The sequence below is a fragment of the Megalops cyprinoides genome, chromosome 7 (genome assembly GCF_013368585.1).
Source record: "Megalops cyprinoides isolate fMegCyp1 chromosome 7, fMegCyp1.pri, whole genome shotgun sequence".
NCBI classification, from domain to species: domain Eukaryota; kingdom Metazoa; phylum Chordata; class Actinopteri; order Elopiformes; family Megalopidae; genus Megalops; species Megalops cyprinoides.
The window spans coordinates 30,353,680-30,460,126 of NC_050589.1; the positions used below are offsets into that span (position 1 = coordinate 30,353,680).

The 106,447-nt window shown below is 48.0% G+C and overlaps 4 protein-coding genes across 9 annotated transcripts; 3 read left to right on the forward strand and 1 right to left on the reverse strand.

The window, feature by feature from the left end:
- Positions 1-392: 392 nt before the first annotated feature.
- On the forward strand, positions 393-12,254 carry klhl21 (kelch-like family member 21). 2 transcript variants are annotated; one of them, XM_036533768.1, is made up of 5 exons: positions 393-549; positions 6,953-8,042; positions 9,634-10,039; positions 10,239-10,311; positions 10,466-12,254. In XM_036533768.1, the coding sequence occupies exons 2-5, from the start codon at positions 7,016-7,018 to the stop codon at positions 10,805-10,807; spliced, it is 1,848 nt and encodes a 615-aa protein (XP_036389661.1). In that variant the 5' UTR covers positions 393-549; positions 6,953-7,015; the 3' UTR covers positions 10,808-12,254. The 2 variants fall into 2 exon arrangements, with proteins under 2 accessions (XP_036389661.1, XP_036389660.1); XM_036533767.1 differs by lacking the exon at positions 393-549 and adding an exon at positions 6,390-6,543.
- Positions 12,255-12,459: 205 nt separating this feature from the next.
- On the reverse strand, positions 12,460-18,241 carry zbtb48 (zinc finger and BTB domain containing 48). The gene is made up of 11 exons (XM_036533810.1): positions 18,106-18,241; positions 16,667-17,424; positions 16,233-16,492; positions 15,677-15,788; positions 15,389-15,481; positions 14,832-14,918; positions 14,565-14,719; positions 14,158-14,294; positions 13,443-13,607; positions 13,030-13,118; positions 12,460-12,899 (listed from the first exon to the last, which is right to left on the reverse strand). The coding sequence occupies exons 2-11, from the start codon at positions 17,408-17,410 to the stop codon at positions 12,543-12,545; spliced, it is 2,199 nt and encodes a 732-aa protein (XP_036389703.1). The 5' UTR covers positions 17,411-17,424; positions 18,106-18,241; the 3' UTR covers positions 12,460-12,542.
- A 505-nt stretch (positions 18,242-18,746) lies between these two features.
- On the forward strand, positions 18,747-28,160 carry nol9 (nucleolar protein 9). 2 transcript variants are annotated; one of them, XM_036532424.1, is made up of 13 exons: positions 18,747-19,113; positions 19,752-20,321; positions 21,324-21,546; positions 22,157-22,287; positions 22,744-22,885; positions 23,345-23,438; positions 23,693-23,790; positions 24,321-24,482; positions 24,564-24,819; positions 25,636-25,750; positions 25,871-26,045; positions 27,115-27,248; positions 27,431-28,160. In XM_036532424.1, exons 2-13 carry the CDS (start codon positions 19,809-19,811, stop codon positions 27,554-27,556), a joined length of 2,169 nt encoding a protein of 722 aa, XP_036388317.1. In that variant the 5' UTR covers positions 18,747-19,113; positions 19,752-19,808; the 3' UTR covers positions 27,557-28,160. The 2 variants fall into 2 exon arrangements, with proteins under 2 accessions (XP_036388317.1, XP_036388316.1); XM_036532423.1 differs by having other exon boundaries at positions 18,748-19,113; positions 23,342-23,438.
- Positions 28,161-36,039: 7,879 nt separating this feature from the next.
- Positions 36,040-101,671, forward strand: plekhg5b (pleckstrin homology domain containing, family G (with RhoGef domain) member 5b). Of its 4 annotated transcripts, none has more exons than XM_036533922.1 (20): positions 36,040-36,121; positions 53,872-53,948; positions 73,324-73,465; positions 74,166-74,265; positions 74,546-74,606; positions 75,239-75,330; positions 75,992-76,128; positions 77,635-77,801; positions 90,594-90,788; positions 92,097-92,267; positions 93,228-93,323; positions 93,736-93,936; positions 94,465-94,575; positions 95,103-95,252; positions 95,670-95,807; positions 96,074-96,193; positions 96,674-96,806; positions 97,122-97,237; positions 97,978-98,117; positions 98,416-99,475. In XM_036533922.1, the coding sequence occupies exons 1-20, from the start codon at positions 36,040-36,042 to the stop codon at positions 99,473-99,475; spliced, it is 3,489 nt and encodes a 1,162-aa protein (XP_036389815.1). The 4 variants fall into 4 exon arrangements, with proteins under 4 accessions (XP_036389815.1, XP_036389812.1, XP_036389813.1 ...); XM_036533919.1 differs by lacking the exons at positions 36,040-36,121; positions 53,872-53,948 and adding exons at positions 63,245-63,466; positions 99,846-101,671 and having other exon boundaries at positions 98,416-99,471; XM_036533921.1 differs by lacking the exons at positions 36,040-36,121; positions 53,872-53,948 and adding exons at positions 72,153-72,219; positions 99,846-101,671 and having other exon boundaries at positions 98,416-99,471.
- The last annotated feature ends 4,776 nt before the right edge of the window (positions 101,672-106,447 follow it).

A 106,447-nucleotide genomic window follows, 5' to 3' on the forward strand; every position in this document is an offset into this window, starting at 1 on the left:
AAAACGGACATGTACGGCAATAAATTGTATCAGCTACTGCCAATAAAATACATCAGCAGAATCCACGAGACTGCAAGACTTCAAATGTGTATATTATGTCTGTACACGGAAAACGTAACTTTTCCTACAGATGGGTATGTTTGGCAAAAAACGGCAAGCAGGTGGCTCTCCGTCTGCATAACGATATGAAGCTCATTTTATGATGTGATACCTCATGTCATTGACTATTTTCAGAGCATATTTGTTCAAGCAACAAACACGTGCATCCACGAAAACGGCCAAATTCGTCACGCAACAGTTTAAGGGTTTGCGACATTGAAACTTGCTAACACGTCACGCAGCACCCAGAGTGTCTACCAATGGGGAGTGAGAAGGGGTTGATCCGGCCCGAACTGACATGGGTTCACTGCAGAGAAAACGAGAGAGGGGGTGAAAAAACGCACTTCTATGTCAAAGTTTCATTTAAGAAACTAAAACTGCATCGGCTGACTGTAAGCGTTAGCGTCTGAAGTGGCCACTTCTTGAGAAGCGTTAATATTATTTTCTTGGGTAAGTGAAAAACGGCTGGTGGCTGTTCTGGCGTTGGCTAGCGATGGTGGGTAGGCTGTTTGTCGTCCCCGCGAGCGAACGGGCAGACGATGTTTTGTGTCTCGAGCAGCCTGCATGTCTGACACGAGAGGAGAGCGAGCAAAATGCAGATTTGTTGGCATTTTATTTCTCGAGGATCCAATCGGTAAACGGTTTAATGTACATATTCTTGCTGTCATTGTAGTTGAAAGGCTTTGTATCCATGAACAATTCGAGATGATTCGAAAGCAGACGAGAAAAACTAGGCTACTGACAGAGTAATATAGCTAGCCATATATGTAACACAGGATAGCCTACGTTTTAAAATCATATTTCACCGTGCTACAGATTGGACATATGGGGCCCGCTTCGCTCCGTGTCAGTGAAGAACAATATTCCCTTTAAGAATCACTGCAGAGAATATTACTGACCAGTTTGTTTTCCGACGTGATCACAAAACATCCGAGAGCGTGGCAACGTGTCGATCCATCAATTCACACCCACCTGTCATCTTGAAACATAGATCACCTTTTAAACAATTTAAACCATTAATCCACCCGGAGCATCAAGTGTCCAGTTTGGTTATTGGGATTGTAAGCGTGAGCAAAAGGTTAATAGTTCAATACAAGTTTTATTTGCCACTTTATCATTCAGAAGGATTCGATTGGATAAGCACATAAAAGTCCCATGCTGGCAAAGCGTTTATGAGAGCATCTAATATTTCATCTTTGAGCTGTACTCCCACTGGAGAAAACATTGTGAAAAAAAGATTAAAAGGAAGGTGTAGGTGAAAGCAGATTCCTCCAGCTCGACTTCCCTAGCTGTTGTATATCACATAATTTCTACCACGCAGCATCAGATAGGCAGGCAGTTGTCTCAGTTTACTTTCCACATTGAAATTCAGCATAACATGGGACTAAAGAGGGTACATCCTCTGTTTAAATGGGCTGTTATACAGAAAGAATTCACCATTTGACAATTTAATGTGCTCTTCAGACTTAAATGGTTGTGCGCACTTGATAAATCACAAGACTGCTTATTTTGGTATAAATAAATTCATATAGCAGGCCCACTGTGTATGAGGGTGTATTAAACAAGTATCAATGACTAGGAATGCATCTGAGAAAAGAAAGCAGTGCCAAAAAAAAAGGAAACGTTAAGCATAGTTTTTTTTTTTGATAAATGGAAGTTGGTAATTATGTGTCAGCAGATGAAATGATGAAAAAAGCCCTTGACTGTACACATTAGGAAACTACTCAATCACTGCCGGCTCCATATGAGTGGACATGTCCAAAGAGACAACAGCATGTCACATTACGGTTGTCGCTTTAATTCTGCTCCAGTTGTTGCTATCTGAATAATGTGCAGACGTAAGACACAGGCTTCAGGAAGAATGTGATGCCTTAAGTGCCCCATGGTGAATACAGCTGTCTTTTTATGGCGAAACCACACTTGGGTTGGTGGAGAAGTGGGGACGGCTGTGTTTGCTAAGGGTGAAATGTCAGGGCCAGGCCAGGGTCATCTGTGTGTGTGTGTGCGTTTCTGGATCCTGATGTTCTAAGCTTGGAACTCTGTGGAGCTGCCGTTCCTTTGTTTGTGAGACAGCAGTTTCAATGCTTCTACCTTTTTTGGGTGATTATAATCCCAGGGCACCCATGCTTATCCTGCTGTGAGCTGAGAAATTTGGGAAGCAGTAGCAGAAACTCACACACAGCCCTGTACTGCACCCAGTGGAGGTGTTTATGACAGTGCACTATGTCAGTGTGCTCAGAGGGTTCAGTTGCAAGGGGCCCTCGCTTTGAGACTTGGCATGTTCTCTCAATGGCACTTCCTTTGGCAAAATGGAGGATGCAGTCAGACCAGCTGATGTAATATTCTTGCAGTGGATCTGCAATGTTTTGGTAGTGTTGCCACCTGTTAGCTGGGCTCACACTTAAAGTTATCTCTCCAACCCTCAAGTGATCTGCCCACCATTAACCAATCATACTTTTTTGTCTTCAGAGAACACTGTATTACAGTCTGGGTTCCTGAGATTATTTCAGACCAGAACTGCATGGGGTGAATTATGATGCAAGGTGGTTTTATGTGGGTTTGTACCAGGTTTCTCCAGCAGAGGTCAGCACCAGTTGTTATGGTGTACTGTAACCTGGCAGAGAGAATGAAAGAACAGCCTGTTTTTGATTTACTCCGCTTATGCAGTCTTGCTTTCCAGATGTATCTTACATTCCTGTACTGGATTCAATCTGTAATTTTTCCCCTCCTGTTCTTATTGAGGCCAGATTACTGTCTTGTACCCCAAAGCTGTATTTCATAACATAATGAATAAGGGGTTCCGATAAAACTGTACCCCTATGTTGTAGATATGGGCTAATCTGTCTACTTACTCCTTTTGAAGGTTTTATTGAATGTGATTTATCAGGTATCTAAGGGACTGAAATGAGAATTTTTTTACTTCCGTCTACAAGATAAAAAAATGTTGCACTTTATCTCAGACAGATACCATTTCATAAATCATACCACTTTTATATTTACAATGTGGCCACTGGGATTATGTTGCAGAGAATTATAAAGAGCTCCCAAAGCAGCATTCCTAGGTGTGACAAGGTCCTGGCTTTTCCTCCTCCTGTGCAGCAGTTTCCAGATATGGCATGCGAAAACATATCAGTGTTCTTTGCAATTACGTCATGCTTGAGGTTTTACGCGTATACGAGAACACCACACCAGAAAGAAACAGCAATAATCTGACACCACTGGGAGTCACATGATTATTAACGGAATATCTGTCTGTGCCTCTGAGAACTTGTTCAGCAGTGGCATCGTCTGAAAAGTACCTCCGTGGTTCTAAATCAGAAAAGGAGTAAACTCAGCATTACGTTTTCAGGGTGTTTGTCACAGATCTAGATAATAGAAAATGATGTTTCCTGTCTTGGAAAAATAAGGAAACATTTCATATTTAAGGCTGTTGGGGGTTAAGAGTAAGATTCATGAACACTGGAGTGATCAGTGCAGGAACTGTCGAGGATTTTGCATTACCACTTGCAGTTACCAAAACCAAATTACAATTATGTTTCAGTGAAAAGCAGGTTAATATAATAAGCTACAGTCAAAGCATAAAATCTGTGACTAATTCAGATTCCTCCTACTGTTATTTCTTCAAATTATAAACTCTGCTGGCTACCAGCGGCATAATATAACTTAATGTCTCTCATCTAATTGATTCATTGTACAATTGAAACCAAGTCCAGTTCTAGCGGTAATTAGATTGAATGCGATGCCCCAGCCAAGTTCAGAATCCAGCTTTTTGGTGTAGGGGTGCTCCTTCCTATAGGAGGATGGGTAAGACAGAGGGCAAAGTCCAAGCCTTCTGCAGTTTGGACTGTAGAAATGGCATTAATTAGCCTCCATTTTAGTTCAGCTTCAGCCCTTTTTTCCCCATTAGGCTGTAAACGGTGCAGTAACACGCTGGAAGTTTGCTCTGCATTCAGCACTTTTACCCTGGGGGTGCCTCCTGTATTTCGGTGGGGTAGTCTCACCAGGGGACTCTCACCGCCTAACTATAGTGCATGAGCACACACCTGGGACCCCGGCAGCTGTGGTGACGTGACATGCAGACAGCGTGTGGCAGGCCCTGAGTGTGGCGTATGTGCGGTATGCTCCCGGGGGTGGGTGGGTAGGGAAGGTTGGGGGGGTTAGCGTGGTCTCCACACAGTGCTCTCTCTGTGCTCCTCGCCCGCTCTACGCATACCAGCCGGCCGTCCATCCCACCCAAGCCAAGTATCACTTTCTTTCTGCTATTCTCGGGCCTGGCTGGTAAACAGACATCCCATAACCGCTCCGGTTGCTCAACACCTCCCAGGTATAGAGTGGGGAGATAACAGGATTTCTTCATGCCCCGCGCCCTCTAAAATTGGATTCCTGTTTTCTAATATCGACGTTCCCTCGGTGGCCGCAATGTGCATGCATTTCGCTGCTTGTTTTTCCTCTCCGTGCAATGTGACAAACACCGAAAGAAACATGTCAAAGGTTAGCTCTTGCAGTACCTCTGTGTTACCGTGCTGCATTGCATCCGTGGTTGTCTACAGCAGTGTCCTCATACTCAATATCCAGCACATTTAAACGCTATGGGCTGCCTTTTGCAGTTGTGGATGAGTTGTGGGTTCAAACTCCAGAGGGACAGCTGCTGTTGTACCCTTGAGCAAGGTGGAAGTAAAGTCCAAGCCTGGCTGGCACTGAGGGTTCTTAGGGCTATTTCTGTAGCGTGATGCAGTTTAACACGCTGCAAAGCCTACCAGACTGGACATCAGCTTATTAAAGTACCAATAACCTCTTTATAGTCAAATAGTCACCCTCCTCAACGTGATGTTCCCGGCAGAGAAACCATGGATACCATTTTCGAAATCTTTGGTATGAGTTGGCCATAGATTGAGCCCACAGGTATTCGGTGGAAGGTTGCGGGCTCAAACCACCAGCGCTCTGATCTCGCTGAGCAAGGTACTGAATCTGAATCACCCCGTTAAAAAACTGGCTACAAAAACAATCATCTGGTTTACAGAAATCTGACGATGCGAGATCCAGCTTTTTTTTCCCCCCAAAGTAAGATCAGTATTTTTCCCTGGGTAATGAAATACTTAGCATACTTGATCGTAACATTGACTGTTGGCTGAGCAGCCCAGCGTTATATTCAGAAGGCTATTAAGCTTTCCAGTTTGTCGGGTTTGGACTTTGTTTCTTGGGAAGAGAAGGCAGAGTCCATCTTCTGCAAAGCTGGCCATTCTGTTGTAGTGTAAAGCAGAGACAGTCCTATGGTTGCTGCTTGGCTTTCCTCAGATAATGAGAAGTATCTGAGACGCCTGGAAGAATGGCTGTGTCCTGGGGCTTGTGGGTAGTCTGCCAGCAGGAGTATGAGTGGTCATTGGCCGGCAGCCTTAAGAAGTCGATCTGCATCCGGAGCCAGAGGTCATGCAAGGAGCCGTGATCATTGCCATAACCGTGCCTCGTGACTCAGGAGTGCATTGTGTAGTATCCATGGTGGCCCACTTTTTGAACCATTCACCGGCCCTTAAAGCGGGTTTGCATCTTCAGAAACGACCTTGACGAGCTCGCTCGTCTGTCCTCGGTGCTGCATGATCCTCCCAGCTTTGATCCCCCCCCCCCCCCCCCCACTTTCGGAATAAGAAGCAGTCAACATGAAATTTTCTCTTGCAAGATGATTAATCAAATCTGCGCCGCTTCGAACCCAAGCCCACCCAGCTGAGCGTAACTCTTTTAAGCATCGGCTTCCCTCTGATAACCCTCAGTGGTGCAGGGAGGCATGTTTTTAGGCGAGGAGCGCTTCAAAGCTGTTGTGTTGAATTCTGCATTCTGCATTCATCTGCTGCACGAAACCAGTAATTAAATTGTTGTTTATGTTTAATGTTGGGGTTTTTTGGTGGGGGGGGGGCTGAGGAGGTAGTTTGTAAAAACAACCTTGCACTCTAGTTCTTTACTCATGTTGCCGATTTTTTATTCTGAGAGATTTGTATAATTAGGCAAATGTGTTTACAGACGCTCTTTGAAGTCATTTTGTAACTCTCCTGAGCGGATCATGTGACTCAGCCGTGTGTTTGGGTCTTGTCTGTACCGAGCAGAAGCAGTGTGTGGCTCATGCTTGAGGAGTCACCCAGTCAGACTGACTTCTGGGTGAGGGGGGAGGTGGGGGGAGTAGGGTGGGGGTGGGGTGTTTGATGTAAGCCCCGCTGTGTGACTCAGGAGGGCATGAGGTGTACGGCCGCCCCCCACCACCCCCCACCCACTTGAAATGGACACTGCCAGTGTATTTATAGCCCCGGAGCAGAGCAGAGCTCTCTTTCTTAAAAGCGTACGAGGAACTGCTCACACACACCGCGACTTGGCTCACACCTTCTAGAACGTACTGACTTCTCCTCCGACTTGCTTGCGTTCATTCCTTGCTTCAGTCGCCAGCTAACTGTGCCGCAGGTATTTATCAGCATTGATTTTGCAGTGTGCTTGTAATTTATGGATCTTTTATTCAGCTGCGGTCGTTAGTTTCAGTATAAGTTTGCCAAGGTGAAAAATATTGTGAGTGTTTTTGGCATGTGTGGTAGGTGGTAGTAGTACTTGATCTTGTAACTTTGAGTTTGTGTAAAATACTGCGCAGAACCATTGAATGAATTGCTGTACTATCAAATAATGTGGTTATAAGAGTAGTTGCAGGAATGGCAACTAATAAGATCATTTATAACAGATTTGTGTGGTGGTGTTGAGAAAGAGTTTAGATGTTACTGGGAGTGAATCCACTAACAGGCTTTTCTGGGAAGTCATCACCGTATCGTGTGTCATCCAGATATCTAACCTCGCAGTGATGACGATGTTCCCTCGTTCTCAGATGGTCACAGCCTACTGAGGTCCGAGCGAGCGAGAGAAAGAGAGAGCGAGAGAGAGAGCCCTGATGGAGAAGCCTGCCATCCAGACGCAGCCCTCCACGCTGCCGTTCTTCGACACCTCCCACGCCTTCAACCTGCTGCGCGGCATCCACGAGCTGCGCGCTGAGCGCAAGTTCTTCGACGTGACGCTGTGCGCCGAGGGCCGGGAGTTCCACTGCCACCGCACCGTGCTGGCCGCCGCCAGCACCTACTTCCGCGCCATGTTCGCCGGCACGCTGCGCGAGAGCGCCATGGACCGCGTGGTGCTGCACGAGGTGTCGGCCGAGCTGCTGGGCCTGCTGGTGGACTTCTGCTACACGGGCCGCGTCACCGTCACGCAGGACAACGTGGACCTGCTGCTGAAGACGGCCGACCTCTTCCAGTTCCCCTCCGTCAAGGAGGCCTGCTGCGCCTTCCTGGAGCAGCGGCTGGACGTCTCCAACTGCCTGGAGATCCAGGACTTCGCCGAGGCCTACGCCTGCCGCGAGCTGGCCGCCAGCGCCCGCCGCTTCGTGCTGAAGAACATCGTGGAGCTGGCCAAGGGCAAGGAGTTCGAGCGGCTGCCCTGGAAGCGGCTGCTGGAGTTCGTGTCGGACGACGGGCTGTGCGTGGACAAGGAGGAGACGGCCTACCTGATGGCCGTGCGCTGGGTGAAGGCCGACCCGCAGCGGCGGCTGCACTACTGGCCCGAGCTGCTGCAGCAGGTGCGGCTGCCCTTCGTGCGGCGCTTCTTCCTGCTGGCGCACGTGGAGAGCGACCCGCTGGTGTACCTGTCGCCGCCCTGCCTGCGGCTGGTGAGCGAGGCGCGCGCCTTCCAGTCCTGCGAGTACGACCGGCACGACTGGCCCTGCCAGCGCATGCGGCCGCGGCCCTCCACCGGCCTGGCCGAGATCCTGGTGGTGGTGGGCGGCTGCGACCAGGACTGCGACGAGCTGGTCACCGTGGACTGCTACAACCCCCAGACCGGCCAGTGGCGCTACCTGGCCGAGTTCCCCGATCACCTGGGGGGCGGCTACAGCATCGCCGCGCTAGGCAACGACATGTATGTAACAGGTAAGTGAACTTGGGAATGGGGAGTGGAGGGAGAGGGCATTGTCAGTCTTGGAGCTCAGATTTTTAGGATGTATTATTGATAATGGTCAATACATTATTTAATGTAAGGTACAGTACAGCTAAACACTTGAGAGCGCTACTGAGCATGTCTGTTACAGTGCTGTACCTGTTTTCTGAGGTCGAGGCCTCCCGTTTCCCCATCATGAAGTAGCGCTTTTATGAAATATTGCTGAGTGGGTAGGGGGAAACCACAGCAGCAGTTGGGCTGGGAAGGAGGGGTAGGTTTGGCCACTTGCGCCGGTTGCTCCAGAATTCAAAAGCTGTGAAGCTTTCCAGGCCCACATGGAATGAAAGGGCAGGCAGTTTGAGTATAAATAAGCCACAGCAGCCTTGCTGTGAGGGAGCGAGCGAGCGAAACGGGGGGGTGGGGGGGACACGGTGTTCCGCCAGGAATACAGGAGCGTGAACATTACTGTGAGGCTCAGGAGCAGACACTGTTTTCGAGAGAAGGGAAAAAAAAACACCAGGGCCTTTTATTAATGGCAGAGAAAGCCTGAGAACCGAAAAGGGGAAAACAAATAGTTGGCAGCGCAACAGTGCCAGCGCTGTTATTGTGCGAAGGCCACGCGAGGCTGGGGCAGCATGGCAGAGGGTACCCAAACGTCTTTAGCAAAGGGTTGCGTGCTTACTGACAGCTAACGCGATTTAGCGCCTCGCTCGACGCCGCTCCCCCTCGTCGAGCTGTCCGCGGTTGAACGTCAACAAAAACAGCACCCCGAACCCAAACGGAGGTGGCGCACGGTGTGCGCGGTGAAAGGGGAGCCGTCAGTGCGGGGATGATGTTGTCTAGGACTTTGCTGTCAAACGCCAGAAATGTCAGCCTTACGTTACATAATATCCAGCGAGACAGCGGAACGCCACCGCGGCACCCGCTTTTCCGCCGTGGTCTCGGGGGGCAGAAGGGCACAGTCGTTACTTTGTGACTGCACCCTCTGCCTCCCTGCTGGATCCTGAGCCGCACGGCGCGGCAGAGGGAGAGCCTGGAGGGAAGCCACACATTTGCATTTCCAATCTGAGCGTATTGTTTTGATCGTTTGCCAGACTGGCGGAAAAAAAGGATTAAATAAGACGAAGCTGATACACAAAAAAAGTTATGATTCATCCTGCAGCGGTACCACAGCTCAGAACACGCCTGAGCGCCGTAACACAATTTTTGCAAAAGGTGAGGTTAGGGAGAAGTCAGTCACAGCTGCAGTAAGAATTGAAAAGGAAGTTAGATGCTGTCTTTACTGCACCTCGTACTTGTATCCCAGCATGCTCTGATACATCTGAGGCAGATAAAATTACAGATAAAAGTACAGATATCATATGATCTGCAATGCAGAGCCTATATATGTGTACGGTTTTGTAACTCCTGAGATCTGGTAGTCACTGGTGAGAGTGATAAGGAAGTAGCAGTCACAAGATCTAATTACTGTTATGAAACCCTGAAGCACTGAAGAAGTGAAGCAAGAGAGTGGCTTGTGTGCGTGTATGTGCTGGTCTCCCCCTCCCTCCCTCTGAGCCCCCTCTCCCGTGCCCCCCCTCCCAGGCGGCTCGGATGGCTCGCGGCTCTACGACGGCGTGTGGCGCTACAACTCGAGTGTGAATGAGTGGACGGAGGTGTCGCCCATGCTGAAGGCGCGGGAGTACCACAGCTCCTGCGTGCTGAAGGGCCAGCTGTACGTGGTGGCGTCGGACAGCACCGAGCGCTACGACCACGCGCTGGACTGCTGGGAGTCCCTGCCGCCCATGCTGCACGCCATGGACAACTGCTCCACCACCGCCTGCAGGGGGCGCCTCTATGCCATCGGCTCCCTGACCGGGGAGGACACCATGGCGATCCAGAGCTACGACCCCGACACGGACCGCTGGGGCCTGGTCAACTGCGGTCAGCTGCCCCCCTGGTCCTTCGCCCCCAAGACGGTCACCCTCAATGGCCTCATTTACTTTGTCAGGTAAGGATATCACCAGAGTGTCTGCTGGTAGTTGGGGTGCAGTAATGAAGAAAAGCAATGTATTGGTTGTACGTTGTGAATTATGATGTCCAGAAGTGCTTCTTTAGTCTTACTGTGAATGGAGGAAGAAGTGAATGGGTGCTGTGTATGGGAATCCCTAGAGTGGCAGTCATTTCTCAAAATGGGCTTTGTGTTCCAGGGATGACTCAGCAGAAGTTGATGTCTACAACCCCTTGAAGAACGAGTGGGACAAGATCAGCCCCATGACACAGGTTAGTCAGACTCATGAAAATAAGCCTCTGTACACTGAGAGGAAAATGGAAAGACCATGAAAACCTTCTAACAGACACTCCTGTCAGTCCTGTATCTCCTGCCTGGGTCGCCGCTCGTGCTGACCTGCATGCTCATGCTTGGTTCTCCCGTCAGGTCCATGTGGGAGGCAGCGTGGCAGCCTTGGGTGGCCGTCTCTTCGTTTCGGGGGGCTACGACAACACCTACGAGCTGTCGGACGTGGTGGAGGCGTACGACCCGGCCACGCGCTGCTGGACGCTCGCCGGCCACCTGCCGCAGCCCACCTTCTGGCACGGCAGCGTCAGCATCTTCCGGCAGTTCATGCCCCTGGTGCCCAGCGCCTTCGAGCCCGCAGACACTCCCGAGACCAACGCCATCCACCTGCATCGGCACCACCGCAACCTGGCCCTGCAGAACCACAACCACAACCACAACCACAATCACAACCACAACCGCGACGTCAACCCCGCGCACTGAGCGCAGCTCGGCCCAGGCTGGTCCGGCGTCCGCCCATCGCTGTCGCAATCGGTCGTGTTTACTGTGACGATGCTACGTTGTGTGCTCCGCACTTTAATGCACATTCATCCAAACTGGACGCCAGAAAGCAAAAAAAAAACAGATTGTATTGACCTTCGGACTTTCATTTCTGCTTGACCTTACTCGTGACTGAGCGGGGAAGGGACTGTCCTGTGTGCGTTGCGGACATTGGTCAGCACCCATTGCTACATCGAGACAGTAGCCGGTGGGGTCATTGCACAAAACTGACGGGCTGCTTATTGTGTGGTGTTGATGCCGTCATAGATCAACAGATCATTTATTGTTACCCGTGTGACAGTAGCTGTGCAGATCATAGAGAAGTCATCTTGGGATAAAGACCACAGTACATTTCTACAGTACTGTTAGGGTAGGTAGTTTTAGCTCTTGCACTGCTTCACAGCAGGCATATTTATGGACAACCGTTTTTGACATCGCTACTCAAAATCAATTGAAAGCCCCCTCACAATAGAAACATTCCAAAGGCGAAGAACAACACACCGAAAAAAAAAAAAAACCTTTTTGCTTGCTCAGAGCGCAGGGTGCAGTGCTTTATTTCATCGATCAAAGTGCGTTTCATAGAGACGTCGCCCGGCGCTAGCCATTAGGGTAGTGTCAGAGAAATGAAGGATGGATTTCTGCGCCGTGCAGCAGTTTGTCAACGCGGTCTGGAAGTGGCATCATTTGCAGAGAACCGCAGCGTAGCGGATTGGTTTGTTGTTCAAAGCTCAGTGCTGGCTCGGCTTATGAAACGTGAAATTGACTGGTCTCTCCAGTATCGCAGCTCCTCGTTTCAAAACCCAACACAAGACTGATGCTAGATCTGCCTTTGCCGCTCTCACACTCGCGGCCTGCATGTGGTATCCGTCACGTTCTCTTGAAGTTCTCTTTACGGATAGATACATTCAGTTATTTTTATAGTAAATTAAAGTTATTTATGAATATGTATTTAACTGTGTAGTGTATAGTGAGGATGATGCTGAGAGCGGTTGGAAGAGATCGTGAAACTGTACGCAGACAGTTTTGAAACACGACTCTTTCCTCTTATTAACATGAAGTTCCAGTGAAACTGTCATACTTCCCGTTAAGGAAAGTAGGTGTCACTGTATGGGTAACTGGAAGTAGCAGTGTATTCTCAGTTTAATTTTGTATATGATTGTGTGTTTTGCAGGTAACAATAGTGTAATGTACAGTATGCTGTAGCAGTTTTACCTGCTTGTTATCCTTGCATTTTTGATTTATTTTTGACTTGATTTTTTTTTTTTCTTACAATAGTGTTTGTGTTGTGGCCAAAACCATTTTTTAACATCTGCTTTGCAAACCATTTGTGTTTGGAGCAGAACAGTGACGTCTTTACAGTGTGATCACTCAATAAAGCTGCGGGCAGGAATTTTTCTGTTTTAGTCTTTCTTCTGTGACGTACTTACAAAACACAACTTCACTTTCTTCAACGGAAAACATACAGGTCCATCCAGAAGTGATCTCCTGACATAGTCTTTATTATCATTGGTAACAATCTGCATATAAAGACAAAGCATTTCACTTCAGATCTACTAAAAACACTTTTTTTTTTTTTTTGCAAAGTGTGTGTCTGTACAGGCCAACATGTAGTCGAGTGATAAAAGCCGCATCCCCAATGCGCCGCCGCATTGCGGAACGCAGCGGGTAACGCCAGTCCTCAGGCCTTGTCCTCGGCCCCGCCCTCCACCAGCTCCTCCGTCACCACGGCGGAGTGGATGGGGTACGCCCCGGTCACCAGCAGCGTCTGCTCCATCACGTCGGCCACCGTGAAGCCCGGCCCCTCCTCCTCGTCCCCGGGCCCCGCCCCCTGGGTAGACACCACCTCCTCCACCATGATGGCGCCGGGCTGGATCATGACGCTGATGATGTCGCCCGGCGCCGGGCCCTCCCCCTCGGCGGGCAGCGAGGGCGCGGCCGCCTTCTCGTCCTCCACCACCAGGTTGCGCAGGCGCCGCTGCCGCGGGTTGTAGTTCTCCACGCGGTTGTGGATCTGGGAGTGCCGTCGCAGGTGGGCCTGGGGAGACAGAGGTCCCAGTTCAACACTGTGTGGGGGAGGCCTCACCGGGCACTGGTCCGTGCATTTCATTCGTTAGTTTAAAATTCAGTGTGCTGAAGGGGTTTTTAATGGAGGGGGCGTTCCGCACCTGTCTAGTGAACTTGTACCCACACTCTGTGCACTCAAACTTGCGCATGCCTTTGTGCCGGCGGACGTGGACCCGGAGCTGCTCAATGGCTGGTGGGAGAGTCAAAGCATGGTTTACACCTTTCTCCTTTAGTCTCTAATACCACATACGATCTACTGTGAACATTTGAACCATATCTAAACCACAAACACCTACACAACACCTTATGCATATGGACTGATTACACTCAGTAATGACGTAATCAAGCAAACAAACACGGTACGCTGACCATCTGTTGTTATGAAGATGAATGTAATATTTTTCGTGACAGCTATGAGGAATATCTCCAGGCTGCATCAGGATCGTGTTGCAGGAGAGGTGCGCGCATATGCTAGTCCCTGTTCGGGCTTGTGTTAGCGCGACGGGCCCCTCACCCTTGAAGGTCTTGCTGCAAATGTGGCAGTAGTGCGGCCGGCCCTCCTGGTGCTTGCTGGCCACGTGGCGGAGGAGCGGGCCCTTCTCCGTGAAGCGCTGGTCGCAGAACTCGCAGCGGAAGGGCCGCTCCCCTGTGTGGGTGCGGTGGTGCTTGTCCAGGCTGGCTGCAGACACACAAAACCGCACGGGTTTAGATAGCTAACGGTAAGAATTTGGCAGCCTGAAGTGGAATCTGTGTGTGTGTGTGTGCATTAATGACACATTGAAGTTTGTGCTCTGTCTGTGTGTGTATGTGTGTGGAGGTGAGATAAGCCCTGTCTGTATTTGTGTATATGAGGCAGCGAATTCTGAATTCTGAGTATGTGAGGCAGTGTGTCTGTGCTGTGTTAGGTATGTGTAAGACAGTGTGAGAGGCACCAGATCCCCTCAACTTGGTAGGCCCAGACAGGAGTATCAGTGATATAAGATGTGGAAGTACAGAGTCATGCGCAAGTATATAGCAGGGCGTAAGAGATGGCAGATTCCCATATCTGGGAGATTCCTTTACTAGCATGTGTTTCAAGAACAAGTGTTACATTTCTGCTGAGAGTCTTGAGTTGGGAGTGTACAGTATAAGGATGTGGTGGGCAGTCTTCCTGTCTGCAAAAGGTCTTCCCTTCAGTGTGTGTCTGTGAGGAGTGTGTATATGATTTTAGCAGCATGGCAGGTAGGTACCTTGTGTCCGGAAGGTCTTGCCACAGAGGTGGCATTGGAAGGGTTTCTCCCCGGTGTGTGTACGCAGGTGCATGTTCAGGTTGGCCTTCTGGGTAAAGGCGTGGTTACAGAACTGGCACACAAATGGCCGCTCGTTCCTAAAGGGTTTGAGAATCCACTGTGAAGCATTCTTTTCACCGCTTCATTCAGAGATGGTGTGCACACATTTAGGTCTGACCACTCTGCACACCAAAACAGCTGTGATAATGCATCTCTAATTCTCCCTGTCCTCTGTAGTGTGTCCTCATGTAACTTGTCCTTATGACCATCCTCTCTCAATCCCACTCAATAAACTTCTGTGTACTAGGTATAGCTTTAAGTGTCCCGGCCCTTCCCCATAATTCCCCTGTGCCCTCCCCTGTGCCTGCCTGTGGATGGCTTTGATGTGCATCTGCAGCCCATTGCGGCTGGAGGCGCGGTGGCCACACTCCTCGCACACGAACAGCTTCTCCCCGCGGTGCTTGGAGGCTTCGTGCAGACGCAGCTCCGTGCGAGACAGGAAGCACTTGGGGCACAGCGAGCACTATGGGAAAGGGAGGCACAGCACACTCACCCGGAGAAAATGTGGCCAAAAGAGAAAAGTAGTCCCAGTAGAAAGCCACAGAGCAGGCACAAGACCATCGGCAAAAACTCACCGCGTGTGGTTTGGGGGCCCCATGGACTTTGATTAGATGGATCTTCAGGTCTTTTTTCTGCATGAACTGTTCAGGGCAGGAAGTACACTGACACAAACACAAACAGACATCACAGCAGGTTAAAATGTGTACAGCTTCAGTAGAGGAGTTGTGTACTTTAAAAAATGATAGGTCTATAAATATATATGCTCTGTATGTGACAATATTTTTTGTCTTTATTAGAGGTAAATGGTATCAAAATTGTACTCCATCTGTGATCTTATGAGTCATTAGCGTAATGAATCAATGAAAGCACTAATCAGAAACTCAAAAGATCAGTGAATGAAACATATTGTCATTAATCACGCAACGTATTTTATTTTTTCCATATGGAAATAAAATTAAAAATGTAACTGATTACGTAAGATATCTTTTTGCGTTGCGCTTTGATAAATCAACCAAGTCTCTAAAAGGCTACTGAGCAGAATCCTGCCGATATGCTGAATCTGACTGTGCTATGGACAGACAGATGAATGAGGGGGGGGGGGGGGGGTTAGTGGATGAGAAGTCAGGCTCACCTTATTGGGCATCTCGCCCGTGTGGGTGACAGTGTGCAGGCGCAGCTCCAACCGCCGCCGAAAGGTCATGGGACACATGGAACACGAGAACACCTAGGCCACACGCACGACAGGCACACAAACGCATCACAGCAAGAAATCCCATATATCTTTAATGTAAATGCATTAAAAGACTGTTAGCTGTGGTCTGGGGAGCATATCACCTTAAAATATCACCCGCGTGCGAAAATAAAATAGGCCACATGCGTAGTGACCTGACTTCTGCCCACCCCCTGCTCCGGGACTCACCACCTCTGCCCGGCTCAGGCAGTTCCGCGCCTCATGCTCCAGCAGGTTCTCCTTCCTGTAGTAGCATTTCCCACACTTGGAGCACTCAAAGGGCTTTTCCCCAGTGTGACGCCTAGGGTTTGGAGGGAATAACACAATGAGTAGTTTCACACTGACACTCCTCACTGGACCTTTACGTAGGTAGGTGGTGGGGTACGCAGCATTCTGCTGTAGGCTACTATGCCACAGCACTGCACGGGTTTTGGCTGTTTTGTTCTTTGTTGCATTTATCCTGCATAATGTTCGTTATTAACTTACGTTGCACTTATATAATTTCCAAATGAGCTCATCACCCCAATAAACATGTTAACTTGGTGTATAAATAATTTTCATGTTTTTGCAACTTCTCAAAATAAATGCAGCTTTCTTGCCGTTTCTTCACATAACAACAAATATTTTAAGGCCAACTGCTATTCAATTGATTTCACCACTTTCAGTATTAGATACATCAAAAGGCATTTCAAATGCACCTGGATGCAGGCCATCGATGTCAGAACGTGTCTGAAGCAGCACTCACCGGTTGTGCACTTTGAGGTAGTACTTGCTGAGGAAGGTCTTGTGGCAGGTGGGACACTGGACCGAGTTCCTCTTGGCCCCCTCGCCATTCTCCTTGTTGACGGCTTTCCCGCGGCCCCTGCGTTTGCCTCGCTGGGGGCCCGTGGTGGTGGCGGGAAGGGCGTGGGGCAGGTACTCTTCATCAGTGTCCTCCTGCGGCCCCTCTGCCTCGCCGCCTTCCTCTTCCTCGTTTTCATTGGCCAGCTCCCCTGGCCCGCCCACCTGAGAGTAAAAAAACAACCAAACATTCCTACCACAGGCACATTCACTAAGAGCACATAAGTTGTTCAAAGTCTTGTTAAGACAACTCCATTCAAAATGCTCTAGGCCCAACTTCTAATCTGAAATTTGATCCACATCCTGGGACTGCCTAATGGCTGAAGCATGTGTGGTTACCTCTGATTCATTCACGGGTCCAACACTGCGTCCCGCCCCTTCCTCAGCTCCACCCTTCCCGTCCTCCAGGGCTCCGGGTTCTGCCTTCCTGGTCGCACCTCCCCGTGGGGTATGCGGCGGGGTGGGGCTCTCCCTCAGCAGGCGGCTGGGTCCCTTGACCGTGCGGCCAGAACGTGTGGTCGTGGTTGCGGCAACGGGGGCAGTCTGTTTGGGAGTTTCACTAGTGGCTTTAGCCCTGGTTTTGGGAACGAGTCTGGGTTTGGGCTTCGCTTTAGCTGGCGTCTCGTTGCTGGAAGTGTCCTGGGTAACCTGGGAAGCGTGGAGCAACGAGCTGTCGACATCCCCCGTCACAAGCTCTTCGATTTTGGGTCCCCTTGGAAGGCTCTGCTGGCTGGTGAACTCCTGGCAGAGGTGCAGCGCATCTGGCACCGACAAGCTGAGGGCGGCGCTCCGCACTTTTTCCAGGTTGACAGAGTCCAGCTTAAGCTCCCCTGTGTACACAAAGTCCAGCAGCACCTCCAGCCCGTCCGTCGGGCACTCCTCCGGGAGACAAACCTCCATGCATGGCGTGGTAGTTGTGTAAGAGTTCTGAAAGAGCTGACTGAAGCATGCCAAAACGTTACGGTGAGCCAGGTACACCTGCCCACTCCCCAGGCTCAACATTGCGTCGCAGAACCTGCCCAGCCCCCTCTGCTGGTTGAGAGAGGACAGGACACGCTGGGCATGGGCGTTCGGCACAGCCATCTCCCCCTGGAGAACTGCAACAACAAAGCAGGGGACACGAGAAAAAGTGAGCGCAAGACACTGTAAACTTTTGCGCGTGACCCTCACATAAAAATAACTGATTGTTTTTATTCATGTCAACTTAATACCAAGTGTCACCGTTAATAATTTGTTACGCAATGTCGTTTACTTTTACGTGGACAGAGGCGTGCTTTTTTCGCTTGCAAGTGGGCTAGACTACCAGGCGACAACAAACGGATTTCTACCATCTAGCTAAGTAGCCAGCCAATCTCCTCGCATGCTAGCAAGCTAGCTAGTTAAGCGATCCAGCGGCATAACACGCCTCCTTGCCCAGTGCAACTTTAGTATTACTACAGTGCGGTACTGTTCTTGTTGCTCAAAAAGATTAAGTGTTTTGTCTGCTATTTGTAAGGTTGGACAGGACGATTTTACCAGAAATTAGCTAGCTAGCTGCTGACCATTATATTTGAGCACGGTTGCATCATTAGGTTTTGGGACTTCTGTACTGCGTGTGGTGATTTTCGTAGTTTATGTGAGACCCTGGATTTTGCTTATCTGTGTCCAAAAAAATCTAGCCAGTCACCGCAATTAGTGGTCTGCATTACCTCGACGTTTGCTATAGGATCTATGTTTTTACTGACGCTCCCTAAGGTTTCATTTCTGCTGCAGATACAACAGTGGTTTGTGCCACTCACCTTATTTCGGTGGAAGAGTGAATAATGTTTTCAGTCGATGGATTTAGAGGGTGTCTAAAATAACATTCTGTGATTAATGCTTGAGCAGAATTCTAGAAGACATGAATTACTTTTTATTACTATACAGGAAGCCATGTTGGAGTAGACACCGGATGTGACGACATCAGTGGGTACCTCAATAGGGAAATCTGAGGGAATGTGAGAGCCGTCTGCTGTAAGCAAGTGGCGGATACCTTAAATTAGCTAGTTATGTAAAAAATAAAATAGAAAAAAACACCGCAATAGCCTTGCATCATCCTATTCATTTAACAGTATGCTTAAGATTATATTATCTGTAAAATATAAATTACTCGAAATTAGCTTGTCAAATACCTGTTTCTTACAGTCGCTTATTTTGTCTGCCACGTTTTAAAAGTAATTTAACATCGTAATCTGCACAGCTGTATATTAATAAACAATGTTCACAGCTAACTGATGCGTATGTTAAAGAAGTATTCGTTTTGTATAAATAAAGCAACATTTGGTAACTTGGAAGGGACCCTCTTCGGTTCGTGTACACACGGCGCTCTATCTTATCAACCAGCAGAGGCGCTGTAACAGACAGGAGGAAGAAAACAAAAACTCGGGGGTGGCTCTTTACTGTCCAACATTTTCTGCGAAGAGAGCGCTTCGATGCGACATTTCTCTAAAATACAGTTTTAAATGGTTTTGATCTGCGACCGATTGTAGGGGTTCAGGTTGCCCGCTGTTTCATTCTGCTTGGGTGTCTCGTCCAAACGAACCTAAAGACCTTGAGTCGTTTGAACTGGTATTGGGTGTGAAATGCGGCTAGCTAGCTAACTAACTTATGCAGTGCCTTCCAGCAGAATTATGGTTGGCCAAACAAGTCATTTTGCTGTGGCGGCCGTGTCTACACATGGACCGAGGTCTGCATAAATAAGGGACCGTTAAATGGTGGAGTTATCCACTAGTAACCATCGATCTATTCATCTTGAAGACTGAAAAAAGGTAAGGGACATTTTAACGAATCTGTTTGGCAGCTAACGTCAGCTATTTTGGCTGATTATCAAGATAACTAGCTCTAGCTAGATGGCTGCACGTCGCGGATCATGATTAAAATGAAGTGGCTCTTAGCAGTCCTAGCTGGCCAGGTGACTACATAGCTACCTAACTAGGGAACAGCTAGTTTGCTAGCTGTTCATAGGTTGGTGTCCTGTGGAATCCATATAGTTTGTTAATAATGCGATAGTCGACCGATAAGATCCTCATCAACATTAGCCAGTAAGGACTACTAAGAGGATGGCGACGTAGACGACAAGCTAGCTATCTGCTTTTTGTCGCTAAATCACTTCATCGAGCAGTGTCTGGTAAAAGTAGAAATGTCTGCAATTTGCGTAATTAATTGTTGTACATTGATTGATTAAACATGGTAATGAACTTCTGTTAGTTTGCTACCTACAGTCTTTTTTAAGTACTCAGTGTCAAGTAATGTGTCCATCAGTTGGTGTTACAGATACCATATCTTCCCTGCTCTGCCATTCAAAAAACTCAAAACCTTCTGGTTTTAGAGTTAGTATGTAAAAGACATTCCCAATGGACAAGGCGGATTTATGGTTCTCCTGCATGAATGTTGCATCTCCCTGCAGGTGTCCTTTGGAGGCTAGTCTGAGGTAGAACGGCTTCATCCGGTGCAGTGGATAAATATGAAGGTGCCAAACGGTAGTGCAAAAGTCAAGGGCAGGAGTTCTGGGGAGACCAGGAGGATCAAGAAGAAAAAGCGACACTCCCAGAATGCCACCCCAATGAACTCTGACCCCAGCAACGCCAGCCCTGACACCGCCATGGCCAAAAAGTACTACCAGTTAGCCAGCAGGGGGAAGCCTAGTCTGAAGAGACTAAAGGGCAGCGCTCGGCCAGTTTATTCCGGCCACGGGCAGGTTGCTCTTCAGAGGGGCAAGGGGACTTTCAAGACGGGAGCTCCACCTCAGCCACACACCAACGGGGGCCCCGAATTGGAGCTGGACAGCAGCTCGGAGGACTCGGAGCACTGGAGCTCGTATGCGCGGTCCATTCTGCAGAACGGCATGGAGGGGTCTTCAGGTCAGGAGGTCTCCGCCGGCACCGTTCTCGGCGGGAAAGGGGAGGAGTCGCCGCCGTACCACGCCGAGCTGGACTGCGTCCACAACCGGGCCGTGCTGGTCTTGCAGCAAGGACAGGTGGGGAGGACGCTGGTCCATATGCTTCCTCACTCAGGAGGCCTTCGTCTCTTTGCACGCATGCTGCATGATCAGTGTCTCGCTGGCTCCCATGTCGGTCACTGCTGTGTGCTGTCTTCCACGTGTGTGCCACTGTCAGCATTTAACCTTGTTTGTAATGTGGTTCTGGTAATGTAATCATGACTTGTATTGAAAAAAAGTTTGAACATCGATGTTTCCACAGCAGATGTGCTGCCCCCGAGTGATAAGTGGATGGTCTCTAAAGTCATACGTCATGCATAGGCCATAGAGGAGCACGCATAGAGCAGTTGATGTTGCATGAGTGTCTTCTGTGGGGGCTTAATCACCTCCTGGAGTCAGGAAAAGAGCTGGGTTTGTCCCCCATGGGAGCAGCCTGGCACTTCTCCCCTGTGAGTGAGACACAGCTATTGTGGTTGAGCAGGTTGGCTGCAGAGGTGCCAGGTCGGTCCGCACTCCGTGCAGTTTACGACCATGCAGTTTTCCTTTTTGTGGTTTAACTTGTCCCCTGGATAAGAGTGTCTGCCGGTTGGGTGAGTTGGTTGAGCGCTTTGAGGGGGGGGGGGGGGGGGGTATAGCAGAGGTAATTAACAGGTCGTGTCAAAGGTTGTGTCACATGGTCACATGCTGAGATCACTCCTAAACACTCTCACTGGATTTACCTCAGGAAGCCTTGCAGAGCAAGGACAAATGGTATATCACGCAAGGGCTCAATCTAGAGCAGATCTCAGATCATAGATGTCAGCAATATATCCAAAACTCCACTCTGGCCAAGCAGAGGGCAAGGTGGAGCTATAGCACATTGTTGATGTCTATCCCCTCCTTGCAGATCTTTAAAATGAATAAAGAAAGGCTCAGGGAAAACAGCTGGGGTGTGTCTGGAATGGGGGTGAGAGAAAGTACTGGGGTGCAGGGTGGTTCTGGAGTGGGCCAAGGTACAGACTGACCTCTGTGTGTGTGTCCATCCCCTCCTATCCCGAGCAGACCCTGACGTTCCGGGGGAAAGCCCTACTGACCTGCCTGTATGGGAGGGTGGAGGTGCTGGGTTTCACCATCGAAGAGGGCCAGCAGCCGTACCCTGTCTTCTCCCCGCCAACGCACTGCCCCCTCACCGTCACTGCCATGGTCAACTCCTTAATCACCAGCAAGACCCGCAAAGAGCGCCGCCTGGAGGCCAAAGCCATTGTGCGCAAGTACCTCTCCACAGGTAACGCCCCAGGGAGAATCTAGGCTGCACTGGCTCTGAGAGTAGATTGATGTTTGGGAAGGGGAAGCACACACATACACACACACACACACACACACACACACACACACACACAGTTCTAACACACCTAGGAAAATGTGTCAACGCTCTCGGAGACGTATGACTTCAGAGGTTGTGATGTTGTTGAATAGCAGAGTGGAGATCTTTTAGGTGCACGCTGCCTTATTCCCACCCCAACAGGGAATGTGCTACAATGAGAAGGACATAATTTCCCAGCACATAAAAAACTGACTTGTTCTCCTGCCTCTGGAGTGCAATGTGGAGTAGGGGTTAGGGAAGTGGACTTGTTTTTAGCAAACCTTTTATCCCCAGAGACTTACACAGCGTGATAGATCTCATTACAAATGATCCGTTTCCATAGCTGCATATTTACTGAAACAGTTCAATTTAGCTACACATCCAAGCTGCCACCCCATGGTGGTTCTGTGACCCTCGTTGCACCCTGAATTACTGTGGTAAGTGTCCAGTTGTGTAAAGAGATATATATTACAATGCAAGCTGTCCCAGAGACACTGATCTGGGCTCAGTGTTCCTGTGGTTCCGCCCGCAGAGCCGCGTAAGAGGCTGCAGAGCGCGGTGGACTCGGACTCCTGCCTGGTTCTGCTGGAGCCGCTCGACACCCCGCTGACCCGCTTCCTCACCAGCCTGCCAGAACACCGCGAACTGTTCGGGCTCAGTGCGGTGAGCGCCATCAACACGCGCATACACCAATAACAACAGCTGCAGTGTCATATCACACCCACTGTGTGCTTTATCATATTTATTATTAAAGTTTCTCTTTGTGTCTCATGGCATTGCCTTCTCATGCTCTACTGATAAGCAAGACGCACCACACTAGTTAAAAGTTAATTACTTTTACTAAAAGTTAATTAATAAATGTCGCGTGTTAATCGATGTGAAAATTTCTTAAGCTTAGGAAATGAAAAATACAATGTAGCCTCTCTTAACATTCACCCAGATTGTTTGGTCTGTTGTTTCGTTTATTTCCGTCTGCATTTAATGGGGGTGTGTTCTGTCAGGGAATGTTAGGGAGGGGCTGGCTGCATTTCCCCAAGCACTGCAGGGTCACCTTAAAAACTGACGACCACAGAGACCACCGTCTCACATCGGTTTGCTTCTCTCGTGATTGGTTGGCAGATGGAGCTCAAGAGCCAGTCGGTGGCCTTGGACTGCCCTCTCTCTGCGGTCGGCCTGATCCCCCTGCATGGCAGCAGTGAGGGTCTGGTGATGTCACAGAGCTACAGGAACGCCCTCACTGGCCTGGTCCACGCCTGCGCAGGTAACACCCACGTCTGTCACTCAGAGCAGACAGGACTGCAGTGTGGATATGGGGGTTTATTACCAGAATGGGAGAGAAATTTCCCACCCATCTCACTGTGGCCTGTGTAGGCTGCAGCTGTGACCCACACTTAATGCAGTACAATAGAAAATAAAAAATACTTTGCCTGCACTTGATGTAATAGCAGCAGCACTGGGCTTTGTTAGTGTGTGAAGTTTTGTAATTTCACCCTTTACGACCAAGCCACAGATGTACAGCTTTTAAAAAAAGGAACAATGCGTGGTCATATGACCTCTAATGGATTGCTGAAAACTGCCTTGGTTCCTTCTTGTATAATACTACAGTACTGTACTGTACTGTGCACTTTAAGTCAGTCTGGAGAAAATCTGTCATGAATAAATGTGAATGTAGAAATATTATTTTGTTTAGTGTGACCAGTTGCTTTTTCTCCCACAGAAGAGTCTGATGGCTGCCCGGTCATTTTGGTGTGTGGGGCTAAGAACACTGGGAAGTCCACTTTCAACCGTCACCTCATCAACACACTGCTCAACCAGTGAGTGCCACCGTGGCCTGTTCTGCAACATGTTCACAACGTCATGGTGACGCTGAGGGATCCATCATGGTTCCCTACCGATCGTCTTGCCAGCAGATTAGGTGTCTCAATGAACAGCTGGGAAGCGAATGCTGCTCTGTCTGTGAATTCAGATACATCAGTCTGCCCTTGTAATACAATGCACAGTGTCACCTCTGTTTGTGTGTGTGTATACTTGTGTGCGTATGTGTGTGTGTGCGCGTGCATGCGAACAGCACTGCCAGCGTGGAATACCTGGAGTGTGACCTGGGTCAGACAGAGTTCACCCCACCAGGCTGCCTGTCGCTGTCCACCATCACAGAGCCACTGCTGGGTACGTACCGAGCTGTGTGCGCGGCCTCACTCTGGGCTCAGCCTCTGTCTTCAGCACATTCTGCTGTGCCTTTAATCACGGCGCCTTGCAGGACACCCTGTCTGAATTTCTTCAGTGTTTGTTTTTTGTTAAGCAGACCCCTCTTCCCCAGGCACAAGCTGCCGCTCTACTCCCAGCACATTCGCTGAGCTGATAGAGGTGAAAGAGCAGTGTAAACCACAGTGACCCTTTTCAGTTCAGACCAGTCCAGTGCCCCGACCATGCCACCATATACTCTCATGTGGAATTAGTCCCAGTTTTAAAATCATTCATGTGTAAAGAGGATGGTAGTAATGCAAACAAATGTGATTATAATTTTGAAAGTTGGTTCATTCAGTTAATAAGCCCAGCATTCACCTGTAGAGCAGTGGCTGAGCTGGCTGTATCTGACGCAGTCAGGAACCCTAAGAAGAGGCCTCTTTGTGACCTTGCATTGATGTCACATGTCAGTCCCAGTCTTTGGGTCTCAGTCTGTCCCATCTGCTCCTCAGGTGCCCCATTCACCCACCTGAGCACCCCGGAGCGCATGGTCTTTTTCGGAGAGACCTCGTGCGAGAGGGACCTGGACCGCTACCTGGAGTCGCTCAAGTTCCTGTGGCGCTCCTACAGTCGAGACACGCCCATCATCATCAACACCATGGGCTGGGTCAAAGGTCAGGCCCGCTCGCAAAGCGGAAATCGTCCTGCGCACCGTTCGGCATGATCAGTGGTGACCGTGTGCCTCTCTCCCATAGGTTTCGGGTTCCAGCTGCTGGTGGACTTCGTACGGCTCTTCTCTGTCACCCACGTGGTGCAGCTCAGCTATGGGGCCACCTACCAGTGCCCCGCCCTCACCCCCGCCTTCCTGAGGACCGCCCAAGGCTGGCAGACTCGCCCACAGGCCCCGCCCACAGGAGCAGGGGAGGACCTGGAGGAGCAGGTCAGCCCACAGAGTCACATGCTGCTCAGCGTCCAATCGGAATTCCAGGGAGCGGGGGCCGTCAGCAACATGTGAGTATTTTGAAGACAGCACAGGCGACCCAGGTTCTGCAATACCGTGGTGTGCTGCATTCAGAACCAAAATGTTCTTATAAGACCAGTTCAAGAGTTTCATAAGCATTCAGTCAGTGTGTTTAAGGGTTTCGAGTATAGATGGGTTTTAGGTGTTTGTTCAGTTTAGCTCACACAGTTTTCAGATGTCAACCTGTAGCTACTAAAGGGAATCAGCTGACCTCCTGACTTTGATGTCTGTCCATGACTAGTTCACTTTCGGTTCCAAATTGTTTTTCCTGAATTGTACTAATGTATTATTAAAAAAAGCAAATTATACATAATATTTTGTTAATTACCCTTATTCTTTCACGTTATGCATTTTTGAAAACACTCAGCAGTTAAGTGTTTCTTGACAACAGGGAAAAAATAGTCTTGATATTTATTTTATTAGTAACATATGTCTAAGTGAGTAAATGATCAGGCTGATTAAGCAATTAAGAGCCAAAATTGGAGCAAAAACAAGCGCGCACATGGCCCTCCAGGCATTGATTTGTCATCCCCAGTTAAATTGCACTAATTGGGTGTTTGCTCAGCTGAGGTCAGTCATAGTGTTTGTGCTGGCAAAGCTGGAGTTGGAGAAAGCAATAGTGTGGATGCTATAGGAGCTGTGTATCCCTGACCATGCTCTGTTTAAATGCATGTTCCTCAGCATGCTCTATTGCTATGTGTGTCCCTGAACGTGCTCTGTTTCTCTGGGTGACTCTAAACGTGCTCTGTTTCTCTCGGTGACTCTAAGCATGCTCCGTTTCTCTCCCGATGGCGTGTCTGCTGCAGGAGGTACCACCGCAGCAACGTGCTCCGTGACCTCGCCCTGCTAGCCTACTTCAGCCAGCTGCAATCGCCCGATCCGGGCCCCGTCCGGCCCCTGCACTGCTTCACCCCCTACCAGGTGAACCCCCCGCAAACCCCACCCTGGGGACTCAAAGGCCAATCACCATGTGAGCCATTGTTTCCCACTGGGACACTGTGTCCTGTGTGTGTGACCCTCTCTCTCTGTGGCCACTGCCAGGTGCCGCTGTCAGCAGTGGCCGTGCGGGTGACACACTGTGAGGTGGCCCCTGCCCACGTGCTGTACGCTGCCAATGCCAGCCTGGTGGGGCTGTGCTGCCTGGGGGAGAAGGTGGCCGGCACAGGGGGGCCCGTCCTGCTCTCCCACACCCCCGTCTGCCAGTGTGTGGGCTTCGGTGCGTACCCCCATCTCTGCACGTCTCCTACACCCCTCCCTCTCTCTCCCTCTGTCTTAAATTCAAATTCAGACAAGCTTTATTGGCATGGCCACACAGATCTGCATTATTGCCAAAGCAATTCTCACATAAATATGTGAACAAAATTACAATTAAGTGAAAAATATGCCCACACATACAGAAGCACACACACGTTTACTCACATTTATATGTTTATTATATGTATATCTCTCCCTTGTGTCATGTGCTCTTTTACTCTTCGTCTCCATCTTCTCTCTGTCACTGTCTCACTCTGTCTCCTTCCTCTTACTCTCCCTTATGTTCTCTCCCTCTCTGGCTGCCTCTGCCTCTGTATTCCCACTGTCTCTCTCTCTCTCTCTCTCTCTCTCTCTCTCTCTCTCTCTCTCTTTCTGTCACTCTGTCACTCTCTGCTGGGAAAGGGAGTGACGCAGGCTTTGTCAAGAACAGTTAGGACAGTACGCTCTGTGGTTTCAGATTCCGGGTGGCACGCAGTTACTTTTCCCAGGAACCTCATGCTGTTGCCCAATCCCACGCTCAGTCCTCTTCCAAACAATAGCTGGCACAAAACGTCTGTGCAACCTCTCTCACACCAGTTAGGAAAGCCAACACTTGCTGTACAGAGTGGAGCCTGTACCAAGCGAATCATGTGACCTGAAGAGGAATACAACCAGCTGGGCTGTTGTTCCTAGGTCTAAAGTTATTTAGATGTTAAAGGCCTTTATGCCTTGCCAGATTTGCCTCTGGTTTTTGTTATGTCCAAACATTCGATTACATTATAGGTTTAACTGTTTATCCACATGGGCATGTGTCATTGAAAAGTACTGTTTAAATTAACTGATGACTTGAGTAGACATAGAAAGCCTTATTTTCAGCACTTCAGGGTCATCTCCCACTGGGAAGGTCCATAGAATCGTCTCTAGGCCTAAATGGCCATGTCAGTGGGCTATGTCCAGTTGGCTTTATGAGTGGGTAATATGGAAATATATCCTCATAAGGGAATGTGTTCAGAAAGTAATGGTCCTTTTGTGTGTGCGTTTGTGTGTGACAGGTGTCCTGCGAGGAGTAGATGTGGGGCGGGGTCTCTACTTCCTGGTGACCCCCGTGGCCCCCTCTGTCCTGCGGAAGGTCAACTGTCTGCTGCTGGGAGGGGTGACGCTTCCCCACACCCTCCTGAGAGCGCAGGTGAGACGCCCCGCCCCGAGATAGCCAGGACAGCGTATGCTCACCGCCTGTTATCCGCTCAAACGCCAAGTAACGGAGTCTGGCTTGTTGAGCGCTGCTCATGGTGACTGCATGGAAGCATTGCTCATTGCTAGCTTGTGCCCCTGATCATGCCCCTCACTCAGTCTCTCTCCGTGTTTCAGCCCGGAATTGAAGGGGAGCAGCCCTACGTCACCAAGGAGTACAGCTTTGAGCTCACAGGGGCAGGGAAGATGAGGGTCTTCAAGGGCCTGGTGAGAAGAGAGCACATGGGCGGGGGTGGCCATTAGACCCGCCCTCTCCACGGAGGGACACTGGGGTCGGCATGGAGCAGCGGTCAGAGCCAGGACTCCTGTAGGGAGCATCACCGGGGCCCCTGCAGACAGAAGGAATGAGAAAAGCCAAATGAATGAACAAGACTGAATGCTGGGAAATGGGGGGCTATGCTGTTAGTTTTTTTTTTTTTTAACGCAAAGGTCAGGACTTGTATGGACAGGGTTTTCCCTTGGAGGCAAGCAGAGGATCCAGACTCTTTCTTCTTTCTGTATCGGGCCAGCTGGTACCAGATAGTCATGCCTGTCAGAATGACACCCTTTGTTTAAAGAATTCTGGTTTCCCTTGCAGGGATTTTTAAAATGGTGAAAAATGGCTTAAAATGGCAGCTGTGCCACACATCTGCGGTTAAAAAAAAATTGAATTCCCATTCACTAAAACCCATCAAAGAAGCGCCTTCCGTCCAGTTTGACATGCAAATTGGTGATTTGATCTTACTTTTTTGGCAAAAGCATTGATGTCTGAAAAATGTGCCAACAATAATCAGAATAATGTGTGAACAAATTGGGTGTCCAGTATACAGGATTACTAATGTTGGGCAAATCTGCATTTTGTTTCAGACAAAAATGTACAGTCTTCCTTAAGGGAAACATTTCTCAGCTGTGGTTAAGATATGGAAACCTTGGGATCTTTTTTTCTGTAAAAAATGAAATGTACTTTGGTGAGAAAAGCACAATACTGTACAGAATAACTCCATCCATAGTCAGTCCTTGGACTTGGTACATCTGTGTTTCATCCTGACAAAAGGTATCTTTTTGTTGTGCTGGATCAAAAACTGCTTTTATCTGTCTTAATACCTGAGATCCTTGCTAAGTAGGACTTTGTGAGTGGGCAACATTTTAAAAGCCCGGTAATGATGATCCAGTGTTTTTCCTCTTGGGCAGTTTAAACAGTTACTGTACAGACTTGTCAGGATCTGAGAGTTTCTCACATTGACCAGGGTGGAACGTGTGAGGCGTGTATAAACTGGGCTGCCTGGTGGGCCAGTAAAACCACTCCCTCATTGCCCACTCCTAACCCCTCCTCTCCCAGCAGTGCTCAGGATTTTGCAGTGTGAAGTCTTCTGGAGGGGAGAAGGTGGCGGATTGAGAATGCAACGCAGGACATGCGTGCCTCCATGAGTGGGCTGAAGGTGTCAGAAGTAGAGGCGGTTTGATTTTCCAAGCACACTTTGAGTACAGCTTTGGCCCGACACCAGCAGGGGACACTGTGCGGTTGAAGGGATTCCAACAAGTCTGAGAGGAATTTACCGACAGCCTCAATCCACGCTCTTAGTTCCTTCATGGATAGACTGAAACTGTTCGATTTATGTTCAGCTGGGAATTCATGTTCATGGACAGTGAGGCCTTCGTTGGGGAGAGGGCTGCCAGACGGAGTGGTTTTGATGAGGTTTGGGTGGCAGTACAATCCACATCTGAGGAATGGCCTTTTGGAAGCAAGGGGGTGGTTTGGGGGGGCGGGGTGCTGGACAGTGGTGGCGTCATGGGACACTGTTGAAGGTATAACACAACGGGCAGTACTCTCACACTCTGATCAGTTCTGGTCTCTCATTACAACCTTTTATATGTGTATCGCAAATACGGGGGGTGTGGAGGGGTATCATTATTGTAATAAAACATTGCTCTTGTGTAATTTCAGCCTCCTGTTATTCTGTGGGCATGCTGTACCAAATTCATCAGGTGTGGTAAGGAGAGGAGGGAATGATAGTTCCAGTGGTTTATGGGATGGTACTGAAATCAGCTCCAGTTTTCCTGCAGGTGATCGACAAACCAGTCCCTCATTTCTGATAGGACAGGCTGGGGAGTTTCATATTTACTGGGCTTGGCCACAAGAGGGCAATAGAGATCAGTTTTTTCATTTCATGTTTCAGATGATCCACATATTTTCACTGTTGTGATTGAGTTGTCATGTGACATACAATCAGAGATATCAATTCTTTGCCTCTGCAGTATAGCTAAGTTTCCTAAGGACTGGGCTGTGGCATTTAGAAGGAGGAGTCTGCAGTCAGTGGCTTCCACCCGATTGGCTGTAACTCCTTCCCAGTCAGTGTCCACTGCGTAGTGCAAATGTTGGTGAAACTGGAGGATTGGTGTAAGGTCAAAGGGGAAAACATTAACTGCTCTCAAGCATTGATCCTGGGTCAATATACTCCTCTTACAAAAGGCTGGGTAACAATTAGGGCCATCAAAACTGGTCCTGGATCACTTGATTTAGACAGGTGGTGCCTGGTTTTAATAGGGAGATTGTTTGAGTCTTAGGCTGAAGGCAAGAAGCTTTGCCATATTTGTTGATTAAACATTTGAAACCCTCTCCAGCCGATCGCTGTTTAGAAGCTTAGCCATATTAGCAGTACTGTATATCACCAGATGATAAGTGCAGCCTGGGTCTGTCATTTGTAGTGAGCTGCTGACCCAGCTAAAGACTAATATTTCTGACTGGGGGTACTGCTGTCACAGTGAATGAACACCATTCACAGTTGCCATACATAACTGAGGGCTACAGATTTGTCCCATTCAAAGCAGTATTGCATATAATACAGCCAATGACAGGATTCAGGAAATGTGCGTACAGCTAATGTTATAGAAACTGTGAAACTTCAAAGAGGGTGTTAACACTCTCTTGATAAGTTGGCTCGGACGGCGCTGGTATTTCCACAGCGCCAGTTGGCCGAAGGAAGGCCGCTTTCTAGGAAATTCCATCCCCCCCAAAGACGCTCGGGTTCAACATTCCTTGATCCCGTAAATCAGCTGCATGACAGGCACAATAAAAACGCTGTAGATATACAGTCGTGTCATGGGAGCCGTCCCCGGGTCGGCTCGGCAGCAGCGGTGGTGCTGCGCTCGCCCCGATGGCCAACAGACTCCGGAAGAATGCTGCTCCGGCCGTGTTAAGACTACATCCTGGAAATGAGGGTGAAAAAAAAACGGTTCGTTTCCAAATTTCGCAACTCCCCCCCCCCCCCGACGCTCCTCTCTGCGCTGCACCCGCCTGCCGCTCCTTGGAGATGCAGAGCAGAGTTATTCGAGGTTCCTGAATGGAGCCGGTGCCACGCTGTGTGTTGTTGCAGTGTCAATGCCGTGTTAAACTGCTGTGTTTTTATCACGTTTTTTCAGCGCATGCCTGGTGAATGGATCCCTTCAGGTGTGTGTGTGTGTGCGTGTGTGTGTGTGTGTGTATATGTGCATGTGTGTGTGCACGTGATGCAGGATTATTTCAGGCTTTGCTGTTTGTGACGCCACTCTACAACCAGTTAATGCCTGGTGCTGCACTATGCATTCAACCCTACAACACTGGGAGGCTGAGTGCAAACTTACATCCGTGTTTTTTGACATGTGACTAACTCCTCATAGATACTCTGGGCAATTTTCATCAGACTGCAGAAGACACTTGAAGTCAGACAGCTTGCAAAGAGCCGCAGTGCAATACCACCAGCACATACCAAACAAAAACGAAACGGTCAAGTGCAATTATATCACATATATACTGTAACACAGTTTGTTTGGATTGCCTCGTGCTTCACCCTTGCAGGTGGTGAAAGGCCCATTTTTCATACCACAGTGGTACATTCAAATATTATGAGTTGCTGCATCTACCTCAGACAATTTACATGTTCTGAAATACAAACACTGCCAAGATAAATGTCTACAGGCACAATGATGCACAACAGTACATGTATACAACCTCCAAACAATGGGAACTTTTTTGTGGTTACACAAGTTATATTTGAAGCCTGCTGCATTTCCTGAAGTCCAGCCTGGGGTAATATGATCTTTTTATTCCTTTCTTCAGATTCTGCCTGCCAGTTTGGTGGTGTCCTGTATGATTTGAGGAAGAATTTCCGATAGAAAACAAAAAACAGTACAAGCATTTCCTAATACAATTTACTCTCCCTATACAAGCAGACAAGGGAAAATGGGAAAACGAGAGGCAGATACAGTGGTTTTAATCATGCTGTTGTCTTGATGTACATATGTTGTAAACATATGTTGCAGAATTCTCCTGTACAGCCAGGTTTGAATTAAAAGACAGGAACAAAGACAGTTTGGAGACAGTTTTGGCCTACATTTGTGCTGTCTCATATTGCACAGAGGTGAACAATATTGTGCTGTGTGAATGCTTTGGAATTGTATCTTTGTCAGTTTATGACTACTAACTTTGATAGCAAGTGAGGTAGAAAAATGACATGGCATTGCTGGATGATTGATACAGGGTTCGGTCTCATCCTTCAATTCATATTTCTATTGGCAGCAGTGTGGTGTAGTGGTAAAAAGCATGTAACCCAAAGGTTGCTGGCTCGGTTCCTTGTGGGGGCACTGCCGCTGTACCCTTACGTGAGGTACTTAACCCAGAATTACCTCAGTAAAATATCCAGCTGCATAAATAGATAATATGTAAGAATTGTACCCTATGCAAGTCACTCTGGACAAGAGGGGCTGTTAAGCAGCTAAATGTAAGTCATACACAGTTTAAGTGTGCAAAGCTGTTGGGCTTAATAAATAATAGGTGGTCCCTGCTGCAGTCCCTTGCTTTGCGTGGTTCCTCCCTTTGTTGGGGGGCATGTGAACAAACCTGATGGCATTGTGGTGACATCATTGTTTTTGCCTGGTCAATGCTGTTGTTCTTCCTGTGTCCGAAGGCGACCGAATGAGAAATCTGCCTCTTCGGAGGTCCCATCCAGACGGCGCAAATTGGGCGGCAAGGCCCAGGAATAAACATGTCGCGCTTGTGTGATGAAATCTCCCGGAAACGTAGACTAAACCAACCCAAGCTGTTTGTCTAGCTTCGCGTAGATGTAGCCTCTGGCATCAAGGACCCACGGGGAGACCCTCGAGGGAAAGACCAAACAAACGCTGTGAGGTCACCTGTTACCTCCTGCTTTGTCATCCCCATCAAGGCGTGCTAAGTTCATTACCTTCCCCCAAGTTGGAAACAGCCACTTTTGCCATCCAATTAAGAGGCTGTCACCTGTATCACCTTCAGCGTGGGATCATTAGGATCTCCAGGCTTTTCCCCGGGAGGATTTGTCACCCCTGATAAGCGTGATCCAGGGGAGTCCCTGTCTAATCCCTCTCGCTCAGATCCAGGAATAAGACTGCTTGGCATGGTGCTGCCTCCCAATCCACCCTCTGTGCTGCAAATACGTCCAGTCACTCACAGTAAGTCTTCTAAGTAAACCTCAGGATGTTCGTGAACACAGGGGATAATCTGTCACCACTGTTTAAATGATGTTCGGAGGTCCTTTGGGAAATATAATCCAAACCCAGGGAAAGCACATGGCTAGATTTGCATCTGAATATGTCACAAATATGTCAATGGTATTTATTCAAGCTCCAATTTTAAATGTGGAAAGCTGATGCACCTTAACATAGGGATGTGGGAAAAAGGGAGGTCTTACAGTAATCGGTAAACTGTGTTCCTTTGTGGGATGTACTGCTGTACATCTAACTTTAATGAGCCAACGCCTGAATTCTGAGAAAATCCCCGCCAGCTGTCCATCTCCATGCCGGGAATGTTTCTGGTGGCGTGGCTGGTGGTCCGCACCAAACCAAGGTGCGTGGCTATTTCAACAGAGTCTGCCCAGAGAAATGCTCTCTTTCCTGGCTCTCTGTCAGAGGTTGTTTTCAGTTCTCCTGAAGGTTTGAGGAAGGAGCGTTTGAAGTCTGAGAGGTAGAGGCAAGGAGGAGGCTGGGGGGGGGGGGGGTGCATTTTTAAAGAGGTGCAGCTCAGCTGATGTTCCACACATGGTGTGCCTGGCAGAGGCAGAACTCCAGGAGCTGGCGGGAACTGAAAGACCTCTGCACGGTGTCTGGCGGAGGTGTGGGGGCCAGCTGTCTCACGGAGGAAGAGGAAGCTTGGGGTTAAAAAGCCATCCCTCACACAGCCCTGCTCTGTGCTCCACACCGGCTGAATTCATCCCAAGGACGTGGGCAGGCGCAGGCAGAGGCAACTCTCTACACTGCCCCGCAGAATTCTTACCCACCATGCCCTGCCCGCTCCCTGTGCATTCCCATCATGCGAGCTTGTTGGGAGTCTGGAATATAAACGGCCAAAACCAACAAAAAGTTGTTAGTTTGTTCAAACCGTGGTGCATAAACAGAGGGACAATGGTGACGGCGTACAGCACGTCTTCTCAGGGCCACACAATGGCAACCTCAGCGCTGCCATTGAGGGGGAAGAGATCCCTGGGAAGGAAACACACACACACACACACACACACACAAAATACAACAGCGTCAGACCCTGAGATCCAGTCATGCAACTGCAAACCGTGGGACACCCAGTCATACAACAGCATTGTTTTAACTGAACCACTGGAAATCATGCTGCTGTCAGCTGATCTTCACCTTCAATTTTGGTTGCCTGGCTTTGCATTTCGTTGAAGCAGTGAATTTTGCAGTGAATCAGCGAAACAGTGAATCTGGGCCTTCCTGTGAAGCTGCAGTTTCCAGGGTAACAAGTGTGTGCTAGTGTCACACACAGCTCTCTGACAGGAAGTGTGCCTGAGCAGAAACACAGAGGGCAGCTGGCAGTCAGTGACATCATCGATGTGTGACATCACCGGTTGCTAACTGCTGTCGCACTGCAGTCTGCGACCCCACATGATTAAGAGGGTGCAAATGAAGTGTAATATATGATGATTAGAAATGTGCGTTTTTGGCTCTCCTTCTGTTTTTCTTGTCTGTCCTCCTTGCATTCAAGGTCATCATTATTTCTGGTTAACTTTACTGCACTTATCTGCACTCACTTTACCTCTATGATTGACTGTATCTGCAGCCCTTGTGGTCAAATTAGATAACTTCTGCAGTTTGTTGCATTTGTGAGGTTTGTTACAGTCTACACTTCTAATTAGAACGCACCACATTATCATGAGCAGTGACAGCATTATCAGTAGTATTATGATGATCAGTTTAGTTACTGTAACTGCATTATAATATTCCATGTATATTCATATTTGTGCTTCTATTAGTTTATAACATGTTCATATTAAGGACAAATTAGATTTTCTTCTACATTTGTTCACAGGCCACTGTAAATTTTATTATACAACTTTATTTTTTTCTGCATTACAAACAGTACTTGCATTAAGAACCTGTAGCAAAATCCTGCCAAGAGATTTAAATCCAGATCAGCACTTCATTAACACGTTAGTCAAATCTAATTCATCATGAGCTGAACTGGATCATAAACCAGCTTACAAAATGGACCCCCCAGGACTAGAACTGCACAAAATCTGTTTCAAGTTTATACTTTGAAGTTCACCATACACTGTAGACCAATCTTAAGAATTTCTGGACTCATTAAAACAACGGAGTGTAAAATGGTTTAAAGGGTATCGCCACAGGTCGTATTGGAAAAATACACACTGAAAACTATAAAAATGTGTAAGAAACAAACGCCTGAAACGCACTGATACTCCACGGCGCCCCTAGCAGCGACCCGGTGAACATTCGAAGAGTGTCAGTGGAAAAAAAAAAACGTCCTACAAAAAGAGCTGACTGAATGAATGCAGAGTGCTGCTGATGGCTGAAAAAAGAGGGGGATCGGAGGCGGGATCAGTAGACGGTGAGCCGGGGGTGATTTCCAATAGCTTCAGTCCGGTCCGACGCTGGAACGGGTAATCACATGGCGACAGAGCACAGGAACGAACGGGAGGAAAAGCGAATCAATGATCTTGCGTTTGTCGTTGAGGAAAACCGGCAATGACACCTTCCAGAAAGGAAATTAATGAGCGTGCTAACGAATCTGAGAGTCGGAGGGAATGCACAAAGCGCGTTTCATGCATCAACAGGTTATCGCAACCCAGAGGACAGCTCACGGCTGTTTTGCAGTCTCCTCCGCTAGCGTTTACGCGTGCAATACGGCATTAACCTTGCATATTAAACAAAACTTTTTGTGAAAGGATCCGACTGAGTTTTTTCCCCTTTTTCTTTTTTAATTGCCACGGTTTACCTTAAAAGCAAGGGGGAAGACAGCACCTAGCCATCAAGTTGGCAATATTTTGTAATACAAGTCTGCTCTTGGAAAATGGCAACAGCTAGACAAAACCAGCTAGGTAGCTAGCTGTTACAAGTTTCTCCTGGATATAGAACTCGATACACGTAGCTGGCGTATATTGATTAGACGTTGCAACCGAATTCATTGCATATAAGTGTAACCAAAAATTTTGTCATCTGTGTGTTTTACGGTGGTCAGTTGTTAATCCATGTTTAGCATGCGACATTGGACATGACATTACACTGTATTCACTGAGGTTCGAAAAGAAAACAGAGGGGTCAGCGGCAAGCTTACACAACGCCTTCAGACAAACTGGCCAAGCAGAGTCATGTCAGCGGCTGATGTTGACCGCTGTTGACCCTGACGTTTACTGCAACTGGCCGTTTTGTCTCTGGAGCTCTCGGCGAAAAAGGAGGAAGGCTAAGTTGCAGACCTCGATGCATTGATGGTTCCGAACAAGTGGACTATGAACTCAGTCCTGCATAGGTCGCCGCCGAGAAGCTGGCTGGGTCTCCGCTTGCGGCTGAGTAAGTATTGACGTGTGTCCATTTTCACGCTTCGTTTCAATCGTGCAACTTGCTTACGTAATCGTTTCTAGCACTAATAGGCTAATAGACGAGACGCGAACGACAATGTTAATTTATGAAGCTTAAGGCGAAACATCTTGTATCTTAATGAAAGGAACTGTCTGTATTTTAAATGCTAAGAGCATGAAGGTAATGTCACGTGCATGAAAAACGGATAGCTCATAAAACCTGGCTGATTATCCGTTCGCATCGGAGGTACAGTCATGCAGCTATTGGAGACTTATGCAGAGACGAGATATACGGTGCATTGTACTGAGTGTCAAGGAAGGACTGTACCCGCTGGGCTATGTACAGAATTAGCTGTGCGGCGGAGAAGAGTAAATGGAGTCAAAGTTTTGGAGTTGGGACTTGGGAGAAATAACGAAGTGATTAATTTGCATCGTGTCAGTCAGTGTAGCGCTTAAATCAGAGCCGGTGGTAAGCACCCAAATACTTAATTAGCCTCTAGCTAATCCGGTGACCTGTTCGAGCTGCCCAGCAAGTTGGCAATTAAGCTTCTTCTGATATACAAATCTCTTTCCATACAAGCTGTAATGGCGTTAAGAAGCTTGTGTGCTGCCAAAAATGTACACGGATACGAACTGTGCGATTGTGACTGCTTTGTAGAATGAGAAAAGGTAACAAACTACTCCCCCCCCCCCCCCCCCAACCCACTACTATACCATTTGTAAACACAGAAGAATACAGCAGATTGGACAGCAAATGTTTTTGATAGGTTATTATCAGTTAATCTTCCATAAAGCAATTTGCTCAAATAAAGTGGCTTCACTGAAAGTGGCAGGCTGTTTTGGAGCAGTGTTTCACTTAATATTCACCGTTTTGGACTGAATGAATTTTACCCCTCAGAGGAAGTGAACACTTAGAAGTAATGATGGGGACCAGTCAGAGACAAATACAAGGGCAAATGCAACTTGCCCCCTACCTCAACACTCAAAGGCTGAGGTGTTAGCCACGAACACGTTCCCTCCACCTTATCCACAGCTCTCTTGTTTTCTGTTTAGCAATGCTGCTTTTGTGGTCGGTAAACTGAAAAGTCCACAATCTGCAGCCAAGCAGTTCTCTGGACAGTGGAAGAGAAATAGCCCCTAGTGAACCTTCTTCTCCGATGGGGGAGGTTCGAGCCAGCAATTGGTTGGTGCTCGTGTTGTTTTTAGTCCCCAAGCATAACTGTACTTCCAGCTGTCCCCACAGTGGCTATATATCTGTGGTGAAAATACAGTGCTCTCTAGAATATTCACTTAGTTCTGTAAAGTCCAAGCCACCATAATATGAGCACTCTGAATGCCTGGATACTTTTGTGCTCAACATTTTGGGTTTTCCCTCCTCCAGACCTGTTTAGAATAACAATTCTGTAATAGTCCTCATAGGGAGCATTCTGAAGGAGCAGTGTAATTGTTCTATTTTATCGTGAAATATACAATGAGAATAAAGTATACAGAGGGAGGCTTGGTCAGAGGTTCTATGTGTGATATGGTGGTGTTACTGGAGTCTCCACTGGAAGAAGCTGAATGTTAAATAAGAAAACCAGGGCCTGACTGCTGATGTTTCAAAATGACATTGGCAGATTGATTGCTCATAAGTCTTATTGTAATTATTTTTCATGGGACCAAATAATGCCTGAAAACTATTTCCTCTGTGGTCCTGATCATTAGACTGTTTTTTATGACATTTTATTATAGCTTCTGGTTTGGTTGTGGAAAATGCAGTTGAGCAAGTTTCAAGTATTCTTTGTTTTTACTGTGATCGTTTTTGGTGCCCATTACTTTTTCGTGCTAGCATTTTTCACTCAAGTTATGTGTTTTCCATTTAGGAAGGTAGGTTTAAGTGCAGGCCGTGTATGTTATTGTTTTAATGAAATTTTCCTTCTTTAAGTTTAAACTATACTAATGTCAGTCAGAAGAATATATTCAGTAGTTTATTAGCTATTGGGGTCCTAGTCCCATGTATCATTATTTAACAAAAAAAAAAAGCTCGAAGAGGCCTAGAGAAAGCCCATTTAGTTTGGCCTGGACTCAGTGTGAAGTTCTGGACGAGCTGACTGTTTCACCACCCTCTTAAGCCGACGGCTTGGCCCAGAAAATGACCGGAAATGGAACGTGTCAGGACGGGCAGCTGAGCCGTTTCTCCGTGAGCCGCCTGGCGCGAGACTCTCGCCCTGAGTGCGGAGCGCGAGGAGGACTGGATGTGGAATTAGCCGTGGATAAAACAGCTGACGCGCTGAGAGGGGAAATCTGCATCCCTGGCGCGTGAATATCCTCCCTGCGGACTGGCGGTGGTTGCAGTTCAAAATGCGCTGCCCTGGCTCGCCTCCCACAGCCGCGCGCTCAGCGGAAGGAACAGAGGGCAGCTGAACACTCATGGGGCATGGAGCAGAGGAGAGAGAGCGGCTGCCGGCTGAAAGAGATGGGACTGGGAAAACCGACGGTTCAGCTGCTTTCTTTCATTTGTTGGATCCGTATAGTTCAGGAAAAGCTACACTCAGTCGGGGAAGATATACTGTTATGGACTATTATAACTTTCAGTCCCTAGAAACCATGATAAAACCAATGATTTAGCAAACGAGCATATTTAATATTAACACGGTGACATGGTTCCTTGTACTTGAACTTGGGCAGGGCAGCATTTTCTGGGGGAAAGGCTGGCCTTTCATTCTCCATCCTTGATAATGTCTTGCACTTGGGTTATATGGTATGGGTTCCTACAGTTGCCATCCTTCTCAACTGTGAGTGACCAGAAACAAATTAAAGTACACTTGCTGTCTCATGCAGTCTACAACCTAGAAAAGCCCCAGTTTAATCACCAAAATTCGCATTCATAATGCATCAACAGCACCTGAAAGTCACCAGCACCACCTGCATTTTTCTATTTGAAATTCAGGAACTATCGGTAATGTGTCACACAACCCGGTAGCTCTATTTCGAGAGCCGCACCCACATGAGTCAGGCAGAGTAATCAGCCGAGTAACGTAAAACTAAACCAAGGCAATGTGTCTTTGGAAGCCTGTAATCCAGGCATGGAAGCCGGGCAGCCCTTCCCAGGACCCTGGCCTAAGCTCCCTTAAACAGACTGGTTTAATCTACGACCAGATGTCTCGTCTGTCTGGCTGTGGAGCCCTGATACATGTTTTGAACCAGTTCTAGCATCCTTATGGGGGTCTTCTTTCCATTGTTCCACATTTTTTGCTTTCATTATTATTATTTTTTTATTGTTGCTGCACCTTTTCCCTTTTTTGCCGTTTCCTGCGGTGTGTCAGACAGTTGTGCAATCCTGTCCTTAACAAACAGGGTCGAATAAGGTAGGTGTGACTGATTGCGTTGGCTCCTCCACTGGCGTGGTGTTCTAGCTCGAGCATCCCCTCAACAGTGTAGTCTGTTCCTGTTATGTTCCTGTTATGTGGTCCACTTGATAGTCCGTTTCTATTATGGGATGTGTCCGAGGTCCGTCAAAGTGATTTGGTGCTTACTGTGTGGTGTCAGCGCCTCGGGTTCCTTTTCTGCATCTTAGTCAAGTGATTCACCCCTGACAAAGATTATTCTGTTTTTCTACATGTAACTTAGAGGCATTTTATCTTTTCAGATATCCAGTTGAAGTTTAGATTGTGTATTATCTTAAAATATGAAAAGGCCATATTTGTCTTGGCTACGTTAATACAAAGACAACTATGCAGCTCCCCTTGTGTGATAAAATTGAATTTGAAACATTATGAAGGCTGTGATGTCAACCGGCTTGTGAAAGTGTTTTTTTTCCTTATGGTGGCTAATTTCACTTTAACAGTATAACTCTGGTGCAGGATATTTAAAAGGGACCTGGAAAATAATTATATATTATGGATTATAGAGGGATGCACTAGTATATTTCTGTGATATTTTTCTTAACTTGTCTTCAGTGGTGATATATGACTTGTCAATACACAAAAACATAATCAACCATAGTCAGGAAGACATTTTGCCCAGCGGTCATGCGTGACTTGTTTAGACTGAAAAACACTGATACACACCCATTTCATGGGGGAAGAGAGAACCTATAGTATCGGATTAGCGGAACCTGTCTCGTGCCGTTGGCTTTAGAAGAAGTCTGCTTCACTGTTCCCACTCACACTCACATTACCTCCTTTCAGTGTTACAATGTAGCACAACTTTACAGCATGAAACATGAGAATGCCACACGTTACCAGGGACACCGTCATGCTCGATGTCTCACACTCCCATAATTCTCCCTGCCTTGTTTGCAGCTGAGCTGTGTACATTTTCAGTTGCTCCAAGTGTGAAGTTTAGAATTTGCAGCTTGTCACGGATAGCAAAACAAGGCAAGTCCGCCTCAAAGGCTGTGGGATTGAATTAGCTGCCTCTTAACTGACCTTTCACCTGCCTTGCACATAAGCCCAAAGCGTGAGAGTACGTCCCTACTGTGTGTGTATGTGTGTGTGTGTGCGTGTATGTGTGTGTGTATATGTGCGTGTGCCTGCCCAGTCCCAGTCATGACTGGGAGTTTTATTGCAGTTGTACAATTTCTCTGTCAAAGTGTCTGATTCCAGTGGTCTGTAAAACAGTAAGGTTCCTGGGTTCAGATCCCAGGTTGGACATCTGCTGTACACTTGAGCATAGAACATACCCCGAATCGCCCCAGCAGAAAAAAACAGCTGTGAACAAAGGTGTGTGTCGTAAAAAAGGGCCTCTGATCTCAGATCGGCCTGTTGAAGGTTATAAAAACAGAGCCCATTCCTTTTTGAATGTGGATCATATTGGTGATTTTGTGACACTTGAGTCGGATTTACCAATCCAGTACATTTTCTGTCAATGAAATGCAATAATTTAAATATTCTGGCGTAAACTAAATATGCAATTTTATACAGGGAAAAGGTATAGGTTGGGCCAATTGAGAATATTCTTGCTGCCAAAAGCCTGCTATTTATAGCTGAAGGTGAAGAATATGTTTCAACTTGGTATGAGGAATTCCACTCCTTTACAGCCAGAGTCCTCTTATTTTTGATTTAGCCTTTCATTTAACAGCTGATGAACACTTGAATTTAGTAATTAATCATTTGAATTAATTCATTAGGAGGTGAAACAGGAGAGAAAAACAGAAGGCACTGTGACCCTTTTGGGATGCATGTCCTTGCACTAAACAGTGCCAGGAATGAAAACCATTCAAAAGCTAATGTTGCATACAAAGCCAGTGCCATAATATCGACACGCAGTGTCTTCAGTGGAAGAAAAGTTCCGGGTGTTTCAGAGCAGCGGTGGCGTGCTGTTGAGCTGTGCCGCCGTGTGCTGCTACTCTTACCTCCGCCATGTGAAAGCACACTGATCATTTCCAGCTGTATCGCGTCCACAGATGAGGTCATCACATCAGACGCAGACACACGCCACTGGAGTCCCTCGCTCCCCCCCTTGCTCTTATAGCCATTTCCCAGGATCCTTCACTCCTCTCACTCTCACAAAGGACCTTTAGTGCGCATAGGAAGGCGTGCAGTGTTTGAGGTGTTCAACCCTTTTAACCAGGTCTCTTGTCCTCTAAAATCATATTGTGTCCCTGTTAATGAATAGTTGGGCTTCAGCTGGATTTTGGGGTGTTGAGCTTTGCAGTATTTTAGAGTTATATTAAGGGCACTGAACGTGTGCACCAGATGGAGCACTGTTGTTTCGCGTCTCACTGTGGCACTTAGTCTGAACCGGTCCATATTGCTGCATGTGTCAAACATGAGTACTGTAGCTTAGCCTAGAGGATTGCTTCTGCTTGGAAAGCTAATATGTTAATGCATAAAGGCATTAACATCTGAGAGTGTGACACACCAGTTTAATATGCTCCCATACTGCCATGAAATCCTGATGCTACAGGGAAAAGAGTAAACCGCTCTTAGCTTAGCAGGCAGGTATATGTCTGTCTGCCACAGTCTGAGGGACAGAGGGTAGACAATCTGCCACAGCAGTTATGTTTAGGCATGTCTGTCATCTTAAGTGATAGTTTATAGAAGTGTTTATTTTAATTCCAAACCCTTTGCTTTGGCAAGACTGTATTTATATGGTTGTGAATTGCCAACCAAGTCCCATTTGAATTGCGATTTGAACGCAGACACCGCATGAGGAGGTTGACATGCTTGCATCCCTTGTGCTTCTGAAGCGCAAGCACAGCGTGGAAATCGCTCTGGAATGACTGTTATTTCAACGTCAGATTGTCACCGTTCCTCACTTGCGCTCGACTTGCTCTGGGGCCGAGGGGATGCCACGCCCTCTCAAATTGGGCCGTGGTTTCCTTTCAAGGGGAACACTGAGCGGATAATTAGAAGGGCCGCTGCTCTGAGGTCAGTCCCTTGCATCTTTTTTCAGTTAGCGAGCCTGGGAGGTTCTGTTCACCCCAGTAAGAGGCCTGCCTAAACCCCCACCTCCTCCCCCATCCAAATAGCTGTTTATGAACCTTCCAGCCCTCTCTGTGACAATACCCATATCTTAAGAGGATGAGCGTTTTATTTTCTGTGCAGCACAGATTGGAGGACACTTAGGCTGTTATTCACCTTTCACAGTGAATGCCACACTGTGCAATTTCAGCAATAAGGTTCCAATTACCGGATTCTCCAAATCAACACGTGCACCAGGCTGGATGTGGCCGCACTGTTTAATTTTCGTCTGTGTGGAGGTTGGTTTTCCCCTGTCTGGAGGTTGGAAGATGGACTTTTTAAGTACATGTCTGACAGTAGTAATCTCTGTGGCGCTGAGCGCCCGCCATGTTGCGTGCAAAGGTACAATTCCGTACGTGTCGAACAATGCCACCAATACACCGCTGATAAGAGACAGTTGTAATATTGCGCACCTTCTCATAATCAGTATTTCATTACTTTACACCATGCAGGGTATCCTGGAAAAACTCAGGAATACACTTTTTGAGAATGAGGCTTTCATTGATGAGGGAATTCAATCTCAGGACACTTTCAGGGTTTTTCAACATTTCCACATCTGTCTGCATTTCCAGGCCTACAGAGCTTTGCAATCTCAACTTAAGGCACTTTATTTGCATTAACAAAACAAATAGGAAAATTTGGATTATCAAGGTTTTTTTTTTTTCCTTTTTTCCTCCATAGAACTCACCTTGTTTATCACGAAGGGCGCGTCTATTTTGAAACGTCTGCAGAATATGTTCAAAGGAAAGGAAACTGACAAAGAGATTACAGTTGGACATACTGCACAGAGGATGCGCATTTCACATGAGTCAAGCATGCAGATACACCCAGTCAGAAGACACTTACTCCCATGAAGTTTGAACAATTGGCTTTTCTCTTGGAGGACTGGAATGCATTTGGTTTAATTTGTGGTGAGAGTTGTTGGCGTCAGAACATTGGCAAAGCCAAGGGGTAAAGCTGTCCTGTGCCATGCCCTACAGCTCTCACAGTGAGCAGTGCAGCGCATGATGGTTGATCTAGAAGTATGTTATAAAGACCTGAGTGCTTTTGTTAGTTGTGTGTTGTTTTTTTGTGGGAGAATGTGGCCAAGGGTGCCTGCTGTCCCCAGCCATGGAAGAAACTATTACATGAACCTCTCTGGGGAAAGAAAATACTGTAGCTTGTTTTGTACTGCAGTAATACTGTATGAGTAGGAAATCATTTAAGAGCAATTATCAAAAAAGCACTTTATTATGCTCTCAGATGTTTGAGAGAGACAACAACCTAATCCAACTGATACTTTGTAGAGCTTTTGTTAGCTTCATGGTAACTAACTTGGGACTACTTTTTGGTAGTCCTCAAGAACACATGAATGTGTATGTGTGATGGCTGTATTGTTTGTCCAAAATTGACTTGACATTTTTTTTCCAAAATTAGGATAACAGTTGTATTGTTTTCTAAGATCATGGTTGTGTCAAATTAGACTATGCTACAATACAGCAGGTGCCACCAAAGAAGCCAGTAATAAAACTTATTAAAACTTTTTAAAGCTTATGTTTCAATATTCATGTTTCAGTAAATACACTTGTTTGTTTTTGTCTCTTTGAAGATGTAGTAGAGATGGTCAGATTCTCTGTCCAAAATGATTTGGGACTACAGCTATATAACCAGTCCTCTGATAGTGATTTTGGCCAACAATGTGAGATGTTCAGCTCATTCTCAGTGACCATATGTGGTAGAAATTAAGAGTACTTAAACAAATGTTATGATACCCTTGAGTAAGCAAGGCCTCAGCTGTCTTATAGAGCAGGTGGACAAAGGGTTAATTGCAATCTGTGCTCCCTTCATCTAAATATAACCCTTGTCTTCCACATGAGCAGACTGAGCAGCAGTGAGCTCACTCGGACCTCTGGCTGCAGAGAGGACGCTCAGACCTTCAGCTGCAATGAGCACGCTCAGACCTCTGGCTGCAATGAGCACGCTCAGACCTCTGGCTACAGAAAGCACGCTTGGACCTCTGGCTGCAATGAGCACGCTCAGACCTCTGGCTGCAATGAGCACGCACAGACCTCCGGCTGCAATGAGCATGCTCAGACCTCTGGCTGCAGAAAGCACGCTCAGACCTCTGGCTGCAATGAGCACGCTCAGACCTCTGGCTGCAATGAGCACGCTCAGCGGCTGCAATGAGCACGCTCAGACCTCTGGCTGCAATGAGCACGCACAGACCTCCGGCTGCAATGAGCACGCTCAGACCTCTGGCTACAGAAAGCACGCTTGGACCTCTGGCTGCAATGAGCACGCTCAGACCTCTGGCTGCAATGAGCACGCTCAGACCTCCGGCTGCAATGAGCATGCTCAGACCTCTGGCTGCAGAAAGCACGCTCAGACCTCTGGCTGCAGAAAGCACGCTCAGACCTCTGGCTGCAATGAGCACGCTCAGCGGCTGCAATGAGCACGCTCAGACCTCTGGCTGCAATGAGCACGCACAGACCTCTGGCTGCAATGAGTACGCTCAGACCTCTGGCTGCAATGAGCACGCTTGGACCTCCGGCTGCAATGAGCACGCTCAGACCTCCGGCTGCAATGAGCACGCCCGGCCCTCCGGCTGCAGAGAGTACGCTCAGACCTCTGGCTGCAATGAGCACGCCCGGCCCTCCGGCTGCAGAGAGTACGCTCAGACCTCTGGCTGCAATGAGCACGCTTGGCCCTCCGGATGCAGAGAGTACGCTCAGACCTCTGGCTGCAATGAGCACACTCAAACCCCTACCAGGAACAACTATGCTGTGCCCCACAGGTACAGTGAGCATGCTCAGACCCCTCTGGCTGCAGTGAATATGCTCAGATCTCTGACTCTATTGAGCATGCTCTGACCTTCAGCAGCACTGAGCATGCTCAGTGAGTGTGCTCATTGCTTTGCTGCAGTAAGATAAGTCAGACATGCAGCTGCAGTTCCTTTGTCACCATTCAATCACACAATTATTTCATTCACACTGTCTACTAGACTGCACCAACACACTGCCTTCCCATTAGCATACCCCTCACAGGAACACATATACACTCACACTCTCTGACACACACATACACACACACACACACATACTCACACGCAGACACACTCACTCACTGTCCGGTTCTCCCTTGAACTCTGAAACAAAAGTCACTGGTAACAGCCAGCAAAGCTCCATTCTTCCTGATTGTTTGAGCCTGGGCTCACTCGCTGACCACACTATAATAGAGATCAGTGGGTAGGCTTAGTTCCAGAGGCCCTGCTAAATGCTTTGTCTTGTAACATCTAAGAGTTGGCAATCTATAGCGTGCCCCTCCATCTGTGAGAACAACTGCGCCGGGCTCTTGAGCTGATGGAAAGAATTCTTGCAAGGAAATAGTAAAACGCCTATACAGAGCCCCCCAACCCTTCCACGCAGATAGATTTTGAAGAATGGGAGCGGCTGAAAAGCCTCGTCTCCCTCCCCTCTCTTTATCTGCCTTGGTCTCTCTGCAGCACGTTAAGTGGAAATGGCCCCCCGTGTGGCGGCCTGTGTTCTCAGGCAGTCAGAGCGGCCTCTTCATTAAAAGGAAGCCCCGCGCTCAAAGCCGTCTCAGATCACTTCCATATGTCCGCCGAGCGCAGCAAATCAGCTCCCATCTTGCCCTCTAATTTCCTTTCCCAAATTTAGACATCTGAGTCGCCCGGTGACATCACCCGCTCACTGCCTCTCTCTTCCCAGCTAGTGCGTGATGTCCTCGCAGTGCAACTCTGCAGCCCTGCAGTAGCAGCTACAGACTTATAACAGTGTTGTGAGAGTTTTGCATGTTAGCTGGAGTGCCTGTTGCCCATGTATTTAACCTATATTCTCGGTTTTCACAGTGGAAATGGAAATTGTTCTTGCAACCCTTTCTGGGCCCCCTGTTAAGACAGCATTTTCCTCTGTGGGACACAACCATGAACCTTCAGCTCCCAGCTGCCATTTCAGAGAGAGTGCTTTCATAAAGATAAATAAATCCTTCTCCATACGTAAAAGAGACACAAATTTATGCAGAAAAATGTCATGCTTTTACAGTTTGTGCAAAACATAAAGAAAGTTCTCCATTTCCGTGGGAGTGGGTTTAAAAGGAAGCTTTGTGTCGCCCAGGGCCGAAGTCATTGGCTCAGACGGCCTATCCCAGCATGCACCTCTCCTCCCCATGAATACAGCACTTGTCAGATGGAGTGGGTTGAATCCCCCCTACAGTCCAGAGATCTATGACACCAAGCAGTTCACTGCACAAGGCACTTCCCAAAGATCGTGAAGCTTTACTGGAGGGTAGCGCTCCAATGTTTTTGAGCTTGCAAACATTTTTGGTGGTGCATTTCCCTTAGAAGTGATGCACTTCACCTTTCGTCAAGGGAGGCTGAAGGAGTGGGGGAAATGGTTGAAGGCTGGGCTCGGGTCTGTCTAGATTCATCACTGGGAAGTTGGTCTGATGTTAGGGTGTTGGTTACTATGCGGTTAGACTGAAGATCAGATAGGTTGGGTAAGCGAGGTAATGGGAGAGGTTCTTGTAGGAGTTGGGAAAAAGCATGGCTGATGCCCAGTGTTGTTTAAGAGCACTGCTGGGCTGAGATTTTGTAAAGTTGGTTTGAAGGATGTGATGAATGACCTGTGTGAGGTGTTTTGTGGGTACCTGTTAGAGTGAAAGCCAGCATCGCTGGTAAGCTATTGATTTGGAAATGTGCATTGTGGATGTCGTCTTGGTTGTGGGTCGTGGAAAATATTGGGAAGACTTGGTAGAGGAAGTGACTGGGAAGGCTAGCGCTCTTTAAACAGAGCTGAGAGTAAGGGGTGCCGTTGAGGTGACTGACAGGGTTAGTCAGAGGGTGGGGTGTTTGAAGTACATTGTTGTGTCGGGGAACACCAGCCGGGATGTTCCTTTATTGGAAGAAACGGGGGGCGTATGAGTTGGAGACCCTTCCTTCCTCGCTCGCTGAGCTGGAGGTAGAGCGATACTCCTGGTCCTCCTCCCTGGACATCATCCAGGATCTGTACGGTAAGGTGCGGGGAGAAGGGGGGTATCAGTACTGAATGTGACCACTTGCAGTCAAGGCTTTCCACTGCGGGAGTGTTACTCATTGGGTGGTGACCGTGAAGTGCCTTTTCTTGGCAGATGCCCTTGGCTCATAGTGTTTACAATCTTTTTCACAGAAACGGGTCTGAAAGTAAACTTGCCATTGTATGTAGTCTAAAAGATGATACCTGGTATAGCTCAAATTTCTCGTTCTAAGATATGTTATGGTAAAGAGGGGGGAGGCTGGGAAAAAGAGACGGTTTTGGGGGAGGGTGGGGGTGTACAAAGCTGCCAGTAGGTGTGGCTTGTCCTGTGATTGATTTACTATTGTTGCAGTTTAAGAGGAGAGATCGAAAGGCCACCAAAAAAGGTCCAAGGGCACGAAACCGAGAGGTGCCGGTCGCTCAGGGCTGAAAGGGTTGACTCTGCTCAGTCTTACACAGGGAGGCTGGCTCAGTTTCCAGTCTCTGAAAAGAACAGGCGAAGTGAGCGTGGACTCCAGTCACACAGGCACCTGGCTGCTGGGGGTATGCTTACTTCCAGACAATTCCCATCTTATTTTATTGATTGAGTTCACACAGGTTCTAATTAAAGCTGTCCTTTGGCTCGCATGTGCGCTGTGGGCTGATCCAGCGCATCAGAGTTTAATTATGACAACCCTTTAAACAAATGTGTCCAGTCAGGGTTTGGAACTAGTCAGAATTTTTCTGGAATTAAGAGGAAAAAAAGATATTTTGAATTTTTGATGTTAAAGCCATGAGTGGTGATTGGTTTTCCACCAAACTGCTTTGGGGTTTTACTTTCTAATACACATTTGCTTTTTTCCACTCTCCAGTGGAATGTTTAAAGATTATGGGAAAGTTAAGTGGGGATTTATTTCAGTCATAAGAAAAACCTTTCAGCCTTTTTGCCCTTAGATGAAAGAGTACTTCAGATGAATCAGCAGTGATATCTAAGGATGACTCTTTAGATCTCCATCTTTCTGAAGATCATTTTAATATTGCCAGTGGAAGTTGAATAGAGGGGATTCTGCAGGTGAACACTGTAACAAGAGTCCTTTTTTCGGTACATTTTACATTCCGTGAAAAGCTCTCGTTCAAGGTTCATATGTTCAAGCTGTTCAAAGACTGGCAAACCTGGTGGCGGCAGCTGCTGCGATTAAATATTTTGCCACTGAAGGACTGCATAGCTGAGATGAATTGCAGCGCTGCTTCTTGTCTGCCAGTTTGAGGCAGCTCAGGGGCATCTGTTCTTAGACTGCTGCCCCTCGTGCCATTAGGAGCAGATAGCATTTGGGACGTCTGGAGGCAGGAATGTTTTTAATCCAATTTTCCTCATTGCTTCTGCCGCGGAGATGGGCCTTCGCGTTGCGCTTATGGTGCCTCTTTGGATCTCGATGGCTCAGTCAGGGTGGGAGGAATGCACCAACATGAAAGGCTGTTCTTTAATCCCTCCCTCTGGAGAGCGCAGGGTCCGTGTAATTTAGCCACCTGCTCCTCACCCCTATTTTTCTCCTCTGTTCAGCTGCAAACTGACTTCAGAACAGCACAGCAACCCATGGTGACATTAGCAGCACTGTAATCAGCCTTGGCTCGGCTGATCAGAGAACCTATTCTGCCCTGCCACCCCGTCTAATAATGTATTAAAGAAAATGGTGTACTGCATGTGTCAGCACTAGGGTCAATAACCATTGTAATCTGTGGCTGAGATATGTAATTTTCACAGTATACATCAACGGGAACATTTCAATAGAGCCATTCACTTTACTGTTGTTTTAATGAGTTGTAGTAAAAATATAAGAGATCCCACATGGAAATTCATGGACCCTGCTGGATGTAAAATGCAAATTTATTTCTTTTCATTTATTTTGTTCAAAGGTAATGTATACACGAGTCCAGTATTTAGTTCATGTCCTGGATATGGTCCCTGGTCTGTTACGAGGGCGACTGTTTCTGCTGGCTTGTTTGTGCTTCTGTCCTCTGCTTTGCAGAGAGACCTGAAAAATGTTGTTTATTGCATGTACAATAGCTACGTCTCCCTGGGGGGCACCGGGGGGGAAAACAGCATCAGCAGGCTTGCTTTTTTGCCTGCTGCAGTTGACGGATAGATGTAGCTCAGCCTTACTGTGTCCTGATTGAGAAGACTCAGGTGAGTTTACCTGAGGTGGCTTTCAGCAGCCGTGGCTTGATCAGTTGCAGTCATAGCCTTCCACTGTGGGAGTGTTACCCGCTGGGAGGTGACCGTGAAGCACCTTTTCTTAGAAGATGCCCTTGGCTCGTAGTATTTACAGTTAACCCTTTTATACAATTGCTTTTCTGGGACTGTACAGGGGCAATCCAGGTGAAAGGTATGCATAGCTGACAGCATAATATAGGCGTCCCCCTGGTGTGGAAGCCCACAGCCCTCAGATAGGGCACCGCCGTACATTGCAACCGCAGAGTCCCTCCCTTCGTGTACACAGGAGACCAGACTGACCCAGAAACACCTTGTACTCTGGCATGGCTTCACCTCCGTCTGCATCGTATCCTCCAGCAGACGACAGCCATTACATAACTGACTCCTGGCCCGGTGATGTGTTGTTGTACCAGCACAGAAGCTGGGGGAGAGGGGGAGGGGTCCGCCTCAAAGGTCATACACCAAAAACAACAGAAAGAAAAATCTCATTAAAGACACAAAGAGCATGTGGGCCTCGGTAAAGCTCAAAAAATTGAACACAGGCTCTTTCATTCCCAGAATTCCTCAGGAAAGTGTGTTTAGGCCTCACAGTAAATGTGAGCTTGGCGTTCCTCTCCCTTCGCCTAAACAAGGAGCCTGGCGGGGAGGGGTGTGGGGGGTGGGGGCAGGGAGAGCAGGTGTGGCACAGGTTCAAGGAGAGGGAGGCGGTCTTGTACAAGGAGTGTGATGGAGAGTGTGGAGATGGGGCAGAACAAGCTGGTACTGTGCGGTGCAAATAGATCAGGGACGCTGCTAACATGACTGACATAGTGTGACCGTCTTGTGTAGCTCTTGGTTTCAGCTGATACTGGCTCCTTATTTTCGTGTCTCACAGACGAATATTTGTGTGGAGATAGCAGCGCCCCCCCACCCTTTGCCCACCCACCCATTCGTCCTAGAATACCTCCTGTTCTTTAGATGTGAACGTGTGTGAATGAAGGGCCAGTCCGATGTTTAGCATTGCAAAGAGGGAGTGTTTGTTTGAAGCGCGAGTGTGTATATGTGTGTTTGTGTCTGTATAGAGTGTTTATTTTCTTCCCCCGCTTTGTTCCATGCTCGCGTTGGTCCCCGCACAGGACCCATGCACAGCCGACGGCGACGAGTCTATATGCAGTAAGGCACGCTTTATTGGGGGGGTATTGTCCGGCAGTGCCCGCTGTGTTTCTGAGTGTTTTTATTTTTGGCCTAATCAGCACTGCTGAGCTCAGGAATTCCTGCCCTTGCTGGAGAGAGAGAGAAAGAGAGGGAGAGAGGGAGGGAGACAGCAGAGGACAGCGGGAGAGAGTGAGAGAGAGAGATTTAATGATTTTTAATCCGCAATAATTTCACTAACATTTACCACAGTCCCTCCTTAAGTATTTGTTAGTATTGCTTTCTGTCACAAAAACCAAGAGAGGGGGTCACAAGAGAGCTGGGCTTTAGCAGAGAGTCATAGAGAGAAGCTGAGAGGGCAGTGGAGAAGCAGAGATAGAGTGGTAGAAAAAGAGGGAGAGAGAGAGCTGAGTCAGGCTGTCGGGCACACCCAGCACCTCAGCACCCTGTCATTACCGCGCGTTTCACATCATGCTGAAACAGCCTCTAGACCTGCCTGCCCGTTAACCCCTTCAGCGCCGCGCTCACTGTGTCCCCAGCGCTCAAAGTCTTAAACCGGAATAGTAAGCATCACAGACATAAATGTGACCATAAATCCTGTTCTGAATTTATCTTGCATTTAGGAAGGACGTTCTCTCAAAAGGAAAACTTGTTGAGATCAAATACGGAGTTTCTGAACTTTAGTTTTTCCACCACCACTCGCCGGCAGAACCCTGAGAGATGTATCCAAAGTGAAGCGCTCGTTTTAGGTTTGCCCGATGTGGTCGTCCAGTGTTGCTCCATCTGCTCCTCTCTCTGGGTGTAGGGTTTTAGGATCAGACAAATCTAAACGGTATACAGCGTCTTTTCCATCTATCGTTTGTGTGATGGCTTTAATGGCACAAAGACAAGCTGCGCGGAAGATAGACGGAGGCAGTGCAGTAAAGGGAGCTGCAACAAGGAGAAGCCTCCATAAAAGCCACAGGCAACCCCAACCCCCCCCGAAAAACTGCCGCTTGTAAAAAGAGAAAAGACGCGTTTTTGAAGGGCCTGCTGGCACGGTGTGGACTGAGAGTGTGTCTCGGCCTGCGCCCAGCGCGTGCGCGGGGGGGGGGGTGTTCAGGGCAGCGGTGGAAGGGCAGGGTGCCACAGCTGAGCGGGGCAGAGCGGGGAGTGCCCTGCAATTAGGGTGAGCAGCTCCAGATGTGCGCACTGGTCCTCTCCCTTCTGGCTCGGGGTCGCAGGGTCAGGGGCGGTGCCCGCCGGAAAGGGGCGGGGCGAGCCAGCAGTGCGTTTTTAGAGAGGCTTGCGGGCCATCTGCTTTCGCCAGAAGTCTGTCAGACTTTCTGTAGCTTCTTTACGTGATATTTATCTGCATGGGCTTTGTAAGGCTTTGTATCCATGTGTCTTCCACTAGGAAATCCCGACAAAAATCGTAAACCACTCATGAAATTGTGTTCCGACGCGTCTTCCCTCCACACTGCAGAGGGGGAGAAGAGGAGCCTGTATATGTGGGAGAAGCGTCAGTTAAGATTTCCACTCGTCTGCACAGTCATGCCAGGGAGGCATTATTGAATTCAGACTCTGAATTCAGCTGAGAGCGAGAGAGAGGAGGAGGGGGGGGGGGGAGCGGACAGAGGCCAGGTCTCCCCATCCAAAGAGATTGGAAAATCCCCACCGTCCAGCAGCGGTGTAATGTCTGGAAATGCAGAGTCTGCTGGCTGGACTCTCTTCTCCCCCCGAGCCCCCCCACTGACTGTTTTCCTCATTAATCGGCTGATAAAACTCCCAGCGCTCCCCTGAATATCGCCACCATTATCGCTCTCTATAGCTCTCAAATATAATTTTGTTTTTTTTGTTCAGCTGAATTTCATGGTGCAACTGGACTTGTGAACAGCCAATTTATCAGCTAGAACTCATATTTCTATGCACGTCTTGTACAAGTCGTACCCTCGTCCTCTCTGCACGTCCTTTGCAAGCAGACTCTGTGTCCTCCACTTTTTTTCCTCTGATATCCTTTCTCCTGCCTTTGCTGGGTCCTGTCCATCAGTGTCTGTCCCCTGGTGACTCCTACATTCGCTCTCTTAATCTCAGATTCATTTTTTTTTCTTTTTTTCTCGCTCTCTCGCTCTCTGTTCTGCCCTCCCTCTTCCTTTCCTGCTCACCCTCTCGCTCTGGCTCTTTAATCCACCGTCTCTCTTTCCTCTCTCCCCCGTTCGCTCGGACGGCCGTCTCCCCCCCCCCCTTTCCCTCCCCCTTGCACCTGTGTCCCAGCTTGTAGTCTCGTGCCTCTTTTCCTCCTCTTCTGCCAGAACACACGTCCTGAGAGGAGGTAATCCTCAGCACCGTGCTGTTTGTTCTTCTTTTTACCCTTTTATGAGGTCAAGGAGGTGCAATACGATACAGTGTTAAAAGCATGTGAAAGTTACGCAGCGCCTGGCCAAAGTAGCCATATTTGTCCAGCTCTTGAGGGGTCTGGTACTGTGTGTGCAGACTCCAGCACGGACAAATACTGCTTAGGACAGTGCTATAGTGAGTAGCTTAAGTTTTTTTTTAGGCATGTTCATTTTTAGGGGCCTTGAAAATTTGTCACTGCAAAGTGTAGCAGGCTTGATCTTAAAATGAAGTGTATTTGGTGGATGTAAACTGACATATGTATTATGGACATGTACTGATGAAATATTGTCAGTGGGCTTTATTTATCACTACACATGTCCCCATTGATTTTAGGTACTCACTGCTGTATTGTGTGCTCGTATCCCTGGCTTTGCTGGTGTCAGTCTGTTTAAAGCTCCATTCAAGGTGACCTTTTAGTGTTGTGACTGTAAAGCACCTTAGAAATGGAACCGGAGGCAGACTTTCCGGTAGCTGCAGCTGTCTTTGTGCGTCCGTGCGTGTCCGTGCGTGCGTGTGTGTGTAAGAGAGTGTGTGTGTGTGTTTTTGTGTGTGTCCGTGCGACTGAGTAACCATCCCTTTGCTTTTCCAGATGAGAAGGCCGCCCAGGAGGAGAAGTGCATATTGTGTCAGCACCCAGACTGCCCTGAGCGTCGGCACGCCACAAAGGTAAGGGTCAGAGGTCAGCGGCGGGGGGGGGGGGGGGTTGCTGAGGGGGGCAACTGCCTAAAAACTGCACCTTAAAGAACAAAAGACTGAAAGGGACGGGGCGGCATGGACCTGCCTGCTCCGCCATGTTCCACACAGACAATCGAAAATAAACCAGGATCATCATGTCAGAGGGCAGGGGCCCATTGCAGCCGTCTGAAAGGCAACTCCTGCTGCATAAAACAGTAAAAAAACTTCTCTCCTGGAGCGCTCGGGAAAGGAGAGTGAAAAGCCTGCCTGACCGCGGGGCTGTGAAATGAATCATTACTTTATTGCCTTTGGTCTTTGAAAAGGAGCACGGCCAGATTAGCCAGAGCCCGGAGTAGTCTCGCCTGGCCCTCCCCACCCCCTCCACCCCCCTCTGCTTGACTTTATATTGTCTGAATTTTCCTCTCTGAATCCTGATAGAGCCGAAGTGTTCTCTTAGCGCAGATGCAGTGGAAAGAAGCAATGAGACAGAACTCATTGCTGCCAGTGAGAAAGAACTCGGAATAGTCAGCTGTGGAACATGCAAGTGACATGGTAAGGCTTTGCCATGGTGATTTACCGTCCAGAAGGAAACCCCAAACATGAAAAAGACAAGTTCAGGCTTTGTGTGTCGCTCTGAGCCGTGACGCCGAAACAGTGGCGTACCCTCATTGGACTGCGTGGTCGTTATCGCTGTGCTAATTGGGTGTATGTGTGGACCGGTTGTGATGTCACAGCAGGGGTTGTTATGCAGGGTCATGCACAGTGCTAGCGATGTGATTGTAGCCACAGATTACAATAGGAAAGAATGATGAAACGGAGTACACCATACTTTCACAAGAGGGAAAGGGGATAATCTATCTATCACTCCTCAATACGGGATTCCACTCCAAAGCGGGATAACCGCATATGATGGATCTGGCTTTAAAGACAAGCCAGGAATAAAATAAATGGAACCTCTCCTCCTTCCCAGAAACAGCTTTATTTTTTGTGACGTGGCCTTTCTCTGCCTCGGGACAAAACCACCACCACCGCCACCACCCCCTCCTTCTCAGGTCCCCTGTAGGAGAAAAACATTGAGTCTTGAGCCAAAGCCCATCTCAAACTCCCAATTCTTCCCCCAGTTGAAATAAACAGAGAAGACAAGTCTGAATGTGGCAGTGTTTGAGGTTTAGCAGGAGGACAGCCCTTGGGGGGGCCACAGTACTTTGCCTGTCTGGGACTGTTTGACTGACTGTCCATCTGACTGTCCAACTGACCACCGTTGACCCTCTGACCAACTGTCTTTGACCATCCTGCCCACTGTTGATCATCTAGTCCTCACAGTCCTGTGTTGAGACTCCAGGGAGGGGTATAGATAGGGAGCAGAGCGTGGCACGATTTGGTGATGTTTACAACTGAGAGCAGTGTCTCTTTCTCCCTCTCTCTCCCTGCCTTTCCTCTAGACTGGCTCGGTCGTGTTTTGCAGTGTGTTTTTGGTGCTGGTGGGACGGGGGCCAGAGTTACGCCCAGCCTCCTCTGCCAGTCCCTGTCACTCCTTTCTCAGCTCGTCAGAGTGGCCACCATCCTCGACCGCACGAGCCCAGACAGCTTATTCACACTGCACCACATTCACTCATCCTCCCTACTCTGGGACAGTGTGGTGCAGAGTCTTCTTAACTCACACCAGCTGCAAGGACCAATCAGGGAACAGTCTCTCACGACCGCAGGAACCCGGTTCATGCGGTCATATGGTCATGCTTAGTATCCCAGCTCTGTGGATACAAGTTACATTGGGTTTGAATTTAAATTAATCCAGTTTGTATTGCATCCTGCCAAATGTGGTGTCTGCACTGTCATAGAGATGTTCTCCTTTGTCTTCCTGAGCTCAGTCACCTGTTTGTGCAGCTTTTCTGATGCCTCAAAGCTTTTGAGGAGACAACTAAAAAGAGCACAACTTTTATTACTGTGAAGTCTGCTTTGCCATTTCTGTCAGAATTTTGAGTTGGAGTTTGTATTTACAAGTGCTCACCAGCAGGGGGAGACAGCGATGCGGAGAACACTGAAACACAGATGCTGCATTGTTTGCTGGAATGCTTTGCAAGACTAATGTTGCACACTCTGATGGGACTGTGGTTAGTGAGCTGTCAAAACACAGGAAGCTGTCAGCCCTCAGGAAGGGGCTCTTTGACACCTGACGGGGTTGTTGGATCTTCACTGAATCTGGCTGAATACCGAATCCACTGTGGGTTTCCGGTCTGAAGACGAGACCTCTAACCAGGTCTACGATGTTCCAGACGTTGCGTCAACAGTACAGAAAGTGTGCTCCAGCTCGCCAGATGTCATTTCAGATGCCGCTTCAAGCAGGGGTTTTAGGGGGATGTCTGTAGTGGTATGTAGGTACTGAGATCAACACCACGCAGCCAGCCTCAGCATTGTTAGTGAGGAGCTGGGGGCCAGTCACAGCTCGTTACGTGAGAGACAGAGCCTATTACCTCCATACATCACGGGACAGGACCAGACAGCGCCCGTGGGTGTGGCTCTCCTCGGTAATGTGACCCTCCCAGTAGAAACGGAGAAGGGGAGGGGTGTCAGCTGACCTGCCAGAGGTGCTGTTTTTCTTTCTCTTCCTCCCTCTCTCTTGTTCCCTCCTTTTCTCTCTCTTCCATTCCCTTTCTTTCTCCCGCTCTCATTCCCTCTCTTTGTCTGTCTCTCTCTCACTGTCTGTCTTTCTGTCTGTCTCTGTCTACCTCCCTCTCTCTTTTTCTCTCTCCCTCTGTTGCTCTCTCTCTCTCTCTCTCTCTCTCTCTCTCTCTCTCTCTCTGTCTCTCTTAATGACACACAGAAATGTAAGGTGGCCCTGTCTGTTCCTTGTAATGCATCAGGGCTCCTCTGCTTTCAGAATCAGCACTACAACCACAACCTGAGAGTGTGATACACCAATCAGACCTGGTCCCCATTCACGTTTCCATTGCATTATCTTTAACAGAGCCACACCCAGCCACTCCCCCAACCACCAGGCCTAGCCAATCAGGGCAGGTTGACAGAAACATCAAGAAGACAGACAATCTATGGGTACAGAAAGCAGAAAAGTAGATAGTTAGTCTTGGAGAAATGCCTGCTTTCAGGTTGCTAACAGTATGGAGTGACTGCCAGCTATAATATGTGCTTGAACCCTGCTAGAATTGTAAACTAGCCATTCACTATAGTCAATGCTTATTATACTGTACATTGCCTGCTGTCTAGCCCCCATTGTCTGTGTGTAAACTGGCTGTGCTTGTACAAGTGGTGAGATAAGAGCTTTTGCTGCCCTGGCCAAACTGCTGGCTAAGCTGCGTTTTTTCCTGGTAAGCTGGCATCAACCGAGTTTTGTTAGAAATGGAAAAAGAGCTTACTCATCGCTCGGGCAAGCAGAGACAATTTAAATACTGGCACTTCAAAAGGTTAAACCTATTTAAATGTTGTAGTGACAGGCCAGTCTGACGGTACTTCAAGGCTATTTCTCAAAAATCTGAAATTTGATAACTCTCCTGAAAGGCTTTGCCTGGTGTGGGTTGTGATAAACTCCGGCGATAGCCCTGGTGCCTGTTACCAAGCACCAGCTCCACTGCAGGGCACTGCAAGTATCACTGCATCACTTACGTGTCCTCCAAGACCGAACAGACCGCGGAAGTGCAGAAATGCACCTGGAACCAGAGCTCCATGGTTCCGTTTAGCTCCGGTTCCCTTAGTTATCCCACCTTGTATTGTTTATTCAAATATTTCCTCCCTTTGAGTTTCAGTTCAGTAAAGTCACACCAACTATGAGTGATTCCCTGTGACAGCTCTGAGTTGGTATTTTAAGTGAAAAGCACACTGAAAATGCAGTACAATCAGTCCTGCAAGCTAACATGCTAAACACGATGACGTCAGATACTCAAGCACTGAAGTACTCAGCACAGTAAGCGGCTGAACAGATTGCCAATAGACATTCTAAATTCAGAGGCACTGAGTATATTTAACTCAGGAACATGCCTTCTGGTAATATATTTTTGTATTTTTTATTAGTTGGAATGCCCAGTGGTTTTTCCTTTTTTTCTTCCTAATTTGCAATGCCCGGTTGTGTATCGTAGAGATGCCGCTCATTGCCACACATCCCCCACTAACATTTCTCCTTTGAAAGACATCTGAGCACCTCTTCTTTTAACACTGTGGTCCCCGTGCCAAGCTTGCAGACATGAGTCGGGAGAAATACGCTTTATGTGCGGCTTTATATAGACAGAATGCAGGCACCCGATCGACCAGCGGGGGTCGCTAGTCTACGATGAAATGGATGAACCCCTAGCCGACTGACCCATCCTATCCCCCAATAGAAGCCGGTTTATTCCATGTGTCATCCTGATCACCTTCAGCTGATGATACGGCCAGGACTGAACCCGGACCGTAGAGCTCAGCTTGCGTTCAAAGCAGATGCCTTGACCCCTGAGCTGTTTGGGAGCCCACTTGCTGCATTAAATATGGAAGTATGTTCAGCTGCTGTGCAGGCTATAGGCAGATATTCTGCACACATACACAGACACAAGGTCCCATGTCTTTGAACCTTTGAATCCACAGCGGTGCTGAACTCAGCCGTGCAGGGCTGGAGGCTGCACACCGCTGAACACCTGTGCGTTGAGGTGGTAGACATAGAGGCACTGAGCACTGTGAGATGCTCTGACACTCAGTTTAGCTGGCTCTCTGCAGGGTTCAGTCATGCTGTTAGTTAGTTCTGTGTCCCTTTCGTATTCCCTGTCTTTTCTCTCTCTGTTTTCCCCTCTGTCTTCTGCTAGTGAGGAACATTCACTCCAAGCACTTCACAGCATCCAGCACTGCTGCAGATTTATAGGCGTGCTGTCAATGATGTTGAATTCTTTTCTGAATGCAGGTGCAAATGCGTGTGTGTGTGTGTGTGTGTGTGTGTGTGTGTGTGCGTGTGTCTGGCCAGAAGAAAAAAGGCATGATTAACACCAGACATTTTTATAAAGATGAGGCCAACCACGGTAATGAACACCCCCCTACAGCGTGGCGCAGACTTTACCCGATCATCATCCTATTGCTCTCCACATCTTCCGTAACACTTATATAATCCACGATAAATACGGTTTAGGATGACAGGTTAATTGCTCGTAGCTAAAATAAGTCCAAACGGAGGCCAGAGTGTCGGTTTCCTGGTAGCAGGCTGGGCGGATGACTGTGCAGTTGCGCAAGGGCTGTGCAGTGCTCACTGTCTGAACTGACAGAAATCACGGCAGCCCCAGGCTGTGACTCAGCGCTCAGGTTGGCCACTGGGATCGGTAGGGAAAGCTGGCTGATCTCTTTTCAACATAAAATAAAACATTTGCTGTAGTGCTAAGCGTGTACCTCCACGTAGAACGTTACCCACTCCTGCCTAACAGTGATACCTCAGTCATTATTGCACAGGGAATAGTGACACTAATCTAATGACAACTTTCAGTTTCACTCTGAGAGATGCGTGTTTCTCGGGGTGAAATCTCTGGAAAGCACCAAAGACTGGGACAGAGGCGGCAGAGAGGTGACTGTTCCACCTGAGTAGTTCTTTTCGCTCCCAAGTTGATTCATAAACATTTCTTTGCTCGTAGCTGAAGTCTTCTCTTGTGATTTATTCTCCATGCTTGCACCTGTGGACAGGAAAAAGTCTCAGTGTCACAGTATGCAGCAGGAGGCAAGAGCGTGACAAGCGCCAACAAGTCGTAACGGTAAACGAGGTGGACACCTGGGGGGAAATCCCTCCAGAAGTGACACTCGCTACAGTCACTTCAAAATTTCCATGACTTTTTTTTTTTTAAAGAAGCTCCGTGCTGTGATGACACACCCAGTTTTGACCTCTTTTTGTGAATGACTGTTGTGGCAATAAATCCTTACTGAGTCTGTCTTAGGTGTGACTTTGCCTGGAATATATTGACTCCATAGACCATGTAGATGTGTGTGTATGTCCGTGTGTGTGTGTCATTCTGGTGTGTGGAGACGTGGTGCCATGGAGGAAGTGGACGCCTCCTGTCAGTGCGTGAGCCACTGTGCGGCACCCCGATCTGGTTAGGCTGTCCCTCCCACGCCTTCCTCTCACAGACAAACAAGGCGTTCGTTGGAAGCCAGGGCGAGTTGCTTCTTGCTGCTTTCCTTGCTCTCCCTGCCATCTTGGATTATTTTACATATTTCACTGGAAAACATTTTTAAGCCTGGTATTTGGGGAAAAATTGCTTATTACAGCCACATACTTGGGAAAAAAAAAACTCAACTGGCATCGCACTTGCTCTGGAACTTTCACCTGTGCATCACATTGAGAGAAAGGATGCTAGTTGGAACAGGTAAAAAAAACGTAGGCGTCTGCGCGGACTGCTTTGGCAAGGTGTTTGCAGCCAATAAGATCCTCCACCACTGTCGATGGTGAGCCTAAAGGTCCAAAAAGGTTGAAGTATTGACACACTGAAGGGTTTGCTGGTGACGTCAGCCACAAACCTCGAGATGTGTCACAACAGGATACACAAGAAAAGTGTACGAAATATTGGAAGGAAACGGGCAACTGACAGGTGGAACCATCCTCCACTGTGTCAACTCGTACAGGTTCATTTGGGTTTACATGGCTTTCCATTGGTTCCTCACGAAGAATAAATTTCCTAATAGGAGCCTCTTTGACCTAACATACCCCACGTTTGAAACGGCCCATGATAAGAGTGTCTGCCAAATGCATGCAATGTAATGTGATGAGGGAAAATGCACACAACCCAGCCCCAGCCCCCCTTTTCTGCAAATTCTTACAGTCAAGTAGTTATGTCTGTGGGCTTTGCTTTTGTGATGATCCTGTGATTGGATCTCATGCACATACACTGTACTGGTACTTTGTAAAAAAAAAAAAAAAAAAAAAAGCAGCTGTACATGTAGGAAGATGAAAAACTGATGACTGTGAGGGGTTGAACTGGGATGGTTTCTGCTACAATGCTGTTTTAAGCCAACTGTCATTACTGTAAACAGATGGATAAAACTCAGTGTTTTTATTAAGAAATGCACACACACACACACATAACGTATGTAGGAAAATCTAGGAGCCATATCTGTAATTTCACCACAGGACGGGATGAGCGGTGTGAGCTCTTTAATCTGTCTAGTCTGGGAGAATGGCCTTGAAGCAGGCCTGAGTTTGGTAAACAGACTCACGTCCTGGGCTTCAAAGCCCTCGATTCCTAGAGGAAATCCTGCTCTCTCTCCCTTTCTCTCTCTTTCCGTGTTTGGAACAAGAGATGTCTCTCGGCCCGCAGACGCACCGATGCGTTTGAAGTGCCGCCATCCCGGCCGTGGAAGGGTTAAGCCCCGAAGGTCGGGCAGGGTTGCTGTGAGAGAAGGTGAAGGGGCCCCCCCTCCACGCACACAGTCCCTGCCGTGTAAGACAGTAATCCTTCGGGGTAATTGCATTGTGCCTCTCCCTGCCTTTAAATATAGGCTGCGCTAATTGACACGGGCAACGGGGCTCCGGGACCAGATTCGAAGCACGGTCCTCAGTGACACATGAGGGGGCTTTGAGGAAGCAGGACCTCACCCCCCAACACTGGCCCCCAGCTGTCCCAACTGCCCCCCCCCCCCCCCCCCCCACACACACAAACCTCTCCCTGCTGGGTTTCATAGCAAGCTAATTGCAGGGGGTTTAAGCGCGGCTCTCTGGGCCCCAGGTTGAATGACAGGAGAACAGAGTGTCGTCCGCCGCTGCAGGATGGTTGATATGGGGAGATGGGGGGCGGGCTAGCTTGCAGCGAGCAGGCATGGCAGCACAGGGGACACAAGGCTAGCAAGGAGTCACTCTTCTGAGAGCCACTACAGGCGGTGTAAGTAACAACAGTGCAGGCACTGCGAAGCGTCACCCAGAGAAGTGGAGGTTTGCGGTTCCGATCCTTGGTGGGGCGCTGCTGATGACGTCTTCATCAAGGAGTTTTATGTCATCAGCTAAAGTATTACTACAGCAGCAGTTAGATGGAAATACTAGTCAAGAGAAAAACATTACTGAAGAACAGGGACTCAAGCTCGGGCTTGTGGATTCCCTTGGACTGTGAATTAATTACCACGTCACCCTGGGGACTGAATCCTCAGATTGTTTTAGGCATTTTACTTTCAGATGTTTTGGATTATGAAACACGTGTCCCCCACTCGATTCTTTCCCCCTTGGTCCTTGCCCCCTCGATACCTGCCCACTGCAGGGTCAGACTGCCAGTCAGAAGACAGTACTCGCGTTTGCTGTGGTGACAGTCACCTGTGTCTCTGTGCCGCAGCCCTGCTTGACCTGCCCAGAGAACCCTTCTGCTTATGGGCCTAAACTGAGCCTAATAAACTTAAACTCTACATTTTGCCATTTAGTCATGTCATATCCCAAATGTGGAATGTGAATGACTGCCTCACCGAAAGTCAAGTGTTATAATTTTATAAAGGCACTTATTGGAAGACTTTTTGAACATATGACAGTTTGAAAGTTTTGTGCGAAGTTATTACAAAATTCATTGTTTTTGTGTGTCACATTGTTTATTTATGAGTAGTCATCTGTAATGTTCTGTGTCTGAATGAGTCCTTGTGACTTTTTGGGGCAGTTTGGGTGTGCATCGTTAGGACTCCATCTGAGTGCGGTGCTCTTGAATACATCCAGAGGTATATCTTTCCTTGGAAGCATTAGAAATTATATTAGGTGAGGGATAAACAGACATGAATAGTGAGCCTGTGAAGAGAAAGAAAAGTGGGAGAGGGAGGAGGGGAAGGGAGAGGGAAGAGAGAGAGAAAACTCAGCAGAGAGGACCTACTAAACAAGATAATCAGGGAAATCCTGAAAAAGGAAATGAAAGAGTGGAGAGTGAGAGAGAGAAAACGGGGAGAATGGGAGAAAATGTCAGAAGCTGAAGGACGGTGGGAAAGAATGAAGGAAGTAAGTGAAAGTATGAGAGGGGGAAAGAGAGGGGGAGACATGGATAGAGAAGTAGACAGCAGGTACTTGGGAACTGATCAGTGAGCGAGAGAAAAAGATATGGAGACAGAGAGATAGATAGCATGGGAGAAGACGAGGAAGATAAAGAAACTGATTGTGCGATTCGCTCCACATGTGAAGAGTGATAGTGAGTCTGCCAGGGCAAGAAGCTCCGTGTGTGTGTGTGTGTGTATGTGTGTGTGAGAAACAGAGAGGGAGGGAGGGAGGCAGGGAGGAAGGGGGGAGGGAGGAGGTGTGGGCGGGGGGTGTTAGAGTAAACACAGCCACTCTCTCTGACTCGCCTCATACTCACTGGCTGCCACTTCAGTATCTCAGCCTACCTGCTCACTCTGATCACAGAACATCCATGCATTCGCCCAACCTGCCTGACAGGGCAGGGAAGAAACAGGGGGACCTCCGAATCTCTCCCAAGGGCTACCAGTCCCTCCTGGCCGTCCCGGAGCACTCTCTGGCTTGCTTCCCCAGGTCGCGGGAGGTCTCACCGACGAGGTCACCCACAGAGAACGGGGGAGCGCAGGCGTCCGAGTGCTGGCCTCAGGTGAGTGACGGGAAAGCGTGTGACGCTAGGGCGCAAGAGTGGACTCGTCATCGCCATCGTTGCGCGTTCTGCCAGTAGCGGGGACCGGGGGGGGGAACGTGCTCGAGCTTGACTTTCTAAGCAGCGCTCCAGGCGGGAGCACCGACCCGTGTGAGATGTTTTAATGGCGAGACTTTCCAGCTGTTGTCTGTGTCCATGCTGTGTGCGCGTGTGTGCATGCGTGCAGTAGTATGTGTGTGTGTGTGTGTGTGTGTGTGTGTGTGTGTGTGTGAGAGAGAGAGAGAGTGCCTCAGCTGCCATTCAGAGGCGCTGTCTCTGTCAGCTCCATGTTTAATGTTTTTCCACCCTACATTTGGAAGCTTGATTTGTTGGAACAGGTATTGTTTTGTGGGGGGGGCTGTTGCTTAATTTTGCAAGTTCAGGCTAGAGCTGAGCTCCACAGATAACTTCTTGCCCTACCGCCCATCACAGCTTCTGTACGCGATATCATGAGGGGCGCATGGACGCAGCTCCTGGGTGCCTGTTGCGCCCCTCTCCCCCAAGGGGATGCCATACGGACAGCCATACGCTCTCTCTCCCCGTCCCTGTCTCCCAGACGAGGGATGGCACAGAAGGAGAAATCGAATACAGTCCAGACCGGTTCAAGTCTGCTGTTTTTTCCTCCATCGTCTGCATATTTCACATCTGCTTCTTATATCAACAACCCACGGCCCGTTCACTAACCCCCCCAGCGCATGCACACACGCACACGCACACACACACATACACACACGCCATCGTTTCGTACAGAACCGAAACCAGCTCCAAGAAGATCACTTTCCCAACTGAAAGTGGAACGACCTTGTTCTAAATCAGGATTTTGAAGAAATTCTGCCGAGTGTTCTGGCTCAGCAACGTCATGCGTTTTTTTTCCTTTCTTCTTTCTACGTCCATCTCTCTCTCTCTGCCTCCCTGTCTTGCCCCTTTTTCTCCCCTCAAGCCGCAGATAGCCGTGTTTCATCACAGTAAGGCGTTATCTGAGACAATCCGTGCATACATTCGCAGCTGTGCTAAACGAAGCTTCCTATCAGAGCCCGTTGACTTGTGTGCTCTGTGTGTCCGCTTGGCTGCATCGATTCCTCTGCCTGAATTTGACAGAATTAATTATGTAAGATTTAAAGGGATGGATTGCTGGGGTCAAAGTGCAGGCAGCTCCTTCTGAGCCAACCAGCTGGTTCCTCTTACGGCATGGATCCAACGCCTGACGCTATCCTTTCAACTTTCCTGACAGGGCAGGTTTACAGGGTACGAGGAGAGCGGTGTGCACAGTTTTTTTTTTTTTTTTTTTTTAAATTAATACTCATGTCTTCATGAGTGAAGCTTTAGCTTCCATAGGTGCGTGAAAGTGGGTGTGTGCGTGTGTGTGTGTGCATGTATGCATGTGTGTGCAAGTGTGTAGGCTCAGGGCTGGAGCAACAAGTTGAAACACACTCTGCAAGGAATGTCTTAACTACCAGAGAACACTGTCTCTATTCACCTTCGCTGTGCGCGCATGTCGCTGTTCTCAGCTGTTGTCATCATCCACACTGGTTCTCATAGTGCTGGTGCTTTAGCCTGCGTGGCCACAACGCTGAGAGAAAGGTGCGCGCCGGCTGGGTCCCTCTTTTGCCGACCTGCGCAGCGCTTCCCTTGCTCTCTTGAAATGTGCAGTCCGGGTAAACTCGCCTCAAAGAGAGCCGCTGCATCGAGGCCAGTCATCGCGGACCTTTCCATGTGGTTTCCCTCTTGCACCAACAGGATTAGTACTGTTTGCCAGAAGGGCAGGGGATTTCCTGTGGATGGACGGAGGCATCGATCTCTGCTTTGTCTGTTTGCTCGTGTTCTCTGTGTCCTTCAGAAGTCGAGATCTTTAGTGGAGCCTGTTACTTTGACACTCTCTAGACCAAAATCAAAGATGACACTGAACTAGCATGCTACAACTCAAGTGGCACGCTAATTCAGTCAGGAATTGAGGTGTAGAGGTGGACTGTTAAGCAGGAAGCTTGCATCCCTCTTGGTTGGAAGTTGCATCCTCTGGACCTGTTGGAGTACAGAACTCTCCACCCTCTAAAGGCTTTGAAACAATGACCGTGGACTAACCAGTCACCGAGGTATCACCGAACCTTCGTCTTTTCCTCCCTCGTGCACATATCCGCTGGAATGTTATACATGAGGGCCACACTGCCCGTTCTTAGAGAGTGCCCCGAGGCCACCCAGTTCAAAAAGGCTGACCCACCCAGAGCTTCTGTTTTGAGCCATCCACGTGCACATGAAAAAGAAACAGCGAAAAAAAAAAAACTGCAAACCTAATAGAAACCAGCCCTCGGTTATATAAAGCTGCGCATAAAAGTCAGGCCCTGGCAGTCAGAGGCCAGCACACGTGCTAGTGGCAGGAGAATAAAGCGCGACGGTTCAGCCTAACTCTTCTCACGACCGGCCCGTTCCTCTCCTGAAAAATAAATCAGACCAGCGCGAGACCTGGCTGGGGCTGCCTTTGATCCATGCCTCTCTCTCTCTGTCTCTCCCCTTTCCTTCCTTCTGTTCTTTGCTTCTGGGCATTTGTGTTTGTGATGCTTTTCCCCCGTTCTTTCCATCTTCTGACCTCCCCCCCCCATGGTACCCGATGGCCTCAGTCAGCTACCACCATCGCTGGCGTTTTGGCAACGTTCGCGGGTCCCCTCGTTGCACACCCCTGGCGGGGTCATGTGTGGGGCTAAACTTTGCCGCCAGGAACAGAGCGCGTGCAGTCTGTGCAGACTGCAGTCCCCCATGGTCACACCCCCATGATTTATCGCACATGTTGCTCAGATTTGTATTGCCATCTTTCAGTTACCGATTCACGCACTGATGCACTGTGGGACTTGTAGTGTGAAAGCAAGCCACAGCTGGAATGCATGTGTGTCAGAGAGTTATATTCACTACACCCTGTGCTGTTGTGTGACTGCAGAGGTTGTCATGATGAGATGAACCTGGTGTACAGTTAAAATAGGCGATAAAATAAACAGAAGCCACATCGGGTTCTTAGTCCTTGCACACCTCTCAACCAACAGGCACTGCTTCTGGCAGCATTTGGCATTGCAGTGTTTGTGTGTGTGTGTGTGTGTGTGTGTGTGTGTGTGTGCTCGTGTGTGTGAGTATGCATGTGCATGTGTGCATGTGATTTGTAGGTGAAGTGTAGGTGTGATCCCCAGTCCTGATGATATCCTATATTTCAAGATAGTCTTGTAAGACCCAGCAACTTGGTGTGTGCTCAGTGCGGTCCAGGCAAGTATTTACCCTGGAGATAATTTTAAATAACAGATTTTTTCCAGAATAATGAAAACATCTCAAAAGCTCCAGTTACATCTAAATTTGAAAAGGTGATTGTAAGTTTATTGATAAGAATTCTTCACCAAACAGTCCTAGGTATCCTTTACGTTTAGAGTTTAAGCTTCAGGAGTTCAGTGCTGCTCCTCTGATTTACTGCATGCGTGGTGAGCAGGATTCCCAAACCTGTTACATTTTACTTTATGGCAGCAGCTGCATCATTCACAAGTCACACCTGGGATGGCCTGATAAAAATACCTGGCTTTACATTCCCTTTGAAACAGTATTACGGGCGCTGATTTTAAAGGCCTGTGTGAAACTGTCATTTCAGCTCATTCATAAATTACGGGAATGAATTGTCTATTAAATAATTTAGTTTAGGGGATAAGATCTGATTTAGGAGGACAACAGAGAAAGAGGGAGCAATGGAGGGGGTGGTGGGAGGCAGGGATCCGGAGGAGAGAGGCCCTCAAGGTTTTCAACATCTGCTGCGGCGGGACTTGCTGCCTAATTCCTCTAAATCATTAGCTTACAGCCCATGATTTCCGGGCAAGCCTTGGACATGCTGTCTACTGTGTGTGTGTTTATGTGTGTGTGTATATGTGTGTGTGTGTGTGTGTGTGTGTGTGTGTGTGTGTGTGTTTGTGTATGTGAGGATGGGTGGGTGTGTGTACATGTCAGACAGTGTTTGTTTTTATTGAGGTTTACCTCAGACATTTAGGGATGATACGTGTTTGTGTGTGTGTACGTGCTGGAAGAAGACCATGCTGAGTGAATGGGAGAGAGAGGCCAGGAGACATTGTGTACCTACGTAAATGTGAACACCGCGTGGGTGTGTCTGTGTGATGGTGTGTCAGCGAGAGGAAGTAACAGATTCGCATCACCACAGATATCGCCACAGATATCCAACAGACGTGTTTTGTAATTGTGGAATTGTAGTATGTGTCACCACCTCATGATGCCGCTGATTACTGCTCTCGGTCTTAGTGAGCTTGTTTTAAGCCAGTGGTTTGAAAGTACTATCAATATAACTCAACATACAAAGCCGTCCGATCTGCTTTTTTTGCCTTCTGGCTGGCTGTTTACTGTTTAGTGTAATCAAATACGTTCTGCCGTAATTGTGTGAACCAGTGAGTAACCTTTATTCTTGGATCACTATTCAAGAATATTGAATAGTGGGGTATTGAAGGAATTTCTTCAGGTCGATCCCTGTATTTGAACATTGTTTAAATAAATATCTTAAAATCCGTTTTCAAATTCTGTACATGTGAACATTGTGCCATCTTTATTTCTTCAGAAGGCATTTTTAGACTTGCAAGCTAATTTACGTTACACATATTAGTGCATATATTCCAGGTTCTCCTCTAAAATGTCATAAATTAGTGATGTGATACATTTTTAATAACTCTCAGAAAACTTGTTTGTGTGAATGAATGTGCTCTCATGACTCAGACCAGGAAACGTGCTGTCTGTTATGTCCTGGAATGTATCACTAAATGGTAAAGGTGGTGTTTCTAAGGACTGAAGAAACGTTACCTGCTTTGCATGACTACACTTAGAAAGTTGTAGTGTCACTGAAACTGCTGTTAGCTCTCAGTTTTAGTACTGTTACCAGTAAATCTAGCCCTCTGTGTCATCAAGCCCAGGACAGAGGCAGAACGGTCTTGAAGAGCTCCTGTCGTTATTCCAGAAAGTAAAATCAACAAGAAACTTGACCAAGTGCTTGGAATTCATTTTCCAAAAAAGAAGAAAAAATAAATCGGTGACTAAGCTCTCAATAATTAAACCCAGGATTAGTCGTTGGTTTGCTGCATCAAAGCTGGAAGAAGATTTCCTGGAATCCACTTGTGCACACATAGACAGATTCTGGGTTCGATCTGAAGGCTCCTGGAAGTGCCTGGGCAGCCCCTGGGATCAGACAGAGGTGTTGCGTCTGCCATCCAGACGTTGTTTTCTTGTGTGGGCACCGGCAGACAGGGTGTTGGTTGGGCACGGCAGCAGACGATCTAGGTCAGGGCAGGCAGAATTGAGTTTTCTTTCTGGGTGTGGGCACCGCTCAGGCTAAACACCATCATGCCCTCTGAGCCGGCATAATTGGCATTAGGGAAGTGTGACTGTGTGTGGAGTTGCCACACTGGCCGTGCAGAGCTGTAAACAAGAGCTACATTGAAGCTGGAAAGATGACTGCCACTCGGCCAGTGGTCCCTCCATCTCTCTCTCTCTTTCCTTCCATCTTCATCTCAAAGGCAAAAGGGAGGACTGGTGAGCCAGCGCTGAGGGCAGAAAGCAGCTTGAGTGTTGACTGTTAATGAGGCAGTGTGCAACCTATACACACACACACACACACACACACACACACACACACGTTCTTGCAAAGGCACGTTCACATAAACAAGGAACCATCACACAGAGATGCACAGACATACAGTACATACCTATACGAAAATGAAATATATTGTAATATAATGCGACATATGTTATGTCCAGTAATACTTTACAAATACATTTATACGTTTAAAATAAAAAAATGTAAAGCATAAATATACTGCAATATACCAAAACAGTAATGATTTCCATATTTCCAAATATATTTACTGAACTAAAAAATAAATACTCTAAAATATACTCTGAATATATATTTTTCACATCGTTATGAAAAAACACACCTGCTCACACACTTGGAAGAACCAAAATTACACATCACGCAGACACACATGCACACATACGTACGCACACACACTCAGATTGGGGCTGCATGTTGTGTGAGACAGACGTGAGTTCTGGCTCCGTAGGCTGTGTCGGCGGGTCGGGTCATGGGTAGAGACGGTCCCTGCTCCTTCTCCTCAGGCGGCCGTGCCCTTCACATGCTGACACTTTTCCCGTGGGGGTGATTGAGGGGTTAGGAAACCCGTGAATGAAGGGCTTTTCTTCCCAAACAAGCGTACAATTTCCACCTCCATCCTGCTTTGTTTTGTAAACCACTCGCCGAGCGCCCGGCCCCTTTGAGGCGCACTGGCGCCTGCACAGCTGCGCAGCTGGACACAATTTTGCGTTGTCTGTGCAAAGGCCTCCCTGGTTATGGTGTCCCAAAATGGACAAATCTGTGCACATAGAGAGTTATGTACCGTTTGGGGTATGACGGATTCCACCCTAGTGGAACTGGTCAGTGATCATATGAGTGTGTGTATGTGTAGGATTGCGTGTGTGTGTGTGTGTGTGTGTGCGTGTGTGTGCGCGTGCCTGTGTATGTGTCCCTGTGGCTGCGGAAGCGATAATCTCTCGGGGGCCTCTGAGCCGGGCGGTGTGTTTTCTCAGCTGCCGGGAGCGCAGCGGCGCACGCGGCTCCATCTCTGGTCGCCGCTCCCGTCCTGAGCCGCCCTGTAATCCCCTCACCCCCCGTCGGGCGTCCGGGACACGCGTACACCCCCCTGCTGCCTCCACCCCGTGTTCATTACATTGTCCCCCACAGAATTCACACCAATTACCCGACTCTGGCAAACACACAACATTCCCTCACGAGGCTCACAATCTGGCACCGTCAGTTCAGGGTTTCACAAGAATTCTGTGGGTGGTGCTGGGACAGAGCTGCTCAGGCCCATACTGAGCCCCTACACAGCACTGTATGTTCAGCAGGTTAAAGTTCCACTGCCCCTGTGGCCAGTCAGTCTCTTATCTCCCCCACATCCCAGCACCTGGTCCGTTCCCCCAGGCAAAAAACACATTCACTGCGTCGCTTCATTTCTTCACATTTAGTCACTTTTACTTAATTTACATATTTTTTACAATGTTCCACATAGGAAGAAATACACTTGCTGAAAAAAAGCATAAGTGCACAGTGAGACAGGTGAGGGCACAAGGTAACGCAAGGTAACAAACACACCTGGTGCTGTTGCCACGGATGCCCCCTCCAGACTGTGAATGCCACCACGCAGTGGTGCTTTGAATGTCGTCAGATGAAAATCATAACTGAAATTCATGTGGCAGATGATGACAGGAGGAGATTTTAAACAGTGTGTTGAAGATGTAGTACTCGGGTAGTATTTTGGTCTTCCATTAAGTAACAGATCAACGCGAATATGTGTAGCACCACCTTGCCAGTTTGCCTCTTCAGGCTGTTTTGGCTGTTGAGTGGGAGTTGGAAATGAATTCTGAAAACATTGCGTTGGAATACGCAGACCTGAATCAGTTGAAAATGTGAATCAGAGGACTACTGACGAGACTACCTTTGAGTCGTTTTAGTTTTAATATTTCGGGTGTATTTTGGTTTAAATGGACACGGCATATTTTAAGGAGTCTGACTGGGTGCATTTATACGCAGTCGGACACATTTGTTGGCCCTTCCACTGGAGGAGACGTTCAGTACGCTGTGAAAACAGGGTCTGGAATGCTGGCTCCCCGCGTTGGCCTGTCACCTTCCCCAGTCCAGTGTCTAAGCGATTCCCTTCAGTTGCTCTCATTTCACCCATAAAACGTCACGCTGGCCCCGGGCCAGTCTCCTTGTTTCATTAACGCCGCGTCACATCTTTTTGGGGTGCGACGAGCCGCAAGCCGCGAGTGGGGTTAACGTGATCAAAGGGTGCAGCAGCCAGGGTTGCGCTTTTAATCACAGTTTTACTGGAGCCCTGTTTTGCTGCTCATTTCATGTTGATTTTAGCATGCTTTCAAGCCTTTTTTTGTGGTAGAAAGAAAGTCGCCACCAGCCACTAAATAAGTTTACAATTTGGTTTAGGGATTAGAACAATCTTTGCTGTGAAAGTAAAATATACATTAACCATGGAATAAAACGTAAGAACCAGGACTTTCCGTGCCGTTTTGTTTTAGTCTCTGAACCAGAAACGGCCTGCTTTGTTTAACAAACATGAAAGCACACTTAATTTTCTGTAGATGACTGGGGGGTGGGCGTGTTGAGCCTATTACAGCAAACAAGTCTCCTTCTATTTAAAAACGGGCTCATGTGAAACATTAGGAACCTTGCGGCTCGTTGTGTTCTCGCCGCAGTTCTCTGGAGGGGAGGAGACTGCGTCCCGGGGCGAAGATCCTGCTCGGCCCGAGGGGTCTTTAATCTTTTCGGGCTCGTCAGATGGCTCTGACAGGACAGGGGTGAACTGTTAAAGCAGAAGATTAGGTGGCTTTGTAGCTTTGAAAGCCGTTTTCTCGCGTCTGTCCTTGTCTCTCTCTCTCTCCCCCCCCCAACTCCCCCTCCCCACCCACTCCCCCTCCCCAAAAGTCAGTGCTTAACCTGGCTAGACGCGTTGAACTGGTGGATTAATTAGTCAGCTGGTCGTTTTGGGGGAAGGTGAGCTGTTAGATAACACGTGAGGCAGACATCGGAGGGCCGTTTTCATACTGCAGCGCCTCGTTTTTGCACCATGGAAGCTGCAGTGGATAGCGCAGAGGACGAGAGGGGAGTGCATCTAGCAGGCTGTAAGGTAAGGCTGCACAGTGGCATTCTCTGTACTCCTCGTTAGCCTTTTGGTTCGAGTGCGTGGGGGCGGGTTTTCTGGGACTCGGAGCTCAGAGAGAGCCCCTTCCCTTGGCAGCAGAGGGGGACGGAATGGCTTTGAAGGGGGAGCTGGGATCCAGCGTTACAGGAGGTGTAGAGTCAGAGACAGGCTGGGCGGTGTGTTCAGAAAACCTGGTGGGTTTAGCGAGCACTGTGGACCAGGCCGTAGGTAGAAGCTGTGTGTGATTTTGTGAAGGTGACTAGGTATGGGGAGAAGTGCGACTTAGGCTATTTTGAGAGGCTGTGGATATTTGTGTGTGTTTTTGTGTGTCTATTTATAGCTGGGTTGTGGATGTGATGGTATCTGGGTGTAGGGTGTGTGATGTTTGGTGTAGGGGCTGTGGGTATGGTAAGAACTGGATGCTCTGTGTGTGTGTGTGTGTGTGTGTGTGTGTGTGTGTGTGTGTGTGTGTGCACGCGTGTGTGTGTGTGTGTGTGTTGAGGACATGCTGTGCGAACAAGGGCATGTGTATATATATATAAGAGAAGACCAGTGCCCCCCTGCAGAGCTTGACCAGCACACAGGGACAATGACAGGAAGTGCATTAGCAGGAGCGCCATTGTCTCTTTCCGCACATCCTCACTCTTCACTTCCTGCACGGGGGTTCAGGGGCTCTGTGAAAGGCGGCCCCTGCCATTGCTGTCTGCAGCAGATAGTCTACCTCTCACCCCGGTAACAGGGGTGGGGGGTTTGTGTGTGCGTGGAGAGGGGTTAATCCAGCGCCCTTCTGCCGTCTGCTCCTTTAAGACCCTCCGCTCACGTCCCCCTGGCGGGAGGGGTCTCGGGCAAATGGGGAGGGTCAGAGTCAGATACTGCCGGGGCCCGACCTGGCTGGAGTCCAGAGGCGTCGCGACTGCTCAAGTGGAACTGTCCCCTTCCACCGGCCAGATTCCGTGTGATGGCATAAACAGCGGCGGGGTTCGTGACGCTTGGCAGGCCGCCCGGGGGCCCTGCGGAGGCTGACTGACCGCCGCAGCGCTCCGACGCTCTTCTCCTACTGACGCACCCCCCCCGCCCTCTCGCCCGCAGGTCTGCCACCACCCGCGCTGCCAGGACCTGAACAACAGGAGCCCGCTCAACCTGTGCGAGTCATGTGACTCCCGCTGCCACTCGGACGATACGGACAACATGCACGTCGACCGGCACCCTCGCTTCGACCTGCAGCCGCAGGGTAAGCGTGAGCAGACGTGTCAATCTTACAGCTCACTTCCAATGATTAACTTCCCACTACCGCTACAGAGTGTTTAGTTATGAGATAGCGAGGCTTCATAGGGGACAGCTGTGTAGCATAGAGGTAACAAGCAGGGCTTGTAACTTAAAGTTTGCTGGTTGGATTCACCGTTGGGGCGCTGCTGTTGAACCCTTGAGCAAGATACTTAGCCAAAGATAGCCTTGGTAAAATCCAGATGAATAAATGGATAAAACTGTAACCTATGCAAGTCACTCTGGGTAACAGCGTCTGCTAAATGACAATAGCGTAACATAATGTAATGAACCCTAGTGAGTAGATTGCAGTGTGGGAAATGGACTGGAAATGAAATCATATCCAGAGGCCATATGTGTGGCTGGTTCACACACCTGGAAGTCAAGCTCCTACTCAACCTCCCACTCATGTTACAGTGCAAAGTGGGCTTTCCCAGTGGTTATATGATAAAGATCACCCAGGAATGCTTCAGACCTAATTGAGTATTTACTTTTGAACATTTTTCATTGGTCCAGGTCCGGTCTGCCTCTCACTTTAAGCAGTGTTACGCCGCAGTTCCAGGCTGAGTGTCCCACACAGTGTGGGATTCTGTATACGAGGGATGTTGTTTACACTGTGCTTAACTCAAATGTTTGTTCCTCCGCCCCCCCTTCCCCAAAACTCCCAGGTTCCATCCTGTCCCGGAACGTGTCCACGCGCTCCTGTCCCCCCCGCACCAGCCCCCCCTCCGATATGGAGGAGGATGACGACGGGGGCGGCGACCGGGGGTCAGTCCTCTCTTATCAGTTTGTCCTTCTCTCGCACTAACAAATGATGTCATTCCCACTGCACTGCATGTCACTGAACCCTTCGCTCGTGAAAAAAAAACTCCATATGTGGCAGCAGTATGCTGCACTGTGATGTACTTGTGTGAGACCACGGTAGACATTAATGCAGTTGTATGCGTTGAATTGAATGGGAAGAAACCGAGAAGATTATAATGAACTGGATACTACAGACGACAGTGAGTTTCTGACCTGTTTTTGTTTCTGGCCTGCTGTCCGTCAGGGATCGTAAGGCAGGGGGAATGAAACTACCGAAAAAGAAGTCACGGAGACGCCACACCGATGTGAGTACCTTCCACCGCCAGCAGGGGGAGACAGAGAGGCTTCCTGTGGGGAAATAGAGATGAGGTCGAGCTGTGAACTCAACAGTGACAGTCCACAATCACATGTCAAGGACCTGAGTGCAGCTACCATGTCTTTTTGAAATCACATGAATTGCTCACATTCTGTAGATCACAATACACAATGCACTTCATAATACACAATACCCACTATGTTATACAAATCCATATCTGGTTTCACCATTAGTTGCATTGCCACAGACCAGACTATTAACTACACTGACAGAGCACATATAATATGTATATATATATATATATATATATATATATAATATGTATAGGTATAGATATGAATACACATTATGGATTTTGTTGATGTTACTGATAGATAAGGTTATTGACAGATAAGGGTCACAGTTTAACAGGCTCATTGGTCTGCATAAACTATGAGGCGAAACTCTGATAGTTCTGACAGACGCGCGTGTCGCTGAACGTGACTTACGTTTGGAGCAGTCCTGAGCAGGCCGCTCCTGGACAGCTGTTCCCTGTTGCCGAGCTGTACCCCCTCCCCGTGGAACGGCTGAGAGGTTCTGCCTGGGCTGCTGTAACACATGTGACCCTGTCGCCCCCTGCAGGACCCCAGCAAAGAGTGCTTCAGCCTGAAGTTCGACCTGAACGTGGACATTGACACGGAGATTGTTCCCGCTGCAAAGAAGAAGACCTTGCTGTAAGCTTGGGGGGGGTGGGGTGGGGGGGTCAGTTGGGGGGGGGTGGGGGGGTGGCGGCGTTCAGATCGGGATTGGTCAGAATCCTTGAATGACACCATACATGTGTCCATATGAGGAGACAGTACCTGTACAAAAACAGCCCAAAAAAAATAATTCACTCGCTTTATTTTTAGCAGATGTTTGTGAAAAGTTGAATAAAAACTGTCCCAGCTCATTGATAGAGTGTGTGTAGCGCATTGGGTGGCAGAATCATATGTGTGGGTGAATGAGAGCTATGGAAGAGTAGAGCAGTGGTGTGGAGATCTCTAAAATTATAAGCAGCTGTGTATCGGTTTGTGCTTTGCTACAGGGCAGATCCCTTAAATCACCATGTGTTCAGGTTTAAGCTCTTTACATTACACCCAGGTTATGAATCAAACATTCCTAAGTAATACAGGTGGCTCCTGCAGGCATTTTGATCAAGGAGGTGATATTCTTCTCTTATGGCCTTTGGAAAGGAATTTCACCTGTACTGCTGCAGGAAGAACCCCAAAAGGCCAGTTAGATCTCTTGGCACTGTGGAATCTTTGATATGGTTTCTGCTGAACCAATATAAACAAGGATGCAGTGTGGATGCCCTCGGTTGTCCGGTACTATTAGGTGTGTCACTGTGTGTTGCAGGGAAGTTCTGGGACCTGTATTTGAGCGTAAGGGGATCGAGCTGTCCAAAGTGGACCTGTTCCTGGATCAGTCTAACACGCCGCTCTCCCTCAGCTTTGAGGCCTACCGCTTTGGGGGTCACTACCTCAAGGTGAAAGGTAAGTGGCAGTGAATGCATGCCCACCTGGAAAGCCTGACTGCAGTAAGGTGGCTGGATTCAAAGGGAGGCCTGGACTGGCTTCCTCCTGTTCATTTGATGGCACAGGCATCCATCTCTGCTCTCTCCATCTATTTCCTGTCTGTCTGGCCATCCGCTGTATCTGCTTTCTCAGTGAGTGAGATGGTGTGCAGGTGTTAGGGCACTTTCCAGAGAAAGATCTATGAGTCTGTGACTGCACATTGTAATGCTTTCAGAGACTGTGACACTGTAGTTGTGCAGCACAGTAAATGAGCTTTAAATGTACACTGTGACTGCACAGTGCAGTTGGGCAGCCGTGGGGGAGGGGGCCTGTGTTCACGATTGCGCTGCCGTGCAGTGACACAGCTGTGAGTCGACGCTGTGTCTGCGCATTGCAGGGCAGTGAGGCAGCGGGCAGCCTCTGACAGTGCAGTCTCTCTTACCCGGAGATGGCTGTCGGAGGCCTGCCCAGGCCCGTTAAATATCAGAACCGTTACCACACCCGAGCCTTCCCTCTCTTTAGCCGTGAGGTGTGCGGTGAGGTCGGAGAAGCGTCCAGACGTCACGGCGTGTTGAAATAGCCGCAAGGAAGTTAGCAGCAGTTTCTTCTCTGGCTCGGTACAGGATCTCCTCCCCCCCACACTGCGCCTCTCTGCCAGCGCTTGTCAGATGCAGGACCTCACTCATAGCACGTCCCTCCTGGCAGGGAAGATGCGAGGGGCTGCCCCTCTCTCCGCAGCTCCTGGCTGAGATTTCACAGCGCGGCCAAGCAGCCGGGCTGCGATAGGCGCCAGTCTGCGAAGCCCTTCGCCGGCACTTCTCCTGCATGTCCGATAAGACGCGCCTAACGGCCCCGCGCTTTCCGCTCGAACGCCCGCTGAGGAGTCCCGGGCACGCTGTCAGAAGCGTTCGGGCTGCTCGCTCAGGGCACTGGCGCGGCGAGCGGGAGCTGGCAGGAAGTCCTCGGTTTAAGCTGCAGGGGAGGGGAGGGAGCCGAGGCCAGAGCCATCTTTGGCGTGACAGGAATTTATACGAACAGCTGGGAGGGTCGGGTTATTCCCGAATATGTAATTCCCCTAACAGCATTAGTCATATGCTCTGTCATACATCACTATATTGTATTTCAGTATTTCAGTGTCCCTGCTGGTTCTGGCTCCAGACAAAGTTTTGATTAATAAGGCCAAGGACCTGAGGACTTCTGTTTATTTCTTGTTAATTCCAATTAATCTGACTTGGCTCTCGGGCAGGCAAAAAGATACCCTGCTTTGACAATTATTTTTAAGGTGTCCTAGCAAATATGGGTGTTTTACAACTGAGTGTCTTTGTCCACTCCCAGGTAGGAGTTTCTGCGTTGATGTACAGTTTGATAGAGCATTGCGGGACACCTCTCTGGAGTCCTGGGGGTATGTGGGGACGTGTACTGGAGAGTGCCTCAGCTGCCGTTAGGACAGTAGAAGCTAACAGGCGGTGCCTCTGTCTCCCTCAGCACGGCCGGGGGACGAGCTGAAGGTGGAGCAGGAGGTGAAGGACCTGCGCTCCCTCAGCCTGCCCAACATGAAGCCCAGCGGGGGTCAGAGTCCCTACATCCTGACCCCCGGGAGTGAGAAGGTGGAGCACGGCTCCCTGGGCCGCAGGGAGAGCATGGACCCGCTGGTGAGTACCCTTCATGTTCGCGCCGTCACGCGGCGATGTCTTCCCCCTCCCTCGCCTACTCATGTAATTGCCTCGGATTTCAGAGGGGGATTTTTCATGTTTGTTTTCCTGCCCCCCATCCTTGCCTTACCTGCATCGTCACGCACCATTTACCATATATCCCATCATCCCTGTCTGTTATCCTTTGGGAACACTTAAAGCCAGCTCACGATTGCCTCATAAACACACCCACTCTGATCCTGGTTATAGCATGATGTTGCTCTGAAAAGGTTCTCCGGAGGTTCGCTGCCAGAGGTGTGATCCAAGCAGGAGGAGGAGGTGCCACAAGAGGGTCATAAAGCTCTGTGCCTCCGTGCCCCCTGGTGAATATTAACCTTCAGTGAGAATATTCACAGTGAGACTGCCCTCATCAGGCTGCTCTGTAGCCACCTTCGTCTGGCTGTCCATGTGCCTGCTCCGTTCTTTGCCCAGCGTTTAGTGAAAAAAGCCCGCCCCCCGCCCCCCGACCGTCTGTGAAGCTCATGTTCAGAAACTGTGAGGGAAGAGTCACAGGTGTGTGTCAGGATGCTTGGAGAGGGCTGAGAAGTCTGTCCCATTTACACGCGCGTTGCCTAAGAGGGACAGCTTCCTGCCTGTGCAGGCTGGCCCGCCTGACGATCACAAACAAGGTGGGTGATGCGCTGTGATGGAGGAGCAAGTCTAGACCAAATCCGGGGGCCGGGGGAGGGCGGGAGAAGTGGCTGATGTCATCGTGAGAGCGTGGGTAAACAGGCTCAGGGCCTGCACTTCTGCTGCTGCCATCTAAGGGGAAATCGCCAGGCTTAGCAGCACGGCGTGGGTCAGAGCTGAGTGCCGTCAGGACACAAACCCCAGAGCGTCTCCCCTTATTGCGTTTCCATTCGTTTATGTTACTGTCTTGCTTGAATCAGTAGTGTCTCAGCCACAGCGTAGATCTGAACAGTACTGGTCTGCTAACTCCAGCACAGTTTCAAGCATGTCTCCATCTTCAGTATTTTATTAAGAAAGGAAAGTGTACACCTTATCCCACAAAGTGACAGTAAATTAACTTTTGTAGGCCCGCCACCCTGGCCTAGTTAAAAACACACCTGCTGCCATGTTCAGCAGATACCTCCCTCTCCCCCTTTTGGGACGGGATTCCCCTCTGCTCAACTGCCATTTTGCAGCACAATGCAAATCAGCATTCTGAAGTCAAACTTTAACAAATTGTGTCAGGAGATTACGTAAGTGTCTCGGACTCGTGTTTCTGCCTTTTACGACATTAGTGAGGTGTCACAAGATGCACTTTCATGTGAGCATGAGATCTCTCCCACCATAAACCCTTCCAAACAGGCAGGATAAAGGGACAGTTCTTTTACTCCTCTGAGAGCTGCCTCAGGCCTAGTGCTAACCAATCCACATCAGTAAGGTACATCCATACAGGTACATTACTGCTGCATGTTCCCCAGATACCTGGTCACGCTATCCGATATCTCCAAGACTTTCCATATCCCCAAGAGGGCCCGTACCACATCTACAGCAGCCCAGTGCCAGAGTTTAACTGGTTGTGGAAAATGCATGCTTCAGTCCACACCAAATAAAAGGGACAGGTCTTTTTGACTAAAGATCTCCAGTTTGAGTGCCAGTCAGGGCACTGCACATGTACCCTCGACTAAAGCACTTAACCCAGACTGCTTCAGTAAATATCCACCTGTATAAAGGGAGGATATGGATATGGCTGCTCTGGATAAGGGAATCTGCTACTTAAATAATATGGAATAAAAAAATCTGTAGCTGTACAGTTAGCAAAGCGAACAGTACTGGTAATCATCACTGGTAATGAGCGAGACAGTGACCGAGAGGAAACCATTAATGTTACAGTTCAGCTTGGGCTGCATGTGACCCATTGTGCAATGGTGAGATCAGCGCTATGCATGTACTAGATGCACAGAGGCTTACATAATTAACGCTTACATTGGGGCAAGGGAGATAAGTGACAGAGTGAGGCATATGTGCGGGAAATGGATGGGGGGGAGGCAAGACTGCTGAGTGGTAAAGTCTAGCTCAGCATCAGCTCTGCCCTTCCTCCCCCAGGGTCAAAAGGTAGCAGTCATTACGGAGGGAGGAGAAGTGGTACAGAGTGCTTTGCATGTGACAGGGAGAGACTGGCAGGTGATGTGTCTGTAGCCTGTCCTTTACCTGCACTGTGTCACAGTTGAGGTGACCATCTGTGGTGAAGCTTCACGGCACTGTTCTGGGGGACGTCGAGCCGGGTTCCGAAAAGCTGCGCTTCCTGTGAGAACAGTGAACGGGATTCGTTTTTTCATGGCTTCTCCTTCTGAGCTTCATTTGCTGTGTCTGAGATCTTAGAAGCACGGTCTGTGACATTCTCTGTGTTAAAAGCTCTGTGTTAGATACAGCATAATTGGTAGCAGTGTTTTTGCATTGTTCCTTGTTGTTATCCTTAATGAATAGTTCAAAGGAGGAATCAGACTGGCATTTTTGGCAATTTATGGAATGGATTAACAGTAAACTTATGGCTGCCATTGGATGGAACTGACTCTTCGACTCCTTTGCTGCACGTCATGCCTGGGTAAATTATTCTGAGTTAACAAGCCAACAGACAGACGGGAGTCCAGTCCTCCAGAGCATCTGACCGGCAGTCACACCTGACCAAGCCTCAAAGTGCCTTGTCAGCAGGAGAAATATTGCCATGCTTTGCGCTCTTTGAGGAAACATCCCTGCCGTTCTTTTTCAACCGAGTTTTTTTACCTCCTCTGGTGAGTTTTGCACTGCATGCCCTCTGGTGGCAATTTTGAGCACTACATCTCTGCAGTGGAGTGGATCACTGTGGCTGTCACTACATGAGGGTGAGCTCATTCACCTCCGACTCCACCAGCTGCAGGAAGGCCAGGAAGATTTGCATGTTTAAGCATATTTAAGAGAGCTGTTTGTTTCCATCAGTGACCACCAGTGACATTCACAAGGACTGTGTGCCCATATCTGTGCCACCTCCTCTACCCAACCGAACCTGTCATTCCTGTGGCACCCCCTGAAAAACCTTGTACAGGACCTTTGGCCATTAATCTAAATGGGTTCACATGTGAGTGTCCTCTTTAACAGACTTTAATAGACTCATGCTGTAGCTGACCACTTATACAGGAAAACTCTTCTGAAAGTGTTCGATTCACAGCTGTATTAGAAGAGTGGTTTCCCCTTCTTCTGCATCCTCTGACATTAACAGAACGTGTCAGGACTTTTGCACCACCCAGCATTGTGTTCATCCGCGTATTTCGGGGAGAGAATGCTCAGCTTCCGGCATCGGACGTGGCATGTGCCCAGCGCCCCGGATGGCCCCACCCAGCAGGACCCTGGGGTCCTACCCCACTACAGCTCCCTGAACGACCTGCACCTGCTGCAGGGCCCGGGGGCCGGCCAGGAGAGTGGGGGGCCCGCGGTGGCCCCTGCTTCAGGCCCTGAGACTGAGGCTCCCCTGACACACCAACCCCTATCTGACAGCAGCCACTGCGATCAGGATGGTGACAGGAAGCAGGAGCCCAAGGTACAGGGTGAAGAAGGCTAATGAAAGAATCGAGAAGCTGCAGATCTGGTACTCACAGCAGTATGTTGTATTACAGACCTGCAGCTCTATAACATGTTCCAATATTCATTCAGTTTGTTATAAGAGACCATGTGGTGTTTGGTGATCAGGCTTTCTGGCACAAACGTCTGTTGGGTTTGCTCTAAAGATCTGTTACCATTGAGATAATGAGTAGGATTGCCAGTTTTTATACATTATTTTTCATGGCCTTTTTGATTAAGTTGGTTCACATTAAATAAGAAAGTTTCATGTTGCTGGTTCTGAGCAGAACAGTTGAAGCGGTTGAAGGTTATACAAAATACGACACGAGAGGCACCATTATCGTATCTCCAGTATGTTGCTGCATTGGGCATTTATGCATAGTAGTGCATTGTTGTACTGGTGGATTTTAGCTGGCTTGTTCCTGTGAAAGGGTTAAGCTAATTCAACTTATACATGCAGTATGTACACACACTAATTAATAATAAATTATTTATGTTCTGTAGGTAACTTTCAAAGAACACAATTATAAAATGACACGGCATTTCAAACCAAACATCCAAACATTTATTTATTAATCAACAGGATTATATAAACTAGCTACAGACCAGATGACAGCCATAATTCGTGACTGTCAGTATTTAACTTTTTTTTTTTATTTACAATGTGTTTTCACACAGTACACAATCGTACAATATACAGGTGCTACTGCTTTTGTGGAGCATCTCAAAAGAGATGTGTCCCTCTGGACCTTGGTAACGACACCTCCTGCATCACTTCCCGAAAATACCTTTTACATCGTATGGCTGGGAGTTTCATATGACCTCTCTTCACTTACACAACATCGTCAGACAGCATATTCTATCCCTGTTTATCGTTTCCTGATTCATACTCGGCTGAAATTCTATCTAGCGCCTTGTATAGAAAATCCAACTGCTTGTGTAGCTTTTGGGTCACCCAGATGTGTGTGATATTACCTAGAAACTGTTATGCAACTTCCGTCATCTCTGTGGAACTGAAATCGCTCGGGGGGAAGGGGTTTGGTGATGGACCTCTTATCTTGCTTTATCAACCTGGGGACAGATAGAGAGAGGGGAAACTGGGTCAGAGGTCTCAATGAGCAGAGGTAGTGTCACAGGTGGGTGTTCTGTGTATTTATGTGTCTCTATTTGAATGCCACCATGAAGAGTGAGGCTTTTTTAAAATGTAAAATTTTGTCTTTTCACAAAAAAAGCATACCGTATGCAAAGTATATTCTTAGCTGTGTGACACAGGCCTTTTAGACCCACGCAAGCACATTATGAATATTGGTGAGGAGACTCTTTTTCAGGCTGGCCAGACTTAAAGGTTACATTAAAAAGCTGTTTTTGTGTGATTGTTTTTGGATTAAATCATAAAAGCTTGATTGTTTTGCTACTGCTTATATAACGGCATTTCTAAAAAGACAAGGGAAAAATCAAATCACAGCATCCTTAATTGGAGAATTTTACCAGCTCACCAAATGTACTGCATTTAGAAATAAGTCCTATCTAGAATTGGATTTACCTCTTAAGTTCAGCGCCTAAAAAGTTGCACTAACAGACCAACTACACTTGTACCTCTCCTGCTCCGTGTTTGCCAGAGAACATTCAGATACTGTTTCTAATGTGAGTTGCGTAGCCCTCCCTGATCCAGGATCAGTGAGATGGGGTTCTGTCCCCCGTTCAGGACAGCTCCCCCTCCACCCTGCATCCGATCCAGCGTTTTCATTCACGGGAGCAGATCGCAGGGACTCGGGGCAGTGTTAGTAGAGAGAGAGCAGAGCAAACAGAGCCAGCAGTCATCATCATTTATTTCCTCCCTGTCTACAAGGCGCTGTCTCCCTCACAAAGGGACCTGCCCACATGCAAGGCCTTGGCATTTCCAGCCTCAGACAACAGAGCTGATTAATGAGCTGATATGCATTTGGGTAAATGAAGCCAACACCATTAAAATCCAGTTTGTTTCTGGTCGTAAACACCCCTCCTCGCACACCTACAATAGGAGGGGGGCACTTTACGATTGACGAACGTCACTAGTAAATGGTGCACTGTAAAAGGACTGTCAGTTTTTATTTTTTTACTTTTGTGATGTTTGTTAATAGGGAGTAAGGAAACCTATTTAAATGTTCCTGAATTTAAGACACACCTCCGGTAGTCTCAGGCATCACATCGACCTCACTAATGTCCTTCCTTAATAAATAGCGGGCACGTAGCATTTGCAAGATCTACAAAGCTGTGCAAATGCTAATAATGTAGTGATTAACTAACTATACGGTGGCGAAAAGCTAGTTTAGCGGCTCCTTCACCTACTATGTAGATTTTCCTTGTGTCGCCCCTTTACAGCGCGTGCTAATACAGTGACAGCGATGCCTACTTTGAGTGTTGAACTATTACTCCGTACTGTTACCGTGCATGATAATACTGAGCTTCCCTGTCACATCGAGGGGTGTCATAAACGAATTGACAGTGGAAACATTTCTCTTTGTTTGCACTGTTGTGTGATAACCATTGGCTATACATACGTGAGTTCGATGCATCCATGCAGTACAGCATAGAGTAAAACTACAATATACCCAACAGGAAAACTGCACGAATAAGGGAAGGCAAATTATGCTTGGGTTGGGAAGCCAAGGTGCAGTCTGAAGAGTTGGGGTCTCCAGTCTGCGTTGGAAGGTAGCCAGCCTCTCCCGGAACCCTGATTGCGACGGGAAGCTGCGGTACGTGCGGCGACAAGCATCAGCAATGTGTGAAGTAACAACATGCAAAATGTAATGGATGTGTGGACTTACCACAGATCTTTCCAAAGGGGTACAATCACTTTAACCAATCGGCTTTATCTATTGGAAGAAGGTCATGTTTGTGTGAATTTATGTGTTTGTTTGTGAAATGACCCTCTGTGGTGTGTTTATTCGTGCTGGGTTTCAGTGTCTTCAGGCGTTTTTGTTTGAAGTGTGGATGATAAGCGCTGATCGTAAACGGGAACTGGGAAGCGGCAATGTGTGCGTGTTTGTGACTCGAGTCAGAGAAGGGGAGGGAGCTCAGGTGTGGAGTGCGCTGCAAACAGACTTCACCTGCAGATGCAAACCGACGTCCGACTCGCATTCTCTTGCGCTGTCAAAGTAATCGCAGACCTTGTGCGGGCTTAACTTCAGTAACTCACAGCGCTGTCGACCGCTCATAGAGCCAGTGCCCGCTATACTGTGGTGGGGCATTTTGCTTGAGCACAGCTCACCCAGGTGAGAGCGGTGGGTGGACCATGGTGCGCTTCGGGTTGCTGTCCTCCTGGCACAGTTGGGACCTGCTCCAGCTCGTCCCGGAGGACCGCCCGGACAAAAGCGGGGGACCACAGATGGCCACGCCTCCCACGCAGTTCCAGGTGACAGAGGACATTCTAAAATAACTTCGAGTCTGTTTTCGGGCGCACTCCGTTTTCTGGTAGAAAATGATGGTCTCAGACTTAGTATTTGATACACGGTCGTCAGCTTTTCAAGGCTTTCTTTGCTGCTTATGTACCGTTTGCAACACGATCCAGTTGTGAAAAAAGCATGTTTTCTTCTGGTTCTGGTTCGGCTGTAGCAAAACCGTTCCGGTACGGTGTCTTTGAATGCGCGATGCACTGGATGACTGCATCTCCATCTAGGAATATGGGCAAATGTGAGTCATCTTTCGTTGTGAGCTAATTTTGGGTTTCCGCTGGAAACGTACGCGGATCGAGTGGGAGATAACCCGGCCTGTGCAAACTCGAAACGTCGCACCATCTTTTCTGGTATTTGTTTGGGATCCTGCTTCACGCGATAGACTCGGAGTGTAATCTGGGTCAGATAAAACACAGTTCACGTGGGTTTGTTTGATCGCCACTTCCTGCATTCTGAATAACCCTTTGTTCATCTGCCGAGGCATTTGGCACCTGCAGTGTGAAATGAGGATTATCACACAATTTAATCCTTGCTTTATCTGTAACTCAGGCTTTGTTTGTCAAAAGCAGACTCCTGTGTTGCCCAATTGGTGTCTGAGAGCTAGCCAGCGTAACATGACTCTGTTTATGTATGTATGTATGTATGTATGTGTGTTTGTGTGCGCGTGCATATATGCACACACACACTTTGGTTAACATGTGACTTGTTTTCCCCCTATCAGTCACCAGATGTTGTCAGATGGAACCCTTATCCTTTGAATAATAACACTGCAGCCAGCATGAGGGGGTTATGTATCACCCCATAAATTTAGTACAGCCCATACCTGAGAGTCAGTTTTACCCTAGAAGGCATCAGAAGGCAGGTGTATCACATAGATGAAGAACCAGACAATTTATCAAGAATGAATTGTTTCCTATCACTGTTATTGATTTGTATATCATACCACCGTCAGGGTGGCTTGTAGATCTTAACTGCTGCTGTGCAAGTGAACAGGTTTACCCTAGAGCCATGGTGGAGCACAGAGAATCCCCTGCTGAAGGGAGGTGTTCCCTGTGATTCTGTTTTAATTCTGGGAACCTGTAATGATGCTGACAATGACACAGCAGATTTAGAGGCTCAGTGAAAACTCCTGGGAAGTTCACAGAAGCAGAGAGAAAAGTCTTTCAGTAATCAGACTGGGTGTGAGCATTATACAATAGGGACACAGTGTGACGCCAACAGCCACATGTGCTGCTTACCGGCAGCGCACCTGTAGTCTCTTCCTTCTCTCCTCCTTGTTCTGCGGGTGTCTTTGTTCCCTCTTCTCGGAGAGAAGGGTGTGTGTGTGTTTGTGTCCATCTCTATGTTATGTGTACATGTTGTTGAGTGCATGTGTGTGTTTGTGTGTCTCTTTTGTGTACCTATTGGTGTGTGTGTGTGTGTGTGTGTGTGTGTGCGTCTTTTATGTGCCTACTGATGTTTGTGTGTGTGTCTGTGAGCGTGTTTTGTGGACGTGTTGCTGGGTGTGTGCCCGAGACGCCTGAATGCAGGGATTTTGTGCTCTTAGTGACGTGCTGTCATCGTTTTCGGTCAGGACTTTCTGGAAGTGGCTGGGGAATCCAAACCTGCCGGGTGGTTAGGGGAGAAACACAGTGTTTTAGAAGAAAAGGAAAGGAAAGGCATGTGGATGGAGGGAGCCCTAGAGGTCCAAACGCAGGGATTTTGTGCTGTTTGTCAGTTGTCACTTGCTGTCATCGGTTTCAGTCTGGACTTTCTGGAAAAGGCTGGGGAATTGAAACCAGCCAGACGGTTAGAGTCCTGTTTTATAAGAAAAGGAAAGGCGTTTGGATGGAGGCGGGCATCCGAACAAGGAAACAGGAGGTCAGATTAAGCAGAAAAGCCAAACAGCCAGTTGACAGCTGTAACACCAGGATGTCTGCTAAGGCAGCATTCTGCAAGCTGTTCTCCTGGACCCCCCCCCCCATGTGGAGTAAGCCTCCCTCCTCCCCTTCCCTGGCCCCGCCTCCCCCTTCCTCCTCTCACAATGGGTAGGATTCCCCTGTTGCCATGACATCGGGACAGTCCCCCTCAGTAATGCGGGCAGGCAGGCCGGCCGATTTCACCTCGCAGTTCCTTGTGATTGATGCAGACATACCGACAGACTGCAGGGTAGCACAGGACGCGCCACCGTGGGTCCGGACACAGCTCCCTGCTGCGTTACACAGCGCGCTGACCGCCTCCTTCACCCAGGCGGGGGGGCACGCCAGTATCCGCGCCCCTGCGTCTCTCTGCAAGCTGCCGATCCCACTGGACCTCTGTGTGATCTGCCTCAAAGGCTCAGGCTGCTCTTGATTGAGCTGTAGCGTGCGGGTAGGAGTGTGTGTGTGTGTGTGTGTGTGAAAGAGACGGAGAGGGCTCTTGAAGGGACACAGCACAGTGCTACGCTCTCCAGCGTGTAGTGCCTGGGTCCAGCTCGGCCCAGGCTCTGTGAATCTGAACTGAAGAATTACAATGGTCTTCATCACCTTAGAGATGCCGCTTGCTTCCATGGTAAGTACGGCGGCGCATCGTCTTGCTCGCAGGTTTCATTCAGATGTGAAATACATCCGTTTTGCATTGTTCCACAGGCTGTAAGACTTATGAGTCACACGGCTGTTAGCATGAGATGTGTCAGAGGGCGTTGGGAGATAACGTTGCGTCTCCATGTCAGTTCTAACGATGTTACGTTACAGCGCCGGGTGTCCTGATTCAGCAATGGTGAAATTGCATTGCTTTTTGTTCTTTGTCATGACTGGTCTTTATGATGCTACATTGCATGGACGTGTCAGTGAATGTGTTCTGCCAGTGTTAGGCAACTTTAATTTTTCCTTGTAATGGACGAAATACCGCAGCCCCTGTAAAGATAATTTTACAAATCGTAATGCAGAATTCAGAATGTTAGGTAGATCTACCGTGTGCCGATGTCACCACACATGCATTCCTGTGCCAAGCTGATGGGAATACAGTCCTTCTTGGTGCTTTTTGCGGCACTGTGCCAAGTGAAGAGCTATCAGTAGCCCGACTTCCACATCCCAACTCCCCCACTCTCCCGGAGCCAGATCACTTCCCCTTGTCTGTGTCCATCTGTGGGGAATTCCCAAGAAATGCCTAAGAAAGTCCCAGGCCAAGGAGCAGGCTACTTATGGAGTTGTCCAATGAGGCTTCCAGGGAAGCTATGAAAATAGCAAAAGATGCTTTGGAAGGATACCAGCCTTATAAGCTCCTCTTGAAAAACCCAGCACTCTCATGTAACCGGCTGAGCAGGAGATACGGGGCATGAAAGCAGCAGTGATATTCTGTTATGAAAGGTTTTTTGGCACAGGGTGTGGCATGCATAACCAAAACACAAAGAATTAACGACCGTTAATTTGTGTAACTAAACTGTAATGGCCCTAGGAGAAAGTATATTTCAAAAAGCAGAAATTTAATTAACCTGAACTTGATAAAACCAGGATTTTTCTTCAAATACCTTCCAGTTTTTATGGGTGTTTTTAATAGGAGGGTACATCACCTGGTTTGACTAGATTGTCACTGTCTGTCATTTTTTGAGGATTGAAGCCAACGGATACTCTTTTGAATATGCACTTTGTCCGTAGGGCAGGGCTGTTGTTGTTTCTTGAATGTCTGTGAGGAAAGAAATTAGGAATTCAGTCACAGAGGTCGCAGGACCCCTACATGTTGTCAAAAAGTCCTAGATTTTTAGCATTTTCATACTCTGGTGGATGAATATTAAAACTTTGTGCATAATTTAGTCTTTTCATCTTGTTCCCCTTTCTAATCGGAGGTGTGCTCACTGAAATACTTCCTTGAAGCCCTAATCTCAGGAGTGACCTTCATGGTGTTGATGGTTGGGCAGCAACACCTGAGCCCTCTACCAGTTCTGGTGTCATTTCAGTGCTTGTCTTCTTTCTGTTCCTTAATGAGGTTATTCTCAGGTATTGCTCATCCAGCTAATTCTGGGTTTGTTAATGATAGGTGATGCTTCTCTTGATTGAACTTCAGATACCACGGCTTTAAAACTGTGTGATGCAAGCTATTTCAGTCTGTGCATTTCAGCCTTTGTGCAGTGAAACATATCCATATAGACAGATATCTACATATGCATACTGTAATTTAATGTTACTAAGACTTTTCGCCCAGTGTTGGGAGCTCAGCTGCTTCTGCTTCTGTAATATTTAGATACTCACTTGGCACTTTCTCCAGTATGGCTTGCATGACCTACATGTGACCCACACACATGTGTAGAGTTTGCTTTGCGACAAAACAACTCAGCGCAGACGTGAACATGCTGTACCGGGCTGCATTGGGGCTCCTGGGCATTGATTTTGTGTCCGTGAGTGCTGAGGCCCAGTCTCTCCCCCCCGCCCCTCGCGCTGCTATCTGAAAACGTCGCCTGTTCCGCTCTCCCCTCTCCCCCCCGGCTCGTTGTTTGCCTTTTCATCCGCGCGTCCTGCGGTGACCTTGGACTCCCTGTCGAAACCCCCCCCCGGTTGTTTTTTAGCTCGTTCCCTTTTCCTCTTCCCGTACCTACTCCAGCACTCCAGCCTCCAGCCTCCAGCCTCCAGTGTGTGACCCACCGGAGGTGTCGAACATTGTAAAGAACAGAGCTCAAGGACCTGACAGAGATCTCAGATTAGGTTGAAATGCTCTTTGTTTGCACCAAATGTCTTGTCATGCTTAAATGAAAACATTTTTGGGGGGCAGCTTAAAATCAGTATTTGCGTGCCTCTCTTTTGTAAGGCTCTGGAGAAAGGCGAATAGATCAGGGGAAGAAGGTCCGTCCCTGTAAATCAGCGGGCTGCATACCCCAGCAGCACTGTCCTCAGAGAGGGGTCAGTGCTGTGCACTTCCTGCCTTAGTGACTTCACCCCGCACAATTGTTTTGATGACAAAAACAACTGCTTCCTTAGATGCTAAAGTGGGATTTTTGCTTTTTCTGTCTGCACGTTAGTCCTCTCAGAGTGGAAGTAGAGCAAGTGGTAAATATGTAAACAGGAGTTTGTGACAGGGGGACAATGTCTATAGTTCAATGGGGTGCTCCATGGGACTAGGGGTTTTTCCTCCTGTTCCCCATGATGTAATAGATGTTCCAGCTCAGGAACTCAGGCATCCACTCTTTCGTTTTCCCCTCTCTCTGGGGGTCAGGCTTGGCTTTGATGGTATTTCCACCCCCTCGGTATGCTGTCCTGCCGTGAGTGTAAATGCTCCACATATCCTCCTGTCTCAAGGCCGGACGACCCTGTTGTTTACTACGGGAAGATTTTTTTTCCCCATCATGATCTCAGTCTTGTATTCAGGAACTGCTTTCGTTTCCTCTCTTTTTCTCTGTCCACTCTTATTTTCTCTCTCTTTCTTCCTCAGGGTCAGGCCTGTCCCTTAATGATATTTTCCCCGGCTTCTGTTGATGTCATTCAGCTCTCTTGAGCTCAGGAGATCACCTTCTTTCCTTCCCTAAAATTCCATCTCTCATTCTCTTTCTCTTCCCTCAAATTCCATCTCTCTCCTCCTGTAAATCCCATGTCGCTTTCCTTCCCTCTAATTCCATCTCTTTCCTTCCCTGAAATTCCATTTGTTTCATGTTCTTTCAAATTACATATCTTTAGATCTCTCCCTCTTTCTTTTGTATCTCCCTTTTATTTCACCCCTCTCTTTCTCTCTCTGATGGACACCCATGTGATTTGAAGGCTTTTTTCACCTATTCTTCCTGGAACAAAACCTAAAGTAACTCACTCCCCTGTTTCTCTCTCTCTGGGTCCCGTAGGGTGTTACACGTCGGAGGAAGAACATGAATGAGTTTCTCGGGGATGCCAGCATTCCGTCCCCGGATTCGCTGGCGCAACTGGGCAGCTCCTTGCCCAGCGTAGGCGTGACGGGCCCGGACACCTGGAAGAACCGGGCCGCCAGCCGCTTCAGCGTGCTGTTCAGCTCCGGCGCTGGTTCCGGGCCTTTTGTCAAGGTGAGCTTCCTGAGGGGGCCGGGGGGCAGGGGGGTTCTCACAGTCCTACAGTGAAACCCTCTATTTGCCTGAGTGTGCCATATGTTCCAGCTCTCTCAAAGGCCACAGGCCACGTCCGCTCAACTTCCTCTGAGCTCATTTCCTCCAACAGCCTCAGAATAAACTGACACACATCCTTCACAACAATGCCTTCATATTTTTGGTAGACATAAAATGATGCCAAGACACAAAGCTGTTACTTCATACATTGCTGCTTGATCCATTCATAAGCTGTCCAACCAAGTTGAGTTGTCCTAGGGATGGCATTATTATTAAAGAATTATAATTCAGGCTTCATTGTGAAATACAGAGTTGAAACGCATCCAATAAAGCGCACAGTTCACACGCATTGCATTGAATTTGTAATTAATTTATTCCCTGCCTGTCAAACTGGTTTGACAAGAATGAGCAAAACAAAATAACCAACACCCACTGCCAAAATAGTGCAAGTGGCAAAGGACTCCTTCTCACTATGTAGCATTTCATTTTATCAACTGTGTTGTTAAAATATTTGTTGTCAAAATACTTTCATTCAGACACTGAGATCAAAAATACTTTAAAATGTCTTGGAGTAGCCCCCTTCCCTTATAAACACACACGCACAACTTTTGATAAGTCCTTTGACTTTTCTCTGTCCCCAGAAACCAATTTTTCACCCCTGCTGACACCCACACACAGATGTTTTGGAGACAGTGCCTGTCACCCACCTGTCAGTTCGCGCGTCGTCCCTATTCACACCGCTTGTCTTTATCCGTACTGGAGGCGGCATAGGGGAGGGTCTGGCTCCCCAGGGACCTCCCCTCTCCCTCCTCAGTACAGCCCCTCACAAAGCAAGGGTTAGCAAGGGTCAAGCAGAGACACAGGCTCCCAGAGACATGGTTTCTCCCACCTCCCACCACACAGCGTAAGGCTTCTCCCTCCTTCCCCCACTGTATGTCAGCTCTTGCACCACACCCTCGTGCACAGGAGGACAGTGAGCGCCCATTCTGTGACTTTTGGATAGGAATGGCTGTTGGAGATAGAGTGGGATTAACTTGTATACTAATTGAAGGACTGCTACCTCACAGGTTGAAAGGGAGAGTGATATCATAACCCCTCCTCTGGCTATGTTTTAGTTAAGTCTCTCTGTTCTGTTGCTCACCTCCCAAGGTGCTCAGTTAGCCTGGCCTTACATTGGGTGGTTGAGAGAGTCACTGAGGCATTGAGCGGTGAGCTCAGTTTGCGAGTGCAGTGCTGACGGCTGACTCCCTGTCTCTCTCTCTCTCCCAGGAGGTAGACCGCATGGAGCAGCTGCAGAATAAGCTGCACTCCTACACCCTGCTGGGCCTGCCCAAGGTGCCCCCCGAGCTCTCTTTCCACCACGACTCCTGGGAGGAGGAGGAGGAGGAGACCAGCCTGGAGCTGGAGGAGAGCTGGCAGCAGCTGCTGGAGAACCCCGAGGTACTGTGGCGTTCACATGAGCACACACTCATATACAGTTGCACACACACACAAATATAAACACATTTACATACACTGACATATTTGCACTCACACATACACACTAGTATACCTGCTCAAACAAATGCATTTACACACATACACACATATAAAGCATATAGACACAAACACACACACATGCATGTACTGTACACACATGCACATGCTTTAACAAAAAAAAATCTCACGTACACGCACAAACGCCAGACTCTCAGTGTACAGCTCAAAGGAGATTTACCAGGATGCATGGAGAGCTTCCAGGCCAAGCAAAAGTCTCAATGCCAGAGTCTGCATCCATAACCCGTACCCCTCCTTTCTGTAGTCCATAACACCCACCGGGTACACCCTGCCAGCCGCCACAGTGTCCACCGTCTTTACAGCCAGCCCGTAATAAAGGCTCCAATCAGAGCAGCCCCGGCGTGTTTTTCCCCCGGGCGGCGGACAGACAGGGCGAGTGTGTTTACGGCCATCGTTTGGGCTAATGCAGTATTATGTAAAGGACTCCAGAACAATGGCTAATGGCTTTCCGCGTGCATCATTGACGCATGTGCAAGGGTGTTACCAAGTAACAGAATTAACCCAACAGCGGCCTTTTATAGCGCTTTGCAGCCACTTGCATAACACGCACCGTTCTCTCTGTGCCAGCGCAGGCTGGGGAGAAGCAGTCACAGATCTAGTTAGGGAGGTGCCCCCGGTCTATAGCTGTGAGATTTTATTAGAGTGTTTAAAGCATTACCCAGCTTAACAGTAACTTTATTTGGCTCTTAAATTCAGGCTCACCCAAAAGCCGACACACATACATACATACTCATACGCACAGGTAAGATACAGCTGCTGTGCAGTTGGAGCGGTGTGCATGGAAATGCGTGCACAGTGTCACTGGTGAGTCTAACACCTGTGCATGTGTGTGTGTGTTTGCAGTCATTGACCAGGAGACAGTTCCACCAGCAGGAGGCGATCTGGGAGCTGCTGCAGACAGAGGCCACCTACATCAAGAAGCTGAGGGTCATCACTGATGTACGTCCTCTGCACCCTGCCCTTTCCATCTCTGCCTCATATTAATCATTCGCATTCACAGTCACGCCAGCTTTCAGTATATGCTGTTGAAAGACACCAACATCGATGCTGGAAATGACTGTCCTATGACACATGCGTGTAGTTGTGTTCACATTTGCTCTAGGCAAATTGACGATAACCTTTAATTTTAAGAATCTTGAAATGACTCTCCATCTGTTTTCTCAATTCCTCCCTGTCTCTCCCTTTCTCTCCCCCTCTCTACCCCTCACCCTCTCTCCCCTGTTCTCTCTCCCCTTCTACCGCTTCCTTTCTATCTCCCCCTCGTCCCTCTCTCCCTCCCTCTCTGCCCCTCTCCTTTTTGTCCCCCCCTCTCTCTCTTGCTCCCTCTCTCCCCCTCTTCCTCCCACTCCAGCTCTTCCTTTGCGGGCTGCTGAACTTGCAGGACAGCGGGCTGCTGACTGAGGTGGAGCCGCCGCGCCTCTTCAGCAACATCCAGGACATTGTGCGCCTGCACACGGCGCTGTGGGCCCAGGTCATGCTGCCGGCGCTGGAGAAGGCCCGGGAGAGCCGCACCCTCCTCAACCCCATTCACCTGCACCAGGGCTTCAAGACAGTGAGTCCTCCCCTCCTGCACATGCACACACGCTTCCTACACAGTGACATACAGTGCATACATACACCTTCCGAAGACCATCCCAAAAATGCAAGCCCTTTATAACAGATTTTAGATCACCTTGCCCATCCCTGATCCAAACCACAAGCCTCCCACTGAAATTAATGTGGGCTACAACCATAGAGTTGAATCATTAGAATCCTATTAACAAGAGGGAATGACTAGCCTTGTAATCACTGCCCCCTGCTGGCTAATCCTTTGTAATCACTGCCACCTACTGGCTGAGTCTGGTATTATATCAGCACCACATGACTCCAACACATTAAGCATCTGATAAGTGCTCCACCCACTCAGGTTATATTTTAATGAATGAATGTCTTGAAAGGCCCATACCGAAATGTGAACTGGAGTGCAGTTTTCCTTCATGGTGCATGCTCAGAAAGACTATTTCAAAAACTTGTATTTTGTTTTGCCACCCAGATTGTTTGATCTGTGCCTGTGTGTCTATGTGCGTGTGTGTTTGTGCAGATCGGCAGCAGGTTCAAGCCCTACATCCGTTACTGCATGGAGGAGGAGGCCTGTATGGAGCACATTCGCAGCCTGCTGAGGGAAAACGAGCTCTTCAAGATCTACGTAACGGTGAGCACCCACCAGACCCTCTGCCCAGCACTCTAAACCTCAGGGTCACAGGTTTGAATCCCAGAGCAGCCATTGATGTCATGCCCATGGGTCAATGGGTAAAATGCCCATGGGTCAAATGGGCAGTGTCTCCACTAAAGATCTACCTGTATGATACCTTACATTACGTTAAATTTTATGTAGAGCAACTTCTATCACAAAAGAACAGAAGTGTATCCATCCACGTTATATGAGCAACAGTGTAAGACCAGGCTAAAAACTCTCCTAGACCAGCGACAGCACCATTCAAGCACCAATTGATATAATCATTATCAAATTGGAGTATACATGCAGTTAAAGCCACAAGGGTGAGGGTATCTGTTAAGCAATCAATGATTCACCATTGATTTTACACAATTCAGGTGAACCACCTGGCTTAAGTGTGCACTAACCCTATGGTGTCTAGCAGCGTCTTTCCTGCTGCTGGTTGTGTGGGTGTGTCCTGTTCCCTGAGTGGGCGTGTGACTCCCCCCTCTCTCCTCCCACAGTGGGCGGAGACACACAAGCAGTGTAACCGGCTGAAGCTGACGGACATGCTGGTGAAGCCCCACCAGCGGCTCACCAAGTACCCACTGCTGCTGAAGAGTGTTCTGAAGAAGACAGACGACCCGGCAGCCCGCGAGGCCCTCAGCAGCATGGTGAGAGAGGGAGGGAGGAGGGGGGGGGGTGGGGTGACAGAGGGGGTAGAGGGGGAGAGACAGAAGAAGAAAATGACACAGGTTTAGAGGGAGGAAGAGACTGAGTGGAGAGATGGGTAAAGAGGGAAAGGGAGGGAGAGAGAGGAGGGGAAAAGTAGAGAAGAGAGAGGGAGGGGGAGACCATGAACAGAGGTAAGATGGAATAAGGGATAGGACAGACACTAGGGGGTGTCAGTAAGACTAGAGGGTTGAAAGGAGGTGAAAGGAGGGAGAGCAAAGAGAGGGAAGTGGAGGGTGAGTCAGCAGGAGATGGAAGTGTTGACATCTTTTTCCTATTATCTGAATATCCTTCTGAGATCTCTCTGTACCTGAGAGCTGTGGCTGTATCAGGATCAGTGTATGTGGTTCCCCTTTCAGGTGGCCTCAGTGGAGGACTTCATCAACAGTGTGGACTCCCAGATGCGCCAGCGGCAGGACCAGCAGAAGCTGGCCGCAATCTCCGGCCGCATCGAGTCCTACGAGGCTGTGGAGGGGAGCAGCGAGGAAGTGGAGAAGGTGAGGGGACACCATCACTGCATTCACACACTGAAGACTTACTGCTTGGCCTCACACACATACACACTGGAACCCACTCTGGGAACACCACTGAAAACACACACACACACGCACACACACACACACACACACACACAGAAAGCCATTCCGACTCTGAAGCTGTCCACAGTGACAGAGCAATCCAGGCATAATCATTAGCAGTAATGCTGTAAATGGGTTACGGAGCAGTTGGCTCAGCCTAATGCTTTGTCCCATGTGTTCCTCAGATCCTGCGTGAGTACAGCCGCTTCGACCTGATGGCTCCCATGAAAGACATCTCCCCAGACGAGACGCGACAGCTCCACCTGGAGGGGGCGCTGCGCATGAAGGAGGGCAAGGAGAGCCGGGTGAGACCCACTGCTGCCTCTTCAACCAGACATAACCAGCACCGCCTCAGCCCACTTTGAGAGTCCAGAGCTGCACTTAGATGTAACAACTGCAGTCAGCTGCCAGCACGTATTTGTATGCTCTAGAATTGCCAGGCAGCTGTCATGATGGACTGCTGTAGCATGGTATTATTTGTAAATATCCGTCAAATGTTAATTTAGATAACTTGTCAAATTAGTTTCTGGATCGTCAAAGCATTGTTGAGCTAAAGAACAAGACACTTAGATCAAAAATAGTTTGAGTAAAGTTTCTATAAAGCCTTTATTGCTTTTAGTTATTAAGAAAAATGTGATTAAATGCAATTCATATTGACCAGCACCTGAGAACAGGCTTGGTGCCTCATGATACTGTAAGTAAAGAAGCACAGGAGAGAAGAAAAAAGCCTAGAACAGGTGACGTGAATCTGTTGGTGATGATGGTGGATGTCTCTTCTTTCGCAGATGGACGTGTACTGCTTTCTGTTTACTGACCTGCTATTGATCACCAAACCAGTGAAGCGTGTGGAAAAGGTCAAGGTGATCCGCCAGCCACTTTTTGTGCACAAAGTGGTCTGCAAAGAACTCAAGGACCCCGGTGAGTGAACTGCATCTGTCTACAGCTGTGTCCTGCATACTACACCCCAGTCAGTTTATTGACTGGTAGTAAGAAAGGTTACAATATAATCAAAACTCATTTTGGTACCCCATACGGGTAATGTAACATAATGTAATGAAGCAGCACACCCTACCAATTGTAACATGTTCTCTTAAGCCTTGTGCTTGCATTGCAAACAAAAACGGCGGACCTAATCACACTGAATGAATAGGGAGCCAGACAGAGATAGGACCTGGTCTGGATGCATTGTGAAAGGTTAAAAAGCAGCTCTGACCTTCTCTTTCCTCATCTCAGGCTCCTTCCTCCTCGTCTACCTCAATGAGTTCCAAAGCGCAGTCGCTGCCTACTCCTTCCAGGCCAACAGCGCCGCCCAGGGGCGCAGCTGGGTAGAGGCCATCTGCAATGTCCAGGTAGAGCTTTCCTCACTCAGACATTCAGTGGGCTGTGAGGGGGCCCTCACGTACAGTACCAGTCAAAAGTTTGGACACAACTTTTATTCTTTTACTATTTTCCACATTTTAAAATAATAGTGAAGATATCAAAACTATGAAATAACACAAATGGAATTATGCAGTGACCAAAAAAGTATGAAATCATAACTATCTTATATTTTATAACCGCCAAAGTAGCCGAAACATTTTTTAAAAATAACTTTTTTTAAAAGAAATTCCTACGTGGGCATCAACTTCATTGTGTATATTTGTTTAAGAAACAAATTTCATGCATTTAAGCATATGTCTTTAGATCAAAATGTCTTTGAATACGTGTTTCCCGTTATTGGCATTTAGCAGATGCTCTTACCCAGAGTAACTTACATCAGTTACAATGTTATACATTTATACAGGTGGATGTTTACTGAGGCAATTTGGGGTTAAGTACCTTGCCCAAGGGGACAACAGCAGTGCCCCAGCTGGAAATCGAACCGGCAACCTTTTGGTCACGAGTCCTGCTCCTTAACCACTACGCTACACTTCCACCCCATTGTTGTAATCAGGTGTGTCCTGTAGCAGTCTGGCCCACATGCCTAGATCATCATATTCCCCAGGCACATGTTTTGAGCAGCCTCAGTACCATTACTATAAAGGTGTGAGAGCCTTATGAGTAGGTGGGGCAGTGTTCTGACAGGATGTTATAACATTGCCTTTTGCAGAACCAGCTCAAGAAACTTCGCTCAGAGGAGAGCCACCGGAAGCAGGCGACGCTTCGGCAGCAGACGGAAGAGGAGGAAGAAAGCAGCAACTCTGCCACCAGCTCCCCCTGTCTGCGGCACAAGGAACAGCAGAGTGAAAGGTACTGCTCTCCAGGCACACGCACACGCTGTGTGCTGGTAGCTCTGCAAATACAGAGCTCTGACCCAGCACTGATCTGGAGGAATTCTTAAAGGAATCACTGTGCATGCACTAGCTTTTGATTACTACTTGGTTGTAATGTTTTTTGTTCTTTGTTTTTTTGTCATTGAAAGTGTTGCACAAATATGCAATGAGAAACTTTACTAGAAATTATGTGTTCTTGCTTCTGGAATATACTAGTCACTTAACCCAGCCTTCTCCCTTTCTCTTCCACAAACTCCTCCCTCTTTCCCCAACAGCCAGTCAGATGGCTCTACCGAGACACTCTCAGTGGTAGTGATGGAGGAAACGGGCGGAGCCAATTATTCGTCATCCCTGGAGATGGACCCTGGTGGGTCTTTAGGGGAGAGCTCTGGCTCTGGGATGGAGATCCCCTCCCCCAAAACAGCCCTCCTTTCCCATCCTGCTGGCCACCAGGAGGAGGCGCACTCTGTGGGTATGGAGGTCCCGGGGGATCTGGAGCTGGACCCCCAGTACCGCTCCATGTCCATGGACAGCGCATACGGAACCCTGTCTCCCGAGTCTCTCCTGAGAGAGCTGGAACTGAGGGGGAGGCGGGGCCAAAGCGAGGGGGAAGAGTCCGAAGGGGAAGAGGCTGAGACAGAGGGGGAGGAGGAGGAGCCGGAAGAAGAGGAGGAGCAGGAAGCGGAGGAGGACGCTGGCTCCATTGGCCCCCGGCACACGGTGGCTTACTCCTCCAAGCTGCGCCGCTGCCGCCCGGTGCAGCCCCGCGTCCGTCACCTGCAGGGCTCCTCCTCCATATCGCGCTCGGAGGATAACCTGCTGCAGCGGTTCCAGGGGAATTCTGGGGCAAACGCTCCCAGCGCTGCCACCGACCGGCAGAACCAGGGAGAAGGAGAGAGGGCCGATGGGCTGGGCCGCAGCAAACGCCTCTCCCGGCTCTGCAGGCAAAGCTCCCAAAGCTCAGAGTCCATATTTCAGGCAGACATGGGACAGCCTGATGGCGACATGGACCGTTTATCACAAAGCGCCCCAGCGTCTAGGTTAAGGGGCTCTTTGAGGAGAGCCCAGGTCCAGCAAGTCCAAAGAGCTCTCTCCAGTACCGGCTGCAGGAGGAGCTGCGGGGGGAGCCAGGCCAACAGCAGTGGCTCGGATGGCGAGGCTGCTCCCCCTGCTGCACGGGAGGGGCATTGCACGTCGATGACTGACAGCCTGGAGGGGGAGGAGCAAGGTGGGGTCAGGAAATCCCCCAGCCAGCAGCACAAAAAGCTGACCCTGGCTCAGCTGTACCGGATACGCACCACCCTGGTGCTCAACTCCACGCTCACTGCATCGTAAGTGTCCACCTCTTCCTGCATGCTGACATCACTCCTTCAGCAAGAGATATAACAACAGATTCTGTCTGTCTACGCTAGTAAGTTGGGCAGATATTACAGTTAAAGAGAGTGATCATTCAGTACAATTCAGAAAGTGATCATTCAGTACAAATCTGCTATGAAATGTGTTATCTACGTCTGACTCTAATTCTCCCGTGAGATTCAGGACATTTAAATTTTCTTGGTTTCAAACAGAAGACTAGTGAATGTTGATGTTATACTGTTACACTGAATTCTTCATTTTCCTGTCATCCTGATACTGTCATCTGTGACTTCTGTATGCATCTGCAAAAGCATTTGTTTAATATATGCTGTCTTGTGTTTAATCTTAGGGAAGTGTAGTCACACTGGCAAACAGCCAAACGCCAGTGTCTGGCACTCAGGTGGAACTGCACTTCCAGAGTCCTTGGACGTGATGGAACTGAATTACCCGCAACTCAAATGCACTCTCCAGGGAGATCATGCACCACCCCCTGCCTTCCTATTGGCTAGGACAATGACTGCAGATGGCCTGTGCCCTTGTAAAGCCTCAAGATTATGTCCGTCATAATAGTACTTACTATTATTATTCTGCTGCATGGATATTTTTGCAGGGGAAAGGTGGGGGGTGGAGAAAAACTGTTTGCACTTTGTAGTATTAAAAGCATTGAAGAGACGTGAAGCTGGGGTCTGAAGGAGACTGAAAAAAAAACGACCTAGATGAGGTGTTGAACCCCAAACAGTGACTGAGCAAGCATAGCCTCCAAGTCAAAGCCCTCTGGCCTCAGCAGTGGCCCGGACTTGACCTTTGACCCAGAGGCCACCAGCTGCCCATGGGAAAGAGGACAGGAGAGGGGAGGGGTGGTGAGGAGAAGAAAGGAGAGAGCAGGGTTGGTCACACTGACTTTGCTGATGTGGACGAGAAGAACCAGACCGGGGGAAAAAAAGGACTCACTAAGGTGATGGAAAGAGCAAGTCATTTCATTCTTTTCCTAGTTCTGTCGCAGAAAAAAAAAGCACAGCACTGTCTTTGTAAAGTAGAAAAAAGGAATTATAAATACCTGGTGTACAAATTGACATTGAGAATGTATGGGAGTGTGTGCATGTGTGTTTGCATGTGCTTGTGTGCTTGTGCGTGTGAGAGAGAGACAGAGAGAGAGAGTCAAACGTCCCTGACTGAACCAAAAAAATCCATGATGGTGTTGCCACTTCCATCTTTGTATATACCGATGTGTCCAAAGATATACAAGAAATGTATGGTAGCCACTGATGACAAAATAAAAAGTATTCAGGAACCTTACATGAGTGAAAGTTAAGGAAGAACAAGCATTGTAGTTCATCTTCTTGCTCAGTTTGTGGCTTACATACTTCCCTCCCTTGTATAACATCAGAAAGGCTCTGAACAGGGCTCCTTTTACAGTAAAGATGTAGGTGACTGCAGTGCTTATATTTGAACTGTGGTGTAGATAGACCCTCAGGGCACGCGGTCGACCTGCCTGGTTCTTAAAGCCCACAGTTTAGAGGGAGAGCAGAGGGATGCTGTGATGTAAATGTTCACTCATATGTCAATAAAGAAAGGAGGTCACACAGACATTGCTTCAGCATTGTCATTCAGCAAACAGCACTAGAATGAGGTAAGATCCTCTCCCACTCCTCCACTGGTGAGTGATCATGAACAGGAGAGGACTAGAGCTTGTGGATGCACAGTATGGTTTGGGTTCGCAATCCACAAGTGGAGCTGCAGAACAAAAAGTACAAAGGGGGGTTCATGTGGGGGGGTTCTTGCTGCCCTCTCTGGTGCTTCTGCAACTGTTTCCAGATTGTGTTCCACATCCTGATGTGCTAATAACAGTATTACCGGGACTGCTCAGCTTCAACACCTTGGAAGCCTAAAACCTCTGTCCGTTTAAATCAGTAAGATTGTGATTAACACAATCAAAGGCTAGTTTTTCCTAGTAAAGTGAACATTACATCTTGAAGCATGTTTTAGCTTATTTACAGAAATGGGTTCAAAATCAAAGATTGGATATTAGGCACAGGGCCGTAGCCACTAAAGCCTGACATGGTCAGATTGAAATATGTTTTGGTAATGTGCAGAAAGGATGGTTCAGCCCCTCCCTGTGTTACTCTGCCCAAAGCTAATAGTTAACATTTTCTCTTTGTTTTGTGTGTCATATTTATTAAGCTTGCTTTGTTTTATATATAAAATATGGTTTCTATTTGAGTTAATGAATTTGTAATGTTTTTTTGGAACATTTGTGGTCTGTGTAGTCTTAATGTAAAAATCTGTTGTCGAAATGTTTGATCATAAATCTGTAACAAAAGTAAAATAACACCCTTACTCTTTACAGGAATGTCTCGTTAGAGTCTTAAGAAAAAGAATAATGTATCCAGTGTTTTTTTTAATGTACTGTACAGTAAATAATTGGGATCCTATAGGTCATACTTCATACAGTAAAAATGCGTGTCACATGCACTATAGGCTAAAGAACATGTCTTGCAAGGATAGAAAGGTTTTAGCTGTGTTCTGTTATAGTGCCTTTCTAGCAAAACACAACGTGTGTAAAACAATGCAATATGTGTTTTTTTTAAGTATCACTTCATGGATAGGAGTAGATAGGAGAGCTCACCTTGGTCAAAATGCATCACCATTTGACTGAGTGCTCTTTGAATACTGGACATTTCTGTCGTAGGTTTATGTTTCATTTTGTCTGAATGCAACTGAACCATACTTGACCATCATGGTACAAAAGAAGCACTGTGCTACCTAGGAGAAAACAATTGCTTCTATCCAAAGAATTAAGGTGTGTCTCCTATCTAGATTCCTGCCAAACTAGCATTTTGAGCTTCCTGTGGGACCACATTATCACTACACTTTGCAGGTCCTGGTTCTTTGTTTTGTCATTGCTTGTTCAGATGAAATGACTGAATTTCAGTAAAAAGTCACTTTAACATTAAAACATTAAAACATCTGTTGCTTTGGCTCTGGGGATTCTGATGCCTGTTTTATGCTCTTAATCCATTGTAATCACATGTTCTGAAGAACATGTCTTGGTGTTCTGATGATATGTCTTCAATACAGTCCAGTAACAACTCATTAAACCACTGCCAGAGATTCATCTCCAGTTTTGCCTGCTTTATTCTTACAGCGGTCTTCCCACACCTGCAAAAAATGGTGCTTTTTTACAATAGAACCGAGCTTATAGCAGGTAGAGAAGTCACTGAGGAAATAGAATTCTAAATGCTTTTCAGCTGCACGTTGTTTGGAATTAGTGCCAAACAGCACACACTTTCTTCATGCCAGCAATGGCCAGTAGAGGGAGTTATTGTCGTAAACATTTTTTTCAACTTTTTTTTTTTGTTGTTTTGTCAGACTTCACAAGGGCATTGCAGTCTGGCTCCACCTGGAGTCTGTCAGACTCATTTTATTTTTGTGCATTCAGTTAAATCTATATGAAAATAATTCAACTGTAAAAAATTATATTATGATGCTTTCATTTCAATTTAAAAGATGTCTATATTATGGAAAATCCCATGTAATATCTGATACAACCATACACCTAGATTTTACATACACACGTACATTACATACACTGAAGGTTTTAAATAAGTGCGTCATAGTGCCTTTAAAAAGCTAAAAGATTTTCTTTTCTCACACTGCACCGAAACAATGAGTGAACGCTTTTCACCATCTTCAAGATTCTGATTTCTACAATAAACCTAGGCAGTTCACTATATTAGCCAGCCGTTAGCCAGTTTTTACACCTTTATTTTTACATCAGATCCTATGTTGTTAGATGTGCCCTCTGCCACCTACCCAGATGGCACTGGCCGAAAGGGACAGATCCAATACCTTGCCATCGGTTCTGAGCAGCGGTCACCCATGAGGACCTGGTGGCTGCAGCCCATTCTGCAGTGAGAAGGTATGCACCATGGCACATTCCTGCTCCCTTTAAATGGAACCCACAGCTTTATGTTTTAATATTTTCTCTACATATCAGTGTTCTCAGTTGAGTGTCTTAATGAAGGCTGAAATTGGAGGTAATTGTGCTAGAAAACAAATGCATATGTATTTGGTTCCCCCCAAAATCAGAACGCTTTGTCCAATATGTTCAACAGAACACTTTATCTGGGTTTTACTTTCTGCAGCGCACACACAGCGACATTTTAATTCATCACTTAATTCAGGCTTTCAGAAGCACTCTGATTTATTCTTGTAGTTGTGGAAAGTTTTCTTTTTAAAATTTATTGTAAGAAGGGGACTGTTTATATTTGATCTGAACATATGATATAATGAATGGGCCTGTAACAGTCATTTGTCAGCCTGGCCCTGCCCTTCTCCTTGGCTATGTAACCAAGGTTACAGCAGAGCAGCTACAGCAGATGCAGCAGCAGTGTCTGTCATTTGCTCTATGGTCAGTACACGAAGTTATGAAACTAAGGGAAATGGAGATTGTTCAGAGTCACCCCTATGGTTTCGTAAGTTGTGTCGCAACTGAGTATTACACGCTAGCATCATTTGTACTCCACAAACAACACTTTTTGCTAGACTTTCAAAAGGCCATTAGAAATGCACGAACACTTTTTGGCTCATGACAATCAGTCAGTGACTCCATTCTGAAACCTGTGTTGTGATATTGCTGGTAAGTAGCGTCTGCATTTTGTGTATCGTTCTACACGTCATGTAAAATGCAAGGTTTTTTGTGTGTGTTCATACATCTAAACTATAGTTGTAGAATGAGGAAGGTTGGTTACACTGTGGAAGAGTGATAAAAAGCAGGAGGAACAGCACACGGATGGCTCATAAGTTGTAAATGGTGAGCAGTATGATTATGTGGATTAGAATGTCCTAATAAAGATGACTCAGTTTCATGTCAATACATTCTCAGTTTTGATTACGTAAAAGCAACTGTTTCAAATATCAACTGGTTGATGATTACTGTTTGTGGTACTACTGACCCGGGTCAACTGGTATCAGGCAGAAACTTTGCTGCACTGAATTGACACTTGAATCCTGACTGGAAACCCGCTGCTAGACTATCATGCAGGAAAAATCTGGTTTTTCTACTTTGGATCCTCATGTGTTGATGTTAGTTTAAATGGCACTGAGGGAAAGGGAAAGGGAGAAGGCAGAAAGCCAAAACCCCTGTAGAATGATCTACAAGAGCCGGCTATCGCCAGGGCAATAACTGCAGGGTCCAGCCTAGGCGCTGAGTGAGGTGTATTTACAGGTGATTATATCAGCTAATCGGAGGATTACAGCATGTTGTGTGTTGACTCTACACTGGCCCCTAATCTGCATGGAAAGCCAGCGCTGCATTCTGGGATTTGCCTCTTAATCTGATCCCGACTCGGGAGTCCTGGTTCCCCACATCTGGCCATGCGGGGCTTGCCGTTGTAATCCCGCATTTTAAAACAATTTGGTTATGCTTTAGAGCTGATACTCTAGACATTAATTATAAAAATGCAGCTTTGGCATTTAAGTGTAAAGTAATTACAGAATCTGATTCGATTAGCTCCCAGTGGGGGTAATGTGGCATTAGTGTAGATGCAGAGTGCACGCCCTCTCACTGCTGGTTGTCAGGGCGCTGAAACATATTCGTATGGACACGCCGCTTAAAGCCCGGATTGATTTACAGATTTACAGGAAATTCAGAAACACTTTACATACCCTCAATCAGATGTCATTAGTAGCTCTGTGTTTTTATGTAAGACAGTTGTAGTAATAGCACTGTTGCAGTGATAGTATGTTAAGAGACCCATAGTGACTTTGAGTGCATGCAATAATGATTGTGGCATACAAAGATATGATTTCAAAATGCATTTGAATGTATTCAGATGTTACAACAGAGCTACAAGATAAACAGGTAAATTCATTCAAATTAAAAACAAACTAAATAACACTATTTACAAGGGGAGGAAGTACAGAATTATCATGTAAAAAACATTCACAACAAGGAAAACAGAATGTGAATATGGATAGGAATTTCATATAACTTAGTTTCTAGAAATAACCTTGACACCCCTTAAACTTTACAGAAATAACTTAGACATTCCCAAAACTTTGTGGAAATAACCATGACATCCCACAAACCATACTGAAACTTGGAGGGAGGTCCAACTTGAGTTTTAACCGTTCTTCCAAAAAAAGGAGAAGTATGTCTTTGTTTGGTAATTTGAATTATTAAGTAGGCATGCAGTAAGGGAACTTAATGCTAAGGGGCCCTCTGTGTCTAATATTTATACTCAAACTGGGAGCAGCCCTTTGATACTAATCCTCCATGTTTATAACTGAAGTGTCGTGTGCAGACAGGATAGTTCACTTCTATATGCACTAAGTGGGCTTTTAAGAACACGGGATAATGCACACGAAACAGTAGTCATTATTTTTTGTGGATTTTCTTTGTTACAAAGGAAACATTACTTATCTGCCTACCCTGGCTGTTTACGGTGGTGCTGGATTGATTACTACGATGACATGTTGCATTGTGAGTGAAGAAGAGCAAGGAGCACATATGGTTGTGTATTAGGCACCTTTTCAAACAGTAAACACTATGCCCCTCTCGTGACACCTCTCAGTATATGGAGCTACAAGGGCGCAGAAGGGTTAACTGTCCTCCCTGTGACAGATGTCAAAAAGCGTCCTGTAAAAAATATCAGATTAACACAAAGGGCACTTTTGTAAATCCTGATTACGGGAGCACTTTCGATTATTAAACTCCGTGAATCCCTGCGCTCTTTGGAGCGGGGGATTAAAATCAGGTAGACACCATTGTCTGTCCAAACAATCCCTCTCTAAGCCCCGTTGCCCGTTTCCGTAGCAAAGGGCCGCGGGATGTCTGTAATAACGGCGCAGGCTTACGTTTTTTTTTTGCGACTTTCACCGCTGGTTGTGTTTAATCAACATCATCCCTTTTAGGGGCTAGGTGATTGGATTTAGCACATGTTTAAAAAA

Coding starts and splice junctions, on each gene's coding strand:
- klhl21 (XM_036533768.1), top strand. CDS start 7,016: ATGGAGAAGCCTGCCATCCAGACGCAGCCCTCCACGCTGCCGTTCTTC. Junction 8,043..9,633: donor CAACGACATGTATGTAACAG/GTAAGTGAACTT, acceptor CCCCCCTCCCAG/GCGGCTCGGATGGCTCGCGG. Junction 10,040..10,238: donor GGCCTCATTTACTTTGTCAG/GTAAGGATATCA, acceptor TTTGTGTTCCAG/GGATGACTCAGCAGAAGTTG.
- zbtb48 (XM_036533810.1), bottom strand. CDS start 17,410: ATGGCTGTGCCGAACGCCCATGCCCAGCGTGTCCTGTCCTCTCTCAAC. Junction 16,493..16,666: donor GACCCGTGAATGAATCAGAG/GTAACCACACAT, acceptor TTTTACTCTCAG/GTGGGCGGGCCAGGGGAGCT. Junction 13,119..13,442: donor TTGCAGCAAGACCTTCAAGG/GTGAGGGGCCCG, acceptor CTCTCCCACCAG/CCATTGAGCAGCTCCGGGTC.
- nol9 (XM_036532423.1), top strand. CDS start 19,809: ATGAAGGTGCCAAACGGTAGTGCAAAAGTCAAGGGCAGGAGTTCTGGG. Junction 24,483..24,563: donor CACCATGGGCTGGGTCAAAG/GTCAGGCCCGCT, acceptor TCTCTCCCATAG/GTTTCGGGTTCCAGCTGCTG. Junction 25,751..25,870: donor ACTGCTTCACCCCCTACCAG/GTGAACCCCCCG, acceptor GGCCACTGCCAG/GTGCCGCTGTCAGCAGTGGC.
- plekhg5b (XM_036533919.1), top strand. CDS start 63,275: ATGCATTCGCCCAACCTGCCTGACAGGGCAGGGAAGAAACAGGGGGAC. Junction 93,937..94,464: donor TGCACCAGGGCTTCAAGACA/GTGAGTCCTCCC, acceptor GTGTTTGTGCAG/ATCGGCAGCAGGTTCAAGCC. Junction 96,194..96,673: donor AGGAGGGCAAGGAGAGCCGG/GTGAGACCCACT, acceptor CTTCTTTCGCAG/ATGGACGTGTACTGCTTTCT.